Raw genomic sequence first — 144,179 nt, forward strand, 5'->3', positions numbered from 1 at the left:
ACTTTAAATCGGCTGCTGGAGTGGTTAGTGGAGATAGAATGCACTGCCAGGGCAGTGGTAGAGCAAATATGTTAAAAAGGCTTTTTTTTTTGGGTTGTTGAATGTGCAGAGAATGGAGGGATATGGACATTGTGCAGCCGGAGTGGATTAGAACATAGAATATTATAACAAAGCACAGTACAGGCCAGTTGCCCCATGATATTGTGCTGACCTTTTATTCTACACAAAGGTCAATCTAATCCCTCCCTCCCACATAGCCTCCTTTTTTCTTTCATCCATGTGCCTATCTAAATCTCTTAAATGACCCTAATGTATCTGCCTCTACCATCACCCGACAGCATGCTCCACGCACCCACCAATCTGTATAAAAAACTTATCTGACACCCCCTATACTTTCTTCCAATTACTTTAAGTATGCTCACATTTTAAAGATGGTGCTTCCTCCCACAAGTAACTGTTCCAGCAATCTCAAACTCTGCATGAAGTTAGGCACTTAATTTCTAGTTTAACAAACACAAAATGCTGGAGGAACTCAGCAGGTCAGGCAGCATCTATGGAGACAAATAAAGAGCCAATGTTTCAGGCCAAGACCCTTCATCAGCTGAGTTCCTCCAGCATTTGTGTGTATTACTCTGGATGTTCTTTACGTGAGGAACGCATAATGTACGTACAGTTCTCCACAAAATAATCAACACAACAGGTTGGACTCAAACAGCATTTTTGTTTGTCCAGCAGTTTATTATGTTCAGGATCATTGAAACCCGAATTCTTATGCATTAAACATCACCAGCCTTTCGAAAGAGAACCACAGTCTGCCAACTGATACTTGGGTTGTTTGTAGCACATCAGCAGCTAAGGTTTTGGCTGTGCCTAGGAGCTTCACTTGTTGAGTTCATCAGCTACACTGGTTCAGCTGAAGCTGTTGTTCTTCATTCTTCAGAGAGAGACACACAAGAGCAGGTAGCAGATTGTAAAATATTCAATTAATGTTAGCAAAAGCTACAGGATTTCCCAAATTATGATTGACACTAGAGGCTTCCAAATGCATAAAAGGAGAGGTTGAATATCACATGAATAAATCATCGTATCCTGGAGGAGGAAGGTGGTCAGGGTCAGGGCTGAAAGAGAAAAGCATTTTGTAATCATTCAAAAATCCAACAACAAGCACCACAAATAATATATCTGAAGATACAAGGACATGAGGATGGGACTGATGGGATTGATCTATGAAAATAAACAGACTTCAAGAGCAAATGGCCTCTTTCTGATTCTGTACGTATTGGATTACCGACCTTTCAAGATTATCCTAGAGACTACAGGCAATAAAACATTAACCACCTGGAGCCAAACATAAGCATCTCTGGGAAAAAATATAGGGAGGCATGTATGTGGACATGTCACAGGTAGGCTTTATTTTACAGTGTGGTAGTAAAGGCAGATACATTAGGAACATTTAAGAGATTCTTAAATAGGCACATAGAATTCTTTGCCGCAAACAGCTGTGGAGGCCAAGTCATTGGGTATATTTAAAGTGGAGGTTGACAGGTTCTTGATTAGAAGGCATGTCAAGAGTCATGGGGAGAAGACAGGAGAATGGGGTTGAGGGGGATAATAAATCAGCCATAATGGAATGATGGAGAAGAATCGAAGGCCCAAATGATCCCCTTGTAAAAGAAAAATGGAGGGCTTTCGACTGATCTTGGAGTAGGTTAAGAGGTCGGCACAAAATTACGGGCCAAAGGGCCTGTACTACATTGTGATGTTCTATTCTCTAATTGTTTTTTTTTAATTCGAAAATTAAGGAAAAAATCCACAGATGCTGGACATCTAAAATACAAACTGAAGATTCTGTAAATACTCAAGCAGGTCAGGCAGCTTTGATAGGAAGTGAAACAGAGCCAACATTTCCGACTGAAGACCCTTTACAGAACCAGGAAGGAGACAAAGGAATCTTGCTAAGTTGCAGAAGCAGGATGTTGGCAGGGGACTGTCACTGATGGGGCAGGCAGGAAGGCTATACAGCAGGTTAACAAAACTGCCCAGTAAATGTGGGAAGCCACTCTCAACCTTTCTGCTCCCACCTCTGATTTCATTGTTCCCCCTCCCTCTTCACTACCTAGATTTTTATCAGATCCTTCCCAGGCCAGAGGAAACAGAGACAATACAGCAATGGAGGGGCCACTCAGCCCATGACGCTGTGCCAATCTCTGTCAATTTATACTAAATGTCTGTCCTGTCCATATCCCTTCATATTCATGTGTCCCTCTAACAGCTTCAAACTCCAAACTGCTTGCTTCCAACAATACCCTGGTAACCCAGTCCAATCAGTCTCTGCAGAAAGCTTGACCCTCACGTTGCCTTTAAACTTCCCTTTCTAACTTTCAAAGCATCTTCTCCGGTTGGTTGATATTTCTATCCCAGGGGAAAAAATTCTGACTGTGTACATTATCTATACTCATAATTTTAAAGACTTCTGTCAGATCTCCCCTTAGCCTCTGACACTTTAGGGAGAAGAACCAAAATTTATCCAACTTTCCCTTGTAGCTCATTCCGTTGAATCCAGGCAGCTTCCTGATAAACCTCTTCTGTGCCCTTTTCACAGTTTCCACATCATTCCTATAATGGGTCAACCAATAAGAATATACGTGTATTCACAAGAGATTCTGCAAACGTTGGAAATTCAGATTCATCATCATGTGCCATGCTGTATGACGTAGGTTGACCATGGTCTTCCATCCGTCCCTGATCTGCCAGGGATTGCCACCTATGGGGAAGTACCCCTCACATTGCCATTCCCATTCCTTTCTCTTTCCATGACCATGATTGTTCTTGGAAAATTTTTCCTACAGAAGTGGTTTGCCATTGCTTTCTCCTGGGCAGTGTCTTTACAAGACAGGTGACCCTAGCCATTAACAATACACTTCAGAGATTGTCTGCCTGGCGTCAGTGGTCACATAACCAGGTCTTGTGATCTGCACCAGCTGCTCATATGGCCATCCACCACCTGCTCCCACGGCTTCGTGTGACCCTGATCAGGGCAGGGGAGGGGCTAAGCAGGTACTACACCTTGCAAAGCATGACGCACAGACTAGCGAAGGGAATGAGCACTTTTAGTAGAGATGTATCTCCACCCCACCACCCAGAAAATTCAGAATAACACACACAAAATGCTGGAAGAACTCAGGAGATCAGGTAGCATCTATGGAAGGGAATAAACTGTTGATGATCTGGTTGAGACCCTTTGCCAAGACAATATATTTGCGATTTTTTTAAAAATGTCTCTTATTTTGCTCTTTCTCTATTTATTCTTTTATATTCTGCCTTCACTTTATCTTCCTCTTCTATCTCTTTCTCCTTCAGTTTCCATCTGACCTTCACCTAACTATCCCTTGTGTAACCTTTTGTGCCATGTGATGTTCTGTACCTAGGAAAAGAAACACTTCAAAGTTACGTATGTGGAAGTGACAAGTGTGATATTGAACTGTGAATATTCTAGGACATGGATTCGGAAATGAACGTTCCACTGGTGTAGAAACACCTGTTCAATTAGACAACCATGTGGTAATGTGGCATTTATAAAGCTTCTGCTGAATTTCAATATAAAACTTCAGACATACCCAGGACGGCCACGTCCAACTGGCCCAAATGGGTCAAACCTGGCTCCTGGGGGCACGGATCCAGGTGGAAGCTGTCCTGGTATTCCCGATGATGGGTCAAAGCCAGATCTTGGTATTCCGGACCTTAAAGGATCTACAATCATTCCACCTCTTCGGTCGCTGGTGAACAAAAGTAGAAAAAGAGAAGCACATTGAGACCTCTATTCAAAAACTTCAGCTGAAACTCAATGGAGTGGAGCTGGGAGTAAAGGTATTCTACAGTCTGGGAATGGAGACTGATCTGACAATTGATGGAAATGTTTTCTGTTCTATCCGTATACTTGTAGGTGAGATGGCACAGTAGCACAGTGGTTAGCCTAATGCTATTACAGCAGCAACAGTAAGATTGGGGTTCAATTCCTGCCATTGTCTGTAAGGAGACTGTGGTTCTCCCCATGACAATGTGGGCTTCCTCTCTCATTCCGAAGATGTACAGATTAGGGTTAGTAAATTGTGGCTGTGCTATGTTGGTGCTGAAAATGTGGTGACATTTGTAGGCTGCTCAGCATGATCCACATTGATTGTACTTGATACAAAATGGCGCATTTCACTGCATGTTTTGTACTTCGATGCACATATGACAAATAAAGTTCTTTCTTTGCACTTCTCTGAATGGAGTAAACATACAACGACATATGCATTTACTGTATGTAGGATGACACAACCAGGCCAGAACTGAAGAAATATTGGACTGTCACATGGGGTAAAATCTAAAGATCCACCTGTAATCCAAGGTCCATGAAAAAGCTTTTATAGCACTAATTTGTGGAAAGCCCGGGAAGTTTTCCTTATGTTCGGACACTTATTCCCTTTTAAAAAAAAGATTAGCTTTATTTGTCACATGTACATCAAAACATGGTGAAATGTGTTGTTTACGTCAATGAACAACAAAGTCTGAGGATGTGCTGGGGGCAGCCTGTAAGTGTCACCATGCATCCAACACCAACAGGGTATATAAACACTGATCCTGATCTGTTCATCTTTGGAATGTAAGAAGAAACCGGAGCACCCAGGGGAAATCTAGGTGGTCACAGAGAGAACTTACAAACTCCTTGCAGGTAGTGGTGAGAAATAAACACAGATTACTAGCGCTGTAAAGTGATGCGCTAACTACTACAATACCGTGCCCTCTATCCAGTCACTTCTCATCTTCCCTTGCTCCAAAGAGAAAAGCCCTAGCTAGCTTGCTGAACCTGAGACATGTAGTAGTAAACTGGATTCGTCATTGGCCTAGCAGGAGAAGCCAGAAAGTGGTAGTAAATGGTTGGCTCTCTGACTGGAGGCCTCTGACTAATGGTGTGCTACAGGGATCGGTGCTGAGTCCTTTGTTGTTGTCATCCATATTTTAGGATAATTTTCTGCCCTGGGTTTTCAGGAACATTTCCAATGGAATTATTCCAGAAATGAATAACAGCCCCGTGGATTTCTAGAGGTCTGCCACAGTACCAAGCTGCAGGAGGAGAGGTAAACAAGAGAACATTAGAGTCTAACCCTGTAAAATCTCCAGACTGTTACGAGCATCTTCACAGGGTTATGCACAACTGACAATGGTGAGCAGCAATACCTCTAAAGCAACTGCAGCTTAAAGTAACAGTTTGGAATACCGCACCACTGACAAGTCTATCCAGTGTAAGACAAACCCTGTGATTCAATCGTACTGCGTTAGCTAGACAGCAGAAAAAAGATTCTGAGGCAATTTATACTTGCTTTTTTTTGACTAATTAATTGGCACCATGATTGGAAATTTATTTTATTTAGAGATGCAGGCCGGAACAGGAGGAACTGGAGCACCTGGAGGAAACCCATGCACACACGGGTAGGAATGTACAAACTTGCTTACAGAGGATGCCAGAATTCTAACATGCTGAGCTGTAATAGCATTGCATGAGGTTAACTTCATAACAAGGGAAGAATTCTCCTTGCATGATGAGAAATTGGAATCAGAATCAGTTGTTCCTTTAGAACAAGGCTGAAGAGGAATTTTTTTTTGCCAGAGGGTGATGAATTTATGGAATTCCTTGCCACAGACAGCTGTGGAGGCCCAGTCATTGGTTATATTTAAAGCAGAGTTTGACAGGTTCTTGACTAGTCAGGGGTCAAAGGTTATGGGGAGAAGGCAAGAGAATGGGGTTGAAAGGGATAATAAATCAGCGGAGATTAAATGGTGGAGAAGGCTCAATGGGCCGAATGGCCTAATTCTGCTCCTACGTCTTATGATCTAATGTTTTGAAATTTGTTGTTTTGCAGCAACAGTACAGTGCAACACATAAAAAAAATCCCTTAAAGTTACAATGAGATTACAATACATTCAGTGGCCTATTTTGGCCCAATTAAGCAGCTGCCCCAATTAGCCAAAGTTTCATGGCTCTTGTTAAAAAGGCATAAAGACGACAAACTACCATTTAACTGAGCAACAAATTTTGTATTAAAATGAAATACAGAACAAATTAGAACTCTATCAATACTGTAACGTTCTCCTTCGGGTGTACTAATAACGCCGAATTCAACGTCGAGATAAACCACAGTCAATGAAACCAGATCGCAGTAAGATTAACCATTTACTGTTCACTCTTCACATTAACATATGGTGAAAACTGTTGATAAAACAATACAAGATTGATACAGTATTTGTTCCTTCCTTAATATCACATTTCAATTGTAAATACTTGCAAAGGTGACTATAACTACATTACACTAAGGTGCAGTATACAGGCAGAGTTTACCTGCTCCATTGACTACTTTAAATACACTTCAATGCAAACTATCCGCAACTCTTTAACTAACGAAAGCATAAACATTATCGACCGTCGTTACTTTTAACAGGATCGGCATTAACATCTTAGTTCAATATATCGATTATCTATTAACTTACAGCGTTGCTCTCACTGTGATTTCTAATGCCTGCAAAACAACTTCTGCTCAGGTGTGCCTCGTGGTGAGCCCCCACCCTCGCATTAATTTCAAACCGGTACTTTCCCACAAGACGCGGCGAAACCGGATGTGACGTCATCGCATGCCGATATATTTTACATGCAATGAATATACTTTAAACACTTCTAATTCTAACTAGAAAATACTATCGAATGAATTACTAAGCGAAAATATTATAAACTAAATAACTGTCGTAAAGACAGCACACTCCCCGCTTGACCTTCGTAAGGTCATAATGAACAGAGTACAAAACTTAGTCTCTTAATCAGTCATTAGGTAGAAGTAGAATAACTTCTGTAACTGGCCTTTGGTAAATTTTCACATCGCCTTGGTCGGTAGTCTTCAATTCGATCTTCCTGACATGTCCATCCCCGCTAGGGAATGTAGCAGTGATTCTGGCCATTGGCCAGCTGTTGCTGGCGATTTGCTTGTCCCTGAGCAGGACTAAGTCTCCAACTTGAAGATTCCTGCGGGGTTCTATCCACTTTTGTCTCTGTTGCAACAAGGGTAGATATTTTTGTCTCCAGCGAGACCAGAACTGATTTGCCAGAGCCTGGACTTGTCTCCATTGCTTTGTGTACAAATCCTCGTCTGAGAAGTCTCCTGGTGGAGGGGGAGCTCCTGCCTTCTGCGTAAGGAGCATTGATGGCGAAAGTATGAAGGGGTTTTCTGGGTCAGAAGACACAGGTAGGAGTGATTGTGCGTTTATAATGGCTGTGACCTCTGCCATTAGGGTGCACAGTACCTCGTGGGTCAATCGGGTGCGTTGCTGCATCTCAGGTTTCCTTTTCCGGGTTTTCCGTAAGGACGTGAACCGTTTGACTGCCTGCTCTTTGTTATCTGGTGAGCGCTGGCGTGGTTCTCTGAAAGGCAATGGGGCAACCCCATTATTTGCTTCATCTCTGAAGACCTTGGTGTCCTTTGTTTTTAAAGAAATGGCATCTTGAGCTGATTGTGCAAGTTTGTTTCTGTGCTCGGTTTGAACGAAAACTGACTGACCTAGCGTCTCGTCAGTTACTTTACGCTTGTTAACATCTTGTTGTGCTTCCTTAATGCACGGGACACACGGGCAGGGTTGAAAGATTGAATGGTGGCCACTCTCTAGCACATTGGTCTTGAGTGTGTTAACCATCGGTTTGTGTACGTCTTCAGGGCACACCCCTCCTATCACCACCCAGCCTAGATCCAAGCGTTGCGCAAAGGGGGCGTCGTGTGGTCCATTGACCTGCTGCCTAAACTTGTGTACCCGGATTACATCTCTTCCTAATAGCAGGAGTATTTCCGCTTTTGGATCCAGTTCTGGGATGTGTTTGGCAATGTGGTGGAGATGTGGCTGGTGTAGCGCCGCACTTGGTGTCGGGATCTCAGTGCAGTTATTCATGATTCCATCACACTCTAAGAGCGGAGGGAGACAGATGACGACTTTACCATCCAGGGACTCGATCTGGATGCCTTCTGCCTTCCTTCCTTGGGTTTCCATGTTGCCTGAGCAAGTTTTGAGGTAGTATGGGAACTGCTCACTCTCAATGTTGAACAATTTAAAGAACTCTGGACTGACTAGTGAGCGATTGCTCTGATCATCCAGAATCACATAGGCTTTGATGGCCTTGTCTTTGGCTCCTTTAGGGTACACCTTAGTGAGGCAGATCTTGGAACAAGAACGGCTTGACTGAGCTTGACCGCAAACTTCTGTACAGTTCGAGCTGACAATTGTTGTCCTGGAGTGAGCCTCTCCCTCCCCGCCGTCCTGTTGTGGGGGTGAAGGAGCGTTGTCGGTTTGCGGTGGACAATCCTTGCTAGGGTCGTTGTTAGTTGTAAGGGCTTCAGTCTTGAGCACTGAGGCGGGTTTATCAATGTTGAAAACATTCAAAGAGGATCTACCTGGCTTGGTGTAAATCGTACTGCTTCCTGGACCCGCAAGGCTAGGGTCGTTTCGCTTCTTCGCCTCCCTGCACACAAACCTAGTGAGGAGCTCAAAGGGAGGAAATCGATCATCGTGGTCTTCCTTGTATTCTAAAGCAACGGACAGCCACCTGTCCTGCAGCCCAAAAGGAAGTTTGTCTACGACTTGTCTAATCCCGGATGGAGTATCTAGGTATACTAGACCAGCTGAGTAGCCATCTTCCTTGGCGCCTTGGATCTCCATGAGTAAATCTCCGAATTCTCTTAACTTAATGTGATCTTTGGCTGACACCTTAGGAAAGTTTTCCAGACGTCGATATAGCGCCGCTTCAATAATTTCAGGGGCCCCATAGCCCTCCCGAAGTCTCTCCCACGCTTTGCTTAAAGCTAGCTCGGGTTTGTTGATGTACACTGAACGTATGCGTCTCACCTGTTCGCGTGATTCTTTTCCCAGCCATTTCGCCAGAAGGTCCAACTCTTGGGTTGCTCTGAGCTGGACTCCATCGATAGCGTTGGTGAATGTGGAGTACCATGCATGGTAATTTTCAGGTTTATCGTCAAACTGGTACAGTCCCGAAGTGACGAGATCCCGTCGTGCTAAATCCTGCATCACAGGATCACTTGTAAGCGGCATGCGGGCTGGAGAAGTACGTTGGTGCCTATATGACTGAGAGCGTACGTTTCTTATGGAATTTGCCATCCTGGATTCGACCTCTGCATCTCTTCGCATCAAATCTTGTAAGTTTGGTGTCGAGAAGTATTGGATGTCAGCTCTTTCATTCTTGACTCCATCACAGAGTCGCGAGGGTAAATTTTCTTCCTCGTATGGATGTGATGCAATCGTGCCTCTCTGAGGTTCCTCGTAGCTGGGGAAGTTATCGAATACGTATGGAGAGGAGAGACGAGCCTGCCTGTCTATTTGAGATTGTACATAGTCGCTTGTGCGTTCCAGTCTGGTCCTTTCTAAAGTAGATCTTACTTTGGTCAGATCACACGTCCCTTCAGCTTCTTCTATGTACTCTGCTTCCGCCTTGGCAGCTTCTTCTTCTCTTTCTAGCTGCAGCACTTGCAACTCTGTCGATATTTTTGCCATTTCCAACTGGGTTTCGGCTTCTCTGGCGGCCGCTTCACTTTGTCTGGCGGCCGCTTCACTTTGTCTGGCGGCCTCTTCACTTTGTCTGGCGGCCTCTTCTCTTTGTCTGGCGGCCCTTTCCTTCTGGATTTTGGCTTCTCTGGTGGCCTGTTCCATTTTCAAAACTGCTTCTTGTCTGGCGTAACGCAGTCGCACCTTGGCGGCTTCTGCCTTGGCTCTTGCCTGGGTGGACTTACTTGATGTCGCTCTACTGCCCTTGTCACTGGGCGCCATCGACTTGATCCTGGATCGAGCTGACATTGCAGCACTTGGAACACCTGATAACGCCTGGTTGGGCTTACTTGATGTCGGTTTACCGCCCTTGTCGCTGGACGGCGTCGACTTGATGCTGGATCGAGCTGACATTGCAGCACTTGAAACACCTGATAATGCCGCTTTTTCACTTGCTGGCACCGCCGGTTTTCTTGGGCAACAACACGGCCTGGATATTGGGCAGCACCCCGCCCTGAGCGATGGTCACCCCTCCCAGCAGCTTGTTGAGCTCCTCGTCGTTGTGGACAGCCAGCTGCAGGTGTCTGGGGATGATGCGGGTCTTCTTGTTGTCCCGGGCTGCGTTACCAGCCAACTCGAGGATTTCAGCCGTCAGATACTCGAGCACGGCAGCCAGGTAGACCGGGGCTCCGGCACCCACCCGCTCAGCATAGTTGACCTTTCTCAGGAGCCTGTGAACACGGCCCACCGGGAACTGCAGTCCGGCCCGGGACAAGCGAGATTTGGCCTTGGACCGAGCTTTGCCACCGGTTTTTCCTCGTCCAGTCATTAAATCACAGTGAGAGCAACGCTGTAAGTTAATAGATAATCGATATATTGAACTAAGATGTTAATGCCGATCCTGTTAAAAGTAACGACGGTCGATAATGTTTATGCTTTCGTTAGTTAAAGAGTTGAGGATAGTTTGCATTGAAGTGTATTTAAAGTAGTCAATGGAGCAGGTAAACTCTGCCTGTATACTGCACCTTACTGCACCTATAATGTAGTTATAGTCACCTTTGCAAGTATTTACAATTGAAATGTGATAATAAGGAAGGAACAAATACTGTATCAATCTTGTATTGTTTTATCAACAGTTTTCACCATATGTTAATGTGAAGAGTGAACAGTAAATGGTTAATCTTACTGCGATCTGGTTTCATTGACTGTGGTTTATCTCGACGTTGAATTCGGCGTTATTAGTACACCCGAACGAGAACGTTACAGTGAAAAAGCGTTGCTCTCACTGTGATTTCTAATGCCTGCAAAACAACTTCTGCTCAGGTGTGCCTCGTGGTGAGCACCCACCCTCGCGTTAATTTCAAACCGGTACTTTCCCACAAGACGCGGCGAAACCGGATGTGACGTCATCGCATGCCGATATATTTTACATGCAATGAATATACATTAAACACTTCTAATTCTAACTAGAAAATACTATCGAATGAATTACTAAGCGAAAATATTATAAACTAAATAACTGTCGTAAAGACAGCACAAATACCATTACAGTACTATAAAACTGTGCATTAGTTCCCAATAGTTATCAAAGGAGGATTTTCTAGTGTACAGTGCCTTGTTGTTTTGAATGACTGTAAATGAACAAAATCAGTGGAGACACAGTGTAGATAATAGACTGCCTTCATACAATGCTGTCAACAATTGCATCCTCCAAGTCTTCACTGTAATACTCAAGATGATTGTCTATAGATATCTTAAAATTCTTCATAGTTCTTAACTTCTTGTAGTAGTGAAATTGTTTCATTTTCACTCCCGGCCATTTCTGGCATCTCCAAACCTGAATGCTGGAAACCAGTGAGCAAAACAGTTCTGAACTGACTTGATGCTTATTTCTCACCAACTATCTGTGACAAAAATCACTTCTTTTTGAACAGGACATGCAAATGACACTTTTTAAGGACAGTACAGCCACACAAGTATACGCATCCAACACTAGTGAGAAACTGTTCAGCAATAGTCTCCTGTCCAAATTAAGCGAATTAGTGTCCCAAATAAATAAAGGGAATCCTAGCTATTTTTCCAGTTAGCATTTGTCTTTTTAAAGAGTTTACATAAATAAATGGCAGCCCTGATTAACTGATAACCCAGTTAACCGGAATCCACTGTATATGTACTGTAAGTTGACCAAAAAGTGAGGTGGTGTTCATGAAATCTCATGGCAGAGGAGAAGAAGCTGTTCAGGCTCCTGTACCTTCTCCCTGTTGGTAGCAATAAGGTGGTTTGGCCTGGATGGTGCCTTATAGAAAATAGACCATAAGATATATTAGGTCATTTGGCCCATTGAGTCTGCTCCATTATTTCATCATAGCTGATTCAATTTCCCTCTCAGCCCAATCTCCTGCCTTCTCCCTGTATCCCTTCATGCCCTGACCAATCAAGAACCTATCAACCACTGTCTTAAATATACATAAAGACATAGCCTCCACAGCTGCCCGTGGCAAAAAATTCCACAGATCCACCATTTTCTTGTTAAAGGAATTCTACCTCAAAGGATGTCCCTCTGTTCTGAGGCCGTGTCCTCTGGTTTTAGACTCTCCCAACATAGGAAACATCCTCTCCACGTCCACTCTATCAAGGTCATCCCACCATTCGACTGGTTTCAATGAGGTCATCCCTCATTCTGAATTCTAGTGAATATAGGCCCGGAGCCGTCAAACACTCTTAATCTGACAAGCCATTCAATTCTGGAATCGTTTTTGTGAACCTCCTTTAAACCATCTCCAGTTTCAGCACATCCTTTCTATGATGAGGCCCAAACCTGCTCACGCTATTCCATGTCAGGCCTCACCAGTGCTTTATAAAGTTTCAACATTGCATGCTTGCTTTTATATTCTAGTCCTCTTGAAATGAATTCTAACATTGCTTTTGCCTTCCTCACCACAACCTGCAAATTAACTTTTAGGGAATCCTGTGTAAGGACTCCCAAGTCCCTTTGCATTAAGGAGGATCAGAGGTGACTTGACAGACAACCGTTACATTTCTTCTACCAAAATGCCTGATTATGAACTTCCCGACCATGTATTTCATCTGTCATTTCTTTGCCCATTCTCCTAATCTGTTTAAGTCATTCTACGGCCTCCCTACTTCCTCAAAGCTACCTGTCCCTCTACTTACCTTTATATCGTCTGCAAACTTTGCAAAACAGCTATCAATTCCATCACCCACATTATTGACACATAATGTAAAAATTGGTCCCAACACAGACCCCTGTCACCAGCAGCCAACCAAAAAAGCTTCCTTAATTCCCACTCTTTGCCTTCTGCCATTCAGCCACTGCTTTATCCACGCTAGAATCTTTCCTGTAATACCACGGGCTTGTTAAGCAGCTTCATGTTTGCAACTTGTCAAGCGCCTTCTGAAAATCCAAGTATGCAACATCAACTGATTCTCCTTTACCTATCCCGCTTGTTACTTCTTCAAATAATTCCAATAGATTTGTCTGGCAACATTTTCCCTTGAGGAAACCATGACAACTATGGTCTATTTTATCATGTGTCTCCAAGTAACCTCAGACCTCATCCTTAAAAATCGATTCCAACATCTTCACAACCACTGAGGTCAGACTAAATGGCCTATAGTTTCCTTGCTTCTGCCTCTCTCCCTTCTTGAAAGTGGAGTGACAGTTGCAATTGTCCAGTCTTCCGGAACCATTCCAGAATCTAGTGATTCTTGAAAGATCATTACTAATGCTTCCCTTCAGCCACCTCTTTCAGAACTCTGGGGTGTACACCATCTGGTCCAGGTGATTTATCTACCTACAGATCTTCCAGTTTCCCAAGAATCTCCTATCTAGTTATGGTAACATCACACACTTCATGCCTCCTGACACCTGGAACTTCCACCATACTTCTGGTGTCTTCCACATTGAAGACTGATGAAAAATACTTTTTCAGTTTGTCCATTATTTCGTTGCTCCCCATTACTACCTCTCCAGCATCATTTTCCAGAGGTCCAATATTCAGTCTCACCTCTCTTTTACACTTTATGTAACTGAAGAAACTTCTGGTGTCCTCTTTAATATTACTGGCTAGCTTACTTTCATAATCCATCTTTACCATCTTAATGACTTTTTAGTTGCCTTCTGTTGGTTTTTAAAAGCTTCCCTATCCTCTAACTTCCCACTAATCTTTGCTCTATTAGATGCCCTCTCTTTGGCTTTTTGTTGGTTTTGACTTCTCTTGTTATCCACAGTTGTGTCATCTTGCCTTTAGAATACTTCTTCCTCTTTGGGATGTATACATCCTGTGCCTTCTAAACTGCTTCCAGGAATTCCAGCCATTGCTGCTCTGCCATCATCCCTACCGGTGTCCTTTTCCAGTGAATCCTGGCCAACTCCTCTCTCATGCCTCTATAATTCCTTCTACTCCACTGTAATATTTTACCTTTGAATTCACCCTGAAATTTGAGAATGAAATCATATTATGATCACTTTCCCCTAAGGGCTCTTCTGCCTTAAGCTCTCTAATCAACTCTGGCTCATTGCACATGAAGATGTCCTCAATAGTGGGCAGGCTGCTGCCTAAGATGGAACTGTCTTTAAAAACCAATGTAGCTTCTCCCGATTCTTTGCAGTGGCACCTCCATATCAGATAGTGATTCAAACAGTCAGAATGTTCTCCATGGCACATCTGTAGAAATCTGCTAGAATCTTTGGTGACATACCAAATCTCCTCAAACTGCTAAGAAAGTATAGCCACTGGTGTCCCTGCTTGTGTTCAGTCCTTCAGTACATTCAGGACTGAGACTGACGGATTTTTGGATCATTGTAAATCATGGAAGTGGAAAAAGGAAGGGGAAGTGGGAGCCAGGAAATAGTTTTGTTTAATGGCACAATTGGAATGGAATTAGAATTGGTTTATTATTATCACCTGTATCAAGATGCAGTGAAAAGTTTTTGTTTGTGCACCATCTAGCCATGGACAGGTGCATAGAGATTGAGGAGTCATCTGACTCACTCCAAACAGCTTTCTCCCCCAATGCTGTCAGATTTCTGAACGGCCAATGAACCCGTGAGCTCTACCTCACTATATTCATTCTCTTTTTTTTCTCATCTACATTAAGCCTGATTCTGGCTCTTTTCACTGCAAAGAAACACACATTTGCAAGGCCATTTTGGGGCCCCATGGTAGAGAAGTAGTTAGCGCGAACCTATTACAGTTTGGGACATTGGAATTTGGGGTTTAATTCCGGCATCCTCTGTGAGAAGCTCATATGTCCTTCCCGTGAGTGCATGCAATTCCTCCAGGTGCTCTGGATTCCTCCCAAGGTCCAAAGACATACCGGTTAATAGGTTAATTGATCTTGTAAATTGTTCTGTGGTCAGGCTAGAGTTAAATCAGTGGGTTGCCGGGCAGAAAGAGCCTATTTCATGCTGTATCTCCAGATAAAATAAAAGTTAAAAACTTGAGCAGATCTGTCTGTGCTTCCCCTTATTTTCAGCAGGAGTCTCGTAGTGTACTGTTCTGTCCTAGAAAAACAATCATCTTTAAATGCAGGCATGTAATGAATTATATTGTTTATGAAAGAATACAAGATTATACAGAACTATCCCTGTGATAACTGTAACAACTGTAACAACCTCACCGCTTCGAATAACTAATCCATGGTATGACATTTTGAATCAATTGAGTTTGAAATGAACTATAGAAATCCGTGGATAACTATTGTTAACAGATATCAACACAACCTTGGGAAACCAAACTGTTGGGTTCAGGAACTGAAAGAACTGATTGCTTTGAAACACAATGTTCATGGACTGAGAATTTAAATAAGAAATCATAAACACAAGGAATTCTGTAGATGCTGGAAATCTACAGCAATACACACAAAACGCTGGAGGAACTCAGCGGGTCAAGCAGCATCTACGCAGAGGAATAAGCAGTCGATGTTTCAAGCCAGAATAAGGTGGTGGAGGAAGGGGAAGGAGTACAAACTGGAAGGTGATAGGTGAGACCAGGTTAGAGGGAACGCAAATCAAACTGTAATAGTATGAAAAGACTGCATAGGTAATAAACATCTATTAATGCATTACCACAGCAACTAATTGATAATCAACTACTTGATTTTTAAAAAATATTTAAATTTGTTTGTGCGATGTGTAAGTCAGTCTCAATCTGGTGTTTACTGCTCCGGAATGGAAAATAATTGATGATTAAAGAATAAAGATTAGTTTTCTCTATCACATGTACATCAAAACATACAGTGAAATGCGTTATTTGAATCAGATCAAATCAGTGAGGATTGTGCTGGGTAGCCCACAAGTGCTGCCATACATCCTGCACACCCACAAGTCACTAACACTAACTCGCACATCTTTGGAATGTAGGAAACCAGAGCACCTGGAGGAATTCCACATGATCACAGGGAGAATGTAGAAACTCCTTACAGAGAGTGGCAGCAATTAAACCCTGGCTGGTGATTGCTGGCGCTGTGAAACAACTGTGCTAAACACGACACGACTGTGCTGCCCTATGCAAATGAATAATCTTCTGCAGTCCACAGTTAAAAGAATCCAGCTGTGATGATCTTGATTAAAAAGGGAGATGATTTATTGTTCTTGACCTTCTTAAATTACTGAGAAATGATGGATACTTACGAATATACCAGGTCTTACTGTGGTACCACACAGAGGGACTGACGGTGGGAAATTATACCCTCCATCGCACAGCATGTCCTCATTAGAAGCTGCTGCTCATTCATAAGCTGGCCACAATGCTAAACTGTGGTTTAATCAGGAAACATTTGAAAATGATATAAAACCCAGGGGAAGACATTTCAAGGTGGTGAAATGTCAAGGATAGAGAAGCAGTCTGGATGCAGCCATTTTAAACTCGGTTACCTTAATGAGAACAGAATCAGCTTTGTTATCAATGTCTGCTATGATGTGATCTGTGTTCTTTTGCAGTAGCAGTACAGTGCAAATGCAAAAATTACAATAAATTCCAATATTAATAAGTAGTATTAAAAAAGGAATAATGAGGTAGTGTTCATGGGCCATTCAGAAATCTGATGGCAGAGGGGATGAAATATTTTCTGAATTGCAGAGTGTGGGTCTTCAGCCTCCTGTAGTTCCTCCCTGATGGCAGTGATGATAAAAGGGCATGTCCTGTATGGTTGGAGTCCTTAGAGATGGATGTAGCCCTCTTGTAATCCTGTCACTGGAGCCTCCATACCAGGCTGTGATGCAATTGTCAGCATACTCTCTATTGTACATATATAAAAACCTGTAAGAGTCTTTACAGGCATACCAAATCTCCTCAAATTCCTACATGGAGCCACAACTCTGTCTTCTTCACGTTATAGTTGGAAGGGAACACGAGCATCCCATTTCAACAAAACAACTTACACAGCACTGTTCAATACATCTGAAGCAGATTGCACCTGACCTGTAAGACCTGTGAACTGATATGTGCAAATCCCAACCGCCCTGTCAAACAGATAGGTTTTTAAACAATCTGGAGGTACTCAGCATACATGGGGAGAGAGAACATGTCTGGGTTTTGAGATGAAACCTAGCATCAAGACTAGGAGTGGAGAGGGGAAGATACCAGCTTAAGTTTCAAAGGCTGGCGTTCATAAGAAAGTGCCCAGCAATGAATGGACTCTAGTAAAAAACATACTGAAAGGCCAAATAGAATGGACGTGAGAGCATGTTTCCTATAGTGGGGGTTTAGGGCTAAAGGGCACAGCCTCTTAATAGAAGGACATCCCTTTAGAATAGAGATAAGAATGAATTTCTTTAACCAGAGGGTGAAAGGCGGCCATTAGGTAATACACCAAAGGGTATTGAAACAACAGGCAGAAAGGCATAGGCAGTGGTGTGGTTCTGTAGGTAAGAGATGGAATTACGACTTTAGAAAGCGGAGACACTAGGTCAGAGAACGTTGAATATTAGTGGTTGGCGTTAAGAAACTGCAAGGGTGAAAAAAACATGATAATTATGTTACTTTCCAAACAGTAACCAAGATATGGGGTTGAGTTTGCAGAGGGAGCTGGAAAAGGCATGTAATAAGAGTAATGACATAATTGTAATGGGGGATTGGGAAAATCAAGCTGGTATCAGATCGCAAGAGAGGAAATTTGTTGAATGCCTACGAGATGGCTTTTTAGAGCAGCTTGTGCTTCAGCCTACCCGGGGAAAGGCTATCCTAGGTTGAGTGTTGTGCAATAACCCAGATCCTATCCGGGAAGAATATAAATGAACCCTTATGAGGCAGTGATCATAATGTGATTGAATTCATACTGCATTTTGAGAGGGAGAAGCACAAGACACCTGAATCATATTGCAATGGAATAAAGGGAATTACAGAGGCATGAGAGAGGAGCTTGCCCACGTGGATTGAAGGAGAACAGTGGTGGGGATGACGGCACAGCAGAGATGGCTGAAGTTTCTGGGAATAGTTCACAAGACTCAGGATAGATATGTCCCACAGAAGCTGTTCTCAAATGGCAGGGGTATGCAACTGTGGCTGACAAGCGAAGCTGGATGATTGGGAAACTTTTAGAATCCAACAAATGGCAACTGAAAAAGCTATAAAAAGGGAAAAGATGAAATACCATAACAATGATACGATGGATTAAGAAAGCAAAGGAAGGTTTGGCTGCTGTAGCTGTTACATCTCGCTCACTCTCTCTCCCTCTCCAACAATTACAATACAACAACCATAACTACATCAGCACTCATGAACTGAATTTTATACTTTTCTATGACAATTTATTTACCCCAGACATCGATAGAGCTTGTTTATTATTGATTATTATTATTCCTACACTTCCAGGTTTATTACTGCTAACTTGTTTTATATGTATATTTGCATTATTGATATGGTTTTGCTTATTCTTATTAATAAACACATTTAGTTTGGTACCACCAGACTCCATATAACCATATAACAATCACAACACGGAAACAGGCCATCTCGGCCCTCCTAGTCCGTGCCGAACTCTTAATCTCACCTAGTCCCACCTACCCGCACTCAGCCCAAAACCCTCCACTCCTTTCCTGTCCATATACCTATCCAATTTTACCTTAAATGACACAACTGAACTGGCCTCTACTACTTCTACAGGAAGCTCATTCCACACAGCTATCACTCTTTGAGTAAAGAAATACCCCCTCGTGTTTCCCTTAAACTTCTGCCCCCTAACTCTCAAATCATGTCCTCTCATTTGAATCTCCCCTACTCTCAATGGAAACAGCCTATTCACGTCAATGGATTCTTCTTTCTCTGCTGGTTAGACACCCAGTTACGGGGTTCGTAACACCTGACAAATCTGTTATAGTTCTTCCAGGAAATAACAAGCAGGGTGGACAAAGGACAGGCAGTGGATGTCATATACTTGGATTTTCAGGAGGCATTTGATAAGGCGCCACACGAGGCTGCTTAACAAGATAAAATTCTATGGCATTACAGAAAAGACACTGGCATGGAGGAATAGCTGACAGGCAATAGGCAGTGAGTGGGAATAAAAGGGGTCTCTTCTGGTTGGCTGCCAGTGACCATCACTGTTCCTCAGGGGGTCATTATTGGGACCGTTACCTTTCACATCATTTGTCAATGATTTGGAAAATGGTATTGATGGCTTTGTGGCAAAGTTTGTGAATGATAGGAAGACAGGTGGAGGGATAGGTAGTGCCGAGGAAGCATTGAGATTGAGGTAGGACTTAAACAAGTTGGAAGAACGGGCAAAAAAGTGGCAGATGGAATATACTGTTGGAAAATGTATGCATTTTGGTAAAAGGAATAAGTGCAGACTATTATCTAAATGGGGAAAAGGTTCAAACATCAGAGGTGCAGGAGTGTAATTTTAAGGATGTCAGAGGTTGTTTATTTTTTAATACACAGAGAGTGGTGGGTGCATGGAATACGCTGCCAGTGTGGTGGAAGATATCTTAGATAGGCACATGGATGAAAAAAAAATGGAGGTCTATGGAGAAGGGAAGGGTTAGGGATCTTAGAGTAGGTGAAAAGATTGGCACAACATTGTAGACTAATGGATCTGTACTGTGCTGTAGTATTCAATGTTCTATGAAGGGAAAGTGGTGCTGGCAGATACAGGATGATAACATACACAGGGAAGAGCCTGGTGTTGAGACGGTCCCGCAGGAATACACTTCTGGACTATGAATTAAGCTTAATACAACAATTCATATAAAGCTCTCAGATATAATCAACACAAACTTGAACATTTTATTACAAAAATACATTGCATAAGGATCTTCTGTGTTTTGTGCATTTGCAGTAAGGTAATGGAGAGGATCAAGTGAAGAAATTTACTCTGTATTGGAGTATTTCCAGCTAGCTGTTAATGGGAACTGTTAGATGCAGACCATTTTACTCACCGTGGGCATTCACCACTGTCCTTATAGTCGGTGTCTACATTCTCCTCACCGCTAATGCTAAGCAGGCGCTCTGTGAACTGTCTGAGGCTATTAGCGAACTGCAGAATACACACCCTGATGGACTGTTTATTGTCACCAGAGATTTTAACCATGTGAACCTTAAGTCAGTGCTCCCCAGATTCCATCAGGACATGGACTTTGCAACGAGAGGGGCGAACACGTTGGACCTCGTTTACACAAATATCCCTGACACGTACTGGGCGGAGCCCCACCCCCACCTCAGTTACTCAGACCACATCTGTTATGCTAATCCCAGCATACAGACCACTCGTGAGGTGCTCCAGACAAGTCCAGAAGCAGATGAAAACCTGGCCAGCAGGAGCCATCTCTGCTCTTCAAGATTGCTTTGAGCACAGTGACTGGCACATGTTCAGACAGGTTGCAACTGGAGACTCTACTAACTTAGCTACATCAGCAAGTGCATCGATGACGACACTGCGTCCAAGACCATCACTACACACGCTAACCAGAAGCTATGGATGACCGCGGAGGTGCATGCGCTGCTGAGGACCCGCGACTCCGCCTTCAGAGCAGGCGATAAGGCAGCCCTAACAACAGTGAGGGCCAAACTGTCCCAGGCCATCAGAGAGGCAAAGTGTGCACACGCATGTGGAAGGGCATTCAGGACATCACCTTACTGTGCAGGTGATGCCTCCCTCCCAGATGCGCTGAACAACTTCTACACTTGTTTTGAGGCAGAAAATGACGTGGTGGTGAGGAAGTCCACCCCTCCTCCAAATGACCAGGTGCTGTGTCTCACCATGGCTGATGTGAGGAGAACCCTCTGCAGGGTCAACCCATGGAAGGCTTCTGGACCAGACAATATTCCTGGCAGAGTGCTTAGAGGATGTGCAGACCAGCTAGCAAATGTTCTGACATCTTCAACATCTCCTTGAGCAGTGCCACTGTTCCAACATGCTTCAAGGCTGCAACCATCGTCCCCGTGCCTTAGAAGTCTTCAGTGTCCTGCCTCAATGACTACTGTCCTGTTGCACTCACATCCATCATCATGAAGTGTTTCGAGAAGCTGGTCATAAGGCTTATTAACACCCTGCTGCCCCCCTCACTGGACTCCCAGCAGTTCTTGTATTGTCCTAACCGTTCAACAGACGACACCATTGACATCACCCTCCACCTGGCCATAACCCACATGGACAAAAAAGACACGTACGTTCCAATGCTGTTCATAGACTTCAGTTCAGCATTCAATACAATCATTCCTCAGAAACTGATTGGAAAGCTGAGCCTACTGGGCCTGAACACCTCCCTCTGCAACTGGATCCTAGACTTCCTGACTGGGAGACCTCAGTCAGTCCGGATTGGGAGCAGCATCTCCAACACCATCACACTGAGCACGGGGGCTCCCCAGGGCTGTGTGCTCAGTCCACTGCTGTTCACTCTGCTGACCCACGACTGTGCAACACACAGCTCGAACCACATCATCAAGTTCGCTGATGACACGACTGTGTGGGTCTCAACAGCAAGAACGACAAGTCAGCATACAGAGAGGAGGTGCAGCAGCTAATGGACTGGTGCAGAGCCAGTGACCTATCTGTGAATGTGAACAAAAGAGATGGCTGTTGACTTCAGGAGGGCACGGAGCGACTACTCTCCGCTGAACATCGACGGCTTCCCAGTAGAGATCGTTAAGAGCATCAATTTCTTGGTGTTCACCTGGTGGAGAATCTCACCTGGTCCCTCAACACCAGCTCCATAGCAAAGAAAGCCCAGCAGCATCTCTACTTTCTGCGAAGGCTGAGGGAAATCCATCTCCCACTCCCCATCACTTTCTACAGGGGTTGTATTGAGAGCATCCTAAGCAGCTGCATCACTGCCTGGTTCGGAGATTGCACCATCTCAGATCGCAAGACCCTGCAGTGGATAGTGAGGTCAGCTGAGAAGATCATTGGGGTCTCTCTTCTCGCCATTACAGACATTTATACTACACGCTGCATCTGGGAAAAGGCACCGAAACATTCGGGCTCTCACTATCAGACTATGTCACAGTTTCTTCCCCCAAGCCATCAGATTCCTCAATACCCAGAGTCTGGACTGACACCAACCTACTGCCCTCTACTGTGCCTACAATCTTGTTTATTATTTATTGTAATGCCTGCACTGTTTTATGCCACCCTGGGTAGGTCTGTAGTCTAGAGTAGTTTTCTCTGTGTTGTTTTTACATAGTTCAGTGTAATTTTTGTATTGTTTCATGTAGCACCATGGTCCTAAAAAACGTTGTCTTGTTTTTACTGTGTACTGTACCAACAGCTATGGTTGAAACAACAATAAAAAGTGACTTGACTTGACTAGAATCAGACACTGGGACTGCACGGTAGCGTAATGGTCAGCACAATACTTTACAGTGCAGGCGACCCAGGTTCAATTCTCACCACTGCTTGTAAGGAGTTTATATGTTCTCCTGTGACGATGTGGGTTTCCACCAGATGTTCAGGTTTCCTCCAACAGTCCAAAGACATACTGGTTGGTAGGTCAATTAGTCACTGTAAATTGTCCCGTGATTAGGCTAGGATTAAAAAGTGGGCGGTGTGTCTCGTAGAGTTGGAAAAGCCTATATCATGCTATATGTCAATAAATAAAAATAAACATTGTGAAACCATTGAACAGAATCAGCAGGTTACAGGGTCCCTAGAAATCTTGGCACAGAAGCCCCAGTTCTGGTTACATTTTTTGACTGAAGCACCTATAAAAGTCCTTGGGATATTTTATCATATTAAATTTGCTGTGTGGAACAAACTACACACACAAAATGCTGGAGGAACTCAGCAAGCCAAGAAGCATCTATGGAAAAGAGTCCAGTCAATGTTTAGGGCTGAGACCCTTCAGTTGCTTGGATATCCAGCATCTACAGATTTTCTCTTGTTTGTGTGTGGAACAAACTGTTGTCTGATGTAAAAAAACAATTGATGCTGGATATCTGAGGATATCACAAGAAGAGCTGATATACTCGGCAGGTTGAGAAGAATCCAAAGTAGGTGAAATTGGGTTAAGTTTCAGCTCCATTGTCCTTTCATTGGAAATAGGAAAACAGAATGCTGGAAAAACCCAGCAAGCCAGGCAATGTCTACAGGGAGAAGCAGAGGCAGCTGACAACAGGGAACATTAGTCCCTAAGACTCAGGACTGAACTCTAAGATTTTGTGCTGAAACATCACAAAAACATCAAAAAACATCTCCCCCATTGCAGATGCTGTTTGACCCATTCCTCCGCCAGCAATGTGTATTTGCTCTGAGTTCAGCAATTTCTGATAACCAGCCTTTTCAACTTTACAACAAAACTGGTCAGTTCTGACAAAAGGTCCCTTCAGCCATTTGGTTCTTAAAACCAACCAACACAACCCTAATCACGCATCCATTCGTTATATACCATGTCATATGATGTGGGCGATCATAATCAACACAAGACCATGATTGAATTTGGCAATGTTTTTCGACAGAAGTGGTTAGCCCAGGGGTGGGCAAACTTTTTGACTTGTGAGCCACAAAGGGTTCTAAAATTTGACAGGGGGGCCGGACCAGGAGCAGATGGACGGAGTGTTTTGGTAATACACCTCATAAGAGAAAATAAAATACCATGGGATATGTAGAAAACATGTGCTTTAATTTCAATTGAAAATGAACAAATGCATTACAACAAAATATCTGTCTTTGAAGTCCCATGGTATTTAGCTATTTATTGAAATGACTTTTAAAACACTGAAAATTAAATGAATAAAACACAGCTTTTTTTAATAGTAGTTATTATTTTAAAGCACTGAAAATTCTGTTATCCTTCAAGATATTATCATCATCACTCTCCTCCTGACTGTCTTTATTTCAAAAACGGTAGGAGATGCAGGTCTATTTGTCCTGCTCCTTCTTATTCAATTGTCCTCTGTGCCAAAACTCAACAACGACCAGCACAAGGACAGAACAGGGACAGCGCGCCAGTATGCGGAGCGCATTATTTGATCTGGAGTGCATTTTTTATTTTGAGAACGTACGTGCACCTGCGCACTACTCATGTCCATCACTTAACAGAAATGACATGTAACATGTAAGGCTTATTGAAAAAAATATTTTCAAATGCATTTTCTACATAACACAATGAAGAAACTTATTTTTAATTTCAGTGGGAACAGTGTTGTTGGTCTCCCTTTTTAGCCAGCGCATCAAAGTCTGGATTTAGTTTTGTTGTGGCGATTCTCAGGATGGATCTGAGGTGTTGGTCAGTTAACTTGGATCTGTGGCTGGCTTTGTTGATGTTCATGATGCTGAACGCCTGTTCACACAAATAGGTCGAGCCGAACAAAGAGTAAAGCGCAAATGTGGAGTAATACGCTGCACCTCAAAGGTCAATGTATATAGAGTGCGTCATCTATTGGGAAAACGCCAGAATTGCAGGGAAAAAACGTTAACAAGGTTTATTAAAATAATTTCATCAAGTTCTGCGGGCCGGATTAAAAAGCTTAACGGGCCGCATATGGCCCCCGGGCCGTAGTTTGCCCATGCCTGGGTTAGCCATTGCTGCCTTCTGGGCAGTGTATTTACAAGATGGGTGACCCCCTCCCCCCAGCCATTATCAATACTCTTCAGAGATTGTCTGCTTGGTGTTAGTGGTCGCGTAATCAGGATTTGTGATCTGCACCAGCTGCTCATATGATCATCCACCACCTGCTCCCATGGCTTCACATGACCCTGATCGGTGGGGAGGAAGGGGGAAGAGGGGGGTCTAAGCTGGTGCTACATCTTAGCCAAGGGTAACCTGCAGGCTAGCAGAACGAAGAGTGATTTGGGTTGTGCCTTACAACTCCTTTGGTAGAGACGCATCTCTCTCCACCCCACCACTAATCACTGCTAGCTTCATTACCTTGCACTAAAATAGGCCTTTTTTGTTCTAAGGCAACACGAGTGAATCTGCAGATGCTGGAAATAAATTAAAAAACACGAAATGCTGGCAGAACTCAGCAGGCCAGACAGCATCCCAGCTCTATTTTATCCCTCCCCCCACTTCTTATCCCCCCTCAACCATCCCATGTTACTTCACTCCTGATGAAGGGTTTCGGCCTGAAACGTCATTATTACCTCCCATAGATGCTGTCTGGCCTGCTGAGTTCTGCCAGCATTTCGTGTTTTTTTTTACTTTTTTGTTCTAATTGTGTTCGCTCTGTTAAAAATATTGTGCTTAATTTTGAACTGTATCAGATCAATTGTGAATGTACCAAGTGCGTGTGCAGCTGACTAACAGCAAGGTGAATCAAACTGGGCCTCCTACATCTCTTTCCATGTTGGTTTGCCAGTGTGCATTTTGTCTTGGCAGGTTTGGTTCATCTCTTTTGTACTGTAGGCCAGCATGAACAGTGACTAACATGAATCAGGAAGTATGCTTAATGTGACTGCTCCATAATCAGTTTGCTCTGTTTGTACGTAACCAATTCATGCTTAACTCTTTTGTAAATATTGCTTAACTGATGTTCTGTGCCAGCGATGTCATGTTAAGGTTTCCATTGCACCTGTGCATACATGTACTTATGCAAATGACAATAAACTCTGCTTTGACTTGAAACTTTAACTCTTTCTCTTTCCATAAATGCTTCACGGCCCACTGCATACTTACATCTTCTGTTCTGTTATGTTCATTTTAGCACTGAGTTTCATAAAAATGATTTGCGGTGAATTCTCTGTAACAATGGAGGCTGTACAATAAAAGGTCACAAACACCTGTGGAAGCTCCATGTTACTTCAGGTGATACAGAGAACAGACACGCTTTATTACAACACTGAAAGTTAAACACTGACACCCTACAGATCGATGTATGAAGCTCAGTGCTGTAGTGAGGACTTTGACAAGAACCTGCTTTTACAGATTAAATGAAAACCTAAGTAACATAAATCTGAAATAAACACCAAAATGATGTGAACCCCTCAGGATAAGGCAACACACTGGATTCCTGTACTTTCACCACTTCTGAAGGTCAATGACCTGAAATATCTCCATAGGTTCTGCCGGACTTTCAGAGTATTCCCCACACAGACTGTTGCTGAAGGTTCTATGTGTCCAATAGTTGATCACATCTTCACAGTATTGTAATGATTGGCATCAAAAGCACGAGGCTGGTAAAAACTGACTAAAGCTAGAGGAAGTGTGGGAGGGGAGGTGAGGGTAGTGTGGGGGTGGGGCCGAGGCCAAGTGTGGGAGGGAGGAGCTGAGCATGGGGTGGGGGGAGGAGGGGGAGAGGGTGAGAGTGGAAGGGAGAGTGAGAGAGGGTGCAGTGGAGGTGGTGGGAGGAATGGACTTTTGAAGGTAATAATTGATAGGTGGTCACATGTATGTAGAGGTGTCTATAGTCAGGTAGTCGTACCTCAGGGATGGGTTGTTATTTCTGAACTTATATAGCATTTCTAACTAATCAAATTGCATAAGCTACTTCACCAGAGAACAAGCAGATAAAATTGCTTCGGGATATAATGGCACAAGTGTTTGGGGGGGGGGGGGGGAGAGTTGGGGGTGGAGTTGTAGATGGTGGTAGAGGAGTTTGACCATAATATAAAGCAGTAAAGGGACAGAGCCTCCAATGTTAGTCTGATCAAACTTTAAACATTTGTAACACAAATCTCAAGGTGAATTCAATCAGTTTGAGTTATTAATGAGTTTCTTAAGTTTCTATATTATATTTGGCTCTAGAGACCCCTACTGTCAAAAACACATTTGCACAGGACCAGCACAAATTTTCCAACCAATCCTGAAACTGTTGTTTTGTGTTTTAACATTAAGAGGAAGAACAGGATATAAACCCCTACCTAAATGGATCGAGATCATCTCCTCCTGTTGCAAATGGTGCCATAGGGTTAGACCTGGAGATTGGGAGGGGTGGGTGGTGGAGAGAAAAAGACATTAGTTATCTTTGCAGAAGATCAAAGTAACACAGAACTTCAACAGTGTCAGCATCGGTGGATTTCTGAAATGATGGGGTGGCCCTGTTCTTTCAAAAGCACCAAACCCAGATTAATAGTGAGTCATCCAAATGGCCCTCACCAGTGCATGGAGTTTATAAGCCATCAGAGTGATTGATGAAAGCTTTGAAACCATTAGAAATAGGAGCAGAACTGCACGTTTCAACCCATTGAGTCTGCTCTGCCATTCCATCATGGCTGATTTGTCATTCCTCTCAACCCCATTCTCCCACCTTCTACCCCGTTAACCTCTGACTTGTTTAATCAAGAACCTATCGATGTGTTGGCACGTGGCCAAGTAGTTAAGGCGTTGGTCTAGTGATCTGAAGGTCGCTAGTTCGAACCTCAGCTAAGGCAGCATGTTGCGTCCTTGAGCAAGGCTCTTAACCACACATTGCTCTGCGACGACACTGGTGCCAAGCTGTATCGGCCCTTGCCCTTCCCTTGGACAACATTGGTGGCGTGGAGAGGGGAGACTTGCAGCATGAGCAACTGCCGGTCTCCCATACAACCCCACTCAGGCCTGCGCAAGGCGCAAATCCATGGTCTCTCAAGACTAACGGATGCCTATATATCAACGTGTACTTTAAATATACCCAATGACTTGACCTCCATAGTTGTCTATGGCAATGAATTCTACAGATTCACCACCCTCTGGCTAAAGAAATGCCTCCTCATCTCTGTTCTAAAGGGACTGGTATTCTGAGGTTGAACCCTCTGGTTCTAGACTCACCCACTATAGGAAACATCCTCTCTAAATCCACTCTATTTAGGCCGTTGAATATTCAGTAATTTTCAATGTGATCTTCCCTTATTCTTCTAAACTTATGGCCCATTAAATTTTCGTTCCCATTCGAACTGCTCTGGACCCTCTCCAATGCCAGCATATCCTTTCTTAGATAACGGGCACAAAAATGCTCACAATACTGAAGTGCGGTCTGATGAATGACTTATAAAAGCCTCAGCATTACATCCTTGTAATCTCTGAGCATTATCACAAGGTGGCAAAGACTGGCAAACTCTTGTATCCTACCACCTCCACAGACCTCGATTACAGACATGGATTCAGATCAGGGAAACCTGCAGAATTCACACCATCGGTTAATAAATGTTTCACTCGCAGTTGTTCTGATGCCTCCTTGGCTATGGATTCCTCCTTCTACCCTCAGGAAACCCTCACTTTAAAATACTTACTCATTTATTTAGAGACACAGCATGGAACAGATCATTCCAGCCCAACGAGTTGCACCACCCAGCAACCCTAACCCAATCACAGGACAATTTACAATGACCAGTCAACCTACTAACTGGCATGTCTGGACTGTGGGGGAAACCCACATGGTTCACATTTAACAGGACCCTCTACCTGTTGCAACCATTAACCCAACATACCAGGCTCCACCTTTCATTTTAAAATACTCATTCATCAAAGTCAAAGTAAATTTATTATCAGAGTACGTATATGTTGCTATATAGCACTTCAAGATTAATTTTCTCGCAAGAAAATACAGAAATACAAGAAACCCTTTTTTAAAAACTGGGTATCACTAGAGACGCGGCTCGTTAGTCCCTCGCTAACAGCCACTGGACTGGACTGTGAGAAAACCACCTTTCTCAGACTCCGTATGTCTAGGATAGATATGATTTGGGTCCTGCCAAAGCCCCAAGATTGGGGTGACTTGCCCCCCCGAACCCCCATTTGTGTGAATGCTGTGTCACTTACTGCTCCCACGCAATTGCCCGGCAGCAAGAAATAATAGACCGTGTTACACAATTATAAAGGAAGTATATTAATGTTAACTTAACCAAACATCCAGAAAAGAAAGAAAATAAGTAAAATGTCCCATCATAATTAAACAGTCAAACGTGCACATAAACTGCAGTCCATCTTGAAGTTGTCTTTAACTCACGCAGGACCCTTGGTCTACGTGAAAACACACACGACATTCCCAGCGTCGCTAGAAATCCATCTCGAACAAACGGGCTCTCACATGGAGTATCGGCCCTTTCTCCTTGAAGCTATTTGTCTGCACAAAGCACCTGGTGCAACAGGGACAGCATGCTCAGCTATCTACCTTCCTGTACTCTCCCAGCTGCCCCCAAAAAGACCTCGACCCACACAGCGTCCATCAACAAAAACCTCTCCACCCAGCGTTCACTAGAACCTTCTTCTAATTCCATCATGCTAACTGGCTGACACAACATGGCAGAGTTGAGCAACAAAGCCCCTTATCTTAGCTCAAACCCCAAAACGCTGAAAGCAGAACAGATGGCTCTTACAGAACAGCAAAAATGAAATAGCTACAGCATAGCAGTAAAAATCTTAACCAGGGCACTACATACAATAGAATTTATGAAACTCTATACAAAGTCTGACAAACAACCAGTCTGCAAAAGAGGGCAAAATGTGCAAATAATTAAGAAAATAACACTGAGAACATGAGTTGTAAAGAGTGCTTGAAGGTGAGGGTTTGGTGTGTTACGGAGCTTGGAATTCAATCCCAGCAACGTACTATAAGGAGTCTCTGTACGTCCTTCCCGTTGAATGCATGAATTTTCTTTGGTACCTCTGGTTTACTCCCACAGTCCAAAGAGGTATCAGTAGGTTAATTAGTAATTGTAAGTTGTCCCATGATTAGTTAGGGTTAATCAGGTTTGTCAAAGGTTGTTAGAACGACATGGCTTGAAGGGCTAACGCTGCACTTTATTGCCAAATAAATACGTTTCAGGCTGAGACCCTTCACCAGGGCTTTCTGGTGCCACCTGTAAGGAGTTTGAACGTTCCTCCCCATGAATACATGTGTTTGTTCTGGGTGTTCTGGTTTCCTCCCAAGTTCCAAAGACATACCGATTAGTAGGCTACATGGTCATTGTAAGTTGCCCTGTGGTTAGGCTAGGGTTAATCAGGTGTGCTTCTGGGTGATGAGGCTCATTGGGCTGAGTGGGCCTGTTCCACACTGTACCTCTAAATAAATAATGTGGCCTTGATCCTCTACTGGATGACCCTGTTTGAAAATAATCTCCCATCCCCTTTACTAAAATGTGTATTCAATTTTGTTGACTTCTTTCATCAGCCTCTGTTCAGAGAATGATTGCTAACATTTGAACCACAGTTGCCTGTCAGAAACGTGTTTCAAATTGCTAACAGCATTAGTGCCCTCACCCCATCTCCAACCACACACGCTGAAATTCTACAACTGATCTTCTGCAGATTGCTGCTAACAGGTGGATACTAACATAGACAAAGAGGTATCAGGCTGGGCACCAGAAAGAAAAGAATAAAAGAGCAGGAATCTCTCAATGATGCAGAATGTGGCACTGCTACCTGAGCTCCGGGCACAGATTTCAGGGGAGATTAAAACTTACTCGTATTGGTGAACAAATTGTAGAAACATGGCTCCAGGACAACATCCATGCACCAATCTCCAAGACATGCACCCACTCAGGAATGTTTTTATCTTATTTTGTGACAGTATGTACTACGGTAACTGTATGTGCCTTGTGCTGTGTTACAGTATTTAATGTGTTTTGCACCATGGCCCCAGAGGAACACAGTTTTGCTTAGCTGTATACGTGTGTATGGCTAAATGACAATTACACTTGAACATGAACATGTATGGGGTGGGGAAGGGGAGAAATCAGTTTTCAGGGCCTGACAGCGGACATCTTTAAAAACAGAGGAGAAAAGAGCAGATTTTACCACAAGGTCATTGTATCCTGTGAAGTGCTGATGGTTGATTCAAGATTGTTTTATGCCATTTCCAGTACACAAGTGTAAAGGAGAATGAAATAATTGCTATTCCAGATCTGATCCAGCACAAAAAAAAAACCACAATAAGATAAAGAACACAATAATAAAAAACAAAATTAATATAAATACATAAGATAGCTTATATACATAGATTGATTGTATGTCTATAAAGTGACGCAATGCACAAAAGGGGGGAAAAGACCTGCAGGATTGTGAGGAATAAACGAGAGGTGGGTTTAATTAGAACTTTCAAGAAGCCAGCACACACATGAAAGACTGACTGCCTTATTTCTGTGCTGATTACACAGAGATTATTCTCTAGTGCAGTCAGTGTATGATTGCCCAGAGAGATAAATGACAATGCCTTTTTTTATGATTACTTTACACGTCAACAGCATCATTGAGGGGCGCTAAAAGAGTAAAATAGATTGACTATCACCCAGTACACGTCCTTAGGCTGCCTAATATACACTTGCCCACCATCCGAGTAAGTGCAGGAGAGTAATCGTCTGTTTCAGTTTCAGTGACAGCGAGATGATAATCTGCTGAGAATGTTATTCACATCTGACATTTTCAGCCATCTTAAACGCAAACATCTTTACAGCTTCAAAGCAAAATGATTTAAGCTATTTAAGACGTTAAATTAGAAGGTTGCTGATGAGTACAGTACCAATCTGGTATAAAACAAGACTTGTAATCTGTAAAAACTGGCAATTCGAACATATCTATGTACTACTTCTCTCCAAAGCCTTTAATTATCGCATCAAATTTTTAAAGAAAGGATCAGCACTCTTAGAAATTCAAAATATTTTGAAGTGTTTTAACGGAGTGAAGAACGAGAAGCTACTTTGATTAGCAGGAGAGATGGCAATGAGATGACTGCCAATGAAGATGGGGGTTGTGGAGAATTTACTTTAATGGACATTGTTAAATTGGAAAAAGTACATTTCTGTTGATCTGTTGAAGTTGTTTAAGACATTGGTGAGGCCTAATTTGGAGCACCGTGTAGTTCTCATCACTTACCTACAGGAAAGATATCAATAAGATTGAAAGAGTAGAGAGGCAGTTTACAAAGAAGTTGCCAGGATTTGAGGATCTGGGTTATTGGGAAAGGTTGATTAGGTCTTTATCCTCTGGGGTTTAAGGAAATGAGGGGAGATTTGTTAGAGATATACAAAATTATGAGAGGTATAGATAGGGTAAATACAAGCCGTCTTCTGCTACTGAGGTTGGGTGAGACTAGAACATGTTAAGAAGGATGAAAAGTAAAATATTTGAAGAGAACATGATGAGGACACTTCACTCAGAGGGTGATGAGAGTGTGGAACAAACTACCAGCAATAAGATGCGGATGTGGGGTCAATTTCAACATTTAAGTTTCAATAGATATATGGATGGTAGGAGCATAGAGGGCTTTGGTCCAGGTGGAACGAGCAGAATAATAGTTCAGCACAGACTTGATCGGCCAAAGGGCCTGTTGCTGTGCGGTAGTGCTCTATGACTCTATACTTGAACCAGATTTAATTCTAGCTTTTGAAAGGTGGCTGGATACATTCATTCAGCTACAAGAGATGGACAGTGGGATAAAGTTTCTTCCCATATCCCAAACATGGGCAGGTTGACTATTGCAAATGACTTGGAAAAGAACAAGGAGGTAAAAATTAGACAAGTTGTACAGTAAATGGCAAAAGACTTTTCCTTATCATCAACGAATGCACCTGTTCTTATAACTTGTGATCATCACAAGTAGAACCTTAGGACTGAAGATTTCACACATCCATTACACACAGAAAAATGTCAAATCCAATTTTCAGTCTATGCTTATCATACACAGGAAAGCTTCATGAATCTAATGAAAGATCAGTACTGACCAGAAGCAAAGGAAAGAAATAACCAGGGAGGAACAGACTGATAGGATTGCTGAGAGCTAGTATAGTATCAGTGGGCCAAATAGCCTCCTCCTATGTCACAGTAAGGCATGAGATGTAATAGGAAAGTGAATCTGAAAAATGTACTCTGGTTTTAATAATTAAATATTGATAACAATGACCGTGGATAAATTGACACATTTTTGACATATTTTCTAAATGAATAAATTGAAAGTTCAAAGTGAATGTATTATCAAAGTACATACTGTACATGTCACCATATACTACCTTGAGATTCCTTTCTTACAGGCATTCACAGTAAAGAGATACAACAGAATTTAAGAAAAATTATAAATAATAAAGGCAAACAAGCAATATACAAAAGACAAATGCAATGATAAAAGTAAATAATAATAGATAAATTTATTCCATTAAAAAAATCTCTTCCCAAAGTTTAAAAGACTGCAACTATATAAAAATTCATTAAAGTGCTGCGAAGTATTTAATTTTCACAGAAATTTAACTGTAAGCAGCTTTTAAACACAATGGGGAAAATCAAAGACTCTCTCACCCCCATTGTGTAGAAGACCCTTTCATTTCATTCTGCTTGCAGAGAAAAAGAAAATAATGAGGCTTTTTCAAAGGACATTTCGTGGTTAGTCAAGATTTGTGAAATGGAAATATGTGAAATCAAATTTATTAAGTTTTAAAAAAAGGAAGATGTTCTATATTAAAAAAAAAGGAGACAAAATAGGCACTACATTAGCCGCCTGTTATGCAGTATAGCCTGAAGGTTTTTTGTTTCAATGGCGGTGGGTATAATTGCAGGTAGTTCCCCACTACTTGCATTCAGCTGTTTTTAAACACTTCATCAATTCCAAAACTGTATTTAAACCAAGTTAAATAACTCACTAATGTAGTGTAGGTTTATTCTATATGATTGCACAGACATACATAACTTGAACACAGTCACACAGCTGAGCACACCAGGGAAACCAGCCTTCCCTCCATGAACTCTGTCTATACTTCTCACTACCTCAGTAAAACAACCAATATTAAAGACCTGGCTCACCCAAGACATTTTCTCTTCTGCCCTCCCCCAGCGGACAGAAGATACAAAAGAATCAGAAATCAATATCGAGTGTTCCCAGGGCTGTTTCCTCCATCATGACTCTGGGTCATATAATGCTGCTACAGTGCCAGCAATCACCAACTGGGTCCAATTCTCGCAGCCGTCTGCATGTTCTCCCTATGACCATGTGGATTTCCCCCCCAATGCTCCTGTTTCCTCCCACATTCCAAACTCATACAAGCTAGGGTTAGAAAATCAAGGGCATGTTATGTTGGAGGGAGAAGCATAATGGTAATTGTGCGCTGCCTCCAGCACATCTCTGACTGCATTGGCTGTTGATGAAAATGATGCATTTCACTGTACTGCAATATACATGTGACAAATACAGCTAATGTTGTTCACCATGGGTGAGGGGAGATTCAACAGCAGAGAGAAGGCAGGGTAATAGTCAGGAAACTTCACAGTGTCTGGACTCAATATTGAGGATTCCCAGAGATACTTCCTCCACCTCTTATTCCTACTGTCTCTAGTGGTCTGTCTGTAAGACATGATACTATTTGATTGCTCTCAGGTCGAACAACCAAAAGACCCAACCACTAACCACAGCCTCCGCTTACTCTTGCCCACACTGCACCAGAGTGTGGGGATTCTGAATCGAGCTCTATAGCCACACGAAGACCCAGCAATAGACAACCCCTCAGAACATTATACTCTAACTGAGTGATCACACTAACTACTAGTACCGCTGTCATAATGAAGGCACTAGTCCCCAGAAGTTTGTGTGGCAAACTGCATGATCAATTGGGTGCAACTTTCCTGTGTCCAGATTTGGGTGGTCTGTCTGTCTTCATTCTTTGTGCTGTGGTACAGTGGCCATTTGAAATTTAACCACATTAATACGTCTGAACTCACACAGATTAGAATTAGTCAGATTTTCTCTACCAAAGGACATCAATAAACCAATATTTTTAAAAACAATCTTTTTTTGGCAGTCAGCATTATTAAAGACTGGTCTCTCTTCCACTCATCTGAGATATTTATCAGGAGTATTGCACATGCAGGGCCATTAGAACTGTCAAGGGTCCCTTCCATCCATCCCACAGTCTCTTTAATCCTCTACCAGGAGGTAGAGGATTAAAGAGCAGGAGGTACCATAGCATTAGGACAAGAACTCTCCAAAAGGAAAATGACTTCTTCCCCCAGGCCTTGAGATGACTGAACTCCCTGCCACCACCCAGGTCTCACCACATATCAAGCATCAGTTGTGCTAAATTGTTTACTTTTAACGTGTTGTAAATGCACATTATCTTGGGGTATACAGTACTGCGAAAAAGCCTTAGGCACATATACAGACCTAAGGTGCCTAAAAGACTTTTGCACAGTACTGTATTTGTCAACGTGGAGCAGAGGGAGAACTTGTAAATCTGGCTGGAGCAAAGGACTTTGGGAATGGTGAGGGTGTAGTGCCACCAGTGTGGGACAGATGGCAGAGATGGAGTGCCAGGGTTGGGGGAGGAGGCTGGCATGGATGTAGATACACCCAGCACTGTCACATCAGTCAAGGTCATTTGATTCCAAACAATTGGCTTATTGATCATTACAGAATGTCTCTCTCCCTTCCTATTTTCCCAACCATGGTTCCCCTCTCCCTGCCCTCCTCCCACTTTTACCCCACAACAGAGACCCATATTGAAATCAGGTTTATCATCACTCACATGTCATGAAATTAGTTTTTTTTGTGACAGCAGTACAGTGCAATACATAAAATTAGTAGGGTGCAAAAGATTTAGGTCATATATGTGACTACATATATGTGCCTATGACTTTTGCACAGGAATGTAGCAAGTTTATTATTCATTAATTTATTTGTGGTACTATTACTTTACGTGCTGAGGTGTGTGGTGCCCCATGGTCCAGAGGAGCATTGTTTTGTTTGGCGAAGTTAGGTCTCTGGATTACTAGGCAACAAGTGCTAGAGGAATTCAGCAGGTCAGAAAGCATCTATGGAAAACAATAAACAGTCAATGTTTCGGGCTGAGATTACTAACCCAGCATCCTAACTTGAGTGCCACTGCTGTACACATGTGAACACGAAGGAAAGCTTGGAGTTTGAATGAATGCAGCTCTTGGATCCATGGGCTTTCTCAAGGCATCTTGGTCTGTGTGAGTGGGTGGGTGGAACGACAAAGGGGTTTGTTTTGTAGTAGTTGTTATTGTTGCTGCTTGTGTTGTTCTGTGGAATAATGCAGGCACTGCAATGGGCGATGATGACACCTGTGATCCGCTTCTAGCACGTCCTTGGGTATGCTGGTTGCTAATGCAAATGATGCACCTCACTGTATGTTTCAATACACGTGATAAATAAATCAGTCTGAATCTGCAAGGATTGATAAAATTCTGAAGCATGGTTACTGCAATAGTAGCCCCCCCCCAGGTGAGGTTTGCCCTAGACTGGGAGACCACTTCACTCCACCCACCACAAAAAGCAGAGTATACTAGTGGCCACCCATTTAAATTCAACTTCCCATTCCCATTCCAACATATTAGACCTTGGCCTCCTCTATTGTAATGATGAGGTCTCTCTCAGGTTAGAGGACCAACACCTCATATTCTGTGGGGGTAGGTAGTCTTCAACACGATGGCATGAATATCAATTTCTCTACTTCTTGTAATATCTTCCCTTCTCTTTTTGCATTCTCCATTCTGATTCCCTTCTCTTCCTCCTCAGCCGCCCATCATCTCTTTGGTACCCCTCCTCCTTCCCTTTCTCCAATTATCCACTCTCCTTTCCTACCTCCTACCACCTTCTTTAACCCTATACCTTTTCCACCCATCACCTTCCTGCTTCTTACTTCATCTCCCCTCCCCCACCCTTCCCCCTCACCTGCTCTCACCTATCACCTGCCTGTGTGTATTCCTTCCTCTCCCCCACCTTATTCTGGCTTCTATCCCCTTGCTTTCCAGTCCTGATGAAGGGTCTCAGCTCAAAATGTTGACTGTTTATTCCTCTCCATAGATGGAACCTGACTTGCTGAGTTCCTGCAGCATTTTGTGTGTTGCTCAAGATTTCTGCCACCAGAAAAATCTCACTTTCTCTCCAAGTACTCCAGTGTGCACCCAACATATGCAAACCATCGACAATGCATTGATCCCAGTTGAGGAATTCTTATTTACCAAAAGCTGTTTTATATTTACTCGAAAGGGGAGACAATAATTCATCCAAAAGATTTCATTTGGTTCTGTGAGAGAATGAGTCTTGACCTCAGGTCCCAAGGGTGGGAATTGAATCTGAAGCTTCCTACCTGAGAGTGCCAACACTGACACACCCTCAGTCATCTTCTCTCAGCTTCCATTTGGAGAATTTATGGAGCTTGTACAAAAGGAACCTTTGAAGGTAGCTTAATACCTAAGTCATAAGATACAAAATTGCTTAATGTCTTTTTCAGTACACAAGTGTTAAGGAGATAAAATAATTGTTACTCCAATGCAGCACAAAAATAAACACAATAAAAATACAATAATAATAAAGAACAATAAATACATAAGACAGCTTACATACATAGACTGATTTTATGTACATAAAGTGACGCTAAGCACTGGAATGTCTGTACATAAAGTGACTGACGCAGAATTGAAAATGAGGGTTCAGAAGAACTGTAGAAAGCACGGCTTAAAACATCACACTCCAAAACAAATTTAAATAAAGATGCTGGCGATAATTTTCAAGTCACAGCCCGAGGCCAGCTGTGTGTACAATTCATCACAGCAAAGGCCACCCGCTAAACACACTTGAGTTTACTCAATGAATCTAATTAATTAGGTCTATACATAAACTTACTTTTATTAAACAGCAGAGGCTGAATTGCTCGAAAAATGTTATAGAAGCCCATTAAACAGAAATCAATTCAGCGAAGCATGGTCTGTGGAATTTAAATCACATCAATGCCAATAAAAATGAAAACTGGTTTGTTTAATCTCCATACATTTGATTTAAACTCTGAAAAAATACAATTTGCTACCATCCACAAGAATTACACGCTCCCATTAAACTGCCAGCAGCAGGCTCACTAAACCACAGATTAGATCAGACATTAAGCTGCTGGAAAATAACTTGCAAGTTGAGCTATGGTGCTCATTGGTGGCCATCACCGTATGAATGTTTAACAGAATAGTTTGTGCATGGCGGCTCACAAAGTTCTTCAAATTTACTGGGTGTGATAGAAGTGCACTCTGATACATCAACAAGTGTCCCTTCAATCCAACGTCAGGCGATCAAGCAACAGACACCATTAAGCCTCAGCCTTCAACCAGCATTAGACTTTATAACATAGAAATCTACAGCACATTATAAGCATTTCAGCCCACAATTTTGTGTCAACCATGGAACCTCCCCTAGAAACTGCCCAGATTTACCCTACCACATAGCCCTCTATTTTTCTAAGCTCCATGCACCCCTCTGAGTCTCTTAAAAGGCGCTTTTGTATCTGCCTCTACTACCGTCACTGGCAGTGCATACCACACACCCACCACTCAGAACTTACTCCTGACATGCCCCCTGTACCTACTTCCAAGCACCTTAAAACTATGCCCCCTCGTGTTAGTCATTTCAGCCCTGGGAAAGGACTCTCAATCAATGCCTCTCGTCGTCTCATACACCTCTACCAGGTCACCTCTCATCCTCCGACTCTCCAAGGAGAACAGGCCAAGTTCACTCAATCTATTCTCATAAGGCATGCTCTCCAATCCAAGCAACATCCTTGTAAATCTCCTCTGCACTTTTTGTATAGTATTTACGTCCTTCATGTAGCGAGCTGACCAGAACTGAACACAGTTGGCTCACAGCTCTTGAACTCAATCCCACAGTTGATGAATGCCAACACACCATATGCCTTCTTAATAATATTGTCAACCTGCGCAGCAGCTTTGAGTGTCATATGGACATGGACCTCAAGATCTCTCTGATCCTCCACAGTGCCAAGAGTCTTACCATTAATTCAATATTCTGTCTTCAAATTTGACCAACCAAAATGAACCACTTCACAATTAACTGGGTTGAACTCCATCTGCCACTTTTCAGCCCAGTTCTGCATCCTATCGATGTCTCGCTGCATCCTCTGACAACCCTCCAGACTATCCACAACACCCCCAGGCCTTTGTGTCATCAGCAAACTTACTAACCCACCCTTCTGCTTCTTCATCCACGTCATTTATCCCTGTGGAACATCACTGGTCACCGACCTCCATGCAGAATATAAACTATCTATAACCACCCTTTGCCTTCTGTGGACAGTCAATCTGGATCCACAAAGCAAGGTTTCCCTGGATCCCATGCCTCTGAATGATCCTTGTATGGAGAACTTATCAAATGCCTTAGTGAAATCCATATACACTACATCCACTACTCTACCTTCATTCAGCACCAGCACACTTCTTTCTGCCTCCAGTTCAGGTTTGTTCAAAGTTCAAAGTCAATTCATTATCAAAGTTTGTATATGTCACCATATACTACCCTGAGATTCATTTTCCTGCAGGCATTTGTAGGAAAGTAAAGAAATACAATAGAATTTACGAATAACTATTCACAACCAATGTGCAAAAGACAATAATAAAAAAAAATAGAGAGAACATGAGTCATATAGCCCTTGAAAGTGAGTGTCTTTGTTGTGGAATCAGTTCAGAGTTGAAGTAAATAAAATTATCCACACTAGTTTAGGAGCTTCAAACATATATTCGCCTCTATTAAACTGAATTGACCACATTACTGTCTATAATCACTCTTTAGAATTTGTGTGTATTACCATTCTATTATAATTCAGATTAATTTATTTATCAGACATACATTGAAGCTTACAGTGAAATGTATTGTTTGCATTAACAACCAATACAATTTAAGGATATGCTGGGGGTAATCCCCAGGTGTCGTTACACCTTCTGGCGCCAACACAGCACGTCCACATCAGAACAACATGAACAAAAACAAAAACTGCAAAACAAACTACTCTCCTCGAACCCACCCACTCCCTCAAAGTCAAAGCAAATTTATCAAACTATGTATGTTACCAGTAAGATGGCAGCCCGCTTGATCGCAGCTGTTTCTATGGGGCCAACCAAAGGTGTTATTGTCTTTTTTATGCATATGATAGCAAGACTCTGCTGGACATTAAGAACTTAAAAGTACAGCAGATCTACCCCAACAGCGAGTTGCTCATTGGTGGAGAAACTGAATGAGTGGATCATGCTTCTGTCTCCGTCAGGAGTCCACGCAGGTGGTACGCAGCCTAACAGTGAGTGATCGCCCCAGTCACAAGACCCTGTTTGGACATTGTTAACGTGGAATGCTGCAAATCCAATTCACTGATTTATTGGCAAATGTGGCGGTGCGCTCCACTGGAGCCAGTGTGATGTGGCGTCTTGGACTAATTTTTTTTATGTGACTATTTTACTGAAAACTTACATGTGCTTGCTGTATTATATGTGCCTTGTGTGTGTGACTATTGGTATTGTGTTTTGCACCTTGGCCCTGGAGTAATGCTGTTTCATTTGGTTGTATTTATGGGTATTCATCTGTGGTTGAATGACAAACTTGAACTTGAATTTGAGGTTTATTTTCTTGCAGGCACTTACAGGAAAATAAGTAATAATATAGAATTTATGAAAAACTACACACAAAATAGAACAGAGTGATCTAGGAATAATGGTGCATAGTTCCCTGAAGGTGGAATCTCATGTGGATAGGGTGGTGAAGAAAGCTTTTGGTATGTTGGCCTTTATAAATCAGAGCATTGAGTATAGGAGTTGGGATGTAATGTTGAAATTGTACAAGGCATTGCTAAGGCCGAATTTGGAGTATTGTGTACAGTACAGGAGGGTTATGGGCTGAGTGCGGGTCAGTGGAATTAGGTGACAGTAAGCATTCGGCACGGACTAGAAGGGCCGAGATGGCCTGTTTCTGTGCTGTAATTGTTATATGGTTTATATGGTTCTACAAATCTGACAAACAACCAACAAGCAAAACACACACCCAACCACCAGCCCCAGGCCTCTAAACACAGGACACACCATCTCCAGAGCTCCAGTCCTTGGCCCCAGACTCACATGCATTAACTTTTTATTTATACTTCGCAACTTTGAATGCAATGAAGCGTTCACAGCAAGCTGTCAAACACACAGCAAAATTACACTGACTGAAAGAGAGATATATTGGTTAGAATAATTCTGCCACTTGCTGGATCATGTTCTTTGGTCTTTGCATTAATCAGTAGATAGTTAAATGCTCAGGTCAGCTGAAAGACGGCACCTTCACTGGAATAGTGAACTCGCAATAGATGCTCACATTTCTGGATTGGGTCTGACATGTTGCTCTGAATTTCCAGCATCTGCAGAATCTTATGTTTAAAACTGGTCATTGATGAAGGGACTTGACCAAAAACATTGACTGTTTAGTTCTTTCCAAACATACTGCCCGTCCTGCTGAGTTCCTCCAGCATTTTGTATGTGTTGCTCTGCAGAATCTCGTGTTTACCTCATTATTTATGGGTTATTGCCCTATTTATTAGGTAATTTATAGTAATACTTGCACTGTCCCGCTGTTACAGAGCAACAAATTTCACGGCGTGCAAGTCAGTGATTAAAAAAAACTTGCTTCCAATTGTGGAATGTTTAAATCATTCATGATTGGAAACCAACACAGGCTGCGCCACCCCATGGTAGACACAGGCCATTACAGCCAAATTGCAATCCTAATTCCAACAATGCAGGCTGCAATGCACACTCTGGAATTTACTGCAGTAGTCAGAAGGTGACATTAAGTTGCCTCCAAGTGATCATAAAGGAAATGAAAAACAGAAAGAGACAGATTAATTAATTACATAAATGTGATAATTAACAAGCTAAAAAATCACTGGATTTTTGCATGAGGCTCTCTTTTGGTCAGGGCTGACCTTGGATGTTACATCCCAGATGTCTACATGATACTCAAGTCAGGACAGTACAATATGGAGAGCAAAGCTATTACCCAAGCAGCAGGTTCTCCCTTTCCACATGGCTGAAGAATCCAAAGCAACAGCCAAGACCGGTTAGTTTTTCCCGTAATTTGGTGAAGTTAAATCTGGGGTGGCACGGTTTGAAGGGACAGAAGGGCCTATTCCGCCCTGTATCTCCAAATAAATAATAAATACCAATGGAGTGTCTCAGCCCATAACATCAACTGTTTATTTCTCTCCAGAGATGCTGCCTGACCTGAGTTGCTCCAGCACGCTCTTTCTCTCCCATGTGCAGAACCTCTTGTGGTTGCATTCTATTTAGTTGTATCATTCTATTCAGATACCAGCCATTTAACAGCTCGTTCTCTTAAAAAGCACATAGTAAAATATACTCACAATAGAAATTTGAGCACCAGATGCCTGTTCTGCCAGAGGTGTAAGAGTCACACTCAATGGGATTAGTTACAATGGTCAGGATGGAGACTGTGGCCTGACTCTTCACTATTCTTGGTGTGGCTGTAATGAAACCCAATTTCCCTTGGGATCAATAAAGTATGTCTGTCTGTCTGAAGAACCTGCTTAAGTGCTGTATTATTCCATGACTATGTCTCATACCTCATCCCACCCTTCTCCTCACTGACATTTCTTCTGTTCAGCCCATACAACACATCTTGTACTTAAATTGTAGAAAAACAAGGTGGTGGTGAAGGCAAGTTTAATGTACATGCAAATACAGCCACCCGAAATAGCATTCCTCTGGGGCCAAGGTGCAAAGACAATACCAACAACTACATGTAGCACATATAATTATGGTAGACGAAGGGGAGTCCAGGACAAAGATAGGGAGAAATTACTTTAGTTAGAGGGTGGTAAATCTGTGGAATTTGTTGCCACAGGCAGCTATGGAGGCCAAGTCATTGGGTACATTTAAGGCAGAGATAGGTAAGTTTCTTGATTAGCCAGGGAATCAAAGGGTATTGGAGAAGGCAGGGGAGTGGGATTACTAGAAGAATTGAATCAGCCCATGACTGAATGGTGGAGCAGACTCGATAGGCCAAATGGCCGACTTCTGTTTCAATATCTTATGGTCTTAAGAACTTTGCCTAGAAATGCTCCATCTTTCAGTAAAGAACATTTGTCTATCAAAACACTTGTTCTGCAGTATATCCAGGATGACATCAATGGCAGACATTCTTTGACCTGCTATTTTTCCAGTTAAACCCCAAGAATTGACCTGGAGTTTTCCTGAAGACACTAATTCACCCAGAACTGGCAGCTCAATCTGGTACTCAGTAGATCACCTTACCTACCATAAGGCACAGGAGCAGAAATAGGCCATTTGTCCCATCAAGTCTGCTCTGCCATTTCATCATGACTTATCCATTTTTCCTCTTAGCCACAATCTCTTGCCTTTTGCCCTGTATCACCTCATGCTGGACAATCAAGAACCTATTCTGCCTTAAATATACTTAAAGACTGTGGCAATGAATTCCAGTTTCACCACTCTCAGGCTAAAGAAGTTCTTCCTCATCTCTGTTCTAAAATGATTCCGCTCTATTCTGAGGCGGGATCCTTTGGTCTTAGACTCTCCCACTGTAGGAAATGTCCTCTCCACATCCTCTCTATCAAGGCCCTTCACCATTCACTAGGTTTCAATTAGGTCACCCCAACATTTTTCTGAATTCTTGCGAATACAGACCCAGAGCCATCAAACGCTCTTCAGAAAACAAGCCAATCAATCTTGGGCACACGAGTGAATCTGCAGATGCTGGAAATAAATAAAAACACAAAATGCTGGCAGAACTCGGCCCGAAACGTCGTCACTACCTCCTCCCATAGGTGCTGTCTGGCCTGCTGAGTTCTGTCAGCATTTTGTGTTTTTACCAATCAATCTTGGAATCATTTTTGTGAACCTCCTCTCCAGTTTCAGTACATCTTTTCTCAGATAAGGGGCCCAAAACTGCTCACTATACTCCGTTAGGTCTCACCAGTGCTTTGTAAAATCTCAACATTACATCCTTGTTTTTTAATATTCTAGTCCTCTTGAAAGGGACCAATATCCTTGCGGGCAGGTTTGCTAGAGATGTTGGGAGTGGTTTAAAATAATATGGCTGGAGATGGGAACCAGTATGATAGAGCTGAGGATGAGCCAGCCGGTTTACAAGTGGGTGATGTAACATGCAATATGAATGTAAGGTAGGACAAGCCAATGAATGGGTACAACTGCAGACAAAGCAAGGAGTAAGTTGAACCACAGAGGCAAAATTCGTAAGGGCAAAGAATGCTGGGCTGAAGGTGCTATATTTAAATGCACGTAGCATTCAGAATAAGGTTGACGAACTCGTGGTGCAATTAGAGATTGGTCAGTATGTGGGCATCACTGAGTCGTGGCTGAAAGAATGTCATAGATGGGAGTTTAATATCAAAGGATATATGTTGTATTGAAAGGACAGGCAAGAAGGCATAGATAGTGTGGCTCTATTGGTAAAAGAAATTATACCTTTAAAAAGAACATAGAAACCTACAGCACATTACAGACCCTTCGGCCACAATATTGTGCCGACCTTGTTACCTACTCTAGAAACTGCCTAGAATTTCCCTAGTGCATAGCCCTCCATTTTTCTGAGCTCCATGTACCTGTCCAGGAGTCTCTTAAAAGACCCTGTAGTATCCATTTCCATCACCATCACCAGCAGTACATTCCACACACTCACCACTCTCTGCGTAATAAACTTACCCCTGACATCTCCTCTGTAACTACTCCCCAGCACCTTAAACCTGTGCCCTCTTGTGGCAGCCATTTCAGCCCTGGGAAAAAGCCTCTGACTGTCCACACAATCAATGCCTCTCGTCATCTTATACACCTCTATCAGGTCACCTCTCATCCTCCATCGCTCCAAGGAGGAAAGGCTGAGTTCACTCAACCTGTTTTCATAAGGCATGCTCCCCAATCCAGGCAACATCCTTGTAAATCTCCTCTGCACCCTTTCTATGGTTTCCACATCCTTCCTGCAGTGAGGCGATCAGAACTGAGCACAATACTCCAAGTAGGGTCTGACTAGGGTCCTATATAGCTGCAACATTACCTCTTGGCTCCTAAATTCAATTCCATGATTGATGAAGGCCAATACACCATATGCCTTCTTAACCACACAGTCAACCTGCGCAGTTGCTTTGAGTGTCCTATGGACTCGGACCCCAAGATCCCTCTGATCCTCCATACTGCCAAGAGTCTTACCATTAACATTATATTCTGCCGTCATATTTGACCTACCAAAATGAACCACTTCACACTTATCTGGGTTGAACTGCATCTGCCACTTCTCAGCCCAAGTTTGCATCCTATCGATGTCCCACTGTAACCTCTGACAGCCCTCCACACTATCCACAACACACCCAACCTTTGTGTCATCAGCAAACTTACTAACCCATCCCTCCACTTCCTCTGGGTGTTGTGTAATTACCAGGGAGCTTAACAAAAAGAAATCCCTAGGAGGTAGTGATCATAACATGATTGAATTCATACTGTAATTTGAGAGGGAGAAGCACAAGTCATATGTATCAGAACTGCAATGGAATAATGGGAATTGCAGAGACATGAGAGAGGTGCTTGACCAGGTGGATTGGATGGGGATACTGGTGGGGATGATGGCAGAACAGAGGTAGCTGAAGTTTCTGGGAATAGTTTCACAAGGTGCAAGATAGATATGACCCACAGAGGTAGTTCTCAAATGGCAGAGGTAGGGAGCCGTGGCTGACAAGGGAAGTAAAGGAATGCAAAAAAGCCGAGGAAAGAGCATATAAGGTAGCAAAAGTGAGTAGGAAGTTGGATGATTAGGAAGCTTTCAAAATCCAACAGAAAGCAACTAAAAAGCTATAAGAAGGGAAAAGATGAAATATGAGGGCAAAATGACTGATAAAATAAAACAGGATTCTAAAGGTTTTTTTGTTATATAAAGAATAAAAGGGAGGTGAGAGTTGATATTGGACTACTGGAAAATGAAGTTGGTGTAGTAGTGATAGGGGACAAAGAAGTGGCAGATGACTTAATAAGAACATTGCTTCAGCTTTGACTGTGGAAGACACTAGCAATGCACCAGAGGTCTATGAGTGTCAGGGAGGAGTGAGTGCCATTGCTATTACAAAGGAAAAAGTGCTAGGCAAGGTGGACAAATCACCTACATCCTGAAAGAGGTTGCTGAAGAGATAATGGATGCATTGGTCATGATCTTTCAAGAATCACTTGACTCTGGCATGATCCTGGAGGAATGGAAAATTGCAAATGTCACTCCAGTCTTTAAGAAGGGAGGAAGACAAAAGAGAGGAAATTATAGGCCAGTTAGCCTAACCTCAGTGGTTGGCAATGTGTTGGAATCTATTATTCACGATAAGGTTTCGAGGTACTTGGAGACTAATGATAAGTCAAAGTCAGCATGGTTTCTGTGAAAGGAAATCTTTCATGACAAATTTGTTAGTGTTCTTCGAGGAAGTAACAAGCAGGGTATACAAAGGAGAGGCAGTGGATGTCATTTACTTCAATTTTCAGAAGTTCTTTGTTAAGGTGCCACACATGAGGCTGCTTAACAAGATAAAATCCTATGGCATTAAAGGAAATATACTGACAAGGGCAGAGGAATGGCTGACAGGCAGGATGCAGCGAGTGGGAATAAAGGGGGCCTTTTCAGTTGGCTGCCAGTGACTAGCGGTGTTCCTTAGGGGTCAGTATTGGGACCGCTAATTTTCACATTGTTTGTCAATGATTTGGGCATTGGAATTGATGGCTTTGTGGCAAAATTTGCAGATAATATGAAGGTAGGTGGAGAAGTAAGTAGTGCTGAGGAAGCAATGCAATTGCAGCAAGACTTACACAAATTGGAAGAATGGGCAAAAAAGTGGCAGATGAAATACAGTTGGGAAATGTATGATAATGCATTTTGGTGAAAGGTACAATAGTGCAGACTATTATCTAAATGGGGAGAAGGTTCAAACATCAGATGTGCAGAGGGACTTAGGAGTCCTTGTGCAAGACTCCCAGAAGGTTAGTACACAGGTTGAATCTGTGGTAAAGAAGACAAATGCAATATTGGCATTTATTTTAAAGGAAATACAAGGAGATAATGCTGAAGTTTTTAAGACTCTTGTCAGGCTGCACTTGGGGTATTGTTAACAGTCTTGGACACCTTATATCAAAAAGGATGTGTTGTCATTGGAGAGAGTCCAGAGGAGGATAACGAGGATGATTTTGGGAATGAAGGGGTAACATATGAGGAAAATTTGGCAGGTTTGGTCCTGTTTTCACTGGAATTTATTAGAACGTGTGAGGATCTCACTGAAACTTACCAAATGTTGAAAGGACCAGATAAGGTGGATGTGGAGAGATGTTTCAGTGGTAGAGGTATCCAGAACTAGAGGACACAGCCTCAAAATTGAGGGGTGACTTTTTAGAACAAAAGTAAGGAGAAATTATTTTAGCCAAAGAGTAGTGAATCTGTGGAGTGATCTGCCACAGACTGCAGTGGAGGCCAAGTCTGTGGATATACTTAAATAGATTCCTGATTGGTTGGGGAATAAAGGGATATGGTGAGAGGGTAGGTGTACGAGGTTGAATGGGATCTTGGTTCAGCGATGATGAAATGGCAGAGTGGACTTGATAGCTGAAAGGCCTAATTCTGCTCCTATGTCCTATGGTCTTACCTAGCTGATGCTCATCTCAAAGCGTCCTTGAAATTGGATCAGTCTTGTCACTGATGTTAATTGCTAACAACATGTATATTTTCACCCATCTAACTTGATTTTGCATCACTAACAGAAACAATATCACACCTCGTGCTAGCCTTTCCTTTGCCTGCCGTTTAGATGCCCCAAGTCAATCACTCTTTTGTCTCATTAGTATCACTGGACACCAAATTTTAATCAAGTCCACAATGAGCCCAATGAGATGTAATGATCTTCTGGTTGGCAGCAGGGGATGTGTTCAGCATTGAAATGAACACCAACGCTGTGGAGCCTTAATTACCATCACATTGTGTGCTCATGTCAAAAGCAACAGTATTCATCTCTTTCAATAGAACCAGAAGAGCCATCTTAAGACCATAAGACATACGAGCAGAATTTAGCCATCCATCCATTGAGTGCTTTGCCCTTCTATTATTGCTGATTTATTATCCCTCTCAACCCCTTTCCTGTTTTGCTTTCTCTCCATAACTTCCGACCCCTTTACTAATCAAGAACCACAAACATCTGCATTAAATATACCAAACGACTTGGCCTGCACAGCCACCAGTGACAATGAATCCCACAGTGTCACCACTCTCTGGCTATATAAATTCTTCATCTTTGTTCTAAATGGGTATCCCTCAATTTTGAGGCTGTGCCAAATGGGCTCGAGTACAATAGCATTTATTTCACCATAATATTTTCTCCTTTTTGAAATAAAGTGGTAACAAGTGCCACAGATTAATGAATCATGGAGCATTAAGCTCAAAAAGAGGCCTTTTGGCCCATCCAGTTTGTCTGGTCCCATCGACCCACACCAGGACTATAGCCCGCCATGTACCTATCCAAACTTCTGAAATTGCAACCGAACCTGCATCCTCCACTTCCACTGACTACTCAATCCACATGCTCACAATGCTCTAAGAGGTTCCCACAGTAGGTTAAGGGTGAAAGATGAAATACATAAATACAAATGTAGAAAAATAGAAAACCTACAGCACAATAGAGGCCCTTCGGCCCACAATGCTATGCCGAACATGTACTTACTTTAGAAATTGTCTCGGGTTACCCATAGCCCTCTATTTTTCTGAGCTCCATTTACCTATCCAGGAGTTTCTTAAGACCCTATCGTATCCTCCTCCACCACTGTCACCGTCAGCCCATTCCACGCACCCACCACTCTCTGCGTAAAAAACTTACCCCCGACATCTCCATCTTCCAAGCACCTTAAAACTGTGCCCTCTTGTGCTAGCCATTTCAGCCCTGGGGAAAAAGCCTCTGACTATCCACACGATCAAAGCCTCTCATCATCTTATACCCCTCCATCAGGTCACCTCTCATCTCCGTCGCTCCAAGGAGAAAAAGACCAAGTACACTCAACCTTTTCTCATACATTACTCCCTCTAATCCAGGATACACCCTTGTAACTCTCTCTATAGTATCCACATCCTTCCTGTAGTGAGGTGACCAGATCTGAGCTCAGTACTCCAAGAGGGGTCTGACCAGGGTCCGATATAGTTGTAACATTACCTCTCGGCTCTTGAACTCAATCCCAGGGTTGGTGAAGGCTAATATACCTTATGCCTTCTTAGATTCCTCTGATCCTCCACATTGCCAAGAGTCTTACCATTAATATTCCGCCATATTTGACCTACCAAAATGAACCACCTCACACTTATCTGGGTTTAACTCCATCTGCCACTTCTCAGCCCAGTTTTGCAACCTATCAAGGTCCCGCTGTAACCTCCGACAGCCCTCCACACTATCCACAACACCTTCAAACTTTGCGTCATCAGCAAATTTACCAACTCATCCCTCCACTTCCTTACCCAGGTCATTTATAAAAAATCACGAAAAGTAGGGGACCCAGAAACAGATCCCTGAGGCACACCACTGGTCACTGACCTCCATGCAGAATATGACCTGGCTACAACCACTCTTTGCCATCTGTGTGCAAGTCAGTTATGGATCCACAAAGCAATGTCCCCTTGGATCCCATGCCTCCTTACTTTCTCAATAAGCCTTGCATGGGGTACCTTATCAAATGCCTTGCTGAAATCCATATACACTACATCTACTGTTCTACTTCACGTGTTTAGTCATATCCTCAAAAAATTCAATCAGGCTCATAAGGCATGACCTGCCTTTGACAAAGCCATGCTGACTACTCCTAATCATATTATACCTCTCTACATATTCATAAATCCTGCCTCTCAGGATCTTCTCCATCAACTTACCAATCACTGAAGTAAGACTCGCTGGTCTATTAATTTTCTAGGCTATCTCTACTCCCTTTCTTGAATAATGGAACAACATCTGCAACCCTCCAATCTTCCAGAACTTCTCCCATCCCCATTGATGATGTAAAATAATCTTATATTTCATCATTCACCCTTAATCTATGACCTTAAGTTCTAGTTTCACTCAACCTCAGTGGAAAAGGTCTGCTTGCATTTACTCTATCTATATCCCTCAATTTTGTATACCTCTATCTAATTTCACCTATGATCCAGTGAATAAAGTCCTAACCTATCCAACCTTTCCCTATGGCTCAGGTCCTCAAGTCCTAGCAACATCCTAGTAGATTTGGGCACATAAACCAGTGTAGGATCCTTGTAATTTTTTTCTGTACTCTTTCAATCTTATTGACATCTTTCCTATAGATAGGTGATCAGAACTGCACACATTACTCCAAATTCAGTCTCATTAACATCTTATACAACTTCCACATAACATTCCAACTCCGGTATAAATATCCTGAGTTATGAAGGCCAATGTGTTCAAAGCTCTCACCATATTTAATTCTGACACTTTCACTTTCAATGAATTATGGATCTGTACTCTCAGATCCTTCTGTTCTACTGGAAACTTCAGTGCTCCATCATTCACTGTGCAAACCTTACATTGGTTTGTCTGTCCAAAGTGCAACACCTTGCACATGTCTGCATTAAATTCCATCTCCCATTTTTCAGCCACTTTTCTCAGCTGGACCAAATCCCACTGCAGGCAACAATAGCCTTTCTCACTGACCACTACGACCTCAATCTTGATGTCATCTGCAAATTTGCTGACCTAGTTTACTACATCATCTAAATCATTAGCAAAGATGATAAACAACGGACCCAGCACCGATCCATGCGACGCACCATATCGTCATTAACTAAGTATTGCTTCCTGGGTGTGTGGGGTTTCCAAGGAAAGATAACACACCTCTGGTGAAAGGGCTTGATGTGCCCATTCTGGTGCAGTGCACTCACCTCTGGTCCCACTGGACACTCAGTTCTCATTTGTGGCTCCAATAAACTGTTTGCATGAGACAGCAGCCACATCATGAGACAGGCAGATTAAACCAGGTGAGGGTAATCAGTCCTACCATGCAAACTCAGCTCCAGTGGACTAGGTGGATGAGATCTACAGTGCCATCCAACGGCCAGGGAGGCAGCTCTGCAACACTTTGTGGCAACCAAAGGACATGACATGGTCATACACTGCAGTCAAGGAAGACCCCATTTTGCGACGCTTACTGGACCTGGACCTCCAAGGTTGAGAGTGGAACTAGCCCAGTGGAACAGGTTTTCCACTTTAAAAACTCTCCCATATAGATTTCCTGCCATTGGTGGACACGATCGACAACCATCACTGTGCAGGAGTCTTATTTTTATCATTCTCTCTTGGAGGGAGCAGGTCCTGGTGGAAGCCACAACTCAGTGGGCTTCATACAAAAGACACTATATGAATGCATTTCCTTTCTTTATCTAATTGTATTTTAATCCAAGACCATGTTTGCCTTTTAAATGGAAGAAAAGATCTCACTGCACAATCTGAAGATGTGTAAGAGATTTGTTCCTCAAGGACAAATGTACATTACAACAGAGACTGCACTTCAAAGATATTATAGTGCAGTGGTTAGCACAACGCTTTACAGTACCAGTGACCCGGGTTCATTTCCTGCTGCTGCCTGGAAAGAGTTTATACATTCTCCCCGTGACTGCATGGGTTTCCACTACATGCTCCACTTTAGTCTCCACAGTCCAAAGACATACCGGTTGGTAGGTTAATTAGTTATTGTAAATTGTCCCGTGATTAGGCTCAGGTTATTGCTGGGCAGCACGCCTTGGAGGGCCTGTTCTTTACTGTATCTCAACAATATAGATAGATGAATAAAAAGATATCTAGTTGTCTGTAAGATGTATTGTGATCATGACAAAACTCAGTGAAGTGTACTGAAGTTTCTCACAATCTCACTTTGTCAGGTAAAAGGGTTAAATCAAAGACAGGCACCTTTTAAATACAGTCATGAGCTTGTCACTCACCAAGGAGATTGCCTCTCTGGGACACGAGGAGGGATGTAGAGTGGGCTGGTGTTTCTGTGCTGTTCAGCACTTGAAGCAGGCTGGACTGACTTCTTTTCTCTCTGGGACCCTCCTGCCGTCCTCTGTTTCGGCCCAAGTAAAGGTGAAATGATCGTGGATTCAACAAGGTGCCGTAACTCGTCCTTATTTTTGAAAACTCTGGAGGAATGGTCAGAAAATGCTTATATTAGAATTTCAACAAAAATTAACGTCCTATTACAATAATGACAACAGCATGGTACTTCAGACCACTGTTTGGTGCTATCATCCAAATAAATTTCTGTTCCTTCCTCTTTTCCCCTAAGGTATTTGTCTAATTCCCTCCAGAATTTGCTTTCATTGCTCTTTCACAAGCACATTACAAATCAAAGCAACTCATTTTAAACGTATATTATACTATAAGGCACAGGAGCAGAATCAGCCATTCAGCCCATCAAGTCTGCTCTGCCATTCCATCTTGGTTGATTTAGGACATAGAAGCAGAAGTAGGCCATTCAACCCATTTATTATACTTTTCAAACCCTCCTCCCTGTAACTTCTGAGCACCTTACTAATCAAGAAACTATCAACCTCTGCTTTAGATATACCCAATGACTTGGCTTCCACAGTGCCTGTGACAATGAATTCCACAGATTCGCCACCCTCTGGCTAAAGAAATTCCTCATCTCTGTTCTAAAGGAACGTCCCTCTGTTTTGAGATTGTGCCCTCTGGTCCTCGACTCTCCTACTATAGGAAACATCCTCTCTATGGCCACTCTATCTAGGCCTTTGAAAATTTATTAGGTTTCAATGAGATCCCCTCTCATTCTTCTAAACTCCAGCAAGTACATGCCTAGCATCATCAAACGCTTCTTATACGTTAACCCCTTCATTCATGGGATCATTTTCATAAACCTTCTCTAGACCCTCTCCAATGCCAGCACATCCTTTCTTAGATAAAGGGTTTAATTTTGCTCACCACAATTCCAAGTGCAAACAATGGTCTACCACCTTATCAAGGCTTAGCATAACTCCCTTGCTTTTGTATTCAGTGCCTGTTTATAATGCTAAATATTGAATATGCCTTTGTAACAACCTTTAAGACTATCTTACCACTTTAAAATATTAACACTCTTGCTAAGCATTTCTGTTTTATCAAGAGGAAAGGGACCAATTCTGTGTAACATACACAAAATGCTGAATGAGCTGAGCAGGACAGGCACTACCTATGGAGTGGAATAAACAGTTGACATTTCAGATCAAGACCTTTCACCAGGATCGAAAAGGAAGGGGGAAGAAGCCAAAATAAGAAGGTGACAGGGTAGGTGGGTGGGAGGAGAAGAAGGGAATGATGTGCAAGCTGATAGGTGGAAGAGGTAAAGGGGTGAAGAAAGAATCAGACAGGAGAGGAGATTGGACCAAAGAAAGGGAAGGAGGTGGGGAACCAGAGGCGAGTAACTTTCCTTAGTGTTGGTGTGGAAGAAGTGGGGGAGCCAGGGGACACCAAATGCCAGAAGCATTTTGTGCCCCCTGTGTTGCTGGTACTTTAAAAAATGTTGCACTAATTGCTATGCTACCATGCCACCCCTTTTAATTAACTTAGGAGAAAAAAAACTTTTCAATATCTTTCATTTGTCTATTCCCCAGGGTTTTCAGAAAAACCCGGTTGTGAGGAGTGAAAATGAAAATGTAACTTCATGTTGATCAGGTGGATCTCAAATTTTACTGGCCAGTTGGGCTGTACTGGCATCACAATGGATTTTATCACAGACAAAATGCTGCAGGGACTCAGCAGGTCAGACAGCATCTATGGAGAGGAATAAACAGTCAACGTTTCGGGCCAAGAACATTTATCAGGATTTGAAAGGAAAAGGGAAGAAGGCAGAATAAGGCGGGGGAGGAAAGGAGCACAAGCTGGCAAGCGATAGTTGAGATCCGGTGAAGGCGAAAGTAGGTGGGTGTGGAAGGTAGGATGGATTAAGTGAGAATCTAGTGAAAAGCTGAGGAAGAGGTAAAGGGCAGAAGGAGGAAGAAACTAATGCACTAGGGAAGGATGAGAACTGCTTCCTATTCCTGTCCCAATTACCAGAATGAGCACAGGACTGGGTTTTAGTCAAGACACCTTGGCCTACAGTCTGGACTTGCAACTCAGGGAGTGCTATTTGGGATGAGGTATAAGTGAGAGAGGATACAGAAGTGTAGAACTCAAAGAACAGTCCTTCATTGAGTTTAACTTGTTATGTAGCATCCTTTTAAAGCAGTAAAGAGTGTGATCAAGCATCAACCTTATTCACCATATACATTTAAATGTATTAGGAATTTGCCACTGTGTATTGGCACAACACGCAACAAAAAACAACCTTCAACAATTAAAAGAATAAGTAATTATATAAAACATAAAGTTAGAGGTTAAACTATAAATATGGAATCAAATTTGCATAAATATCAATAGCACTATGCCCAAAATGTTGACTACCCATTTCTCTCCATTAATGCTGCCTGACCCAGAGTTCCTCCAGCAGTTTGGTTTTTGCGTGTCACAATGGCGTGATTTTCTTTCGTTTTATTGGCATGTTTCCCATATTAAAATAGCAATCACAATTACACCACATAGAAACATTGAAAACCTACCACACAATACAGGTCCTTTGGCCAACAAAGCTGTGCCGAACATGTCCTTACCTTAGAAATTACCTAGGGTTACCCATAGCCCTCTATTTTTCTATTTACCTGTCCAGAATTCTCCTAAAAGACCCTATCATATCTGCCTCCACCACTGTTGCCAGGAGCCCATTCCACACACTCACCACTCCCTGCGTAAAAAAACTTACCCGACATCTCCTCTGTACCTACTTCTGAGCACCTTAAAACTGTGCCCTCTCATCCTCCATCGCTCCAAGGAAAAAAGGACGAGTTCACTCAACCTATTTTCACAAGGCATGCTCCCCAATCCAGACAACATCCTTGTAAATCACCCCTGCACCCTTTCTATGGTTTCCACATCTGTAGTGAGGCAACCAGAACTGAGCACAGTACTCCAAGTGGGGTCTGACCAGGGTCCTATATAACTGCAACAATACCTCTTGGCATCTAAACTCAATCCTATGATTGATGAAGGCCAATGCACAGTATGCCTTCTTAACCACAGTCAACCTGTGCAGCAGCTTTGAATGTCCTCTGGACTCGGACCGTAAGATCCCTCTGATCCTCCACAGTGCCAAGAGTCTTACCATATTGACTGTGAAGAAATCTGTTTATTCCTGGATAGCATGAAAGCTGTAATCTGAACTAAAGAAAGGACAGGCAGTTATCTGAACTTGTTCTTCTGCTGCAGGCCGGAACAAAGTCAAATCACATGGGCACCATGGTAGCATGGCAGTTAAAAAGATACTATTAAAGCTTAGGGACTTCCTAAGTTCAGAGTTCAATTCCAGCTCTATCTGTAAGGAGTTTGGACATTCTCCCTGGGATCCACATGGGTTTCCTCTGAGTGCTTCAGTTCCCTTCTACAGTCCAAAGCTGTACTGGTTGCTAGATTAATTGATCACTGGAAATTGTCCTGTGATTAGACTAGTGTTAAATTGTTGGGTTGCTGGCAGCGTGTCTTGTTGGGCCAGAAGGGCCTTTTCTGTGTTGTATCTCTAAATATCTAAAAAATTTATTACCCTTTTGCTGAATGAATGCCAGTCAATATTGATCCTTCCAGAAAAAAAAGCAGCATTCTTGGCCAGTTGGGCAATCTGAGCCATAAATGTGGGGTCAGTGTGAAGAAGTCTGCACTGGGAGTGGAATTATTTTCACACACAACCGCACTGAATGACTTGGCTAATTAGTTACATAGAATAGGTGTGAAGATTTGCTGATTGTACAGCTTTCCCTTCCTGCCTTCCTCAGAAACTGTGAAATCCCCCAAGTTACACCTTGCCAGAGAAGCCCATCTCCTGGGTTTTAGTTAGTCCTTGCAATGCAGAACTAAGTGCAAACATTTTATAAAAGCTAATTTCTTCAGAATAATAAACCAAGTACTGGAAATATTCAAGAGGCATTTGCAAGAAAAAGTGTTAACATTTTAGACCAAAGATATTTTGACAGAGCTAGGAGAGAGAAAATGAAAATACAATAAAGGATAAACACTAGGGATTCTGCAGCTGCAGGACATCCAAAGCAACACACACACACACACACACACACACAGACAATAAGAGACAATATTGGAGCAACTCAGCAGGGCAGGCAGCATCTATGGAGAGGAATGAACAGTTGGCACTTTGAGTCGAGGCCCTTCATCAGGACTCAACGAAGGGCCCTCAATCTAAAACATTAATTCAGTTTCTGTTTCCACAGATGCTTTCAGATGTGCTGGGAGGTCCAGTTTTTAGGTTTTCTTTCTAAATGCAGATTTCCTGCTTCTGCAGGTGTTTTGATGTTCATCAGATTCCAGCTAAAATGTACTGAAGATCAAAAAAAAAATCGGTCACTGAAATCAGACACCCTAGTTGGTGGAAAGAGGATTAAAGCATGTTTGATGGTGCTCACACTTTTAAAACAGTTTGACAGACCAACTAGAATGGATTTGCAAACCCCACTTATACTTTTATACTTACAGATACAGCACCTTTCGGCCTAATGAGTCCGCACTGGCGATTAGACCCTTGTGAACAATTAAATCGTTAACCCGTACATCTTTGGAAAGTGGGAGGAAACTGGAGCACCTGAAGGAAAGTCACAGTCATAGGGAGAGCAAAGAAACTCTTTACAGACAGCAGCAGGAATTGAACCCTGTAACTGTTACACTACCACGTCACCATAGTAGCATGGAACTTAGCACGATGCTATTACAGCTTGAGCACTGGAGTTCACAGTTCAATTCCGACGCTGTCCATAAGAAGTTTGTACGTTCTTCCCATAAGCATGTGGGCTTGTGCCAGATACTTCAGTTTCCTCACAGTCCAAAGACGTACCAGTTCATCGGTTGATTGGTCATTGTAAATTGTCCTGTCATTAGCCCAGGGTTAAATAAATAGGGTGTTGGGCAGTGCAGCTCACTGGGCCAGAAGGACCTGTTTCATGCTGTATCACTAAATCTACAGGCCCATTATTTAATAGTACAGGTCCATGGCATAAAAAAGGTTGGGGACCCCAGCTCTAAATAAATAAATAAACATGTAATACATTTTAGATTAGTTGCCCCACTATAGAAAATCTAAACTAATAACCGTACTTCAGGGTAGCAAGTTATGAGGAAAACTGAGACCCTGGTTCTTATTGACAATTCAACCCACTAATATTCTATATGTTATACTTCATATAGTGTGTAGTACTAGCATCAAAAACAAGCTCTTCTTGTATATTTACCTGTCATATTGCTGCAGGTGCTCTGAGCTGATATAGTCATCTAAATTCACTGTTAAATCTACAACCTGTTCAGACTGGCAATTCTGAAAAGCGAGAAAAAAATTAGCAATAGAAAGAATTGATCAAGAGACAGTTAGAGATGGACGGGAAAGACCACTTGGTCCACTCTGATTCATCCATCCAGCTTTTCAATACATCTAACTGCCTTTATCACTTCGGCCAATCTTCAAATCAAGTATTTGTTATGCATGTGCACAACAACAATGACAAGAGAGTAGTATTCAATGTTAGCCACTGTTGTCGAGTCCACATTTCTGCTTGGCAGGCCTGGTTTGGCACTCCCCAACAATGTGTACCATGGCCAACATATCTCAGGAAAAATGTTTAAATACCACTGCTCCGTTTTCATTCTTGCTCCACAGATACGTTACTGTATTTGTCATTCCTCTCAGGAAAAACTATTTTCTGGCACCTACTCTTTTTTTTAAATTAATTGCTCTTTTTATGGGATAGCTTGACTAACATCCTAATTTATTGTTGTTTGGATTGACCACTTCTACACATTCAGGTAGCACTAGATCACTCGAGTTAAGTATGATGTCCTCCTAAGGGGTTGTCTATTAGTTGGTCCTCGTGTGGTTGTAGAGGCTGATCAAGAATCCCCATATTTTGGTGCAGTGTGGGCAAGAGTAAGTGGTGGCTGTGGTTAAGTCTTTTATTTGTACATATAAGTACCTCAATAAGGGAAATTAAAACATTCAATTGACTTTCTTCACAGATTAGGTCTTTGGCACAACAATAACCTGCATTTATGTAGCAGCATATAACATAACACAGCCCTCCTGTTTACTTAGGAGGGATATCAGACAGACATTGGCACTGAGCCACTTAAGGTGACTTCAATCAAAATCTCAATGAAGCAGGTTTCAACAAGTAAAAATGTAAAACAAATAGAAAAGTTTAGAGATTTACGATTCTATCCTAGAATTAGCTCACATTAGCTGAAGGCAGAATGACTAGTACAGGGTGATAAAAATTCAGACAGGTGCAAGGGACCAGAATCTTAAGAGTTGAACCGGGAAATAGACAGGAAAACACAAGACCACCGGGGCTTTAAAAACAAAAGAAAAAATTGAAATTACAAATTCATCCTTGTGCTCTGTATATGCTCTACAAAACCCAAAGGTCTCCAAAACTAAAGCTTCATTCAGCCTTTGTCATCATTAGAAACCTACCGCTTTGGCCATAGACTAAATCATGTTTGCTTTTGTTGGTTTGCACTTGGTGTGACTGAATCTTGGATGCAACAGATCTCTTCAATATTTAAATACCTCAGTACTCCATGTTCCAGTAATACCTAGAATACATTAGTGACCACTCTTCAATAGACTTCATCAGCTGCACCCTTAGGTCACAAAAAACAATTCTGGACTCCTGCACATACCTGAATTTTAACAGGTTAGCACAGGCAGTTATGCCTTCAGCTGCCACACCTAATGTCTGCCATCTCTCAACTGAACCCTCACTTTTTCTATTAATCTTCTTCTCGCCTACATGCTCCTGAAAACGTATTTCTATTTCGTCCCCTTTTCAACCTGAATTCTGTCAGATAATGGTAAGCCCACTATTTGAGGAATTTCTCCATTCAGATCGTTCCCCATGCCCATTACTGATCCATTATCACCAAATAATCAGAATAACATCCAGATTGCTTCTTAATCCAGAACTGGTAATGACAACTGAGAGTATTTGTAGCTCCAGTTCTAAGCAACAACCATCATTGAAATAGCATACTTAGTACAAAAAATTGTCTTACACATCCACATTCAGCTCTCCCACAACTCATAAAACAGTACAGGCCCTTCAGCCTACCATGTTGTGCTGACCTTTTAACCAATTCTGAGATTAATCTAATCCTCCAATCTTCTACCATCCACGTGTCTATCTAAGTTTCTTAAAAGACCATAAGATAAAGGAGCAGAATTAGGCCATTTGGCCTGTTGAGTCTGCTCCACATTTGTATCTGCTCTACAACCATCCTGGGCACACCCACCACTCTCTGTGAAAAGAACTTACTTTTGACATCTCCTCTATGCTTTCCTCCAATCATGAGCCTTTATATTAGCCAATTTCACTCTGAGAAAACATCTTTGGCTGTCCAATCAATCTATGCCTCTTGTCATCTTATACACCTTATATCAAGTCACCTCTTCTCCTCCTCCTTCACTCCAAAGAGAAAAGCCCTAGCTTGATCAATCTATCTTCATAAGACCTGCGCTCTAATCCAGAGAGCATCCTGGTAAATCTCCTCTGTACCCTCCCTAAAGCCTCCACATCCTTCCTTTGAGGCGATCACAACTGAACACAATTCTCCAAGCATATTCAGCTCTCTAACTGCTCAATCTAAACCTTTTCAATAAATAATTAAATTCACAAACAGTACTGCACAGAATGGCAACAATTCACCTTTGTCCTTCCTGATTTCTCTGCAACTTTGACATCATCCTCCACCAAAACTTCAACTCCATTGGATCAGTTCTGCTTAACATCACATTGATTGTGCAAGTATCTTTTGCAATGGTTTCCTCTTCCCTCTCCTGTACATTAACCAATGGAGTTCCATATGTTGGCAACTCAAGCTTCTGATCAGAGATCACACTTCTAATAAATATTGGACACTAGATTAATTATATACTGCACTTACCATAACATTAATGATCAGACTGGCACCTACAGCCATTGCCTTTAGCAGGAGCCCTGTCTGATTGTTGTCGGAACGGTAACGCAGTGTGTACAGTTCCTGACTTGCATTCCAGCCCATGGGTAACAGCTCTTTCTTCTTATCATCAGCTGAGGCCTGTGGAGGGTTGCCACATACAGTTCTGTAAAATCAATCGCATCACAAGACAAACTATCTTCCCATTAAAAGGTGACCTACTAACTCTCAAGTATTTGGAATGTGGGAGGAAACTGGAGTACCTGGAGGAAACCCACAGTCTGTCCAAACTTATAGACAGTGGCAGGAATTGAACCTAGCTCGCAGGCACTGTTAAGTGTTACACTAACAGCTACGCTACTATGCCACCCTGGCCTTCACTGATGTTAATTCTCCTCCTAGTTACTTAAAGAGCGCTTTTAATAGTCTGTCTATTTCAGATTGAGAAAGGAACTAAATAGAGATAAAGATTAGCTTTATTTGTACATTGAAACATATAATGAAATAACATTGTTGGTGTCAGATCAAATCAGTGAGGATTGTGCTGGGTAGCCCACGTGTTGCCGAACTTCCTGAGCCAACGCAACATGCCCGAAACTCACAAACCCTAACCGCGTGTCTTTAGAAAGTAGGAGCAAGCCAGAGCACCTGGAGGAAATCCACACAGTCAGGGGCAGAACATACAAATTCCTCATAGACAGCGGTGGGTATCGCATTCCAATCTTACAGTTTGCACTGAAGTGATGCATTAGCCACCACAGGGATAAAAACAGTAAGGGAATGGAACAGACTTTTTGGGATGGACGGCCAGTGACTGCTATGACAGTAGAATCGGCTTTAAGTAGTTTTGTCAAAATATTGGAATTAAGTAGATTCTAAAGCACATGAAAAATAGTAGTGATTATCGAACATCATGGTAGTACCTTTCGGCCAGTCATCTCCAGCTCCTTCATCAGTGAAGGCCAGAGTGGCATGGTAACGTAGCTTTACTGTAGCACTTCACAGCGCCTGCGAGCTAGGTTCAATTCCTGCCACTGTCTGTAAGTTTGTACAGACTGTGGGTTTCCTCTGGGTGCTCCGGTTTCCTCCCACATTCCAAAGACGCAAGAGTTAGTAGGTCAATTAGTCACAAGGTGTAACTGGGTGGCGCAGGCTTGTTGCGCCACAAAGGCCCATCAACATGCTGTCATTTCTTAAAATGACCTGACTTCCACCATTACTTCAGCTGTGTGAGTGCACAACGTTGATTCTGTTCTCAGCTCTTCAGAAAAATGGTGCACCCCACATTTTCACATGTAAGCTTAAAAGCGATAAGTAGGAAGGGAGAAGCATAAAGGATTCCTGTCCTGTTGATTTGTTGTGCCAACCAGTCCTGATGGCACTTCTTCACTTGTAACCTGATCTCAGTTTTAACGCACACAAAATGCTGGAGGAATTCAGCAGGTTAGGCAACATCTATAGAAAGGAAATCAAAGTTTCCCTCCACAGATGCTGCCTGACCTGCTGAGTATTTCTAACAGCGTCTACTTCACACTTCCAGACCTGCAGTGTTTTCTGTTTTATTGTTCCTCTTTAAGAGAAGTTTGGATAGATATGGGGGACTAGGAGGGAATGTGGTCTTTGGGTGCGCGGAGATGGGACTACTAAACAGAAGATCAGATCATATGGACCGAATTGGCTGAAGGGCCTGTTTCTGTGCTGTAATACTCTATAACCTCCACACTGCTGCTTGTTTTCAGGTTTCCAGTACTAGCAGCTTCATTTTAATTTTGAAATACTGTGATTGGGATGGGTGTCCCATACTGAATGACCATCTTCCAACTAATCAAGACTGTTCCACCATCTACAAAGCACAAGTCCAAACCATGACGATATATTCTCCAACTGCTGGACGAGTGCATTGCCAATTAAATTCAGAAGCTTAACACTATCTAGAAAAAGGTAGCCATCTTAATTGGTACATCATTAACCACCTTCATTCTCTCCACCACTTGGTTGGTGGTTGTCTGTCGGGGTCTGAGGAAGACTAAACATTGTGAAGTCACCTGTGGATACGCGTGTGGCTTCGAAGGCCGAAGCACACATGCGGTGGCAGGTTGGACATGGAATGGCTGTTATTAGAACAGGTGCATACTCAGCTTTGTGTCGTCGGTCTCGGGCTACTGCAAGGCGCTGATTTCGGTCATTCTCAAAGTCAGATGCAGCTTTTCTGGTTGGGGTACGCCACGCAGCCCTGTCAGCTGTGGACTCCTCAAGTTGTTGAGGCTGGAGGTCTGCCCATTTGATGTACAATTTCAAATTGTCTTTGTATCTTTTTTGGGGGTGGCCCTGATTGCGACTGCCATGCTCAAGCTCACTGTAGAGCAGCTGCCTGGGGATTCTTGTTTCACCCGTGTGGATCACACGGCCAGTCCAGCATAGCTGGGTCAGGAGGATCCTTGCCTCAATGCTTGTGCTGTTGCCTCCACCACTAGCAAATGTAGGCAAGTCACACATGATGGAAAGTTTTGGAAACACTTCTCAAGTAACGTACAGAGGACTAAGAATACAGGGGTTATTTAAAAAAAGTTACTAAGGATGTTGCAAATGCTTTAGTTGCAATCTGCCAAAATTATTTTAGTTCCAGCTAAGCCACAGTAACAGGCCTTTCCAGCCCAATGAGCTCACACCACCCTTGTGACCAATTAACTCTATACGTCATTGGAACGTGGGAGGAAACTACAGCTTAGGGAAGAAACATGAGGTTAGGGGCTGAACACACAAACTGCTTTCAAATGGTGGTGGGAATTGAACCCAGATAGCTGGTGCTTTTGTAGCATTTCACTAAACACCCAAACATCAGAAAATTGTATCTGTTACTCAACAATAAATATCACTCAGAATCAGAATCAATTTGGCACAGCATGAACAGAGCAGATCACTCCATCTTAGGCAGAACATGCTGTCCTTGGGAAAGGAAATTTATCAAAACAATTTTAAAACTCGAAGGGGAAAATTACAAGCTAAGCTATCAAAACTGAGGGGTGTCATTCCCAAATTTCAGAAGGTTTAGTGGTGACATCATCTGGATTAGTTAGATGGGGAGATCAATTTTTACTAGTCAGGGAGCTTGAGATGTTAGGCCTATGCTGCTTGGGGTCAAGTTTATTGTCATTTAACTATATACCTGTATATAACCATATAATGTATATAGAAACCAGACAATGTTTCTCTGAACCAGGGTGTAAAGCACATCAGTACACATAATATATGACAACTTATGAAGTTCAACCATGGATGTTACATCCTTGCTCTCTAGGTATGCAAGCCAGGGCAGTAGGATGTGGAGAGCAAGCTGTTAGCATGTAGCAGGCTCCCCTCCTCCACCCAACTGATGTATCCAAAAGACGAGCACAGACCAATAAAGTTTGACACTAGCAACATCGTAGGAGTTGCCAGTCAGCATTGACCTCAACATAGGACTGCCTTAGGGATTACAGCTCCAGATTTTCCCCTTGGGATTTACTCCTGAAGCCTTCCCCATGAGTGAGTATAACCGCAAGGCAGCGGAGGTTTGAGATCAGTTTTCCTTCTCCTAGATGAGCTGCCAACCACGGCTGACAGGACCCACCTGCCTGAAGTAACTGCTTTTGAGGCACCAGTAACCCACCTTTGCCCCTTCTCCTATCAGTTGGAAACAGTTCCCCCAAGGTTAGTAGCTCAGCCACATGCGAAGGCCGGGAGCTGGACTTGGTTGTCAGAGGTGCACGCCATTGGGAGGTGGAGGGAGCTGATCCCCATTACTATTCTAGGGTGACAGGGCATGGTCTAAAAATTTTAAGTTAGACCTTTTGGAATTGAAGTTAGGAAAAACTTCTAAATGCAAATGGTGGTGATCAACAACTATAAGGTCAGCATCTATCCCACTGTTATGAACACTACAGAATGGTCCCCTACTATAAAATGGTCTCTTGACCTCACAATCCATCTTGCCTACCTGCACTTTCTCTGTAAACATAACACCTTATTCTGATTCTGTTGTTTTACCCTGTGTTGTATAATCTGTATGGACGTTATGCAAGACAAGACTGTCACTGTACCTCAGAGATTCAGCACAGAAAGTCCTTTCCGTCCGTGTTAAACTCTTATTCTGTCTAGCTCCATCGACCCGCACCTGGACAATAGCCCTCGATACTCCTTCCATCCATGTACTTAAACCAATTTATATTGTGAGTAATCTTTCAACAAATTTGGGGACATTAAATGAACTCTACAAACGTAATAGTCTTGCTCTGGGTATTCTGCAGCCGCCAGTACCAATACCCCGCATTCTCGCTCAGGGCTCCTGCCCCCTCGTTACCCCTGACCAAGGGGGCTCTCTCCGGACCCGGGGGGTCGTTTTGCCCTGCCGGCCCAGCCTGCGTTATGTGGGGTAAGGAAAGAGGGGTCGGGCTGAGGCAGTCAAGCCGCCCTTTCGGTTTCGTTTCCCCGGGAGCCCAGGCCGGCCTGCAGAGCCTCGGCCTCCGTCTCACCTGGTCCCCGGTCCCCAGGCACTTGAAGCCGGCCCGGATGAGCTCCCAGTGAACGAAGCAGATCAGCGGGTCCCGCGAAGACACCAGGTCGCGGGCAACCGAGTGGTAAAGCAGCTCCAGGCCGGCCATGATGTCGGGAACGTGCGCACTCGAGCGGGGACGCGGCGTATCGGAGGCGCGCGCTCCGGGGTAAAGGCGCGGGCGCACACGCTTTGAAGGGCAGGGTTGGACGTGCACGCGGTCAGAGGCGCGTGCGTGCTTTGGAGGGCGCGCCCGCGAGAGACAGGTGCGCGCGCGCTTTGGAGGACGCGCCCGTGAGACATGTGCGCGCGCGCTTTGGAGGACGCGCCCGTGAGGGGCAGGTGCGCGTGCACGCTTAGGAGGGCGCGCCCGTGAGAGTCAGAGGCGTGGGAGCGTGCGCTGACTCATGAACCAGCTCCGGGGGAGGGGGGGCTACAAACAGTGACCGTTCACTCCGGTCTTCTCCTATCATTTCGCATTTGCCCCTCCTACTGTCAAATCTCTTACTATCTCTCCTTTCTGTTAGTCCTGACGAAGGGTCTCGGCCCGAAACGTAGACAGTGCTTCTCCCTGTAGATGCTGCCTGGCCTGCTGTGTTCCACCAGCATTTTGTGGGTGTTGGAGCGAAAGATGTGCTTGGAGGTGGCAGAAGATTTGGAGAATTATGTGCTAGACCTGGAGGCTGGTGGGGTGGAGGGTGAGGACTAGAGGAACCCTATCCCTGGTAGGGTAGCGGGAGGATGGGGTGAGAGCAGACGTGCATGAAATGGAAGGGATGCGGTTGAGGGCAGTGTTGATGGTGGAGGAAGGGAAGCCCCTTTCTTTGAAAAAGGAGGACATCTTCATTCTAGAATGAAAAGCCTCATCCTGAGAGCAGATGCAGTGGAGACAGAGAAATTGAGAAAGGGGGATGGTGTTTTCTCAAGTAACAGGGTGGGACAAAATATAGTCCAGGTAAACACGTACAAACACACTGGAGGAACTCAGCAGGTCGGGCAGCATCCGTGGAAACGAGTAGTCAACGTTTCCAGCCGAGACCCTTCATCAAACTGAAGAGGGAGGGAGCAGGGGCCCTATAAAGAAGGTGGGGGGAGGGTGGAAAGGAGAAGGCTGGTAGGTGCCAGGTAATAACTCAATCAGAGGAAAGATAAAGGGGTGGGGGAGGGGAAGCAGTAGTGTAAGGAGAAAGCACTATGGGTAGTAGAAGAAGACAATCATGAAAGAGGTGATATGCAGCTGGAGGAGGAGGCAGAGTGAAGGTGGGATGGGGGAAGGGAGAGGGAGGGAATTACCAGAAGTTGGAGAATTGGATGTTCATACCAAGGGGCTGAAGACTACCCAGACTGTGTATGAGGTGTTGCTCCTCCAACCTGAATTTGGCCTCATCATGGCAGTAGAGGAGGCCCTGTATGGACATATCCGAATGGGAATGTGAAGCAGAGTTGAAGTGGGTGGCAACTGGGAGATCCTGTCTGTTGTGGCAGATGGAGCGGAGGTGCTCGACGAAGCAGTCCCCCAATCTGCATCGGGTCTCGCCGATGTAGGGGAGGCCGCACCGGGAGCACCAGATGCACTAGATTGCAATAGATGCACCGGATTGTACATATTGATTTGACCACAGCATCTGCAGTGTACTTTGTGTATGGTCCAGGTAGCTGTGAGAGTCTGTGGATTTATAACAGATATCGGTGAATAAGCTGTCTCCAGAGATAGAGACAGTAAGATTGAGAACGGGGAGGGAGGTGTCAGAAATGGACCAGATAAATTAGAGGGCAGGGTGGAAGTTGGAGGCAAAGTGGATGAAGGCAACGAGTTCAGCATGGGTGTAGGAAGCAGCACCAATGCAGTCATTGATGTTGCATAGGAAAAGTGCAGGACAGTCACCAGTGTAGGCTTGGAACATAGATTGTTCCATGTAGCCAACAAATAGGCAGGCGTAGCTGAGACCCATGCAAGTGCCCATGGATAACCCTTTTGTTTGAAGGAAGTGGGAGGACCCGATGGAGAAATTATTAAGAGTGAGGACAAGTTCTGCCAGACAGAGAGGAGTGGTGGTGGAGGGGAACTGGTTGGGTGTGGTGTCCAGTAGGAAACTGAGAGCTTTGAGGCCTTCCTGGTGGGGAATGGAGGTGTATAGGGACTGGGCATCTATAGTAAAAATAAGACAATGGGGGGGCCAGTGAACTTGAAATCATTGAAAAGATCCAAGCACGTGAAATGTCACAGATGTAGGTAGGGTTTGTTTATGTGGTTGGATCTTTTGGAGATGGCGGAATTTACAGAGAATGATGTGTTGGATGCAGAGGCTCATGGGGTGGTAGGGAAGGGCGACATGAGCTCTGTCACTGTTAAGGCAGCGGGAAGACGGGGTGAGTGTGGATGTTGGGAGATGGAGGGGATGCGGGTGAGGGCAGCATCAATGGTGGAGGAAGGCAAAACCTCGTGTTTTGAAGGAGGACATTTCTGATGTCCTGGAAAGGAAAGCCTCATCCCGAGATTAGGTACAGCAGAGTTGAAGGAACAGAGACAAGGGAACAAGAGACGGGGTAGGAAGAAGTATAGTCAAGGTAACCATGGGAATCAGCAGGTTTATGAAAGATGTCGGTCGACAGTTTGTCTCTGGAGATGGAGACAGATAGAGAAAGGGGAGAGGCAAGTCAGAAACAGACCAACCAAGTGAATTTAAGGGCAGGGTGGAAGTTAGAGGCAGAGTTGATAAAATTGATGAGCTCAGTTTGGTTGCATGAAGCCGCACCAAAGCGGTCGACAGTATAGTGGAGGAAGAGTTGGGGAGAGCTTGGAACATGGACCCTTCTACGCAGCCGATGATAAGGCAGGCATATGTGGGTGCCCACAGCTACCGCTCGAGTCTGGAGAAAAGTGGGAGGAGCTGAAGGAAAAGTTGTTGAAACAGAGAAGGGTGGTGGGGGGGGGGGATCTGGTTGGTTCTTTTGTTGAGAAAAAAGTGGAGAGCTTTAAAGCCTTCTTGATGGGGGATAGAATTGTATAGGGATTGGACACCCATGGTGAAACTGTTTAAATGTTTTCACCTTTCTCACCCTTTTAGACTTTGAGTCCTTACTCACCACCCTCTAGATGAAAAGATTTTTCAGTGATGATCTTTTTATCAATTGCGTTACATCTCTGTACTGTGGTTTTTGATGCCCATACTTGGTTAAATAGGTTCTTTCTATTTTATCCATGACCCCTGTAATTTTATACACCTTACTTTAATCTGACCTCTGCCCCAAAGACAAGAATCTGAATCAGGTTTATTATCACTGACATTTGTTGGTTTATTGGCAGCAGTACAGTGCAAGACATAAATAATACTGTAAGTTACAAAAATAAATAATTTGTTCAAAAAAAGGGTTGACAGACTGTTCAGAAATCTGATGGTGGAGGGGAAGAAGTTGTTCCACAACACCGAGTGTGTGTCTTCAGCTTCATGTATCTCCTCCCTGATGATCGTAATCGTAAGACCATAATACACAGGAGCAGAATTAGGCCATTCAGCCCATCGAGTCCGCTCTGCCATTCCATTATGGATGGTCCCAGATTCCATTCAACCCCATACACACCTGCCCTCTCATCATATCCCTTGATGTTCCTTACTTCTGTTCTAAAAGGTTGTCCCTCTGATTTTGAGGCTGTACACTCAATTTTGACTGTATTTGTTGAGGCATGTCAACAAATACACTCAAAAACTTCTATAGCTGTACAGTTAAGAGCATTCTGACAGGCTGTATCACTCTCTGGTATGGAGGGGCTACTGCTCAGGACTAAAAGAAGCTGCAGAGGGTTATAAATCTAGTCAGCTCCATCTTGGGCACCAACCTACAAAGTACCCAGGACATCTTCAGGGAACAGTGTCTCAGAAAGGCAGTGTCCATTATTAAGGACCTCCAGCACCCAGGGCATACCCTTTTCTCACTGTTACCATCAGGTAGGAGATACAAAAGCCTGAAGACACACACTCAGCGATTCAGGAACAGCTTCTTCCCCTCTGCCATTCGATTCCTAAATGGACATTGAACCCTTGGACACTACCTCACTTTTTTTAAATTTACAGTATTTCTGATTTTTGCACTTTTAAAAATCTACTCAATGTAGATTAATTGATTTATTTATTTATTATTACTTTTTCTCTTCTTTATTATGTATTGCATTGATCTGCTGCTGCAGATCAGAAATTTCATGCTAGTGATAGTAAACCTGATTCTGACTCTGATTCCAGTTCTGGATCCCCCCACCATAGGAAACATGCTCTCCATAACCACCTTATTTTGTCCTTTCAACATTTAGCAGGTTTCAATGAGATCCCCATGCACTCTTCTAAATTCCAGTGATAACAGATCCTAAGCTGCTAAATGCTCTTCATATGTTAACCCCTTCATTCTTGGAATCATCCTCATGAATCTCCTCTGGATTCTTATCCAATGAGAAGACATCCTTTCTGAGATAAACGGCCCAAAACTGTTGACGATGCTCCAAGTACGGCCCGACTGGTGTCTTATAAAACCTCAGCATTATCTCCTTGTTTTTATAGTCTACTCTCCTTGAAATAAATGCCAACATTGCATTTTCCTTCTTTAGCACAGACTCAGCCTGTGATTTAACCTTCTGAAAGTCCTGCATGAGGATTCCTACGTCCCTTTGCACCTCTGAAGTTAGAATTTTCTCCCCGTTTAGATAACAGTTCGCACTATTGTTACTTTTACCAAAATGCATTGTCATACATTCCTCAACACTGTATTCCATATATAACAAAAGGAAGGCAGGTCCCAGATGGTGAGGTTCCTTCATGATGGATGCCACATTCCTGAGGCACCTTCTCTTGAAGATGTCCTTGATGATGGGGAGGGTTGTGTTCTTGATAGAGCTGACTGAGTCTACCTCTTGCAAATCCTCGGCTGACAAAGCAGAATGCTCTCCAATGTGCATCTGTAGAAATTAATCCAATGTTTCCTAATGGCTCTAATTTCCAGTCTTGGCAGCATCCCAGGCATTCTATTAAATGCACTTGCATTGGTTCTGTAATGTGCTGTTCAGATTTGTACAATATTCATCATAATAACCGGCCTAAAATGATTCATTAATGTCCCTTAGCTCAGAAGGGTATCAGAAGGTTGGAGGTTGAGCTACCTTTTAAAACTGGACTATGAAACCTGGGTTAATGAGCTGTCATGCCACTGAGGGTGTGTCACATTGCCAGAGCAGCTGTCTATTGATTAAGATAATGAACTGGTCTTGAAGAAGTCTTGGATACTACAGAGGCTAGAACCCAAGATGAAATTCTTTCGGTCTTGTGCAGTAGTAATACTACCCCCCCCCCCACCTGGCCCATACCAGCCTGTCAGAATGCTCTCCATGGTATGTCTGTAGAGTTTTTTGAGTGTTTTAGGTGACAAACCAAATCTCTTCAAACTCCTCTTGAAATATTGCTGCTGTCTTTCCTTCTTTATTGTTGATCAAAGATACTGTCTCAACATTTTAGGAACAGTTTCTTTTCCTCCATCCATGAACACTATCTTACCATTTTGCAATATTATATTGTAACTTATAGAAATTTGCACTGTCCTGCAACAAATTTCATGACAAGTCAATGATTCTGAGAGATGCATGACTCTCCTGTGGCACTATTCCTCAGTCAATATCAGGCAAAGATATGGTTGCTGTGTACAATTTGTCTTTGACTGCTGATCAGACTCGACCACAGATGTTGATATGCAAACTGGTACAGAAGCCAGGGCAGTACAATATGGAAAGCAAGATGTTGCCCATGCAGGAGGCTCCCCCTCTCCTCACAACTAATGAACTCAAAGGAACAGCGGAGACCATTACAGCTTGGCACCAGCAGCGTTGCAGAAGTTGCCAGTCAGTGTTGAACTCAACGTAGGACTGCTTTGGGGACCCCAGCTACGGATTTTTCCTCAGGGTTTGCTTCTGAAGCCTTCCTTATGAGTGGGTTTATCCACAAGACGGCGGAGGTTTGAGATCAGAGTTTGCCTGCTCCTAAGTGAGGTGCCAACCATGGGTGATGAGCATCATCTGCCCCAAGTGACTCATTTTAAGGCACTAGTAACCCACCTTTACCCTCCTCCTGTCATTTGAGCAATGTATGTAGTGCATAGTTGTATTTTGCTAATATTCTATATGTGCTTGTCACCTTAAGTATGCAAGGACTAGGCTTCAAGCCATGGTGTCATCTTTTTATTACCACCAGGAGAGAGCTGGTGTGTCCAGGCTGGAGTGGATGCCGCCCCCCAGTGGTCACTCAGCAGAAGACAAGATTTATTGTGGTTGACTGTAGATTAATGGCACCAGTTCCAACTCTTTTATTGTACCAGTATGTGCTTGATATCTTATATGTGCTGTGTGTGACTGTTGGTACGTGTTTTGCAACTTGGCCCCTGTGTAATGCTGTCTCATTTGGCAGAATTCATGAGTATTTATGTATGGTTGAATGACAATTAAACTTGAATTGAATATTTTTGCAATCTTTCTTTCTTCACTGTCTTATACTGTATAATGTGGGTATAAGTTATGTTCTGAGTCTTGTCCTCCGAATCTAAGTGACTGGTATGCTGCTGTAAACAGATCTTTTATTGTACCTCACTGTACTTATGCATATGACAGTAGACTCGACCTGAGCACTGTTCAAGTAAATTTATTATCAAAGTTGGTTTACATCACCAAATACTACTCTGAGATTCATTTTCTTCCAGGCATTCACAGTAGAGCAAAAACACACAACAGAATCATTGGGAAAACTATACACAAAGACTGACAAGTAGCCATTGTACAAAAGAAGACAAGCTGTGTAAATACAAATAATAATAATAATTAATTAAATGAATAGTACTGAGAATATGAATTGCAGAATCCTTGAAAGTGAGTCCATAGGTTATGTTCAGTGATCAGCTCAGTGTTGAGGTGAGTATTCACCATTTCATCAAAGATCCCCTCCACCCCCACACCATTCAGCCCATGCTCCCTTCTCGCTGCTGTCATCGGGAAGGAGGTATAGAGGCTTAGGTCCCACAACATCAGGTTCAGGAACTGTTATTACCCCTCAACTATCAGGCTCCTGAACCAACATGGATAACTTCACTCACCTCAATTCTGAACAGATTTCACAACCTATAGACTCGCGCTCAAGAATACAATTCACCTTCACTAACTTCTTTTGCATTGGCACAGTTTCTCTTCTTTTGCACTCTGGTTGTTTGTCAGTCTTTGTTTATGTGTAGTTTTTCAGTAATTCTATTGTATTTTGTTCTGCTGTGAACGTCTGCAAGAAAAATCATCTCAGGGTAGTGAATGTGACATATACGTACTTTGATAATAAATTTACTTTGAACATTCTTGGCAAAAGGAAGATCTGAAGGTGGAATTGAAGAGGTAGGATGAAGGGGGTCCAGTGAACAGAGGTATCAACATCAACCCCTCCCCTTGGGCTGATTTCATGAGTTTGTGGCCACATCATTGCCTTGGTTACATCTGAAAAACTCATGGTTGTGGAACACAAGAAAAATAAAAGCTGACAGGTGAAATTGGCAGCTTCGCTTCTCCACGTTTACCTTATAATGGTGCACACGCAATGAAAGTCTCCTACAAAGTATCTGCCTGATGGCCTGCGGAGCCCAGCCATTGATGTACGTCTACATCTGGGTGAGTTTATTAGCCACCAGCTGGGAAGAATTTTTGATATCTGCAGGCAGGGAAAGATTTGAGTAAAGAGCAGCTGGGAAGCTGCAATCAGTTTATGTAGGAGATTCCAAAAACCTCAGTTCAGTAGTTGGACCTCTATTCAGTCCATGTGTGCTGCCTGATATTGCGGGCTGTAAAGATGATAACTTAAATCATAGAACACACACTCAGTGGCCACTTTATTAGGCACCCCCTGTACCCAATAAGGTGGCCATTGAGTGTAGTTTCGTGGTCTTCTGCTGTGGCTCGTCCACTTCAAGGTTCAACGTGTTGTACATTCAGAGATGCTCTTCTGTGTACCACTGTTGTAACACGTGGTTATCTGAGTTATTGTCATCTTCCTGTAAGCTTGAACTAGTCTGGCATTTACAAGGTGTTTTCACCCGCAGATCTGCCACTCACAATGTTTTTTGTTTCTCTTGCCATTCTCTGTAAAGTCTAGAGACTGTTATGCATGAAAATCCCAGGAGATTAGCAGTTTGAGATTCTCAAACCACCCTGTCTGGCACTAACAATCATTCCACAGTCAAAGTTTCTTAGACAGCCTCCACAGCTACCTGTGGCAAATAATCCATGGTTTAACTGCTCCCTGGCTAATGAAATTCCTCCTCATTTCCATTCTAAAAGGACATCCTGTTGCATGGACGTGGCGGTGGAACAAACCCAAGTGCTGAACACGGGCGCAAAGGCTGAGTCGAGAGGCGTTGCCGTCGTAGCGAGCGTGGGAAGGGTTCCAAGGGAGTCTTTGGCCGGAGTTTTGGTTCTAGTAGATAATTCAGGAACAAGGTTAGACTTAGAACTGATAGTCCTAAGTCTCATGGAATGCGGTTACTCATACACAAGTCGACCAACAAACTGGCACCTTCTAGTTGTGGTCACAGGATTCTTGTACTGCATTGGTTGATGGGATGCAGGTGTTTGCAGTTGTTGGAACTGGGGAATGATTGGGAACTAAACGAGGTGGTTAAGGCCCAATTCCTGAGGAAGATAGCCAGGTGTCAGAAGGGACCATGACACATTCTCTATTCTGAGGTTGTGCCCTCTGGTCTTAGGCTGTCCCCCCATAGGAAACATCCTCGCCACATCCACTCTGTCAAGGCCTTTCACCATTTGAGAGGTTTCAATGATGTCACCCCTCATTCTTCTGAATTCCAGTGAATACAGGCCCAGAGCCGTCAAACGCTCTTCATATGACAAGCCTTTCAATCCTGGGATCACTTTCGTGAACCTCTTTTGAACCCTCTCCTTTTAAGATAAGAAGCCCAAACCAGTTCACAATACTACAGTGAGCCAGTGCTTTTTAAAGTCTCAATATTACATTCTTGCTTTTATATTCTAGACCTCTTGAAATGAATGCTAATATTGCATTTGCCTTCCTCACCACCGACTCAACCTGAAAATTAACCTTTAGGGAATCCTGTACAAGGATTCCCAAGTTGACTACCCTTTTACTTTTTCTACCAAAGTGCATGACCGTACACTTTCTGACACTGTATTCCATCTGCCATTTTTTGCCCATTCTCCTAATTTGTCTAAATCCTTCTATAGCCTCTCTACTTACTCAATACTCCTGCCCCTGCACCGGTCTTCATATTGTCTGCAAACTTTACAACAAAGCGATTAATCCCACCATCCAAATCATTAATGTATTATGTAAATAGAATCTTTTCCAACACAGACTCCTGTGGAACACCACTAGTTTCTGGCAGCCAACCAGAAAAAGCTCCCTTTATTCCCACTCTTTGCCTCTTGCCAAAAAGCCACTGCTTTCTCTGGGCTAGAATCTTTCTGGTACTACCATGGGCTCTTAGCTTGTTAAGCAGCCTCATGTGTGGCACCTTGTCAAAGGTCTTCTGAACACCCAAGTATACAACATCAACCAATTCTGCTTTATCTACCCAACTCCCTCAGGCAAGATTTTCCCTTGAGGAAACCATGCTGACTGCAGCCTATTTTATCATGTGCCTCAAAGTAACCTGAGACCTCATCCTTAATAATCAACTCCAACATCTTCCCAACCACTGAGGTCAGACTAACTTGCCTATAGTTTCCTTTCTTCTGCCCCTCTCCCTTCTTGAAAGTGGAGTGACAGTTGCACTTTTTCAGTCTTCTGGAACCATTCCAGTCTAGTGATTCTTGAAAGATCATTACTAATGCCTTCATTAACCCTTCAGCCACCTCTTTTGGAACCCTGGGGTGTACACCATCTGGTCCAGGTGACTTATCTACCTTCAGACCTTTCAGTTTCCCAAGAACCTTCTCTCTATTTATGGTAACTTCACACACTTCTGACCCCTGACCCCTAGAACTTCCACTATACTCTTAGTGTCTTCCACAGTGAAGACTGATGCACTTGATAGTCAGTCCATCCGCCATTTCATTATCCCCCATTTCTATCTCTCCAGCGCCATTTTCCAGCAGTCTAATATCCACCCTTGCCTCTCTTTTACTCTTTATGTATCTGAAGAAACTTTTGGGTATCCTATTTAATATTATTGGCTAGCTTATTTTTGTATTCCATCTTTACCTTCTTAATTACTTTTTAGTTACCCTGTTGGTTTTTAAAAGGTTCCCAATCTAACTTCCCACTAATTTTTGCTCTATTAGATGCCCTCTCTTTGGCTTTTATGTTGGCTTTGACTTCTCTTGTTAGCTATGTTTGTGTCATCACTCCTTTAGAATACTTCTTCCTCTTTGGGATGTATATATCCTGTGCCTTCCAAATTGTTTTCAGAAGTTCCAGCCATTGTTACTCCATCATAATCCCTGCCAGTGTCCTTTTCCAAGTAATTCTGGCCAACTCCTCTCTCTCACGCCTCTGTAATTCCCTCTACTCTGCTGTAAAACTGATACATCTGACTTTGGCTTCTCCTTCTCAAATGTCAGTGTCAATTTGATCATATTATACTCACTCTCCCCTAAGGGTTCTTTCACCTGAAGGTCTCTAATCAATTCCAGTTCATTGCACAACATTCAATCCAGAATAGCTGATCCCCTCATGGGCTCAACCTCGAGCTGCTCTAAAAAGCCATCTCCAAGGCATTCTAGGAATTCCCACTCCTGAATTCCAACACCAACCTGAATTTCCCAATCTACCTGCATATTGAAGCCCTCATGACTATTGTAACATTGCCTTTTTAGCTTGTATCTTCTATCTCCCGTTGTAATTTGGAAACTACATCCTTACTACTGTTTGGGGGTCAGAATACAACTCCCATCAGGGTCTTTTTACTCTTGCAGTTCCTTAGCTCCATCCACAATAATTCAATACCTTCTGACCCTATGTCACCTCTTTCTAATGAATTGATTTAATTTTTTACCAACAGAGCAACACCACCCCCTCTGCCTTCCTGCCTGTCCTTTCCATACAATGCGTATCCTAAGACATTAAGCACCCAGCTATAATTTTCTTTCAGCCATGATTCAGTGATGCCTGCAACGTCATACCTGCCAATCTGCAACTGTGCTGCAAGTTTCATCAACTTTATCCTGTATACTGCACACATTCAAATATACTAATACAAAAACTTTATTGTCACTGAACAATTGATACTAGAGCATACAGTCATCACAGTGATATTTGTTTCTGCGCTTCACGCTCCCTAAAATAACACTTTCAGTCCTGTATTCACCCTTTTTGATTTTGACCGCCTTTAACGTTGCAACTCATCCTGTTGACTGCAATTTTGCCCCATCAACAGCCTCTCCTCACTACACATTGTCTCTGTCTGTAAACCAGCTACCTCATCTTCAGCACTATTATCCACCTTTCCTATGACACTTCTTGCATTGAAATGTAGACAGCTCAGGACACTACTCGCTCCATGTTCATCCTTTTGATTCATAATTTTGTCCTGTGTCTTACCAACATCTGCCTCTACAACATCTTCATTAACTGTTCTGGCACACTGGTTCCCATCCCCTTGCATCTCTAGCTTAAACCCCACCATCCAGTATTCACAAACCTTCCCGCTAGGATGTTAGTCCCCTTCCAGTTCAGGTGCAAACCGTCCTTTCTGTACAGGTCCCACCTTCCTTGGAAGAGAGCCCACAAGATCAAAATCTCTTATGCTTTCCCTCCTACATCAACCCCTTAGCCACGTATTAAACTGTATAATCTTCCTAGTTCTGGCGTCACACAGCACGTGGCACAGGTATCAATCCTGAGATCACAACCCTGGAGATCCTGCCCTTTAACTTAGCACCTAACTCCCTGAACTCATTGCTTGTCCTACCCATGTCACACATGGACCACAGCTTCTGGCTGTTCACCCTACTGCTTAAGAAAGCTAAGGATTTGATCCAAGATATCCTGGACTCTGGCACTGGGAGGCAACATTCCATCTGGGAATCTTGTTCTCACTCACACAATCTCCTTTCCGTTCCCCTAACTAATGAATCCCCTATCACCACAGTGTGTTTCTTCTCCCCCTTCCCTTCTGAGTCACATAACAGATTCAGTGCTAAAGACCCGGCCACTGTGATTTTCTCTGTTGGGTCATCTTTGCCGACAGTACAGTATCCAAAGAGATATACCTGACGTTGAGGGGGATAGCCACAGGGGTACTCTGCACTGGCTTCTTAACCCCTTTCCCCTTCCTGACTGTCACCCATTCTCCTGTGTCCTGCACCTTGGGTATAATTACCTGTCCAGCTGTCCTACCTGTCACCCCCCTCAGCCTCCTGAAGGATCCGGAGTTCATCCAGTTCCAGCTCCAACTGCTTGTCTTGGGTTGTTAGAAGCTGCAGCCGGATGCACTTCTCACAGTTGTATTCATCAGGGACACTGGAGGTCTCCCTGCCTTCCCACACCCCACAAGTGGAGAATTCCACTGTCCCGTCTGGCATCTCTACTATCCTAGCAGAGTAGATATAAAGAAGGAAAGGAAAAAAAAATGACCTTTCTTTTGCTTTCTCTGAGCGAAGCCTCGGATAACTAAAGCCTCAAGATCACCACTCTGACTCTATCTATTTAGACAACAGCTGCTGTGCTTCCTTTAATTTGCTCCTGCTAGTCAGGACAAACACTGATTGGTTGCTGGTTAATTAACCCTAGCTGAAAATGTGTTCTAGAATTTTTTTGGGTTTTGGACTGCAGACCCTTTATCTTTCTGCTTTCCTGGCAGTGAGGATGTGTGGTTCCCCCATGACTAGCTCTGTTAGTGGGATTACTGATGATATGTCCTGTGGTTAGTGTAGGAAATTGAAAGGATTGTGGGCAGTGGCAGAAAACAAATGACTACTCTGTTCAAATGTTTCCTTCTAAATAAGAGGCAGCATTTGTAACTTGTAATTAAAGTATTAGTGTGGTGGGACAGACGTTGCCATTAGCACTTTGGTCTCTAGTAATCTGGTTAACAGCAAACTCAATCTAAGTTTTGCAAGCCAAACCAAGATTATTCTGAAAAGCGAGACCAAAACGATTTTGTTGTGGAAGCTTTGTTGACTCATAAAAACATAATAAATAGGAGTGGGAGGAGGCCATCTGGCCCGTTGAGCCTGCTCTGCCATTTAATAATGTCATGGCCAATATAACCATGGACTCATCTCCACCTACCTGACTTCTCACCATAACTTTTAATTTCTCTACTATGCAAAAATCTATCCAACCTTGTCTTAAATATATTTACTGAGGAAATCTCCACTATTTCATTGGGCACAGAATTCCACAGATTCATCAACCTCTGGGAAAAACAGTTCCTCCTCATCTGCATCCTGAATCTACTCCCCCAAATCTTAAGGCTATGTCCCCTATTTCTAGTCTCACCTACCGTAGAAACAACTTTCTTGCCTCTATCTTATCTATCCCTTTCATAATGCTATATGTTTCTATAAGATCTCATTGGCTTCATTGGTAGGTTGAAAACAAAGTTTGAACAAAGTTGTATGGATTTCTGTTGAGATATATGGATGTTTTCCTGCATGGCTGGTTTTTACTTGGAAAGTCTGCACGGTAGCTCTGGGAGTTAATCCTAGTGATCCAGCCTGAATGCTGAGAGCAAATCAAACCTCTATGTAGTCAGTTACTGTGCTGTAAAATGGTCTTAAGCTCAATGGTGATGGATTAAATTTCTCTCTGAGTTGCTTTTGGATTGCTCCTTTATGGTGAAGGGTTAGAATTTTCCCAATGTTGCCTCTTGATTGAAGACTTATGGAAGTGGTGCAAGAAATGTTCCTTTCTTTGTGACCCTGGATCCAGCAATGTGGCTGACTCTAAATTGTTTCCGAAGTGCCGAGGCAAGGTAGTGAGGGCCACTGCGGTAGTGTAGTGGTTACCGTAGCACCATCACTGCTCGGGGCATTCAGAGTTTGGAGTTCGGAGTTCAAATCCAGTGCCATCTGTAAGAAGTTTGTACCTTCTCCCCACAACCCTGTTGGTTTCTTCTCTCACAGTCCAAAGATGTACCAGTCAGTATGTTAATTCAGTATTGTAAATTGTCCTGTCATTAGGTTTCTGTTAATATAGGGGGTTGTGCAGAGGGCCTGTTCCACTCTGTATCTCTCAGTAAATAAATAAACTCAAGGATAATTAGGGATAGCCTTTTCATCTACACACCCACTTGAATGAACATAAATCGGGTTTATTACCACTGACATATATGAGGTGAAATTCATTGTTTCGTGATGGCACAACCGTGTAAAACATTAACAATTACTATAAATAATAAAATAAAAAAGGAATATTGTGGTAGTGTTCATAGGTTCCTGGAACATATAGAAATCTGGTGGCAGAGAGGATGAATATCTCTTTCAAACCCCTTTTGGGTCAAGTGATCTCCTATTAATATCTTGCTCTATGGGTAGAGGTAATGTCAACTACTGTTTATTAACTGTTCCATGCAAATAGACAGAATCAAAAGCTACTCATCTGTTGCCATTTCACAACAGAAAAAAAAAACACAACACTGACATACTCCTCCCAGCCTGTAGGTTTCTGTGTTGTGGAGTTTATCACTGATTACATAACAACAAATAAACATACGAGTTTGTAGCGGAATCTCCTCAGCCTCCTCCATCCATTCAATTCAATCATGGCTGATCTGACTGCAGTCTTCATTCCTCTTTCCCTGTGGTAACCTAAACCTCTCTGCTTATCAAGTTTTTATCTCCACCCTAGGGAGGTGGGGTGGAGATACATCTCTACCAAAGGAGGTGTAAGGTGCTCCTTTCCTCTGCTAGGCTGCAGTTCGGCCTTAGGAAAGGTGCAGCACTTGATTAGACTCTGATCTGGGTCACGTGAAGCCATGGGAGCAGGTGGTGGACGGTCGTCTGAGCAGCCAATGCAGATCACAAGTCCTGGTTATGTGACCACTGACGGCAGGCAGACAGTTTCTGAAGAGTATTGGTAATGACTGGGGTCACCCACCTTGTAAAGACACTGCCCCGAAGAAAGTAATGGCAAATCATTTCTGTAGAAAAATTTGCCAAGGACAATCATGGTTATGTCATATGACAGCATATAATGAACAAAAGAATCTCTGCCCTAATTACACTATTTAAGAACATAAGAAAAGAAGTAGGTGTGGGCCACCTGCTTCGCCATTCAATAAGATCATGGCTGGTCTAGCCGTGAACTCAGCTCCACCTGCCTTTGTACAAAACCTTTAACGCCCCTAATCACAAGAGATTCTGCAATGCTAGAAATCTAAAGTAGCACACACAAAATGCTGGAGGAACTCATCACAGTGGCATAGCAGTTAGCGTTAGACTTTTACAGTGCTAGTGACCCGAGTTTGATTCCTGCTGCAGTCTGTGAGGTGTTTATACGTTCTCCTTGTGACCGTGTGGGTTTCCTCCAGGTGCTCCGGTTTCCATCCACATTCCAAAGACGTACAGGCTTGTAGTTTAATTGGTCACATGGACTTCATTAGGCATCGGGACTTGTTGGGCCGGAAGGGCTTGTTACCTTGCTGTATCTTTAAAAAGAAACGAAGCATCTATGGAGAGGAATAAGTAGTCAATATTTTGGTCCAAGATGCTGCCTGACCTGCTGAGTTCCTCCAGAATTTTTTACGTTACCCTTAATTTCTCTACCATGCAAAAACCTATCTAACCATGTTTTAAATAAATTTAATGAGGTAGTCTTCACTGTTTCCCAGGGCAGAGAATTTCACAGATTCACAACTATCTATCCTCAATCTACTCCCTAATCTTGAGTCTACATCCCCTCGTTCCAGTCTTACCAGTCAGTAGAAACAACTTTCCTACCTCTATCTTATCTCACCCTCTCATCATTTCAAAGTTCAAAACACATTTATTAGCGAAGTATGTATGCTTTTTACAATCTTGGGATTCATCCCCTTACAGGCAAAGCAACCATCAAAGAAAGTAGAATTTTGTGTGCTCCTCCCATTCTTCTGAATTCCTTTTCAAAGACTTGTGATACTTTGAGAGAGAAACAAGTTCCCTTTGTCTGAAATGGATGACTGCTTTTTTTAAACAGAAACCTTAGTTCTAGATATTTCTGCTGGAGGAAGCATTCACTCCACATCCACCCTTGTCAAGACCCCTCAGGATCTTATATGTTTCATTTATTGCTTCTCATTTGACATTGATTAAATCTACTTTCTAAATATCACTGGTTGTAATAAGTAAACTGCTGTTAGGCAACGGCAGCAAAATATTAAATCAATTTACTTACTTTTTGGCGCATGTTAAATTTACTGAGTTTCCTCAGCCAAATCCAGTATATGACTCAGTGTTTCAATTTTATTCTTTAACAGTAGAAAGCAGCATCCGTCAATAAGGAGCCCATCATCCAGACCATGCTTTATTCGCACTGCTACTATCAGGCAGGAGGTTCAGGAGACGGAGGTCCCACACTGCCAGGTTCAGGAACATTTATTACCCCTCAACCATCAGGCTCTTGAACCAGTGCGGATAACTTCACTCACCTCAACTCTGAACTGATTCCACAACCTACAGACTCACTTTCAAGGACTCTCTACAACTCAGTATTATTTACTTACTATTTTTAAAATAAATTTATTAAAAAGTCCAGAAAAAATTTCCAATGATGTTGCTGGGTCTGGAGGACCTGAGTTATAAGGAAAGATTGACTAGGTTAGGAGTTAATTCTTTGGAGCATAGGAGATTGAGAGTTTTGATAGAGGCATACAAAATTATGAGGGGCATAGACAGGGTAAGTGCAAGCAGGCTTTTTTCACTGAGGTCAGGTGGGGCTACAACCAGAGGTCATAGGTTAAGGATGAAAGGTGAAAAGTTTAAGAGGAACGTGAGGGGAAAGTTCTTCACTCAGAGGATGGTGAGGGTGTGGAGCAAGCTGCCAGCACAAGCGGTGCATCATGAGAGATCAATTTCAATGTTTAAGAGAAGTTTGGATATGTACATGGATGGTAGGGGTATGGAGGCCAGGTTGATGGGAGCAGGCAGTTTAAATGATTCGGATTTGACTAGATGGGCTGAAGGGCCTGTTTCGGGGCTGTACTATTCTATGCCTCTAATAGCAGGTTTACCCATTTTGCACATTAGATGTTTGTCAGTCTCTATTGAGAAAACATTTTCATAAATTCTACTGTATTTTTTTATTTTCCATAAATGCCTGCAAGTAAATAAAAAGTACAAGGTAGAATATGGTGATATATACATACTTCAATAATTAATTCATTTTGAAATTCAATTATTTGAACTTCTGTTTAATTTTGCATCGGGAACCTTCTGGACAAACAGGGTTGTTGCAAAGCACAAACAGCAGAGTTCCAGGGGCTTTAGACAGACGCATGAGCAGGCAGGCTATGGAAACGCGTGCAGTTTTTGAGCACCGACTTGTATGTTGTGAAATTTGTTGTTTTGTGGCAGCAGTACAGTGCAGTCATAAAAATCACTATAAATTGCAAAATAAATAAATAGTGCAATAAGAACGGCAGTGTTCATGGGCTGATGGACTGTTCAGAATTCTGATGGTGGAATGGAAGAAGCTGTCCCTAAATCATTGAGCGGGGGTCTTCTGGCTCCTGTATCTCCTTCCCAATAGGACTGCCTCAATGACTATTGTCCAGTAGGCAAACAGACCATAAGATATATAACCATATAACCATATAACAATCACAGCACGGAAACAAGCCAACTCAGCCCTCCTAGTCCGTGTCGAACTCTTAATCTCACTTAGTCCCACCTACCCGCACTCAGCCCATAACCCTCCACTCCTTTCCTGTCCATATACCTATCCAATTTTACCTTAAATGACACAACTGAACTGGCCTCTACTACTTCTACAGGAAGCTCATTCCACACAGCTATCACTCTCTGAGTAAAGAAATACCCCCTCGTGTTTCCCTTAAACTTCTGCCCCCTAACTCTCAAATCATGTCCTCTCATTTGAATATGATGCACCATCAATAACTCTAGGAGACTGGAAGTGAACGATAGGCTTTTATTAACAGCGAAAAAGGGAGCACAACCATGTTGGAGACTGAGGGGGGAGCAGTGCCCCCAATTGCCTTTATACAGGGGTCTGTGGGAGGAGCCACTGGAGCAGTCAGCGGGGGGGGGGCGGCGCGGGGGGTGTCTGGACAGGTATAGTTTACCACATTATAGGAGCAGAATTAGGCCATTTGGCCCATCAAGTCTGCTCCGCCATTTCATCATGGCTGATCCACTTCCCACTCAGCCCCAATCTCCTGCCTTCTCCCCATATCCCTTCATGCCCTGACTCTAATCAATAATCTCCGCCTTAAATAAACCTATTGTAGTACTTGATGAAGTGCTTTGAAAGGTTGGTGATGAAGCATATCAACTCGTGATGCAGAAGTGACTTGGATCCAGTCCAATACGCCTACTCTCACAACAGGTCGACAACAGACGGCGTTTCATTGGCTCTCCACTTAACCCTGGGACGTCTTGTCAGTGAAGGTGCATACATCAGGATTCATTGCTCAACATTCAACACCATTGTCTCCTCAGAACTAATCAATGAGCTCCAAGACTTAGGCCTTGACACCTCCTTGTGCAAGAAAGTTAATCTCAGGGTAATACATGGAGACATAAGAAGATAAGAAATAGGAGCAGGAGTCGGCCATCTGGCCCATTGAGCCTGCTCTGCCATGATCTAGCCATGGACTCATCGCCAACTACTTGCCTTTTCCCCATAACTTTTAATTAATGGTGACATATTCTACTTTGATAATAAATTTACTTTGAAGTTTGAACTTTGAAGAGGACACGTCCTGGATATTGAGAGACCTTAGTGATGGATGCCTCCTTCTTGAGTCGCTGCTTGATAACAGAGGTGGGAGGAATTACTTCAGAAGCCTTGCTGCGGAGTCAGAGAGTATTTGTAAGGGTCTGAAAGTCTATTTGTTTTTCTCAATTCAGTCCTGAAGATGTCCTCGATGGTGGGGAGAGTTTTGCCCATGATTCAGCTGGGCATCGGAGCCTCCATACCAGACGGTGATGCAACCTGTCAGAATGGTCTCCACCATTCATCTAAAGAAAGTTACAGAAGTCTTTGGTGACATTGCAATAGGAAAACAGCTTCACGAATTTGCTAAGTGGGACAGAAGACACTGATTATGAGTAACCATGTTTAGTTACAGATGGACAATAGAACATTTGACCAAACATTTAAATAAAACAAATACTCATCTAAGCCATGCTAAGTTACAAAAATGAAGACACTAAACATTCAGTAATGCTTCAAACTCAACAGATACTTCATTAAGTCTCCCCAAGTTACACAACTACAAAACTAAACATTCAACAAACAAGTACTCAGCTAAGTGTGTGCATGGGCCCCCCTATATCAACAGCACACTTTCCCATCGGTTCTTCAGCCGTATCCAGAATCTTTGGCACTTGCTGCTCTTAAACCCCTGGATTGTCCAGAACTGAACACTGGTGCTGTGGTGTGAAAGGCAGCCAATAGGAGAGAGCTGCTGTATCCTCTGAATGGGCCAAACAATGACTGGCACGGTGGAAGTGGATTTGACCAGCAAGTAAGTTAACCCTTCACGCCACAGATAGAGAACCTCCTCAAACTTCTTTTCTTTTTTATTGTTCATCATCAAACAAACATTTCCATAAGATGTATTTCAGACACTGTACATATATATCATATATTCATATTTGTTACAAATCTCCACATAATATTTATCTGAGGTATACTTATATAAAAGAGAGGAAAGAAAGAACAAGCGAAAGGAGAAAACTATGTACAAGTATGTAGGCAGTGTGAAATGTCAGGAGGTTGTTATGAGAATGCAGGGTGACTTGGACAGGCTAGGTGAGTGGGCAAATGTATGGCAGATGCAGTTTAATGTGGATAAATGTGAGGTTATCCACTTTGGTGGCAAGAACAGGAAGGCAGATTACTATCTAAATGGAGTCAAGTTAGGAAAAGGGGAAGTACAACGAGATCTAGGTGTTCTTGTACATCAGTCAATGAAAGCAAGCACGCAGGTACAGCAGGCAGTGAAGAAAGCTAATGGTATGTTGGCCTTTATAACAAGAGGAATTGAGTATAGGAGTAAAGAGGTCCTTCTGCAGCTGTACAGGGCCCTGATGAGACCCCACCTGGAGTATTGTGTGCAGTTTTGGTCTCCAAATTTGAGGAAGGACATTCTTGCTATTGAGGGAGTAAAGCGTAGGTTCACAAGGTTAATTCCCAGAATGGCGGGACTGTCATATGTTGAAAGATTGGAGCGACTGGGCTTGTATACACTGGAATTTAGAAAGATGAGAGGGGATCTGATTGAAACATATAAGATTATTAAGGGATTGGACACGCTGGAGGCAGGAAGCATGTTCCCGCTGATGGGTGAGCCCAGAACTAAAGGCCACAGTTTAAGAATAAGGGGTAGGCCATTTAGAACAGAGATGCGGAAAAACTTTTTCACCCAGAGAGTGGTGGATATGTGGAATGCTCTGCCCCAGAAGGCAGTGGAGGCCAAGTCTCTGGACGCTTTCAAGAGAGAGTTAGATGGAGCTCTTATAGAAAGCGGGGTCAAGGGATATGGGGAGAGGGCAGGAACAGGGTACTGATTGTGTATGATCAGCCATGATCACAGTGAATGGCGGTGCTGGCTAGAAGGGCCAAATGGCCTACTCCTGCACCTACTGTCTATTGTCTAAGTAGGGAATGATCTGTTTTTTTTTACAACATATTCATTGATTTGTGAGAATAAAATCAGGCCTATGAGGTGTTATGTAGCTAAACCATCTTTCCCAGTATGAATCAAATTGTTCCAACTTATGATTAACAGATGCTGTTATCTTCTCCTTTTTGTAAATGTCCATTGTAATTTCCATCCATGTATTTAAAGTTGGGCTCTCCTGTGATAACCATTTCCTGGTAAGGGTCTTTTTACCAGCCACCAACAGTATATTCATTAAATATTTATCTCTTTACAACCATTCTTGAGGTATATATCCAAAATATATGGTCTTACTTTCTAAGGGTATTTCACATTTGAAGATGTCTTGTGGGGCATCGTGCATCCCACTCCAATAGTCTTTGATAATGGGGCAGTCCCAGAAAATATGATAATAGTTTGCATTTTGATTTCCACAATTTCTCCAGCAAACAGGGAGGTTGCTATCATAATGTGATTTCTGAGAGGGTGTAATAATATATCTTATCAAGTTTTTCCATCCATACTCCCTCCATTTCTATGAACTGTTACACTTCCATTAATACCTCCATATTATTGTCCATTCTTCCTCACATGTAATTATCCCTCCTTTCTTTTCCCATTTTGTTTTAAGGTATGAAGTCAAATGTGTTTTAAGATTTGACAAACCCTTATACACGCTCAAAATGATTCTACTACCATTATCTGAATTATATGCTTTTCTGAATAGTTCTATCAAACATGTACTTGGTTACATTTTTAATCCTCCTATTAGCATACTGTCACATCTGCAAATATCGATAAGAGTCTTGCTTTTCTAATAGGTGTTTCTCTTTAAGCATTTCAAAACTGAACAGTGTTCATTGTATTGCAAAGAACTGTTATTCCGTTAGCTGTCCAGTCCTTAAATCTAGCATCCAGTTTATTCGGCGTAAAATCCGAGTCATATGCACACCATTTAAGAATTGCACTATCTTCCTCTGGTTTATATTCTTTTATAATAGTTTCCCATATTTTAAGAGTCCATTTCACCCATGGATTATCAATAGAATTTATGTAACTTTGTAGGTTGTTATCAGCCAAAATTGCCCGTATGGGGATGAAAAGTATCCTCTCCTCAATGTTTTTCCATTGAGTGAACCTTCTCAAACTCCTAACGAAGTGGCTGTGGAGCACTCAACATCACATGGAGACAAATGGGATTAGTTTAAATTTGGTTGGCATTGATATCACTGGCCTAAGGGCCTGCACTTGTACTGTTCTATGTTCTATCATGTTACTATGGAAACCAGGGCTCAGTGATGTTGATGAACTCTCCACCATGGAAGGGCAATGTGGACCTCCCGAGTTGTTCCTTTATGTGCCCACATACACATAGGACTTAACATAAAAATAAAGATCAGTTTTATTTGTCATGTGTACCATTGAAACATAGAGTGAAATGTGTCACTTGCATCAAATTAAATTGGTGAGGATTGTACTGGGTAGTCTGCAAGTGTTGCCATCCTTCCAGTGTCAACATAGCACACCCCTGGTTCACCAACCCTAATCCGTATGGAAAGTGTAGCACCTGGAGGAAACGCACATGGTCACTGGGAGAACGTACAAGCTCCTTACAGACAGCGGCAGGTATTGAACCCCTATCAGTGGTCACTTGTGTAAGGCGAACCGTTAACTGCTATGCTACTGTGTCACCCTATAACGTATTACCGAACTGAATCAGGTCTCTCAACCACTGAGACCTCACCAACCACCGAGAGCCCGTTTACATCAATTCTACTTTATTCTGCCACATTTCTGTACCATAGAGGACAATTGTCCAGTGTCTCCTTGTTGATCTTTATGTTGGGAGCAGGCTGGTATGTGGTGTTAGTGACCGGGGCACGTTGGTAGAGGATTGGGAGGCGTAGATTGGATATCCTACAATCATTAGACTACCGAACCAGTGTGAATGTCTGTGCTCACCTCAACAACGAACTGAATCCACAACCTATAGACTCATTCTCAAGGACTCTGCAACTCAAGTTCTCAGTGCTATTTATTTATTTGTTTATTTGTACAGTTTGTCTTCTTTTGTACGTTGATTGTTTGCCCGTCTTTTTTTATGTATAGTTTTTTCAATAATTCTATTGCATTTTTTATTTTCCTGTAAATGCCTGCAAGAAAATGAATCTCTAGATAGTTTACGCTGACTTTTTTATTTAGTTTTTTTAAAATGTTTGTTTTATTTAGAGAGAGAGCATGGTAGTAGGGCCCCCTGGCCCAACAAACCCACGCAACCCAATTACACCCTTGTGACCAATTAACTTGTTGCTCCGTACGACTTTGGACTGCGGGAGGAATCTGGAGCACCCAAGGAAACACACGCGGTCACGTACTATCAGCTTTATGCTAACCGTTATGTTATAATGCCACCTCTACATACACAAGTATCTAGAAGTACCTTGATAAGAAATTTACTTTGGGGGTGTTTGTTCTGTAGCGAAAAGCCCATTCTCTCAGAAACATTGCAGAATGAGGCAGGATGGTTTGGGGCCTGTCCTCCCAGTGTGCACGACTGCAGGAACAGTCTGCTTTCTGCAGCTAATGACTGAGGTCGGACTGACCTTCAGAATCTGAATCTGATTTATTATCACTGACTTATACAATGAGAAATTTGTTGCTTTGCAGCAGCAGTTCAGCACAGAGACATAAATTCACTGTAAATTACAAAATAAATAATGCAGGAGGAAGGGAATAATGAGGCAGTGTTTGGAAACCTGAGAGTGGAGCAGGAGAAGCTGGTTTCTGAATTGATGAACATTAAACGCTGTGGAGAGAGGGACAGAATTATTGTTTCAGTTTGATGACCGTTCATTAAGATGCAGATGATCAGATGTTCAACTCTGTTCCTTTGACCTGTTTACCATTCAAAGTCAAATATCTTGTCAGACTCGCAAACACATGCAAAGACAGGTGCAAGGAAAAGCTTATTTGCAGCAACATCACAGCATATGTGACACTTCGTTTTCAATCTTTATTTCTTTCGGGCAATTTTACTTGTCTACATGTACCAGTTTTCCACTTAAAATAAGCTCATCTGCAAGGTAAGCAAACCTGATCAACCATTCTAGCTATTCTCCCACCCCTCCTATCGATTACCTTAGTCACTCCACTGTAAACACTTCTTATAATGATGTTTACATTGTAAATGCATCCTGGTATTTATATATTAATAACCATCTTATTCAATTTCTATACTAAAAGATTCGGAATCAGGTTTAATATCACTAGTGGGTGTTGTGTACTGGAACTTTGACTGTTTATTCCCCTCCACAGATGCTGCCTGACCTGCTGAGTTCCTCCAGCATTTTGTGTGTCGTTTTGCAGCAGCAGTACAGTGCAATGCATAACTACAAATTATGATAACAATAATTAAATAAGTAGTGCGAAAAGAGAACAACGAAGAAAACAATAGTGAGGTAGTAACCATGGGTCCATTTGGAAATCTGTTGTGGAGGGGAAGCAGCTGTTTCTGAAACATCGAGTGTGGGTCTTCAAGCTCCTGTACCTCCTCCTTGGTGGTAGCAATGAGAAGAGTGTATGTCTTGGGTGGTTGGGTTCTTCATTTTTATATAATACTTTATTCTGAATAAATATACAAATAAAGAATAAAGCTGATATTTAATCCTTAAATCATTTAATTAGCTTAAGGTTTGAGCAATTTAAGTGCTGGGCCGGATTGAAAAGGTTAGGGTGTCAGGGCCTTTACACGTGTACTTTGACTATGACTCTTTAAAAATGGTGCGGGCCTATCAGGGACAACAATGTTCTCAGAGCATCTTGTAGACTACCTCAAGCAAGACCCTGCCTAACACGCCATAGAATCCTAGAGCCACACAGTATGGAAAGAGGTACCTTCAACCCACATTGTCTAAGACAATTTTGATACCTATCCACATTAAGCCCATTTGCCTGCATTGTGTCTGTATTCCTCTACGCCAGGGGTTCACAACCAGGGGTACTTGTACCCCTTGTTAACGGTAGGGGTCTATAGCATAATAAAGATTGGGAACCCCTTCTCTACACCTTTCCTATCCAAGAAGCAGTCTAGGTAAATTTTAGGATTTAAGATTAGCTTTATTTGTCACATGTACATCGCAACATACGTGTCGTTTGTATAATGACCAGCATAGTCCGAGAATGTGCTGGGGGCAGCCCACAAGTGTCACCACGCTTCCTGCACCAACATAGCATGCCCACAACTCACTAACCCTAATCTCTATGTCTTCACCCACGCAGTCATGTGAAGAATGCACCAACTCCTTACAGAGAACAATGGGGATTGAACCCTGATTAGTGACCGCTGTAAAGCATTGTGCTGACCACCATGCACCCTGTCTCCACCACCTCCTCTGGCAGCTTATTCCAGACCCACCATCCATGTGAACAACTTACTCCTTTAAGCTTTTAACTATCTGTCCTATCTGTGCCTACCTGATTTTCTAAACTTCTCTAACATCAAATGCCTTGCTAAAGTCCATGTAGACAACATCCACTGCCTTACCTTCATCCACTTTCCTGGTAACTTCCTCAAAAAACTCTATAAGATTGGTTAGACATGACCTACCATGCTTAATTAGTCCATGTCTATCCAAATACTTATAAATCCAGTCCCTTAGAATACCTTCCAATAACTTTTCCACAACTGACATCAGACTCATTGGCTTATAATTTCCTGGTTTATATTTAGAGCCCCTTTTATACAGTGGAAAACATTAGCTATCCTCCAATCCTCTGGTACCTCTCCTGTTGCTAAAGATGATTTAAATATCTCTGCTGGGGCCCGGGCAATTTCTGCAAGGGAACACTTCGTCAGCCCTTGGGGATTTGCCTCAAGACAGCAAGCACCTCCTCCTCTGTAATCTGTACAGGTCCGTGAAGTTGAGGCCACTTTGCCTCACTCTGTGTCTGTCTTCTGAGTAAATACAGATGCAAAAAAAAAATTATTTAAGATCTCCCGCATCTGTTATGATTCCACACATAGCTTACCATCTGGTTTTCCAGAGGGTCAATTCTGTCCCTTGCAATCCCTTCACTTTGTCTGCTAGAGCAACTTCATGCCTTCTTTTAGCCCTCCTGATTTCTTTCTTAAGTGGTCTCTTGCATTTCTTGTACTTCATAAGTACCTCATTTGTTCCTACCTGCCTATACCTGCTATGCACTTCCTTTTCTCTCTTAATCAGGGCCTCAATATCTCTTGAAAACCAAGGTTCCCTGGACTTGTTATCTTTACCTTTTATTCTGACAGGCACAATCATGGTCTGTGTCACTTTTGAAGGCCTCCCACTTAACAAGGAAACAGTCTGTCCCAATCCACATTTGCCAGATCCTTTCTGACACCATCAAAATTGGCCTTTCTCCAAATTAGAATCTCAACCTGTGGATCAAACCTATCTTTATTTTGAAACTAATGGCATTGTAGTCACTAGATGCGAAATGATCCCCTGCACAAACTCCTGTCACCCTCCAGGCAACATCCTGGTGAATCCCTTCTGTACTCTCACTATTGCTACCCCGTCCTTGCATGTGGCAACATGAACTGCACGGCTTTTAGTGGCGGCAGTACAGCACAATGTGGCAAATTACAAAAAGAAATAAGTAGTGCAGCAAGACAGCAAAGTAGTGAAGTGGTTTTCAGTTGTTCGTGCACTGTTCAGAAATCTGATGGTGGAGGGGAAGAAGCTGTTTCTAAAACACTCAGGCTCCCGTACCTCCTTCCTGATGGTAGTAATGAGAAGAGTGCATATCTTGGATGCTGCCTCCTTGATGCATCCCCTTTGAAGATGACCTTGATGATGGAGAGGCTCGTGCCCATCGTGGAGTTGACTGGGTTTTTATGACCCTGTGCAGTAGCCCCTCCATGCCAGGCGATGATGCAACCAGTTAGAATGCTCTCCAGTGTACACCTGTAGAAACTGGCCAGTGTATTTGGTGACATAACGAATGTTCTCAAGCTCCTAATGAAATATAGCTGCTGCCATGCCTTCTTCACAGTTGCATTAAAATGTTGGGCCCAGGATAGATCCTCAGAGATGTTGACACCCAGGATCTTAAAGCTGCTCACCCTTTCCACTACACAAGAGATTATTCAGATGCTGGGAATCCGGAGTAACACACATAAAATGCTGGGGGAGCTCAGCAGGTCAGGCAGTGTCCAGGAAGAGAAATAAACAGCTGACATTTCGGGCCGAGACGTCTTGATGCTTATTCCTCTCCATAGATGCTGCCTAACCTGCTGAATTACTCCAGCGTTACGCGTGTGTGTTTTGCTCATCCTTTCCACTGCTGACCCCTTGATGAGGACCGGTTGGCAGCTGAATTTCTAAGCAGACGAGACTGCAGTCTTTTCCCCAAATGTCTGACCAGAAGCTGGACAGAATCTTTGCAGAATTTTCATTCCTTCCAGCTGGCATCTGCGTGTCCTTGCTTATGCAGGACATCCAAGCATCGAGTCACTACTTTTTGTGGCTTTGGTGTCTTCTTTACCGTATTCTGTTGCACATTCAATACCCGACCGGGCCGGAGAATGCAGTTGAGGCCACGATCCCATTAGAAGACAGAGTCACATAGCCTTCATCTGCTCTAAATCATTAACAGAATCAGTTTTATTATAAGACCATAGGAGCAGAATTAGGCCATTTGGCCCATCAAGTCTGTTCCGCCATTTCATTTTGGCTGATCCAGTTTTCCTCTCAGCCCCAGTCTCCTGCCTTCCCCCTGTATTCCTTCATGCCCCAATCAATCATCAATCTATTAACCTCTGCCTTAAATATAGGTCATGACATGGCCTCCACAGCTGCCTATGGCAATAAATTCCACATACTCATCACTCTCTGGCTAAAGAAATTCCTCCTCATCTTCATTCAAGTAGTACACCCCACTATTCTGAGGCTGTGTCCTCTGGTCTTAGACTCTCCCACCACAGGAAACACCCTCTGCATATCCATTCTATCTGTGCCCTCTGGCCCTAGACTCCCCCACTATAGGAAACACCCTCTCCACATCCACTCTGTCTGTGCCCTCTGGCCCTAGACTCCCCCACTATAGAGAACATCCTCTCCACATCCACTCTATCTGTGTCCTCTGGTCCTAGACTCCCCCACTATAGGAAACATCCTCCCCACATCCACTCTGTCTGTGCCCTCTGGCCCTAGACTCCCCCACTATAGAGAACATCCTCTCCACATCCACTCTGTCTGTGCCCTCTGGTCCTAGACTCCCCCACTATAGGAAACATCCTCTCCACATCCACTCTATCTGTGTCCTCTGGTCTTAGACTCTCCCACCACAGGAAACAACCTCTCCACATCCACTCTATCAAGGCCTTTCACTATTCGATAGGTTTCAATGAGGTCACCCCTCATTCTTTTGAATTCCAGTGAGTACAGACCCTGAATCACTGACATTGACGTGTTTTCCTGACGTCATTATTACCAGCATATGTTGTGAAACATGTTGTTTTGCAGCAGCAGTACAGTGCAGTACATACAAGTACTATAAATCATAATATAAAACATATTAAAAACTTACATAAGTAATGCAAAAAGAGAACAAAAAACGGTGAGGTACTGGCCATGGGTTCATTACCCATTCATAAGTCTGATTGTGAAGGGGAAGAAGAGGTTCCTAAAATGTTGAATCTGTGTCTTCAAGTTCCCGTACCCCCTCCCTGGTTGTAGTAAAGAAAAGAGGGCATGGCCCTGTGTGGTGGAGGTTCATAATGTTGAATGCCACCTTTTAAAGGCATTGCCCTTTGAAGATGTCCTCTACGGTGGAGAGGATGGTGTCCAAGATGGAGCCGGCTGAGCTTGCAACCCTCAGCAGCTATGTCCGATCCACCAAACCAGACAGTGAGAATGCTCTCCACAGTACATCTTCAGAGATTTGTCTGAGTCTTTGATGACATGCCAAGTCTTCTCAAAGGTTTAATGAAATACAGCCATTTGTGGAAATCTGGTATGTACAGTGCCTATAAAAACTACTCACCCCCCCTTGGAAATTTTCATGTTTTATTGTTTTACAACATTGAATCACATTGGATTTAATTTGGCTTTTTTGACACTGATCAACAGAAATACTCTTTCATGTCAAAGTGAAAACAGGTTTCCACAAGTCATTCTAAATTAATTACTAATAGAAAACTCAAAATAATCAATTGCAGAAGTATTCACCCCCTTTAATATGACGCACCAAATCATCAGTGGTGCAACCAATTGTAACATAATTAGTGAAATGGAGATCACCATGTGCAGTCAAGGCATTACAACTGACTGTAGTAAAAATACACCTGTATATGGAAGGTCCACCTGCTGGTGAGTCAGTATTCTGGCAAAAGAACCATCCAGGAAATGGATACAAGAGAATTTTCAAGTTTCTGAATATCCCTTGGAGTACAATTGTCAATAATCAATAAATGGAAAGAATATGGCACAGCTGTAAATTTGCCTAGAGCAGGCTGTCCTCAAAAACTGAGTGGCCATGCAAGAAAGGGATGAGTGAGGGAGGCCACCAAGAGGCCTATGACAACTCTGGAGGAATTACAAGCTTCTGAGATGGGAGAAACTGTGCATACAACAACCATGTCCCAGGTGCTTCACCAGTCAGAGATTTATAGGAGAGTGGCAAAGGGAAAGCCACTGTTGAAAAAAACGCACACAAAATCTTGGCTGGAGTTTGCCAGAAGGCATGTGAGAGACTCTGAAGTCAGCTGGAAGAAGGTTCTATAGTCTGATAAAAGCAAAATTGAGCTTTTTGGCCATCAAGACTAAGCACTATATTTGGCATAAGCTAAACACCACACATCATCAAAAACACACCATCCCTATCGTGAATCATGGTGGTGGCTGCATCGTGCTGTGGGGATGCTTCACTGCAGCAGCCCGAGGAAGGTTTACAAAGGTAGAGGGTAAAATTAATGCAACAAAATACAGGGAATCCTGGAGGAAAACCTGATGCTGTCTGCAAGAGAACTGTGACTTGGGAGATTATTTGTTTCCCAGCAAGGCAATGATCCCGAGCATAAAGCCAAAGCTACACAGGAACGGCTTAAAAATAACAAAGTCCTGGTGTGGCCAAGTCAGAGTCCAGATCTCAATCCAATTGAGAATTTGAGGCTGGACTTGAAAAGTGCTGTTCACTCACGATCCCCATGCAATCTGACAGAGCTTGAGCAGGTTTGTAAAAAACCTGGAAAAAAATTGCCGAGTCCAGATGTGCAAAGCTGATAGAGACCTATCCACACAGACTCCAGGCTGTAATTGCTGCCAAAGGTGCTTCTACTAAATACTGACTTGACTCTAGCAAATGAGTAAAGACAAAAGTAGTGTCTTATTTTACCTTTGTAGCAAATGTTTCCATTTCTATAGTGCCTATAGATCTTTGAAAAGCATTTTGAGACACTTCTGCAGCTTACTGTATGTTCTCAATATTATTTATTTATTATTATAATTTGTATGTGTACAGTTTGTCTTCTTTTGCATATTGGTCATTTGTCCATCTGCATTGTGTCTGGTTTTTCATAGAATCTATTGTGTTTCTTTGTATTTACTGTGAATACCCAGAAGGAAATGATTCTCAGGGTTGTATATGGTTACGTATATGTACTTTGATAATAAATTGAGTATGAATTTTAAACTTTATTGTGTAAGTTATGTTCTGTGTGTTGTTGTCAGAATCTATATGCCATTGCAAGCCAGTTGTTTTATTGTATGACTGTCCCTGTGCATATGTAGGGGATTTGATTACAGGCTGCTTTGCCTAAACTTACACATGCTGGCTGAGGGAGAGCTTCCATTTCCTACATCACACTCCTCAGAGCACACAAAAGAGGAATGGAAACAAGTAACCCACATACCTGTGGGAAAAAAGCAGGATTTGATCTGGGTAAGGACAAGGACAATGGAATCTATAGATTCCATATGCTACGTTGAGGGTTGGCCCCTCCTGTCAGTGCTTCCCTCAAGTGTTCGCTCTTTGGTAGATGAGCTGGACTGCGTACATTTCGGCTGCACTAACCTGTGATGAGGTAAAGGCAGGTGGGATGAGCATAGGTAGGTGGGGTTGGTAAAGGCAGGTGAGGTCAATAACAGCAGGAGAGTTCAACATAGGCAGGTCTGGTTGGCACAGGCTGGTGGGGTGGGTAAAGGCTGGTGAGGTTGGTACAGGTAGATGGGCTCAGCACAGGAAGATGAGGTCAGAAAAGGCAGATGGGGTCAGTAATGAAAGGTGGGTTTGATAAAGGCAAGCAAAGTCAATAATGCCCTCACCCGCATCTCCTCCATTTCCTGCACTTTGGCCCTCACCCCATCCTCCTGTCACCACAACAGGGACCGTGTTCCCCATGTCCTCACCTACCACCCCACCAGCCTCCGGATGCAGCACGTTATCCTCTGCAGCTTCCGCCACCTTCAACAGGACCCCACCACTAAGCACATCTTTCTCTCTCTACCCCTCTGCTTTCCGCAGGGATCGTTCCCTCCGCGACTGCCTGGTCCACACGTCCCTCCCCACAGATCCCCCACCTGGCACTTATCCCTGCAAGCGTAAGTGCTACACCTGTCCCTACATCTCCTCTCTCACCACCATTCAGGGCCCCAAATAGTCCTTCCAGGTGAGGCAACACTTCATGTGTGAGTCTGTTGGGGTCATCTATTGTATCTGGTGTTCCCGGTGCAGACTCCTCTACATCAGCGAGACCCGACGCAGATTGGGGGACCACTTTGTCAAGTATCTCCGCTTCGCCTGCCTCAACAGACAGGATCTCCTGGTTGCCACCCACTTCAACTCTGCTTCATATTCCTATTCGGATATGTCCATACATGGCCTTCGCTATGGACTTGAAGAGGCCAAACTCAGGTTGGAGGAGCAACACCTCATTAGGACACCGTCTGGGTAGTCTTGGCATGAACATTGAATTCTCCAACTTCCAGTAATTCCCTCCCTCTCCCTTCCCCCACCCCAGTTTCACCCTGCCTCCTCCTCCAGCTGCCTATCACCTCTCTCATGATCTGCCTTCTTCTACTACCCACAGTGCTTTCCCCTTACATTCCTTCTTCACCTTTCCTGCCTATCCCCCTCCCTGCTTCCACTCCCCCAACCCTTGATCTTTCCTCTGATTGGTTCTTCACCTGACACCTTCCACCCTCCCCCCACCTTCTTTACAGGGCCCCTGCCCCCTCTCTCTTCAGTCCTGATGAAGGGTCTTGGCATGAAACGTTGACTGCTCGTTTCCACGGATGCTGCCCGACCTGCTGAGTTCCTCCAGCGTGTTGTACGTGAAGTCAATAAAAGCATTTGGGGTTGGCAAAGGCAGATGAGGTCAGTAAAAGAGAGTGGGGTCGGTAAAGGACAGGGGGTTGGTAAAGGAGGGGGGTTGGTAAAGGGGGGGTCGGTAAAAGAGAGTGGGGTCAGTAAAGGAGGGGGGTTGGTAAAGGAGGGGGGTTGGTAAAGGAGGGGGGTCGGTAAAAGAGAGTGGGGTCAGTAAAGAACAGGGGGTTGGTAAAGGAGGGGGGGTTGGTAAAGGGGGTGTCGGTAAAAAAGTGTGGGGTCAGTAAAGGACGGGGTTGGTAAAGGAGAGGGGGGTCGGTAAAGGCTGGTGAGGTCAGTAAAAGAGAGTGGGGTCGGTAAAGGATAGGGGGTCAGTAAAGGAGAGGGGGATGGTAAAGGCAGAGTCGGTAAAGGCATGTGGGATTAGTAAAGGCGGGTCAGGTCAGTAGAGGCAGAGTTGGGCAATGTGGCAGGTAACACTTTCCCGCTCCTGCCATTGAAACTATTGAGTTTTTTCCTGATATATTTCAAGCCCAGCATATTGATGCAATTACAAAGAAGACTTGACAGCAGCAATATTTCATTCGGAGTTGGAGGAGATTAGTTATGTCACCAAATACTCTGGCAAATCTCTACAGATGTACAGCAGAGATCATTCTAACTGGTTGCATCACTGTCTGGTATGGAGGGCCCACTGCTGGATTGGAAACAGTTGCAGAAAATTTTAAACTCAGCCAGCTCCATTATGGACTCTGGCCTCCACCGCACTGAGGCCATTTTCAAATGGCGATGTCTTAAGAAGGCATAATCCATCATGAAGGATCCCCATCACCCAGGACATGCCCCCTTCTCATTGCCACCATCGGGGGGAAGTACAGGAGACTGAAGACACACACTCAGGTTTTGGGAACAGCTTCTTCCCCTCTGCCATAGATTTCTGTAAGGTCCATGAGCACAACTTATTTAATTGTTATGTTTCTTATTGCAAATATTAGAAATATTTTATGTATTGCATTGTACTGCTGGCACAAAGCATGAAATTTCACGGCTAATGTCGACGATAATAAAGCCGATTCAGATACTGATTCTCTTTATGTGAAAAAGGAGATTTTTTACATGTGTTTCTGAAGATATATTACTTAAATCACCTTAAAATGTCACGGATAAATTTCTGAAATACCATTGTTTTACCATGCTGTAAGGACATTTTCAGTACAGGGACTGAGATCAACATAGTTTCTGTGCGTGCAATATCCATATTTCTGTTGCTGTGTGTGGGATGACATCACTTGAAACTATTTACTCTAACCTTTTAATATTGGGTGTGTGAGTATCAGGCTCAGCAGCAGATTTCAATTTCCTTTTAAACGGAACAAGATTAAGAGTGGACTGGAGCTCACTACATTCACCCAGTCTTTTTTTTATTTGCTTTAAAAAATAAAGAGATGCGAGATCATGCTCCCAACCATTGCAAACCTAATACTATGTTTTCCTCTCACTCATTCCCTGAAAAAGAAGTTCAGACAGACACTTGCATTGGGAGTGCTTTGCTTTCTTGCTCTGTTCCAGTCCTATCTGCTCAGGATTTCATTGCCACATGTACTATATACTTCTGCAGATGCTGGAAATCCAGAGCAACACACACGAAATGCTGGAGAATCTCAGCAGGTCAGGCAGCATCGATGGAGAGGAATAAACAGCTGCTGTCTTGGACCCTTCATCAGGACTGAAAAGGAAGGGGTGGGACAGAAACCAGAATAAGAGGGTGGGGCAGGGGGAGGAGATTAAACTGACAGATGATAGGTGAGACCAGGTGAGGGGGAAGATGGCTGGGAATGGGAAGGGGAGGAGGACAAGCTGACAGGTGATAGGTGAGACCAGGTGAGGGGGAAGATGGCTGGGAGTGGGAAGGGGAGGAGGACAAGCTGACAGGTGATAGGTGAGACCAGGTGAGGGGGAAGATGGCTGGGAGTGGGAAGGGGAGGAGGACAAGCTGACAGGTGATAGGTGAGACCAGGTGAGGGGGAAGATGGCTGGGAGTGGGAAGGGGAGGAGGACAAGCTGACAGGTGATAGGTGAGACCAGGTGAGGGGGAAGATGGCTGGGAGTGGGAAGGGGAGGAGGACAAGCTGACAGGTGATAGGTGAGACCAGGTGAGGGGGAAGATGGCTGGGAGTGGGAAGGGGAGGAGGACAAGCTGACAGGTGATAGGTGAGACCAGGTGAGGGGGAAGATGGCTGGGAGTGGGACGGGGAGGAGGACAAGCTGGCAGATGATAGGTGAGACCAGGTGAGGGGGAAGATGGCTGGGAGTGGGACGGGGAGGAGGACAAGCTGACAGGTGATAGGTGAGACCAGGTGAGGGGGAAGATGGCTGGGAGTGGGACGGGGAGGAGGACAAGCTGGCAGATGATAGGTGAGACCAGGTGAGGGGGAAGATGGCTGGGAGTGGGAAGGGGAGGAGGACAAGCTGACAGGTGATAGGTGAGACCAGGTGAGGGGGAAGGCAGTGGGTAGGAGGGGGTAGAAGTGTTGTGTAATGCACTGTTATGTTTTGTAACTTCAAAACATTAAATTAATTCAAAGAAAACACTGAAGTCCGAGAATGCAGGTCTAATTTAGTCTTTTACTTTAAGCGAGGTGCACGCATATTATGTGGTAGCATGATGATGTATGCAATTAACATATAATCCATAACTAATTATTTAAATGAACAAGAATGCTTAATCAAACATATATACAAGATTACTCAAATATTATTTAAATATTAAATACATAAAACTCCTACCTGCTTAGCTATAAACTACTCAATATTGAATGCATTTCACTATTTACACAGTATATTGTAAATATACAACTATTATATATAGACATCCAAAACATGGTAAATTTTAAGTTGTCCCATTCAGGTCTAAAGATTTAATCACTGTGGAGGATTTCTTCCTCCTGTGAGATAAAGCCCTTTGTGATAAGGAGGATCACTCTGCCTTGCAGGTGAGACTTATGACTGTGTAAACAATCTCAGATTCGGAGGCCTCGTCCGTGGTGGTTGTAGGAGTTGACTCTGAGACTGCAGGAAGTGGCTCTGACAGATCTGGACTCTTTTCTTCTCTTTATTTTTTCTTCTAGTTTGTGCATCTTGATCTTGATAAGGTGTATCTTAATCTTGATAGGGTACATCTTGTTCGCTGGATTACTCTCTTATTAATCCTTCTATTGCTCCCTTTATGGTCTGATCTCTCCTCCTGGTTTCCTCATCCACAGCACCTGAAAAATGCTCTGTTTTCATATCTCCATCGCTCTTTCTTTTTGGCCTGACATTCATCCAGCTGGGCTTTGGTCTTTGCATCTACTTTAAATCACAGCTTTTTGTCTCCCAGTTGAAGTTCATGCAATGACCTAAATGCACACAGAGTAGATTCTGGTTCTTGATACTCACAAAAGCCAAATACTTGCAACTTCCCTGAAATTCCTTAAACTCTCTTCCAGCTTAAAGCTAAGCCATGTTTTGCAAGTAACTGCCTGATTAACATACCAGAAGCTTTCTCAGATGTGTTGCCTACAAAAGCTGTTGTAGTTGGACTAGTGCTTTCGTCAGTTTCATGGTTCCTCTGAGCAGCCTGGTCCTTCCTTGGTCCAATATGCTTTCCAACCAGAGGCACAGAGATTGACACCAACACCGGTTTGTCCTCTGTTGGGCAAAGGTTCATGGTGTACAGCATGGAGACAGTTATGGCATCATCTAGTACCTTGCTAAATTCACTTTCAGTTGACTTCATAGCCGGGGATGTTGCATGCAAATAGTGACTGGATCTCCAATCAAGTTGTAGTTGTCTCAGCCAATCATGCCCCACAATGCTGGCACTTCTGTTTTTACCACACACAAGCTCAATGTGGCTTGTTGGTTGTTGTATTTCACAGTTATGGATGTCATTCCCACAGGAGTCATCTGTTCTCAATTGTAGCTTCTTAGCTATCTATAGGCTTCAGTTTGGTATCTTTGAAATGCCTTTCAAACTCATTTTGTGGAATGACTGAATAGCTTAACCAGTGCCTAATTCCATTTTAATTAAATTGTCATTCACTTCTGGTGTAAGCCATGGTGCTTGTTTATTGCTAGTTTTCACACTGTGAATCTCAGGGCTAGACAATCCTGTGTCACTCCTATCATTACCAGATTTTTTTTATCAATGGTGTGCAGATTAGAGATCATTTTGAAACTGCAACTTGACATTTTAGCATTTCCTCTTCCCTGTGCACTCCATTTGTTTTTTGTCTGCTCGACGTGCTCTTTGTATAACTTTGTTGCATTTTTTGCAAGCTTCGATCTTTAACTCTGCATTTTTCTGGTGTATGTGAGCCCCTGCCAGAACGGTAACATAATTTGTTCAGCCTGACCGGTTTCTGTTTAGACTGCTATTCTCTTCATGCTCACTTTCATTCCTGACCACAACTCAGTTGCGTCTCTCTCTGTGGTCTCCATTGAAACATGATTTCCACAGTTTGTTTCAACGTAAGTTGTGCTTCAATTAGGAGCCATTTTCGAACGCTTTCTTTTAAGATTCCACAAATTGAACAATCTCTCAGTATATCATTAACACCATTACCAAACTGACAATCTCTTCATTTCAGGAACATACACTGAAATGGATTCCCCTTCTTTTTGATTTCACTTATGAAACCTAAAGTCAATCAACAATGGCTTTGGCTCTAAACATTCCTGCATTATTTTGACAATATCACCAAAGCTCATTTCTGCAGGTTTGATTGGAACAGTCAAGCTGTATGCTTTTAAACCCAATGAACCGAGGAGAATTGGTATTCACTTCTCTTGCCTATTTCATTTACTTCAAAATACTATTCCAAAAGCTTAGTGTAGATGAGCCAATTACCCAATGCGTAATCAAACTTGTCAACTTTTCCAACAAAGTCAGCCATTTCTGATTTTTTAAATGATTAGTATCACCCGGTACCCATCTCTTCATGAACCCTGAATTTTTCTACTTATTGCCGTTTTTTTAAACTTGTTAATGTTTTCCCTTCTAAATAACACGTGCTGCTTTATTTCAACATTGCTCTTGCTGTGTTTTATTTCGAATGTCTTTCTGCAACAGATCAATAGTAGTGTCAGGTTTGTTTTAAGAATAGCTGGTCACCAATGTTATGTTTTTTAACTTCAAAACATTAAATTAATTCAAGGAAGTCACGGGGTCTGGGAATGCTGGTTTAATTTCAGCTTATAGTTTAAGCGAGGTGCACACATATCATGTGGTAGCGTGGTGTCGTATGCAATTAACGTATTTTTACATATAACCCATAACTATTATTTAAACGAACAAGCATGCTTAATCAAACAATACATATACAAGATCACTCAAATATTATTAAAATATTAAATACACAACATGCATCATTTTGCATCCATGACCAACACAGCCTGAGGATGTTCTGGGGGCAACCCACATGTTCACCTTGCTTTGGGTGCCAACATAGCATGCCCACAACTTTCTACTCCTAACCTGTATTTCTTTGAAATGTGGGTGGAACCCAGAGCACCTGGAGGTCATGGGGAGAAGGTGCAGACATACAGACAGTGGTGGGAATCAAACTCTGATCTGTGCTAGCAAGGCAAAGCGTTACACTACCATGCCCCAATGTGTGAATTGTTTCTGCAAGACTTATACTTACCAGTGATGCCGAGTGCCTGATAGCCCGAGCACAGCGAGGAGGGTTGTAACATCAGTGTGTGAAGTGGTAAGATGAGTTAACCTGTGCTGCAAAGCATGCTGGGGCCAAGGATGAGCAAACCTGCACTCTCTGTGGTATGAAGTCAGCCTTGCTGTCTCTGAGGGAGTCAGTAAGGTTTGGAGTGGATGTCCTGGAGAAGGGGGTGTGAGCCCATGTTCTATTCCGTTTCTTGCTGAGAATGTGTCAGGAAAGATTGAAATCAATGAGGATGAGAGCAGAAGGCGAGCAGGTGTTCAACACCATCTGCCTGTTGACCTCTCACTTACTGCTGCCGGAGGAAGATACCATAGTCTTGGGTCTTGGGTGAGGCTTGTGGATTGGACTTGTTTTTAGAGGACTTTGCAGTTCATGTTAAATGTATTTCTGATTACTCCTTTTTTTACTGCTATTTTGCACAATTTTGGCTCTGGACTGTTTCCAGGAATCTGTGGTTTAATATTCTGTATGTTATTTGCTCGGTTTTTGCCCCTTGTGTTATTTGGTTTTTGTTTACACTTTGTGCGTTTGACGTTTTCTTTGAAAGGGTTCCATGGTGTTTCTTTGTTTCATGACTGCCTGTGGAAAATCGAATCTCTGGGTTGTATACTGCATACATACTTTGATAACAACTGTACTTTAAACTTTGAATGTACAGGCTCTTTACACCTGCCACCAGCACCAGGTCATACAGCGTTTGCAAACTAGCGACTTGGCTAAACCAGTACAGTGTGAAAACTTTGAAGCTATTATGTTGTTCTTTTTTTAAAATAAGATGTGTAATACAGATAACAGTGGTTGTAAACAATGTTTGTTGTTTTATGGCTGTTAAAAACCTCTATAGATGCAGTGAAGTCAAAGTCAAAGTAAATTTATTATCAAAGTAAGTACTGTATTTCTCACCATATACTATCTTGAAATTCATCACCTTGCAGGCATTCACAGTAGGACAGTCTTTGGGGAGTTGACACAGCATTTTCTAAGTTTACCCAGCGTGACATGTTCTGTAAATTGATGGTGCATGGGCATTATTGACAAGAACAAGCAGTTCTCAGCAGTCTGCAGATGAACATATGCTTACACAAAATCCAACTTGTTAAGGGTGAAAAGTAAAATATTTAATGGGAACATGAGGGGGAACTTCTTCACTCAGAGAGTGGTGAGAGTGTGGAACGAGCTGCCAGTGGAAGCAGGGGATGTGGGTTCAATTGCAACACTTAGGGGAAATTTGGATAGATACAGGAATGGGAGAGGCATGGTGGGCAAAGGTCTGGGTCCGGATCAATGAGAGTAGGCAGAATAATAGTTTGGCACAGACTAGATCAGCTAAAGGACCTGTTTGTGTGATGTAGTGTCCTATGATTCTTGTAACTCTAATGTTAGATTTCCACAAAGAGCAAATACTTCATTCTCACAACTCCTACACATGACCACTAACAAGAATTGCTGATTTACCTGAATTCCACTAGACACTGCCCATGAGATTCAATATCAACTTTTGTTTGACAATGTCCTTGTGAAACCTCTTGCGAAATTTTACTATTTTGAAGGCACTGCATTAACAGTAAATGAAAGTTGGTGTTTTATTGTGCCAGTCAAGAGGGAAACTGAACCCTTTCTTGATCCTGACCATCTTTCACAGTTACTGGTTAGATGTGGCAAGGTATCCTACTAACTGTGGCATCTGCAGCACACATCTCCAATAATTACAGTGCAGATCCATTCTTGTGGTTCATTCTTCCCGGCGCTTGGACCTTGAAAAGGCAAAAGAGAATTTTGTTCAATGAGTTCCGGATTTCAGAAGAGTAAAACGGGAGGACGGAATGAGGGGCCATTAACTAGGAAGCATAGAGGGAAGAGGAAATGACTGCAGGCACTTCATATTCCCAGAGGTATCACGAAAGAACCAACTGCAATGTGTGCTTTGCAGAAGCAATCCCAGGAGAATAGACTGTTTAAAATATTTTGATGCAAAGACTACTAAAGAGAAAATAGAAACATGTATCTGAGCTAGTTGGTTGTGTGTCTGGACGCACTTAACTCAGCTGGTAGTTTGGAGCAGAACCCCACTTCAGCATGGCATGATCAGAGTCAAAATCAAAGTCGATTTATTGTCCAAATATATATTTCCATATTCTACGTTGAGATTCATTTTCTTGCAGAAACAAAGACTATCAAACAACTGATGTGCAAAAGAAGACAAACTTCGCAAATAAGTAATACCGACAACAGGAGCAGATAGATCAGCTGGCTGAGTGGGGTCACAGCAGCAATCTTGCACTCATCATCAGTAAGACCAAAGAATTCAGGAAGGGTGAGACAAGAAAGCACACCCCTATCATCATCAGAAGTGGAAAGGGTAAGCAATTTCAAGTTCCTGAGTGTCAGCATATCTGGGGACCCATCCAGGGGCCAGCATGTTGATGTAGTTACAAAGAAGGTATGACAGTAGCTATATTTCATTAGGAGTTTGAAGAGATTTGGTACGTCACCAAAGATACTTGCAAATTTTATAGATTTGCATTCTGACTGTATCACTGTCTCTTATGGGGGGGGGGCACTGCACAGGATCAAACTCAGTTGGGAACTCAGTGAGCTCCATCATGGACTCTAGCCTTCCCAGCACCAAGGACATCTTCAAGGAGTAATTCCTCAAACAGGTGGCATCCATCATTAAGGACCCCCATCACCGAGACATGTCCTCTTCTCATTGCTACCCTCAAGAAGGAGATACAGGAGCCTGAAGACACACACCCAATGATTCAGGAACAGCTTCTTCCCCTCGACCATCAGATTTCCTAACAGACATTGAACCCATGAACACTACTTCACTACTTTTTCTACTCTTTTTACATTATTTATTTAATTCAACTTTTTAAATAAACATACTGTATATGTACTCACTGTAATTTACAGTTTTTTTATTATTATGTATTACAATGTACTGCTGCCACTTAACAACAAATTTCATGTCACGTATACCAGTGATACTAAACCTGGTTCTGGTTCTGATTCTGAACATGGGTTGTAGAGTCCTTGAATGAGAGTCTATAGGTTGTGGAGTCAGTTCAGAGTTGAGGTGAGTGAAGTTATACATGCCGTTTCAGGAGTCTGATGGTTGTTGGGAATAACTGTTCCTGATCCTAGTGGTGTGGGATGTAAGGCTTCTGTACCTCTTGACGATGCTGGTAGCAAGAAGAGAGCACGGTCTAGAGGGTGGGGGTCCTCGAGGACGGATTCTGTTTTCTTGTGACAGTGCTCCTTGTAGATGTGCTCAATGGTGGGGAGGGCTTTTCCTGTGATGGACTGGGCTGTGTACACCAACTTCCGTAGACTTTTCCATTCATGGGCATTGGTGCTTCCATACCAGGCCATGATGCAAACTCAGGATACTCTCCACTATGCGTCTATAGAAGTTTGTCAAAGATTTTGGTGACATGCTGAATCTATGCAAACTTCTAAGAAAGTAGAGGCACTGTTGTGTCTTCTTTGAGACAGATCCTATGATGTGAAAATACCAAGGAATTTAAAGTTAAATGAGGAATGGCTCATGGACCTCCGGTTTCTTCCTTCTGTAGTTAATAAGACACTGTTTGATTTTGTCAACATTGAGTGAAGGGTTTTTGTTGTGGTACAATTCAACCAGATTTTCATTCTCCTTCCTATAATGCTTAAAAACTACACATTAATTAAGGTTTTCTGCTGAGGTTCAATTACTGCATGGTGGCTCAGTGGGTTGCATCATTGACTCGGGGCACTGTCAACTCATTGACTGTGCTCTCAGTACGTACTGTTTGGCAAACCCCACTTGTTTAATAATTAGGCACATCTGTGTAAATGTGGGTTAGGATGATCCAAGGTAAATGTGGTACCGAGAGTAACCTCAAGATTTTACTGATTGGATCTTCATACAAATTGTTTTTGGACACTGTTGTTGCTGGGCATTTTTGGTGTTTGGCATCACTGATGGAAGCAAGGTTTCATTGTCTTCAACTTTTATCCTTGGTGATGCAGGATAAAGGAGGAAACTTATGAAATTTCCTTCAAGAGGACCACAACCTTGTCATGGTTTGGAGGCTTGTGTGTCTCAATGACCCTGACAGCTATGTTGACTGGAGTCAGGAGTTTATGCTTTGGCTCTTGGTGGGGTCATCCATGCCAAACAGGTCAAAGGGTAGAGGCCAGACTAAGATAGTCCACCGGAGCTCCAAGTTCAGGGGTTCCGCTCAGGGCCAACAGCCCTGAATGATAAAACAAAACTGTTATAGAAACAGCAATGAAGAGTCCTTCTACATCAGTGTGCAATGGTATTCCTGAGTCTCCACCGAGACCTGCATGACTGACTATAGGGAAAACTGACATGATGAAGGAAGCCCTCAACACAAGTAGAGGTGGAGGACCTTCATTGCTGCCCTAAATGCCAGTGGTGTAGCAGACAGTAAGTAAGTTATGAAACTCATGCCTGGACCTAGAGTAGCGTGTGAGGTATAAAGCGAGAACTTTGTGTCAGTATTCACCGAGGAAGACATGGAGGTTAGGAAGATCATGGGGAGGATGATGTTCTAGGGTGTGTTGATATCAAAAACAAGGAGGTGTTGGACCTATTGAAGAACACTCAGATGGATAAGGAAGCTTTAGAGAGGGCGCAGAGGAGGTTCATCAGGATGCTGCCTGGATTAGAGGGCATGTCTTATGAGGAAAGGATGAGTGAGCTAGGACTTTTCTCTTTGGAGTTAAGGAAGATGGGAGGTGACTTGACAGAAGTATACAAGATGATAAGAGGCATAGATCCAGTGGACAGCCGGAGACTTTATCCCATGGCAGAAATGTCTAGTACAAGGGGGCATAATTTTAAGGTGATTGGAGGAAAGCATAGAGGGGATGTCAGAGGTAGGTTTTTTACTCAGAGTGGTGGGTGTGTGGTATTCACTACCAGGGCTGGTGGTCGAGGCAAACCTATTAGGGGCATTTAAGGGACTCTTAGATCGACACATGGATGTTAGAAAAATGGAGGGCTATTTAGGAGGGAAGGGTTAGCTTGATCTTAGCTTAAGTTAGAAGGTCAGCACAGTATTAAGACTGTAAGACATAGGAGCAGAATTAGGCCATTCAGCCCATCAAGGCTCCTCCACCATTTCACCATGACTGATTATCTCTCTCAACCCCATTCTCCTGCCTTCTCCCCATAACCTTTGTCATCTTTACTAACCAACAGCCTATTAACCTTCAATATAAATAAACTCGGTAACTTGCCCTCCGCATCTGTCTGTGGCAATAAATTCCACAGATTCACTGCGGCTGAAAGGCCTGTACTGTTCAATATTCTGTGTACAAGCCCGAGCACTGAGCTATCTATTCCAGGTTATTGAGAAAGACAGGAGAGGTGATTGTTGGGGCCTTGACAGAGATCTTTCTGTCCTCTTTAACCACGGGAGCTAGAGGACTTAATGAAAGCCAGTTTTTTTCCCTTTCCTTCAAGAAGGGTAATAGAGATAATTCAGCAGATCATGGGCCAGTGAGGCTTACATCAGTGGTAAAGAAGTCATTGGAGAAAATTCTTAACAATAGGATCTACTCACATCTGGAAAAGCATCGACTTACAGTTAGAGGGTCAGTCAGTGTGGCTTTGCAGAGGGAAGTTTGTCATACAAACCTGATTGAGTTTTCTGAGGAGGAGACAAAGTTGATGGGAGGCTAAGGCTGTGAATGTTACTTATCTTATTTAGAAACACAGCATGGACACAGCCCTTTTGGCCCAACGAGCTACACCACTCAGCAACCCATCTATTTAACAATACCCTAATCACAGGACAATTTACAATGACCAATTAACCTACTAATCAGACTTTTTTTCAATTGTGGGAGGAAACCAGAGCAACCAGAGGAAATCCACATGGTTATGGGAACAATGTACAAACTTACTTATAGAGTACATTGGGACTGAACTCTGAACTCTGCTACTATGGCGCACCCATGTTTCATGCATGGAACGCAGTAAAACATTCAACGATGTTCCATTTATTAGCTGATCCAAAGAATTATGACACATGGCCATTGAAGTCAGAGGTAAGTGATGGAGCGATGTTAATCTGACTGGAGGAGTTCCACAATGGTCAGTGCTGTGCTCGGATCTCTGTCAATTGTGATATATATAAATTACTTGGATGAAAGTGTAGAACTTTGGTGGAGTTGTGGAACGAGAGGAAGGTTGTCAAAGAATGCAGCAAGTGGAAAAATAGGCGTAGAAAAAGCAGGTGAAGTTCAATCCCGACAAATGTGAGGTTTTGCATTTTGGGAGGCCAGGTGAAAGAGCATGCAGTAAATGGCAGGGCCCTTGGGAGCACTGATAGACACTGAGATCTTGGGGTTCAAACCTGTAGCTCTCTGAAAGTGACAACACAAGTAGATAAGGTACTATGGAAGGAATGCTAACAGAGCAGTAAGCGAATAGCTTTACAGCTCCAATGATCACTGGGTGGGGTTCAACTCCCACCACTGTTTGTAAGGAGTGTTTACTTACTCCCCATGCCTGTATAGTTTTCCTCTGGGTGCTTGCGTTTCCTCTGACGTTCTAAAGGCTGTACAGTTAGGGTAAGTACATTGCGGGAATGCTATGTTGGTGCTGGAAATGTGGGTTTGAATTACGACTTTCAACTTTGGATGCTTCATCCTAAGAATTGATCTGCTGAGCCTTCATTGTACACCCTTTATCACCAGAATAGCCTTCCTTGGGCAGGGAGAACCCATTTGTAAACAATAGTTCACTTGCAGTCTCACCAAAGCCTGATATAATTGAGTTAAGGAATCTCTATTCTCATATTCATTATCTTTCTGCAACTAAGGCCGACGTACTATTTTCCTGCCTAATTGCTTGCTCTACCTTAATCGTAACTCAGTGACATTTACAGTGATATCAAAGTCCCTCTCAATACCAACACCTTTCACTCTCACACTTATCTGTTTTCCACCAAGATGACCAACCTCACGTACTCCCACATTATATTACATTTTATTTAGAGATAGAAAGCAGAATTGGCCCTTCTGGACCGACAAGCTACACCAACCAGCAGCACACACATTCAGCCCCAGTCTATTCACAGGACATTTTACAAGGACCAATTAACCTACTAACCGGTATGTCTTTGGACTGTGGGAGGAAACCCAAATGAATCACGGGGAGGATGTACCAACTCCACAGGCAGCACTGGAATTGAACTCCAAACTGCAGAAAGCCCCACGCTACCCACCATGTTAGCATGGCACCTATAGTCTACCTGCTATGTCCTTCACCATTTGGTTAACCTGTGTTAACTACTGTGTGGTTAAGTACTGTTCATGAATGGGAGGCTGATTCCTTTGATGTATCCACAGCCCTCAGCAGTTTCTTGCAGTCGTGTGCAGAGCAGTTGCCAAACTTCAAATAAAGTAACAGGTGACACACAAAGCTATCTTTTTTTTATCTAATCTTTATACCAAGCCATAATATGTCTGAATACAATGCTTCCTATGCTGAATCGATAAAAATTGGTTTGGGTTAAAGGAAACATACTAAATTTATTAATTTTTATTTATTAACTAATATGATATTAAAGTTTTAATATATGATTAAAACTTTAATGAGTAAAATAACAGTAAGATGCTAGTTTAAGTTTTTGCAAATAAAACAAAGTGAGGCGATTTATGTTTACTAAAACCCATAACACATTTTATTGAACTCAAAACCTAAACACAAAAGCGGACTAAAAATCTTTACCTAATAATGTCATCACATCAGACCAGCCTCTTAGAGTGGAACCCCAGCTCAATGTCGCTGGTTCCGAATTCTGTACGTTTTCACCATTTACCTACACAGGTCCCCCAGGATTCACTAAAACTGGCATTGTGAGCCTGTCTGGAACTGGGACGAGCTGCCTGGCTCGGGTCCTGTGTTCCATGGATGGAGGAACCACAGGGGCCTCTGGTGTGGACAGAAGTGTGTTGATACGCTCATGGTCATGTTGTGACGGTAGGGTCATGGCAGCGGGTTACTCCAAATCTTGACGGATAAGGCGATCTACCGAAATACATTCAGATTTACCCCTCTTATCTAGGATAGAAGTCTTTTCTCCCCATTCCGAAACACAGAACAGGCCATCATAAGAGGGCCTAAAGGGATGTTGGTGTGTGTCATGACGAACAAAAACAAATGAGGCGGAATGTAGGTCCACAGGAACACAGGAGTGTTGGGAGGTTAGGACAGGTGAAAAGGAATCAAATTTATTGAGGAGAGTGGAATACTGTTGAGAGGCTGACCAGGCGGCTGTGGCGTCAGGAATGAAATCACCTGGCACTCATAGCAGCTGACTGTACACCAATTCAGCCATGGACGACTGCAGGCCGTCTTTTGGAGCTATTCTGGGCCCCAGCAGGACCCCTGGGAGATGATCATGCCAACACTCATTGATCAGGGAAACCCTCAGAGCAGCCTTTAAGGAGTGGTCAAAGCACTTGTGTAGGCCATTGGACTGTGGATGATATGATGAGGTTCTGGGCCAAAGCAGCCCAGAGATCTGAAATGAATTGGGTTCCACAGTCAGAGGAAAGATCAAACAGGCCACCTGATGATATAGTCCACCATGGTAGGAAGGTGCGTGAAACCACAGGAGGGGGAGGAGGATCAACAAGGTCCACATTGATATGGCCAAACCATTATTCTGGGACCTCAAAAGGTGCCAATGGTGCCTGAACATGACGGTTAACTTTTGCCTGCTGGCACTCTACACAGGCTGCAATCCAATCACTCACAACCTTTTTAAGGCTGTGCCAAATAAACTTTAGTGCAGCCAGCTTCTGTGAGGCCTTCCAGCCCGGATACAAGAGGCCATGTATGGAGTCAGAAACACTCCATCTCCAGTTCGCGGGCACGATGGGGTGACCAGTCGAGACATCGCACAGGAGAGAAACCCCAGCTTTCCCAAACTTAATGTAGCCAGCCACAGGCCCGTGACTGCTGTTCAGTAAACCTGGACCTCTGGGTCAGTAACTTGGCTGGCTGCCATGCCAACATAGTCAACTGATAAGACCATAAGATATCGGAGCAGAATTAGCCCCTTTGGCCCACCTGCCAATCTGCAACTGTGCTGCAAGTTCATCTACCTCATGCATGCATTCAAATATAACACCTTCATTCCTGTATTCACCCTTTTCAATTTTGTCTTAAGTTGTAACTCATCCTGTTGACTGTAATTTTGCCCCATCAACAGCCTCTCCTTACTACACATTGTCTCTGTCTGTAAACCAGATACCTCATCTTCAGCACTATTATCCACCTTTCCTATGACACTTCTTGCATTGAAAGGTGAGTGCGATCTGAATGGCTGGCTGTGAGAGGCAATCAGCCATGGTATTATTTTCCCCTGATATGTTAAATATCAGTTGTGAACTGGAATATGTGGGTCAGGTGGTGTTACTGCATGCAGACCAAGGGTCTGATATTTTGGCCATTGTGTGCATGATGGGTTTGTGGTCAACAAATGCTGTGAAATGGCGACCCTCTAGAAGAAAACAAAAATGCCGGGCAGCCAGATAGAGACCGAGGTGCTCACAGTCAAATGTGCTGTACGTCCTTTTGTGGGGTGGGGTGTGCTTTCGGCTGAAGAAGGCGAACAACTGCCACACACCTCCAACCAAATGTTCGTGCGAAGCACCCACAGCATATTCTGAGTCATTAGTAATAATGGCTTTGGGTGCATTGGATAGTGCTCCTTTGGTATCATCAGATGCCGTGGTGATGTCCACTGATCTGTCAAACACTTGATCAGGGATATTGCCTTTAAGTGCAATAAAAGGAGGAGCAAAACCTCAGCAACGGTGATAGAAATTCACCATGTTTAAAGACTCCTGCAGATTTTTGCAGTGCAGGGCAGTGGGAAATCCGTAATAGCTTCTCCTTTTGATGGGAGAGGTTTTGCACCTTACGCTGAAATGCGATGGCCCAGAAAGTTGACAACCCAAACTGGCATTTAGCAGGGTTAATAATCAACCCGTGTTGGCTTAAACACTTGAAAAGTGTGCAGAGATGAGATACGTGTTTGGATTTGGACGCACTGGTGAGAAGCAAGTTATCTAGGTAAACCAAAAGAAAATCTAAATCTTTTAATACAGAATTCATCTGCCATTGAAAAGTTTATGCTGCATTTTTCAGCCCAAATAGCATGCACAGAACTCAATAAGGTCAAATGGGGTTATGTTTTGGGAATGTCCTCCGAACACACAAACACCTGATGGCAGCCTCTAACAAGATGGCAATGGAAAAATTTAACTTCACAGCTAAATATGCCAAAAAGTCTTAGATGTGTGAGACCGGGTAACGACTGGGGGTTGGTGGCCTCATTAAGGTGTCAGTAATCACCACGTGAGCAGCAACTACCATTGGTCTTCGGGACCATATGGAGGGGTGAAGCCCAGGGGTTATTTGACTGGCATAAAATCCCAACTCTTTCCATGTTGGCAAACGCAGCCTTGACAATGCCAGCTTTTCTGGGTCAAGTCTATGCACACGGGCATGGACCAGGAGGCCATCTGTGGAAACATTGCCCTGAAAGAGTGTCTGTAATGAACAATAGATGGCCATGGCAGCTGGACCCCCTGGTGTTCACGGACCTCTGATGTCCCGATGCTCTGGCACTGTCGAAGCTGCAAGGCATTCGGCACTTCCCAGTGTTTGTACCAAAGCAAGCATGGTAAAAACACAAGCCCAGCATTGCCTGTTTCAGTCACCGGCTGCCTTATATTGGTGTCCTTGCTGACCAGGTTTATTGAGGCAGAGAAAGGAAGGGGAATGATGCACTGCTGTCTAGGTCAGTGTAGACTATCAGCCATTTTAGCAAGCTTCCTATAGTCCTTCACGGGTGCATTAATGAGGGCTATGTGAACTTGATCAGTCACTTGCTGAATGAAGAGCTCTTTAAAAATAAAACAAGGATGGTGATTTCCCAGAAGAGACAACATATGGTCTATTGGTGTTGTTGGCGGAGATTTCTCATAGAGAGAATTGGCCCTCAATTTGTACAAGCCAAGCAACAGCAATTTGCTCCCAAAACTCCAGCAGTTACGAAGCAACTGTGTTGGTCGACATGTTCAATAACTTTGGAATCGTATAGAACATTGGGGTCACCAATGTAGGTTTTTGCAAATGAAACGGTGTGACACATTTTATGTTTAATGATACCCATAACACGTTTTATTGAACTCTAAAACCTAAATACAGAAGCGTGCTAAAAATCTTTACGTAATAACCTCATCACGTCAGACGAGCCTCTTAAAGTGAAACCCCACTCAATGTTGGTGGTTGTGAGTTATGTATATTTCTCCCAATTAAGTTACTCACGCTAGGAAACAATTACAGCAATTAAATCAACTCAATGAAATGAAAAGGTGATTCTCTGCTAGCTAAGCTTCTGCTTGTGACTATTTTTTCTTGTCAGCCTGCTTGCAAAGCTCAGAAGGCTGATTTCCCTGCCAGAGTTCCTAGAACCCATTAAGTTTGATTGCCCCCTCAGGTATCTGTGAGGGTCTAACAGTAGCAACCTATTCAGTGGCTGTTTGGAATTGAAACTGTGAGGCATGGATTCAAAGGCAGTTGTATGACCCAACAGCCATAGCTGACACTAAACTGTGTCTGGCTGCCAACATGGAGGGATATGCAGGCATCAGCCAAAATATCAGAAATGACTTCTTTATGTCAGTGTTTTTTGTTGAATGGGATTAAAAACAAACTTGGGAAAGTTGGAGAAGCTCAGCAGGTCAGGCAGCTTCAGAACTTTGACGTCTATGCCTCCCTCTGCAAATGGATCCTTCACTTCTCCATCAAGAGACCCCAGTCAGTGTGGATCGATACAAACATAACCTCCTTACTGACAATAAACATGGGCGTACCACAAAGATGCGTGTTTAGCCCACTGTTTTACTTCCCTACACTGACAACTGTCTGGCTTGGCACAGCTCAAGCACCCTCTATGAATTTGCTGATGATACCACTGTAGGTGGCAAAACCTCAGAGAGGGCCGATGAGGTGGACAGGAGTGAGACAGATCAGCCGGTTCAGTGATGTCAAGCGTCCTCGCACTCAATATCAGTAACATCAAGGAATTGCTAGTAGAGTTCAGGAAGAGGAAGTGGAGGAAACACACACCAATCCCCGTTAAGGGATCAGAGATGGACAGGATGAGCAGCTTCAAGTTCCTGGTTGTCAATATCTCTCAGGATCTATCCTGGGCCCTACACATTATTGAAATTATGAAGACTTTATTAAGAGTTCAAGGAGATTTGGTATGTTACCAGAGACTCTAAGAAATTACTATAGATGTTCCATGGAGAGCATTCTAACTGATATAAAGACATTGAATCAAAAGAGGCTGCAGAGGGCTGTAGACTCAGCCAGCTCCACCGTGGACATCACCAAGGCCAACTTCAGTAGATGATGCCTCAAAAAGAGCGGATCCATCACTAAGTGTGGAGTGGGAGATTAGTGGGGAGGGGCGAATGAACAGGGGAATCACGGAGGGAGCAGTCCCTGCGGAAAGCAGGGGAAGGGAGATGGTAGAGATATGTCTCGTAGCAAGGTCCTTTTGGTGATTGTGGAAGTTGTGGAGGATAATGTGTTGGGTGCGGAGGCTGATGGGGTGGTAGGTAAGGACAAGAGGGACTCTGTCACTATTATGCCAGCAGGAAGATGTGATAAAGGCAAAGATTGGCTTTATTTGTCACATGTACATCGAAACATTGAAACGTAGAGTGAAACACATTGTGTGCGTCAACGGCCAACACGGAGGATGTGGTGGAGGCAGCCCACTTGTGTCACCACTCTTCCAGCGCCAACGTAGCATGCCCACAACTTACCAATCCTAACCATATGTCTTTGGAATGTGGGAGGAAGCTGGAGACCCAGAGAAAGCCTGCATATTCACAGGGAGAACGTACAACCTCCTTTCAGATCGTGGTGGGAATCGAGCCGCAGTGAGTTCTGGCACTTTAATTGCATCACGCTAACTGCTACATCATCTGACTGCCCTGTGTGTCAACACACTGGCTCCCAACTCAATGTCCTTTACTTCTTACATTCTCACCCTCTCTTACAAGTTCCTTTGTGAATTCACCCCATCCAGTTCCCTGACATCCACCAACCTACAACCACATGAAACGTCTATGTTCCTCCAGCTCAGACTTCTTACCCTTCCTTTGGTCAACTCTTTAGGATGGCATGGTAGTGTCTAGTGACGTGGGTTCAATGACTGCTACTGTCTGTAAAGTGTTCGTACATTCTCCCTGCGACCATGTCTGTTTCCTCCAGGTGCTCAAGTTTCCTCCCACATCCAAAGATGTACGGTTTAGTAGATTAATTGGTCACATTGGTGTGCTTGGATTCTACAGGCCAATTGGGCCGAAGGAGCCTGTTACTGTGATGTGTCTCTGGTGGTGGTTGTCCATGGTGTCCAACAAAGCCAGGAGACCTGTTCAGGAGAGTTTTTAAGGTGGAAAAGCCATTGCCACTCTCTCAACCTCAGACGTCCAGGCATAGTGGTACAAACAAGCATCACAAACTGGGGTCTTCCTTGGTTGCAGTGGATGACCGTGACGTCTTCTGTATCTCTAAATAAATAAACATCAACAGGAAGGTTGCAGGGAACACAAAATCCAGTTCACAAATGATGAACCGAGCCATTCAGGCCATGCTCTGTCTTGCTACCACCATCGGGAAGGAGGTACAGGAGCCTCAGGTCCCACACCAGCAGGTTCAGGAATAGTTATTACCCTTCAACCATCAGGCTTCTGAACCAGAGGGGATATCTTCTCTCAACTCAACACTGAACTGATTCCACAACCTACAGACTCACTTTCAAAGGCTTTACAACTCATGCTCTCAGTATTATTTATTTATGTATGTATGTATATTTATAAATGTATTTATCCATTTATTTATTCATGTATTTACAGTTGAAGTCAGAAGTTTACATACACTTAGGTTGAAGTAATTAAAACTCATTGTTTAACCACTCCACAGATTTCATGTTAGCAAACTACGGTTTCGGCAAGACGTTGAGGACATCTATTTTGTGCATGACACGAGTAATTTTTCCAACAATAGTTTGCGGACAGATTATTTCACTTTTAATTGACTATATCACAATTCCAGTGGGTCAGAAGTTTACAAACAAAATCAAAAGAAATCAGCCACAACCTTAGAAAAAAAAATTGTGGACCTCCACAAGTCTGGTTCATCCTTGGGAGCAATTTCCAAATGCCTGAAGGTACCACGTTCATCTGTACAAACAATAGTATGCAAGTATAAACACCATGGGATCACTCAGCTGTCATACCGCTCAGAAAGGAGACACCTTCTGTCTCCTAGAGATGAACGTACTTTGGTGTGAAAAGTGCAAATCAATCCCAGAACAACAGCAAAGGACCTTGTGAAGATGCTGGAGGAAACAGGTTGACAAGTATCTATATCCACAGTAAAACGAGTTCTTTGTTGACATAACCTGAAAGACTGCTCAGTGAGGAAGAAGCCACTGCTCCAAAACCACCATAAGAAAGCCAGACTACAGTTTGCAAGTGCACATGGGGACAAAGATCTTACTTTCTGGAGAAATGTCCTCTGGTCTGATGAAACAAAAATTGAACTGTTTGGACATAATGACCATCGTTATGTTTGGAGGAAAAAGGGTGAGACTTGCAAGCCGAAGAACACCACCCCAACTGTGAAGCATGGGGGTGGCAGCATCATGTTGTGGGGGTGCGTTGCTGCAGGAGGGACTGGTGCACTTCACAAAATAGATGGCATCATGAGGAAGGAAAATGATGTGGATGCATTGAAGCAACATCTCAATAAATCAGCCAGGAAGTTAAAGCCCGGTCGCAAATGGGTCTTCCAAATGGACAATGACCCCAAGCATACCTCCAAACAGTGGCGTATCTAAGGTATGGCAGGTATGGTACGTGCCTTGGGCGCCACTTGAAGGGGGGCACAACTGAGCAGTTTCTATTGAAGTTAGACAAGCCATCCTCGGATAGTGGAAAAAGAATTTATGAATTTATGATCTGTCTTTGATTATCATGGGTGAAAAGCACTAGGATGGCCTTATTACAGAGCATTATGTAAGACCATGAAATGTTTCTTCACAAAGAAGAAGGAAAGTGGAGCTGAAGGACAAACGAGATGAAAGTTGGAGTTGGAGGAAGCCAAGAGGTTGAGCAAATTCTTCATGCCCTTCTTTGAAAAGCCCGGAACAAGTAGTTCGACACATTCCATGGAGTCGCCTGCACCTGCTACATGTTTATTAGAATCTGAAGATGGATCAGGTACAAATGCGTCACAAGCTGAGGAGGAAGTGAAGTCAGATAAATCTGAGTATGATGAGATTAAGAGTGAGGCTGCCACATAGAATGTTGACATGACAGGAGGGGAAGACAATGTTGGTGGTGATGTTGAGTTTATTGACGAGATTGAACCTGACGGCACTGAACCTAGTGAACTGGATGGTGTCAAAGAGCCTCGAACTGTCATACCAGAAGTGATTGAACAGCATGACATTGGACTTCTGAAGTTCGACAAGGATTCTGGAAAAGCAATTCTGCCTGATGCGTTGAGAACAGAAATAATAAAGCTGGGTTTGAAGTATTTCCAGAACAGTGAGGGGCCTTTCCTACCAACAAATAACTGCTCAATGAACGAAACTTGGTTCAAGAGGAAATTGGGAAATGGTTGTGGTGAGGAAGTGACTCGCTTATGGCTGGTCTATTCCCCTTCTAAAAAGTCTGCATTTTGTATCTGTTGTCTTCTCTATTCCCAGTCAGACCATCAATCCTCATTGGAGCAGGAAAGTGGATTCAACCAATGAAAAGCACCTGAAAGTACCATTGCCATGAAAATGCCAAGAATCATCGGGGATGCTTCACACAGTGGAAAGAAACGGAAAGATATTTAGCTGGAAACAAAGGAATCATTGACGTGGTATATCAGTCACAGATTGAGAGGGAAAAGCAGAAGTGGCTTCATATCTTGACAAGAATCCTTCACTGCATAAAATTCCTTGCGACTCAGAACCTGGCTTTGTGAGGACACAGGGAGTCACTTCAGCTAGACGATGACTCCAATGTGGGAAATTTCCTTGGCTTACTGAAACTACTGGCCATCTATGACCCTGTCATAAAAGAACACCTCACTCATTTGGGAAGTCATCCTGGATCCACATCTTATCTTTAACCGGGTGTCCAGAACGAATTCATCCACTGTTTGCCAGAGTTTACTGAGAAGCATTCATAAAGCCAAGCACTATGGTCTCATGTTCGACTCGACTCCTGATCAGGCACACAGTGAGCAGATGTCAGAAATAGTGAGGAATGTGGAAGTTGCTTTTAAGAGGGAAACAGTCTGTGTTAGAGAGTCCTTCCTTGCCTTTATCCAGATACATCCTGAAACAGCTAAAGAAGGACGAAATGGAGCTACAAGATTGTCGGTCACAGTGCAATGACAATGCTGCTGTGATCGACACAGAAGTGGTGTTCATCAAAGACTAAGTGAGAAAAACAACCTGGCAGTGTTTGTGAGTTGTGACAATCACTGACTCAACTTGGTGGGTGTACATGCAGCCAAGCAGGATACAGTGATGGTCACATTTTTTGGAGCCATCAAAACTCTCTACGTGTTTTTCTCTCGTTCAACGCAGTACTGGGAAAATCTCAAAAATGCCGTGCCTGTGGTTAAGTCAGTCTGAAACCAGGTGGAGTGCAAGGACAGAAGCTGTAAAGCCCGTCAACAAGTACCTTGAGGAGATACTTCAAGTTCTCCAGGACATGACAGACAATGAAAACGAGGCCCATGAAACAAAAAGTGACATAAGGCAGCTGTACAACTGCATGTTGGGTTATGATTTTCTGATTTTGCTAGGATTTTGGAACAAAGTACTCATTCATATTGACCATATTCAAAAGAGGCTGCAGGATCCTAGCATGAACTTCCACGGCGCTGCCCTGGATTTGAAAGCCCTCCGAGACCATTGTTATGATGAAAGAGAAGTGTTGGTCAGTGGGTTACTTGAAGAAGGTGTCGGTCTCTGACGAGAATGGAATATTGAAGTTGAAAGATGTCAGAGACGAAAGAAACAATGGCTGATGAGAACTCAAGAGACGCTGGGTTAATAGCTAAGGAGGAAATGGAAAGAGTCATGAAGGGAACACTCAACCATCTTCACAGAGAAATGGATGAAAAGGTCCGCTTGTTTGCAGGACACTGATGCCAAGTTTGGGTTCCTTCTCCATGTTGAAGGAATGTGTTACGGTGCCGACAGTAAAGATCTAAAGATGAAGTGCGAAAATTTGGGCGAATTGTACAGCTCTGATGTAGATGGACCGCAGCTATATGAAGAAATTTTGGATAGCAAAATGTTGCTAACAAGGTGGGTCAACATGAAAATATCAAGACCTGAAGAGCTTCTTCAATTTATTGTTCAGTATGGAGATGAAAGTGTCTTCCCCAATCTTCACATTGCTATTCAGATAATGCTAACCATCACAATTTCCATTGCCAGCTGTGAGAGATCATTCAGCAAGTTAAAACCAATACTTTCGTATTTGAGAGCCTCCATGGGTCAAGGCAGACTCTGTGATCTTGCTCTGCTGAGTGTAGAAAGAGAGGAAACTGAAAAAACTGACTTTGATCACATCATGGACCAATTGGCATCAGTGAAAGCAAGGAAGGTGCAGTTATAATCTTCATGTAGTGCCATAATTTGTTAATTAAAAGAGTAACAAGCTTGACTTGTATTTTTGAGCTGATATTATGGTAAAGTTATCTAAAAGGTGGGTGTCAGATGTTTGGACAAGGGCGCAATTTCAGTGCTTGCCATAGGCATTATTTTCCATAGATACGCCCCTGCCTCCAAAGTTGTGGCAAAATTGCTTAAGGACAACAAAGTCAAGGTATTGGAGTGGCCATCACAAAGCCCTGACCTCAATCCGATAGAAAATTTGTGGGCAGAACTGAAAAAGCGTGTGAGAGCAAGGAGACCTACAAACCTGACTCAGTTACACCAGTTCTGTCTGGAGGAATGGAGCAAAATTCCAGCAACTTACTGTGAGAAGCTTGTGGAAGGCTACCCAAAACATTTGACACAAGTTAAACAATTTAAAGGCAATGCTACCAAATGCATACAAACAAAGTGTATGTAAACTTCTAACCCATTGGGAATGTGATGAAAGAAATAAAAACTGAAATAAATCATTCTCCCTACTATTATTCTGACATTTCACATTCTCAAAATAAAGTAGTGATCCTAACTGACCTAAGACACAGAATGTTTTCTAGGATTAAATGTCAGGAATTGTGAAAAACTGAGTTTGAATGTATTTGATTAAGGTGTATGTAAACTTCTGACTTCAACTGTAACTGCCTTTGATGTTCTAAAATCATTCAATATCTTTTAGGTCCTGATGAAGGGTCTTCATCCAAAACGTCGACTGTTTATTCATTTCCATAGACACAGCCTGACCCGTTGAGTTGCTCCAGTATTTTGTATGTGTTGATTTGGATTTCCAACATTTGCAGAATCTCTTGTGGATATCATTCAACATCTGCCTTGAATATTCTCAGTGACAACACTTGTAGCCTTTTTGATCATATTTCCAGCAGTGAGGTGGTAATATTTGAAAACACAGCTAGGAGAAGAATTGCAACCATTTATTACCCTCTGGATGAAGAACACTCTGACCTGAGTGATCAACCCTTTTAATTCTTTCCTTCTATCTATCCATCTATCTGCTGATCTTTCTGTCTGTCTACCTATCTATCTACCTATCCATCTGTCTGTCTATCTATCTCCATCTGTCAGTCTATCTACCTATCTATCTATCTGTCTGTCTATCTATCTATCTATCCATTTATCTTTCTGTCTATTTATCTACCTGTCTATCTCTGTTTTTATTTTGTTCATCTATCTATCATTTGATCTTTCTGTCTATCTATCTCACTGTCTATCTGTTCACCTGTCTATCTACTGATCTGTCTGTCTGCCTATCTGTCTATCTATCTATTGATCTTTTTGTCTGTCTATCTATCTATCTATCTATCTATCTACTTGTCTATCTATCTATCTATCATCTATCTATCTATCTGTCTGTCTGTCAGTCCATCTATCTATTTATCTATCTGGTCTAGTTCTGTCTAAATATCTATCTTTCTATCCATCTATCTCTGTTTATCTATCTATTTTGAGATACAGCACTTTATCACTGGATTTTAAATGTAATTTTTTTTACACCATTTGGCACAGCATGAGTTAATACCTTGCCTGTGAGTAATTAGAGACATTTCAATGTAGAAATGAGGGACATCAAATAAACAAGCATGACTGAATATTTTACAGGAGCCAACTTCTGTGTATTTCTCATAGTGATTCATGTCATCTGGGCTTCATTCCCAATAATCTAGCCCCAGGGGTGTGAGCAAAGCCTAAAATGTTCACAGATTGTCCACTGTCCTCAAATCAAAGTCAGTTATTAAATACAGGAGATGTTTCATTCCTCAAGTTTGGTTAGAGAGCAGCTGTTGGGATCGTGTGCAAGTATCTCTTAAACACAATCCAGATACCTGTACTCCTGTCATCTCATGGATAAAGACATTACCCTCATTTAAAATGAAAGCATCTGTTGTAAATGTTATGCTCATGCCCTCTACTTTTTACTTAGAACATGCAATTCAGGCACGTCCTCTGGCGAGTCACTTCCCAGTTCCCCGAGGAGCAGACTACATAATTGGATAAGACCGTGTTTTATTATAGAGCATGCTTGGTTCAGAAATAGCAGAAATGCTAGCCTTAGACTCTGCAAACACCGAATTTTCCTCGGAGTCACTCCCTGGGTGGTAGCAGTTACAGAGAGAATCCAGCTCCAATCCAATATTCCTACTTAAGGTCAGACTGGCCTTCTTTATAATAATAACCATTGAACGACAACTGTAATTTTGTACTTCAAAGTTCAAAGTACATTTATTATTAAAGTATGTATACTACATACAACATGGAGATGTGTCTCCTCAAGGGCAGCCACTAAACAAAGAAATTCAACAGAACCCATTCTAAAAGGAAGACAGTCAAACATCCAACGTGCAGAAAGAACAACGAATAAAAGGAAGCAAATAGCATTTGGAACAGAAGTTCATGAAAGACAGTCCATAGCCATGAAATGAGCCATCAAAGGCAGATAAATTGTATCTGGAATGGCAATGGGAATTGCTTCTTTTATGCTTATCAATTGTGCTTGTTATTTTATTTTATTGATTCGATTGGAAGCCCCCAGGCCACGGATCTCACTGCCTCCAACCAATGCTCTAGTGGTCCTGGGTGCCTCCACACTGGTGACACAATTGCCACCAACCTCCCAAAAAATGAATTTAATAAGTCCCTCCCCACACCTTTTTATTCTGGCCTCTTCCCCCTTCCTTTCCAGTCCTGAAGAAGAGTCTCTGCCTGAAACATCAGTTGTTTATTCATTTCAGTATATGCTGCCTAACCTGCTGAGTTCCTCCAACATTTTGTGTGTGATGCTTTGGATTTTCAGCATCTGCAGAATTTGTTGTGTTTATGTCATTTTAATTATCTAGAGATACAGTATAGTAACAAATTCTTCTGCCCCAATGAGCCCGTGCCACCTAATCAGACACATGTGACCAATTAATGTACTTGTGTTCCCTGGTCTGTTGCTGACATTGAAGGGTTCTTCATTTCCAGTTGTCTGAATCTGCCATGGTTTGTGATAGATTAGATTAGTATTATTTATCACATGTACATCGAAACCGGGTGAAATGCGTCATTTGCGTTATCAACCAACACAGTCCGAAGGTTTGCTGGGGGCAGCCTGCACATGTTGGCAATTCAAGGTAACCATTAATATTTTTATTTTGTAACTGCACAGACCAACCATTGGTCTGAGCAGGAAAGTTTTACATGATCTGAAATCTGCGCATCCCTTTAAACAGCATTGATGCTCATTAACAATGAACTACTAACTTCTGTTTTGTGTTTATTGTCACTATTTGTTGTAACTTGAAACACTAACAATGTAAATATGTAGATACAATGTAAGTGTTTCAAAGTAAAGGTTGTGGTATGTTTTTTATAAAGGAAATTCCAGCTGCATGGCAACGAAGGCGATGTGTGTGGGGGCTTTGCAGTCACTGTGCGGCCGTGCATCCATGCAGCTTAGAGGGAATAGTAGTCGGGCTGCTTCCATCACCAACGTAGCATGCCCACAACTCACTAACCCTAACCTCTACATCTTTGGACTGTGAGAGGAAACGTGTTCTATGTGGATTGTTCTCTCAAGAGAGTTGGAGTTTGAGAGGAGACCGGCTAGAAGTACATAACATTCTGAGAGGTATAGATGAGTGAGATAGATTCTTTTCCAAATAGTAGAGGGCACTTAGACAATAGGTGCAGGAGTAGGCCATTTGGCCCTTCGAGCCAGCACCGCCATTCAATATGATCATGGCTGATCATCCACAATCAGTACCCCGTTCCTGTCTTCTCCCCATATCCCTTGACCCCACTATCTTTGAGCTCTATTTAACTCTTTCTTGAAAGCATCCAGAGAATTGGCCTCCACTGCCTTCTGAGGCAGAGCATTCCATAGATCCACAACTCTCTGGGTGAAAAAGTTTTTCCTCGACTCTGTTCTAAATGGCATACCCCCTTATTCTTAAACTGTGGCCTCTGGTTCTGGACTCCCTCAACATCGGAAACATGCTTCCTGCCTCTAGTGTGTCCAATCCCTTAATAATCTTATATGTTTCAATCAGATCCCCTCTCATCCTTCTAAATTCCAGTGTATACAAGCCCAGTCGCTCCAATCTTTCAACATATGACAGTCCCGCCATCCCAGGAAGTTAGGGGTGGCACAGTAGCATTGTGCTTTGCCCTACCAGCAACCTGGTTCAATTCCTGCTGCTGCCTGTAAGGCGTTTCTATGTTCTCCCTGACCACATGGGTTTCCTCTGGGTGCTCCAGTTTCCTCCCACAGTTCAAAGGTGTACCATTTGGCAGGTTAATTGGTCATTTAAATTTTCCTGTGACTAGAATAGGGTGAAAATGGGGGATTTCTGGGTGGTGCGGCTTGAAGAGCCAGTATGGCCCAAAATTAGACTGGGGTGGGGGAAGATTTCAAAGGAAATATGAGGCAAGTCTTCTTTTCCACACAGAGTGTGGTGGGTGCATGGAATGTGCCGCCTGGGGCAGTGGTGGTAGGAGATATGGCGCAACATTTAAGAGGCATTTAGACAGAGACATGAGCAGTCAGGAAATAACAGAATACAGTTTGTGTGCAGGCTGTTGGAATTCATTTGCATTTATTTTATTTTATTTAGAGATACAGCATGGAACAGGCCCTTCTGGCTAATGAGCCACACTGCCCAGCAGCCCACCTCTCCTTAAGGGGAGAGCAAACCAACTCCCGACCGACAGCACCGGAAATGAACTCCAAACTCCGACTTCCGAGCTGTAATAGCAGTTCAGTAATTTCTCTGCTACCTACCACAGTGCTCACATGTTCATCGGGGCGAGCACAGATTGTCTGGGCCAAAGGGCCTGCTCCCATACTGTACTGTTTGATGTTCTACATTCTGTCAGTGACCCTCCTCCCACAGTAAGCTCAGTGGTGGTGTGTTCACCCCACTGAGGAACCCTCAGGCCACGTGCTGAGAGCAAGTGTTGTGAGCTCAGAGCGTTGAGCGCCTGGAACGCACGCCTCGGGGTGGTGGCAGAGACAGAGAATGGAGGGATACGGACATTATGCAGGCAGAAGGGATTCACTTGATTCAGCATTTGATCATTAATTCAGTTACAACACACACAAAATGCTGGTGGAACACAGCAGGCCAGGCGGCATCTACAGGGAGAAGCACTGTCGACGTTTCGTTAACTTAGTTAGTTCTCTCAACATTGTGGGCCAATGGGCCAGCTCTATGTTCTAAACCGGAGTGCCAGGAGGAACCCTGGGAGGTCACGGGCGAACATACAAGCTTCTTATAGACTGTGACGGGAAGTGAACCCTAATCTTATAGCTGGGGCTGTGCTCCATCATCATTATTATTACATACCCTGTTGGATGACGTGGGCCATCATGGTCTATCCATGACCGTGATTGCTCTTGGTAAATTTTTCTATGTAAGTAGTTTGCCATTGCCTTCTTCTGGGCTGTGTCTTTTCAGCCATTATCAATATCTTCCGAGACTCTGCCTGGCATCAGTGGCCACATAACCAGGACTTGTGATATGCACCTTCTGCTCATATGACCATTGGGGAGGGAGAGAGGGGGTGCCATACTTTGCCCAAGGGTGACCTTCAGGCTAGCGGAGGGAAGGAGTGCTTTTCACCTCATTTGGTAGAGACGCATCTCCACTCCACCACCATGGCTGATACTGGAGTCATAACTTTAAAGTGCTCAAAGTAAAGTATGGGGCGAGGAATAGCTTCTTTACACAGAACATGGTGGGTGATTGAGGGGAATGCCCTGTTCAGGGGTGGTGGTAGAGACAGATACATTAGGAGTATTTAAGAAATTCATAGATAGGCATATGGATGATAGAAAAGTGTAGGGAGGAAGTAAACGTTAGATTGATCTTGGAGTAGGTGCAAAAGTCAGAATAACATCTACTGTGCTGTAATGTTCTATGTTAACTGGTCTCTAATAAAGCAACCAAGTTAATTTTCTGTTTGGACAGAGGGACGAAGAGCAGAAAATGTTGGACCCTTGCTCATAAATAGATGGAGGATCGATAGAAGGTACAGGAGCCTCAGGACTCACGCCACCAGGGTTCAGGAACAGTTATTACTCCTCAGCCATCAGGCTCCTGAACCAAAGGAGATAACTTCACTCAGCTTCACTCACTCCATCACTGAACTTTTCCCACAACCTATGGACTCACTTTCAAGGATTCTTCATTTCACGTTCTCAATATTTATTGCTTATTTATTTATTATTATTATTTTGTTATTGTTATACGTATACTGTATGTACTTAGATAATAAATTTACTTTGAGATTTGTACTTTAGTAAATTGGCAATGTCAGTGCAGGTAAAGCCTTTAGAAACTCAAGGATTAGGATTCACCCGATGGAGAATCACTTGTTAAGTGAAGCAAACATGGAATCAGGTTTATTATCACAGATGTATGTTGTGAAATTTGTTTTCTGGCAGTAGTATAGTGTAATACATAAAAATTTAAAAGCTACAATAAGAGATATTGATAAGTAAAAAAAAATGAGGTGATGTTCATGGAGTCCTGGTCCGTTCAGAAATCTGTTAGGCAAGTATTTGAGGCACTCAGTGCCACGATCAACAAACAAGAAACTGCCTGCCCTGACACCTTTCAAATCTTTTTTGGAGACTTCAGTCAGGCTTGTTTGAAGAAATCCCTGTTCATTATCATTAACATAACACCTGCAGCACAAGTGGTCCTAGCATCCTTGATCTCTGATATGCTGCGATTGGAAATGCCTACTATTCCAGCTTTGGACCACATTTTGGGAAATCTGGACACCTGGCTATCCTCCTTCTACCTACATACAAATAGAAAGGACAACAATTAGGTGGCAGAGGAGTGTCTACGGGATTGCCTTGAGTCGGTGGACTGCGCCGTGCTCAGACACATCAGAGGATCCGAATGAATACAACATGGTTGTCACAGTCTTTATATAAGCGGTCATAGATGAGTGGGTCCCCACAAAATCAATCAGAGTCTTCTACAACTAGAAGTCCTGGATGAATCAATGATCCACAGTGGGTTGAGGTCAGTAAGACCAAAGGGTTTACTGTGGACTTCAGGAAGAGTAAAGTGAGGAAACATGAACCAATCCTCACAGAGGGAGCAGAAGTGGAGAGAGTGAGCAATTTCGTTTCAGGATGTTCAAGTTCTCTGAGGACCTAACCTGGTCCTAACATATCGATGCAGCTATAAAGAAGGCAAGACAGCGGCTATATTTCATCAGGAGTTTGAGGAGATTTGATTTATCACTTAAGACATTTGAAAACTTCTACAGATGTATCGTGAAGAGAATTCTGACAGGCTGCTCACTGTTTGGTATGGGCGGGGGTGCTACAGCACAGGACTAAAAGAAGCTGCATGAAGTTGTAAAATTAGTCAGCTCCATCTTGGATACTAGCCTCCATAGTACCCAAGAAATCTTCAAGGAGCAGTGTCTCAGAAAGGCCACATTCATTATTAAGCACCCCCATCACCCAGGGCATGCTCTCTTCTCACTGCTACCATCAGGCAGGAGGTACTGGAGTCTGAAGGCACACACTCAGCGATTCAGGAACAGCTTCTTCCCTTCTACCATCCGATTCCTAAATCGATATTAAACCCAAGACCTCACTTTTATTATTTCTGTTTTTGTACTGTTAACTATTTACTAAGCATATATATACTCATAGTAATTGATTTACTTATTTTTTTTTCCTGTATTACCTGTGGGAGGACTGTGGGGTGAAACCTGAGGTCTTATCAGGGAGAGGGCAGAAGATCAGAGCTGAGAGGGAAAATGGATCAGCCATGATAAAATGGTGGAGCAGACTCGATGGGTTAAATGGCCTAATCAGGCTCTTATATCTCATGGTCTTATTAAGTATTGCATTGTACTGTGGCTAAGTTAACAAGTTTCATGACATATGCCAGTGATAATAAACCTGACTCTTATTCTGATATATATATAATTTTATTTATTTACCTATCTTTCTTTCTATCTACTGTATCTATTTATGTTTGTCTGTCTGTTTGTTTATTTATTTCTTTATTTGTATTTCCACGGTTTGTTGTCTTTTGCGTGTTAGTTGTTTGTCTTGTTATGTTTGCTGTTTCATTAATCCTGTTGTGGTTCTTTGTATTTACTGTGAATGCCTGCAAGAAAACAAATCTCAGAGTTGTGTATGGTGACATAGGTGTGATTTGATTATAAAATTATTTTGAAATTTGATAGCAAAGGGGAAGAAACTGTTCCTAAAATGTAGAGTGTGTGTCATCAGGCTCCTGTACCTCCTCCCGATGGTCGTCCTGGGTGGTGAGGATCCTTCATGATGAATGCTGCCTGCCTGAGGCATCGTCTATTGAAGTGTCCACGATGGCGGGAGGTTAGTACCCGTGATGGAGCTGGTTGAGTTTACAACCCTCTGCAGTGCCCGACAGTGATGTTGCCCATTAGAATGCTCTCCATGGTACATCTCATTAATCTGTTCACTCTTTGAGGCACATTCTTAATTGATAAGTATCATTCATTATTCTTATTGGTGAGTTTTCATGTTAACTTTGAGGCTTTTTTGCTTTTTTGCTTTTTTCTGGGAATGACGCGTGATTAATTTGAGACGTAAATTATTTTTACAGGTTGAACACAGAGACACAGGGAGTAGAAATAGAAATGGTCAAGAGAAGGGAATTCCTCATCCTCGAGAGTGGTGAGGTGAGTGGTTCAGATACCTTGGAGGGAGTGCTGGAAAAACATACGACAGAGCTGGAAAGCGCTTGACGATCGGGGGAGATGGGGAGAGGCGGGCAGACCTTTGAATGGAAGGAAGTGCCACCGCAGACCTGATGGGCTGAATGGCCTGCTTCTGTGCTGCAAGTACTTTGAAGTACAATTACGGCATGAGGCCATTTGGCCCATCATACTTGTCACAGCTCTTTGAAATGAGTTTCCAATTGGTCCCAAGTCACAGAGGTGACATGGTTGCACAGAGGTTAGCATAATACCTCACAGTGCCAGTCTGCAAGGAGTTTGTACAATCTTCCTGTGATCGCTTATGGTTTCCTCTAGATGCTCTAGTCCTCCCACATTCCAAAGGCATCCAGGTTAGGAATAGTGAGCTGTGGGCATGATATTTATCTCCGGAAGCTTGGCAATACTTGTTGGCTGCCAGAATGGGCTGCCGGCAATGGTGGTGGAAGCTGATACAATGGGGTCTTTTAAGAGCCTCTTAGATGGGTAATTGGAGCTTAGAAAAATAGAGGGCCATGCGCTAGGGAAATTCTAGGCAGTCTAGAGTAGGTTACATGGTCGGTACAACATTGTGGGCCGAAGGGCCTGTAATGTGCTGTAGATCTCAATGTTCTGTGTTCTGTGTTCCATCACACACTGATCAGAACAATGTTCTACATAAAATATAGTTCCCGCCTCCAATTATCTGGTGCATTTTCCAATTAACAGAAATAATTCAGATCTTGTTATTAAATGACTCTTTAGCGCAAGTAACACACCGAAATATGGGCTGGTGCTGAGCTGCTGAAGTGCAGGTCCTGTTGTGTTGTGTTTGAGATTTGTTTGCGTCTGAAAGACTCTGAGCCACATTGAAATGATTTTGAGAAAGGCTTCCAGTACTGAGAGGGGTTTCTTCCAGCAATGGGGTTTGTATGCCAGGAACCAGACCAAACGATCTAGGATTTTATTGGGCCTAAATGGCAACAGTGTAATAAATTCTTTACAGTTATTGCTTCCTGCTGTTTTCGTAGTGCACAAGAACGCTGATAGTCGGTACAAAAAGGGTAGGTAACTTCGAAAGGGCTGAAGTTACAAACCAGGCCTCTCCGTGACAGTCTGAGGTCAAAATTGATTTGACCTCATTCAGCATGTTACTCTGATTCCATCTTCCTTCTGGGAGATGTTTTCTCTTATTAAATCAAAATTAATAATCATCAAGGAGGAGGTACTGAAGCTACAATCTCAGCGTATCTGAAATGGCTTCTTCCCCTCCTCCATCAGAACTCTTAACGGACCAACCTCATTTTTTTGCTCTTTTTGCACTATTAATTTATTTTTTAAAATATATTTTTATTGTAACATATAGTGATTTATTATTATGTATTGCAATGTACTGTTAACTGCAAAACAACAAATTTCAGAACATACGCCAGTGAAATTAAACCTGATTCTGATTCTGATTTTAAACTTTAACAGAAACCAGAGTTAATACCACGTTAAACAAATTACTGATAGATCAGACAACTTTGTGGCAATTAACGTCATTGACGAAGCCTTCAGTTAGGGAGCTGCACCGCGGGCATCTTAGAAACAGTAACCTATTTATTGCTACTCTCTTAATTAATTCAGGGCTGTTTATGGGAAATTACTGTGTGCAAATTATTACATTGTTATGTGGAATGGGATTAAAGACAAGATGAGCTTTGGCAGACAACTGCTATGTTTTTAACTGAATCACTACCAATCTCCCTTTAAACCGGAGTGTCGGAGAGAATTTCAGATTTGGCCAGCGGAATCAGAGTCAGAAGCAGATTGTTACCAGCGGCATGTGTCATGTTGTTCTGCAGCAGCAATACAGTGCAAGTCATAAAAAATTCCTATAAGTTACAATAAGAAATAATGTCATACCACACACAGCAACCAAAATATGGATATTGCACGCACAGAAACTATTTTGATAATAGTCCCTGTACTGAAAAGGTCCTTACGGGATGGTAAAACAATGGTATTTCAGAAATTTAACCACGAAATGTTGATTGAGTTTTGTTTACGATGATTTAAGTAATATCTCTTCGAAAACACATGTATAAAAATCCCCATTTTAACATAAAGAGGATCAGAATCCAATTTATCACTGATATGTCATGAAATTTGTACACAATGGAACAGTACAGTGCAATACATTTTAAAAAGTGACAAGTTACAAAAAGGAATATAAAAAATAAATAAGTAGTGGAAAAAGAGAGCAACATCATGAGATAATGTTCATGGACTGTGCAGAAACCTGATGGGAAAGGGGAAGAAGCTGTTCCTGAAACGTTGAGTTTGTGTCTTCAGGCCCCGTACCTCCTCCTTGATGGTAGCAATGAGAAGAGGGCTTGTACTGGGTGCTGGTGTCCTCAGTGATGGATGTGCCTTCTTGAGGCATCACCTGTTGGCAATGTCTTCAATGGTGGGGAGGATTGTACACATGATGGAACTGGCTGAGGGTACAACTCTGCTGGTTTTTCTGATCCTGTGCATTGGTGCCTCCATACCAGACGTTTATGCAACCAGTCAGAATGTTCTCCATGGTACATCTGTAGAAGTTCGCTAGAGTTTGATGTTGGTGTGTCTTGTTTCCTCAGAAAACTCAGGTACACCCACTCTCCACTTTAAACCACTGCACTAAGACCTTAAATTGAGGGTATTGCAATACCCAGCCGCAGATCACATCTTCTAAACAATCTTAACATTGTGGGAATCACTTTCCAATAATTAGCTAGAAAGGTAACACTGAATTTTCCTCTAAGTTTTAAATTCATATTCTTGGAGATGAAAGATATTTGACTTTCTAATTCCATATCAGATCATCTGTTGAATCTATGGAAGCCTCCATCAATGTGGCTGCCAGTGTCCCAACCTGTATCATCTCATACATTCTTGCACTTTCTAACCTATCCTCCTCTTAGACCAGCCATAACTGCACTTCCATCCTTCTTTCCAAGTCCTTCCATTGCGTAGACCAACACCTTCCTTCCAACCTGCCCTCACCCCTCCAGGCCCCCCGTCACGGTAACCACCTTCACTCCTGTACTCCTGCCCGCTTGTGCATTACCAACATCCACTGCTCACTATAAACACAAGAGATTCTGCAGTTTGTTGTCCATTGATCCTGTTTACAGTTACCGTTCTATAGATTTGCTAACTATGTCCGCAGAAAAAGAACCTCAAGGTTGTATGTGGTGACATGTATGTACCCTGCTAATAAATTTTACAAACTTTGAACTTTAAACTTTGGGATGCTAGAAATCCAGATCAACACAAATAAAAAATGCTGGAGGAGCTCAGCAAGTCAGGCTGAGTAATAAACAGTCAAAGTTTCAGACCAAGGATCAAAGCATATATGTGTCACCATATACAATGCGGTGATTCATTTTCTTGCAGGCATTCACAGTAAATTCAAAACAGAATAAAATAAATGAAAGAACACACACACGATGGACAAACAACCAGTGGGCAAAAGATGACAGTCTGTGCAAATACAAAAAGAAGAAAAAACAAAATAATAATACTTAAATACTCAATAAATATTGAGAACATCAGATGAAGAGCTCTTGAAAGTGGGAACAGTTCAGTGTTGGGGTTAGTGAAGTTATCCCTGGGATAAACGGGGATAAAATTGGGGTGAAATTATAAAGAGCCTGATGTTTGAGGGGTGATAGCTGTTCCTAAACCTGGCGGTCCGAGTCCTGAGGCTCATTTACCTACTTCCTGATGGCAGCAGTGAGAAGCAAGCCTGTGTGCTTGCTCCTCGAACAGTATAACAAGAGCAGATTCACTTTCAGAGTCAGATTTGAATCCATTTATCACGTGTACATTGAATCATACAGTGAAATGTGTCCTTCATGCTCACTTTCAAGAACTTCACAAATCATCTTCTCAGCATTATTTATATTTTTATTTGCACAATTTGTCCTTTTTTCAATATTGGTTGTTTGTCAGTCTTTGTTTATGTGTAGTTTTTCATAAATTCTATTGTATTTCTTTATTGTCCTGTCAATCCGTGCAAGAAAATGGATCTCAGGGTTGTACATGGTGACGTTCTGTACAGTTCAGAGTAAATCCATTATCAAAGTACATACATGTCACCAAACTCAATCCTGAGATTCACATGCATGTTGATAATTAATTTAACTTGAACATTGAAGCTTTTTTTTCCCCTTTAACAATGCACACATGGTGCTGGAGGAACTGGAAGGGAAGGGGGCAGAAGCCAGAAGAAGGTGGGGAGGGAAGGAGTACAAGCTGGTGGATGATAGGTGAGACCAGGTGAGGTGGAAGGTGGGGAGGGGAAGGAGTACAAGCTGGTGGGTGATAGGTGAGACCAGGTGAGGTGGAAGGTGGGGAGAGGAAGGAGTACAAGCTGGTGGGTGATAGGTGAGATCAGGTGAGGTGGAAGGTGGGGAGGGGAAGGAGTACAAGCTGGTGGGTGATAGGTGAGACCAGGTGAGGTGGAAGGAGGGGAGGGGAAGGAGTACAAGCTGGTGGGCGATAGGTGAGACCAGGTGAGGTGGAAGGTGGGGAGGGGAAGGAGTCCAAGCTGGTGGGTGATAGGTGAGACCAGGTGAGGTGGAAGGTGGGGAGGGGAAGGTGTACAAGCTGGTGGGTGATAGGTGAGACCAGGTGAGGTGGAAGGTGGGGAGGGGAAGGAGTACAAGCTGGTGGGTGATAGGTGAAACCAGGTAAGGTGGAAGGTGGGTGGGGAAGGAGTACAAGCTGGTGGGTGATAGGTGAGACCAGGTGAGGTGGAAGGTGGGGAGGGGAAGGAGTACAAGCTGGTGGATGATAGGTGAGACCAGGTGAGGTGGAAGGTGGGGAGGGGAAGGAGTACAAGCTGGTGGATGATAGGTGAAACCAGGTGAGGTGGAAGGTGGGGAGGGGAAGGAGTACAAGCTGGTGGGTGATAGGTGAAACCAGGTAAGGTGGAAGGTGGGGAGGGGAAGGAGTACAAGCTGGTGGGTGATAGGTGAGACCAGGTGAGGTGGAAGGTGGGGAGGGGAAGGAGTACAAGCTGGTGGGTGATAGGTGAGACCAGGTGAGGTGGAAGGTGGGGAGGGGAAGGAGTACAAGCTGGTGGGTGATAGGTGAGACCAGGTGAGGTGGAAGGTGGGGAGGGGAAGGAGTACAAGCTGGTGGGTGATAGGTGAGATCAGGTGAGGTGGAAGGTGGGGAGGGGAAGGAGTACAAGCTGGTGGATGATAGGTGAGACCAGGTGAGGTGGAAGGTGGGGAGGGGAAGGAGTACAAGCTGGTGGGTGATAGGTGAGACCAGGTGAGGTGGAAGGTGGGGAGGGGAAGGAGTACAAGCTGGTGGATGATAGGAGAGAACAGGTGAGGTGGAAGGTGGGGAGGGGAAGGTGTACAAGCTGGTGGGTGATAGGTGAGACCAGGTGAGGTGGAAGGTGGGGAGAGGAAGGAGTACAAGCTGGTGGGTGATAGGTGAGACCAGGTGAGGTGGAAGGTGAGGAGGGGAAGGAGTACAAGCTGGTGGGTGATAGGTGAGACCAGGTGAGGTGGAAGGTGAGGAGGGAAGGAGTACAAGCTGGTGGGTGATAGGTGAGACCAGGTGAGGTGGAAGGTGGGGAGGGGAAGGAGTACAAGCTGGTGGGTGATAGGTGAGACCAGGTGAGGTGGAAGGTGGGGAGGGGAAGGAGTACAAGCTGGTGGGTGATAGGTGAGACCAGGTGAGGAGGAAGGTGGGGAGGGGAAGGTGTACAAGCTGGTGGATGGTAGGTGAGACCAGGTGAGGTGGAAGGTGGGGAGGGAAGGAGTACAAGCTGGTGGGTGATAGGTGAGACCAGGTGAGGTGGAAGGTGGGGAGGGAAGGTGTACAAGCTGGTGGATGATAGGTGAGACCAGGTGAGGTGGAAGGTGGGTGGGAAACGAGTACAAGCTGGTGGGTGATAGGTGAGACCAGGTGAGGTGGAAGGTGGGGAGGGGAAGGAGTACAAGCTGGTGGGTGATAGGTGAGACCAGATGAGGTGGAAGGTGGTGAGGGAAGGTGTACAAGCTGGTGGGTGATAGGTGAGACCAGGTGAGGTGGAAGGTGGGGAGGGGAAGGTGTACAAGCTGGTGGGTGATAGGTGAGACCAGGTGAGGTGGAAGGTGGGGAGGGGAAGGAGTACAAGCTGGTGGGTGATAGGTGAGACCAGGTGAGGTGGAAGGTGGGGAGGGGAAGGAGTACAAGCTGGTGGGTGATAGGTGAGACCAGGTGAGGTGGAAGGTGGGGAGGGGAAGGAGTACAAGCTGGTGGGTGATAGGTGAGACCAGGTGAGGTGGAAGGTGGGGAGGGGAAGGAGTACAAGCTGGTGGGTGATAGGTGAGACCAGGTGAGGTGGAAGGTGGGGAGGGGAAGGTGTACAAGCTGGTGGGTGATAGGTGAGACCAGGTGAGTTGGAAGGTGGGGAGGGGAAGGTGTACAAGCTGGTGGGTGATAGGTGAGACCAGGTGAGGTGGAAGGTGGGGAGGGGAAGGAGTACAAGCTGGTGGATGATAGGTGAAACCAGGTGAGGTGGAAGGTGGGGAGGGGAAGGAGTACAAGCTGGTGGGTGATAGGTGAAACCAGGTGAGGTGGAAGGTGGGGAGGGGAAGGAGTACAAGCTGGTGGGTGATAGGTGAGACCAGGTGAGGTGGAAGGTGGGGAGGGGAAGGAGTACAAGCTGGTGGGTGATAGGTGAGACCAGGTGAGGTGGAAGGTGGGGAAGGGAAGGAGTCCAAACTGGTGGGTGATAGGTGAGACCAGTTGAGGTGGAAGGTGGGGAGGGGAAGGAGTACAAGCTGGTGGGTGATAGGTGAGATCAGGTGAGGTGGAAGGTGGGGAGGGGAAGGAGTACAAGCTGGTGGGTGATAGGTGAGACCAGGTGAGGTGGAAGGTGGGGAGGGGAAGGAGTACAAACTGGTGGGTGATAGGTGAGACCAGGTGAGGTGGAAGGTGGGGAGGGGAAGGAGTACAAGCTGGTGGGTGATAGGTGAGACCAGGTGAGGAGGAAGGTGGGGAGGGGAAGGTGTACAAGCTGGTAGATGATAGGAGAGAACAGGTGAGGTGGAAGGTGAGGAGGGGAAGGAGTACAAGCTGGTGGGTGATAGGTGAGACCTGGTGAGGAGGAAGGTGGGGAGGGGAAGGTGTACAAGCTGGTGGGTGATAGGTGAGACCAGGTGAGGAGGAAGGTGGGGAGGGGAAGGAGTACAAGCTGGTGGGTGATAGGTGAGACCAGGTGAGGTGGAAGGTTAGGAGGGAAGGAGTACAAGCTGGTGGGTTTAGGTGAGACCAGGTGAGGAGGAATGTGGGGAGGGGAAGGTGTACAAGCTGGTGGGTGATAAGTGAGACCAGGTGAGGTGGAAGGTGGGGAGAGGAAGGTGTACAAGCTGGTGGATGATAGGTGAGACCAGGTGAGGTGGAAGGTGGGGAGGGGAAGGAGTACAAGCTGGTGGGTGATAGGTGAGACCAGGTGAGGTGGAAGGTGGGGAGGGGAAGGAGTACAAGCTGGTGGGTGATAGGTGAGACCAGGTGAGGTGGAAGGTGGGGAGGGAAGGAGTACAAGCTGGTGGGTGATAGGTGAGACCAGGTGAGGTGGAAGGTGGGGAGGGGAAGGAGTACAAGCTGGTGGGTGATAGGTGAGACCAGATGAGGTGGAAGGTGGTGAGGGAAGGTGCACAAGCTGGTGGGTGATAGGTGAGACCAGGTGAGGTGGAAGGTGGGGAGGGGAAGGAGTACAAGCTGGTGGGTGATAGGTGAGACCAGGTGAGGTGGAAGGTGGGGAGGGGAAGGAGTACAAGCTGGTGGGTGATAGGTGAGACCAGGTGAGGTAGAAGGTGGGGAGGGGAAGGAGTACAAGCTGGTGGGTGATAGGTGAGACCAGGTGAGGTGGAAGGTGGGGAGGGGAAGGAGTACAAGCTGGTGGGTGATAGGTGAGACCAGGTGAGGTGGAAGGTGGGGAGGGGAAGGAGTACAAGCTGGTGGGTGATAGGTGAGACCAGGTGAGGTGGAAGGTGGGGAGGGGAAGGTGTACAAGCTGGTGGGTGATAGGTGAGACCAGGTGAGGTGGAAGGTGAGGAGGGAAGGAGTACAAGCTGGTGGGTGATAGGTGAGACCAGGTGAGGAGGAAGGTGGGGAGGGGAAGGTGTACAAGCTGGTGGATGGTAGGTGAGACCAGGTGAGGTGGAAGGTGGGGAGGGAAGGAGTACAAGCTGGTGGGTGATAGGTGAGACCAGGTGAGGTGGAAGGTGGGGAGGGAAGGTGTACAAGCTGGTGGATGATAGGTGAGACCAGGTGAGGTGGAAGGTGGGTGGGAAACGAGTACAAGCTGGTGGGTGATAGGTGAGACCAGGTGAGGTGGAAGGTGGGGAGGGGAAGGAGTACAAGATGGTGGGTGATAGGTGAGACCAGATGAGGTGGAAGGTGGGGAGGGGAAGGAGTACAAGCTGGTGGGTGATAGGTGAAACCAGGTGAGGTGGAAGGTGGGGAGGGGAAGGAGTACAAGCTGGTGGGTGATAGGTGAGACCAGGTGAGGTGGAAGGTGGGGAAGGGAAGGAGTCCAAACTGGTGGGTGGTAGGTGAGACCAGGTGAGGTGGAAGGTGGGGAGGGGAAGGAGTACAAGCTGGTGGATGATAGGTGAGACCAGGTGAGGTGGAAGGTGGGGAGGGGAAGGAGTTCAAGCTGGTGGATGATAGGTGAGACCAGGTGAGGTGGAAGGTGGGTGGGGAAGGAGTACAAGCTGGTGGGTGATAGGTGAGACCAGGTGAGGTGGAAGGTGGGGAGGGGAAGGAGTACAAGCTGGTGGGTGATAGGTGAGACCAGGTGAGGTCGAAGGTGGGGAGGGAAGGTGTACAAGCTGGTGGGTGATAGGTGAGACCAGGTGAGGTGGAAGGTGGGGAGGGGAAGGAGTACAAGCTGGTGGGTGATAGGTGAGACCAGGTGAGGTGGAAGGTGGGGAGGGGAAGGTGTACAAGCTGGTGGGTGATAGGTGAGACCAGGTGAGGTGGAAGGTGGGGAGGGGAAGGAGTACAAGCTGGTGGGTGATAGGTGAGACCAGGTGAGGTGGAAGGTGGGGAGGGGAAGGAGTACAAGCTGCTGGGTGATAGGTGAGACCAGGTGAGGTGGAAGGTGGGGAGGGGAAGGTGTACAAGCTGGTGGGTGATAGGTGAGACCAGGTGAGGTGGAAAGTTGGGAGGGAAGGAGTACAAGCTGCTGGGTGATAGGTGAGACCAGGTGAGGTGGAAGGTGGGGAGGGGAAGGAGTCCAAACTGGTGGGTGATAGGTGAGACCAGGTGAGGTGGAAGGTGGGGAGAGAAGTACAAGCTGGTGGGTGATAGGTGAGACCAGGTGAGGTGGAAGGTGGGGAGGGGAAGGAGTACAAGCTGGTGGGTGATAGGTGAGACCAGGTGAGGTGGAAGGTGGGGAGGGGAAGGAGTACAAGCTGGTGGGTGATAGGTGAGACCAGGTGAGTTGGAAGGTGGGGAGGGGAAGGTGTACAAGCTGGTGGGTGATAGGTGAGACCAGGTGAGGTGGAAGGTGGGGAGGGGAAGGTGTACAAGCTGGTGGGTGATAGGTGAGACAAGGTGAGGTGGAAGGTGGGGAGGGAAGGAGTACAAGCTGGTGGGTGATAGGTGAGACCAGGTGAGGTGGAAGGTGGGGAGGGGACGGAGTCCAAACTGGTGGGTGATAGGTGAGACCAGGTAAGGTGGAAGGTGGGGAGGGAAGGAGTACAAGCTGGTGGGTGATAGGTGAGACAAGGTGAGGTGGAAGGTGGGGAGGGAAGGAGTACAAGCTGGTGGGTGATAGGTGAGACCAGGTGAGGTGGAAGGTGGGGAGGGGAAGGAGTACAAGCTGGTGGGTGATAGGTGAGACCAGGTGAGTTGGAAGGTGGGGAGGGGAATGTGTACAAGCTGGTGGGTGATAGGTGAGACCAGGTGAGGTGGAAGGTGGGGAGGGAAGGAGTACAAGCTGGTGGGTGATAGGTGAGACCAGGTGAGGTGGAAGGTGGGGAGGGGAAGGAGTACAAGCTGGTGGATGGTAGGTGAGACCAGGTGAGGTGGAAGGTGGGGAGGGAAGGAGTACAAGCTGGTGGGTGATAGGTGAGACCAGGTGAGGTGGAAGGTGGGGAGGGAAGGAGTACAAGCTGGTGGATGATAGGTGAGACCAGGTGAGGTGGAAGGTGGGGAGGGAAGGAGTACAAGCTGGTGGGTGATAGGTGAGACCAGGTGAGGTGGAAGGTGGGGACGGGAAGGAGTACAAGCTGGTGGGTGATAGGTGAGACTAGGTGAGGTGGAAGGTGGGGAGGGGAAGGAGTACAAGCTGGTGGGTGATAGGTGAGACCAGATGAGGTGGAAGGTGGTGAGGGAAGGTGCACAAGCTGGAGGGTGATAGGTGAGACCAGGTAAGGTGGAAGGTGGGGAGGGGAAGGAGTACAAGCTGGTGGGTGATAGGTGAGACCAGGTGAGGTGGAAGGTGGGGAGGGGAAGGAGTACAAGCTGGTGGGTGATAGGTGAGACCAGTTGAGTTGGAATGTGGGGAGGGGAAGGTGTACAAGCTGGTGGGTGATAGGTGAGACCAGGTGAGGTGGAAGGTGGGGAGGGGAAGGTGTACAAGCTGGTGGGTGATAGGTGAGACCAGGTGAGGTGGAAGGTGGGGAGGGGAAGGTGTACAAGCTGGTGGGTGATAGGTGAGACCAGGTGAGGTGGAAGGTGGGGAGGGAAGGAGTACAAGCTGGTGGGTGATAGGTGAGACCAGGTGAGGTGGAAGGTGGGGAGGGGAAGGAGTCCAAACTGGTGGGTGATAGGTGAGACCAGGTGAGGAGGAAGGTGAGGAGAGGAAGGAGTACAAGCTGGTGGATGATAGGTGAGACCAGGTGAGGTGGAAGGTGGGGAGGGGAAGGAGTACAAGCTGGTGGGTGATAGGTGAGACCAGGTGAGGTGGAAGGTGGGGAGGGGAAGGAGTCCAAGCTGGTGGGTGATAGGTGAGACCAGGTGAGGTGGAAGGTGGGGAGGGGAAGGAGAACAAGCTGGTGGATGATAGGAGAGAACAGGTGAGGTGGAAGGTGGGGAGGGAAGGAGTACAAGCTGGTGGGTGATAGGTCAGACCAGGTGAGGAGGAATGTGGGGAGGGGAAGGTGTACAAGCTGGTGGGTGATAAGTGAAACCAGGTGAGGTGGAAGGTGGGGAGGGGAAGGAGTACAAGCTGGTGGATGGTAGGTGAGACCAGGTGAGGTGGAAGGTGGGGAGGGAAGGAGTACAAGCTGGTGGGTGATAGGTGAGACCAGGTGAGGTGGAAGGTGGGGAGGGGAAGGTGTACAAGCTGGTGGATGATAGGTGAGACCAGGTGAGGTGGAAGGTGGGTGGGAAAGGAGTACAAGCTGGTGGGTGATAGGTGAGACCAGGTGAGGTGGAAGGTGGGGAGGGGAAGGAGTACAAGCTGGTGGGTGATAGTTGAGACCAGGTGAGGTGGAAGGTGGGGAGGGAAGGTGTACAAGCTGGTGGGTGATAGGTGAGACCAGGTGAGGTGGAAGGTGGGGAGGGGAAGGTGTACAAGCTGGTGGGTGATAGGTGAGACCAGGTGAGGTGGAAGGTGGGGAGGGGAAGGAGTACAAGCTGGTGGGTGATAGGTGAGACAAGTGAGGTGGAAGTTGGGGAGGGGAAGGAGTACAAGCTGGTGGGTGATAGGTGAGACCAGGTGAGGTGGAAGGTGGGGAGGGGATGGAGTACAAGCTGGTGGGTGATAGGTGAGACCAGGTGAGGTGGAAGGTGGGGAGGGGAAGGAGTACAAGCTGGTGGGTGATAGGTGAGACCAGCTGAGTTGGAAGGTGGGGAGGGGAAGGTGTACAAGCTGGTGGGTGATAGGTGAGACCAGGTGAGGTGGAAGGTGGGGAGGGGAAGGTGTACAAGCTGGTGGGTGATAGGTGAGACCAGGTGAGGTGGAAGGTGGGGAGGGGAAGGTGTACAAGCTGGTGGGTGATAGGTGAGACCAGGTGAGGTGGAAGGTGGGGAGGGAAGGAGTACAAGCTGGTGGGTGATAGGTGAGACCAGGTGAGGTGGAAGGTGGGGAGGGGAAGGAGTCCAAACTGGTGGGTGATAGGTGAGACCAGGTGAGGAGGAAGGTGAGGAGAGGAAGGAGTACAAGCTAGTGGGTGATAGGTGAGACCAGGTGAGGTGGAAGGTGGGGATGGGAAGGAGTCCAAACTGGTGGGTGATAGGTGAGACCAGGTGAGGAGGAAGGTGGGGAGGGAAGGAGTACAAGCTGGTGGGTGATAGGTGAGACCAGGTGAGGTGGAAGGTGGGGAGGGGAAGGAGTACAAGCTGGTGGATGATAGGTGAGACCAGGTGAGGTGGAAGGTGGGGAGGGGAAGGAGTTCAAGCTGGTGGATGATAGGTGAGACCAGGTGAGGTGGAAGGTGGGTGGGGAAGGAGTACAAGCTGGTGGGTGATAGGTGAGACCAGGTGAGGTGGAAGGTGGGGAGGGGAAGGAGTACAAGCTGGTGGGTGATAGGTGAGACCAGGTGAGGTGGAAGGTGGGGAGGGGAAGGAGTACAAGCTGGTGGGTGATAGGTGAGACCAGGTGAGGTGGAAGGTGGGGAGGGGAAGGAGTACAAGCTGGTGGGTGATAGGTGAGACCAGGTGAGGTGGAAGGTGGGGAGGGGATGGTGTACAAGCTGGTGGGTGATAGGTGAGACCAGGTGAGGTGGAAGGTGGGGAGGGAAGGAGTACAAGCTGCTGGGTGATAGGTGAGACCAGGTGAGGTGGAAGGTGGGGAGGGGAAGGAGTCCAAACTGGTGGGTGATAGGTGAGACCAGGTGAGGAGGAAGGTGAGGAGAGGAAGGAGTACAAGCTAGTGGGTGATAGGTGAGACCAGGTGAGGTGGAAGGTGGGGAGGGGAAGGAGTCCAAACTGGTGGGTGATAGGTGAGACCAGGTGAGGTGGAAGTTGGGGAGAGAAGTACAAGCTGGTGGGTGATAGGTGAGACCAGGTGAGGTGGAAGGTGGGGAGAGGAAGGAGTCCAAACTGGTGGGTGATAGGTGAGACCAGGTGAGGTGGAAGGTGGGGAGGGGAAGGAGTACAAGCTGGTGGGTGATAGGTGAGACCAGGTGAGGTGGAAGGTGGGGAGGGGAAGGAGTACAAGCTGGTGGGTGATAGGTGAGACCAGGTGAGGTGGAAGGTGGGGAGGGGAAGGTGTACAAGCTGGTGGGTGATAGGTGAGACAAGGTGAGGTGGAAGGTGGGGAGGGAAGGAGTACAAGCTGGTGGGTGATAGGTGAGACCAGGTGAGGTGGAAGGTGGGGAGGGGAAGGAGTCCAAACTGGTGGGTGATAGGTGAGACCAGGTAAGGTGGAAGGTGGGGAGGGAAGGAGTACAAGCTGGTGGGTGATAGGTGAGACAAGGTGAGGTGGAAGGTGGGGAGGGAAGGAGTACAAGCTGGTGGGTGATAGGTGAGACCAGGTGAGTTGGAAGGTGGGGAGGGGAAGGTGTACAAGATGGTGGGTGATTGGTGAGACCAGGTGAGGTGGAAGGTGGGGAGGGGAAGGTGTACAAGCTGGTGGGTGATAGGTGAGACAAGGTGAGGTGGAAGGTGGGGAGGGAAGGAGTACAAGCTGGTGGGTGATAGGTGAGACCAGGTGAGGTGGAAGGTGGGGAGGGGAAGGAGTCCAAACTGGTGGGTGATAGGTGAGACCAGGTAAGGTGGAAGGTGGGGAGGGAAGGAGTACAAGCTGGTGGGTGATAGGTGAGACAAGGTGAGGTGGAAGGTGGGGAGGGAAGGAGTACAAGCTGGTGGGTGATAGGTGAGACCAGGTGAGGTGGAAGGTGGGGAGGGGAACGAGTCCAAACTGGTGGGTGATAGGTGAGACCAGGTGAGGAGGAAGGTGAGGAGAGGAAGGAGTACAAGCTAGTGGGTGATAGGTGAGACCAGGTGTGGAGGAAGGTGGGGAGGGAAGGTGTACAAGCTGGTGGGTGATAGGTGAGACCAGGTGAGGTGGAAGGTGGGGAGGGGAAGGAGTACAAGCTGGTGGGTGATGGGTGAGACCAGGTGAGGTGGAAGGTGGGGAGAGGAAGGAGTACAAGCTGGTGGGTGATAGGTGAGACCAGGTGAGGTGGAAGGTGGGGAGGGGAAGGAGTACAAGCTGGTGGGTGATAGGTGAGACCAGGTGAGGTGGAAGGTGGGGAGGGGAAGGAGTACAAGCTGGTGGGTGATAGGTGAGACCAGGTGAGGTGGAAGGTGGGGAGGGAAGGAGTACAAGCTGGTGGGTGATAGGTGAGACCAGGTGAGGTGGAAGGTGGGGAGGGGAAGGAGTACAAGCTGGTGGGTGATAGGTGAGACCAGGTGAGGTGGAAGGTGGGGAGGGGAAGGAGTCCAAACTGGTGGGTGATAGGTGAGACCAGGTGAGGTGGAAGGTGGGGAGGGGAAGGAGTAGAAGCTGGTGGGTGATAGGTGAGACCAGGTGAGGAGGAAGGTGGGGAGGGGAAGGAGTAGAAGCTGGTGGGTGATAGGTGAGACCAGGTGACGTGGAAGGTGGGGAGGGGAAGGAGTAGAAGCTGGTGGGTGATAGGTGAGACCAGGTGAGGAGGAAGGTGGGGAGGGGAAGGAGTAGAAGCTGGTGGGTGATAGGTGAGACCAGGTGAGGTGGAAGGTGGGGAGGGGAAGGTGTACAAGCTGGTGGGTGATAGGTGAGACCAGGTGAGGTGGAAGGTGGGGAGGGGAAAGAGTAGAAGCTGGTGGGTGATAGGTGAGACCAGGTGAGGTTAAAGGTGGGGAGGGGAAGGAGTACAAGCTGGTGGATTATAGGTGAGACCAGGTGAGGTGGAAGGTGGGGAGGGGAAGGAGTACAAGCTGGTGGGTGATAGGTGAGACCAGGTGAGGTGGAAGGTGGGGAGGGGAAGGAGTACAAGCTGGTGGGTGATAGGTGAGACCAGGTGAGGTGGAAGGTGGGGAGGGGAAGGAGTACAAACTGGTGGGTGATAGGTGAGACCAGGTGAGGTGGAAGGTGGGGAGGGGAAGGAGTACAAGCTGGTGGGTGATAGGTGAGACCAGGTGAGGTGGAAGGTGGGGAGGGGAAGGTGTACAAGCTGGTGGGTGATAGGTGAGACCAGGTGAGTTGGAAGGTGGGGAGGGGAAGGTGTACAAGCTGGTGGGTGATAGGTGAGACCAGGTGAGGTGGAAGGTGGGGAGGGGAAGGTGTACAAGCTGGTGGGTGATAGGTGAGACCAGGTGAGGTGGAAGGTGGGGAGGGAAGGAGTACAGGCTGCTGGGTGATAGGTGAGACCAGGTGAGGTGGAAGGTGGGGAGCGGAAGGAGTCCAACCTGGTGGGTGATAGGTGAGACCAGGTGAGGAGGAAGGTGAGGAGAGGAAGGAGTACAAGCTGGTGGGTGATAGGTGAGACCAGGTGAGGTGGAAGGTGGGGAGGGGAAGGAGTACAAACTGGTGGGTGATAGGTGAGACCAGGTGAGGTGGAAGGTGGGGAGGGGAAGGAGTACAAGCTGGTGGGTGATAGGTGAGACCAGGTGAGGTGGAAGGTG

The 144,179-nt window shown here is 44.2% G+C and overlaps 1 protein-coding gene across 1 annotated transcript; it reads right to left on the minus strand.

Annotated features, from left to right (window-relative positions):
* Nucleotides 1–717: 717 nt before the first annotated feature.
* Nucleotides 718–64,520, minus strand: psmf1 (proteasome inhibitor subunit 1). The gene is made up of 7 exons (XM_059981010.1): nt 64,287–64,520; nt 59,764–59,916; nt 57,060–57,142; nt 51,687–51,884; nt 26,833–26,886; nt 3,618–3,776; nt 718–1,118 (listed from the first exon to the last, which is right to left on the minus strand). The coding sequence occupies exons 1-7, from the start codon at nt 64,413–64,415 to the stop codon at nt 1,067–1,069; spliced, it is 828 nt and encodes a 275-aa protein (XP_059836993.1). The 5' UTR covers nt 64,416–64,520; the 3' UTR covers nt 718–1,066.
* Between the last annotated feature and the right edge of the window lie 79,659 nt (nt 64,521–144,179).

This window comes from Hypanus sabinus, chromosome 9 (assembly GCF_030144855.1).
Source record: "Hypanus sabinus isolate sHypSab1 chromosome 9, sHypSab1.hap1, whole genome shotgun sequence".
Taxonomy (NCBI): domain Eukaryota; kingdom Metazoa; phylum Chordata; class Chondrichthyes; order Myliobatiformes; family Dasyatidae; genus Hypanus; species Hypanus sabinus.

Coding starts and splice junctions, on each gene's coding strand:
- psmf1 (XM_059981010.1), bottom strand. CDS start 64,415: ATGGCCGGCCTGGAGCTGCTTTACCACTCGGTTGCCCGCGACCTGGTG. Junction 59,917..64,286: donor GCCTGGGGACCGGGGACCAG/GTGAGACGGAGG, acceptor AACCCTCCACAG/GCCTCAGCTGATGATAAGAA. Junction 26,887..51,686: donor CCAGAGAGGCAATCTCCTTG/GTGAGTGACAAG, acceptor CCCAATCTCCAG/GTCTAACCCTATGGCACCAT.